The sequence below is a fragment of the Phodopus roborovskii genome, unplaced genomic scaffold (genome assembly GCF_943737965.1).
Source record: "Phodopus roborovskii unplaced genomic scaffold, PHOROB, whole genome shotgun sequence".
NCBI lineage: Eukaryota > Metazoa > Chordata > Mammalia > Rodentia > Cricetidae > Phodopus > Phodopus roborovskii.
Genome location: NW_026126525.1, coordinates 384,953 through 491,524, shown reverse-complemented (window position 1 = coordinate 491,524; position 106,572 = coordinate 384,953). Strand labels below are relative to the sequence as shown.

At 41.4% G+C, this 106,572-nt stretch overlaps 2 protein-coding genes across 12 annotated transcripts; both read left to right on the top strand.

Annotated features, from left to right (window-relative positions):
- Positions 1-11,563: 11,563 nt before the first annotated feature.
- On the top strand, positions 11,564-67,627 carry Brdt (bromodomain testis associated). 11 transcript variants are annotated; one of them, XM_051198248.1, is made up of 19 exons: positions 11,577-11,753; positions 25,973-26,109; positions 26,685-26,939; positions 29,168-29,305; positions 30,488-30,602; positions 31,388-31,566; positions 32,593-32,943; positions 39,641-39,769; positions 40,416-40,604; positions 41,878-42,050; positions 42,186-42,463; positions 42,694-42,819; positions 42,891-43,127; positions 53,243-53,304; positions 54,016-54,184; positions 60,372-60,484; positions 61,164-61,369; positions 62,050-62,236; positions 67,378-67,627. In XM_051198248.1, the coding sequence occupies exons 3-19, from the start codon at positions 26,751-26,753 to the stop codon at positions 67,444-67,446; spliced, it is 2,910 nt and encodes a 969-aa protein (XP_051054205.1). In that variant the 5' UTR covers positions 11,577-11,753; positions 25,973-26,109; positions 26,685-26,750; the 3' UTR covers positions 67,447-67,627. The 11 variants fall into 11 exon arrangements, with proteins under 11 accessions (XP_051054209.1, XP_051054210.1, XP_051054211.1 ...); XM_051198243.1 differs by having other exon boundaries at positions 11,578-11,753; positions 26,700-26,939; XM_051198250.1 differs by having other exon boundaries at positions 11,580-11,753; positions 26,700-26,939; positions 60,387-60,484.
- Positions 67,628-77,507: 9,880 nt separating this feature from the next.
- Positions 77,508-106,093, top strand: Ephx4 (epoxide hydrolase 4). Its single transcript, XM_051198330.1, has 7 exons — positions 77,508-78,151; positions 80,238-80,323; positions 86,964-87,121; positions 90,756-90,884; positions 97,092-97,195; positions 103,461-103,609; positions 105,771-106,093. The coding sequence occupies exons 1-7, from the start codon at positions 77,927-77,929 to the stop codon at positions 105,994-105,996; spliced, it is 1,077 nt and encodes a 358-aa protein (XP_051054287.1). The 5' UTR covers positions 77,508-77,926; the 3' UTR covers positions 105,997-106,093.
- The last annotated feature ends 479 nt before the right edge of the window (positions 106,094-106,572 follow it).

The following is a 106,572-nucleotide window of genomic DNA, read 5'->3' as shown; positions in this document are numbered from 1 at the left end:
GTAAAAAGTGCTGACTTTGCTTACTTAAAATATAGTAGAATCAAGCATAAATGAATCACAGAAAATAAATTTAGGTAGCCATATTGCAAAAGATTAAAAACATACTCCATCTCTGTTAATAAAACTTTCAAAGGATTGCGACCAATTCTGTCAAAGCCTCAGAGGCCCCTGGTTTGTCAGTTAAAAGAGAAGAACATGAAACATTTTGTGAATTTTTGTTCTTTGTAGATAATTAAACCCAAGCCACAAGCAAACAAATGTACAGATGTCCACCATATTTTCTTTGCTCCAAGGATGAGAGCCGAGTAATAGAGAATTCAGATTTGGGGCGGGGGGGGGGGGGGACAAAATACTTAGAATACATTGGAGAGACATGTAACTGACTTTTTCCAAATCTGAGCAATTTGGTTAAGCTGAACTCCGGTGCCATCTTCTTTGTTTCACTATGTAACTCTGGCTGGCCTGGAACTCAATATATAGACCTGGCTGGTGTCAAACTCACAGAGATCTTCCTGATTCTGCCTCCTTTAATCAGCCTTTTACTCTAAAGCAATTGAGTTTACTTTCTCCTTCCTTTCAGAGAAGCCAAACATTTTCAGATGAACAGTGCATATTGTGAAGGTGGGTGTGGCACGTTTGCATGCCCTGTGGACATGATATCATTCAATGCACTTTATCTTCATCATAAGCCAGTCACGGAGGACTCCTGCCTGCTGGTTACTAAGACCTGGCCCCATTTCTCCCAGGGCACACATAAATTTCTGTCATTAAGTAGAAACAAATAAGGAACATTCTCCTTCCTGGACTCAAAGAGAGACCCTTCACCAAGGAGTGTGGGTCACACTCAATACTATAGTTAACATTTCTTCAGAGAACCATACAGAAAGCTTGTTTGGGTAGCTCATGCCTGTAATTCCAGACCTTGAGAGGCTGAGGTAAAAGGTTCACAAGTTGAAGGCTAGTCTAGACTACACAGTGAGTTCTAGGCCAGCCTGGGCTACAGAGTAAGACTCTATCTCACCCCCCCCCCAAAAAAAAGTGGAGGAGGAAGCTAGGGAGACATCCAGTCAATGAATTATTCACAGCACAGGATGAGAAAAGGGGCTTCACCCCCAGAAGCCACGTGAAAAAGACAGGTGCAGTGCCACAAGCCTATCATCCCAGTGCTGGGAGATGGACACACCAGTCTCTTGAGGGCCACCGTTCAATCCATCACGCTCTAGATTGCCCCCTCACAGCTGATTTATCCATGAGTCATGGAGACCTTGGATTGGGATGGCAGCTTTCATCTCTCAAGGCCATCCCTTTTCATTGCTGCAAACGTGCCATGGCTACTGCCCCACCGCTGTAATTACAGTTTTAGGAACTTCTGACTCTCATGTGGATTTCTGCCATGACTTCTGTAGATGAAACTCTCTCCCAGGAGAGAGGTAAACAAACAACTGCCCACTTCCTACAGAACACCAAGGACAAAACAAAGTATGGCTCCAAAGTCCACCTTGGGGGAACCTATGAGATTCCTGGGCTTATTTACAATGACATCTCAAGTCTCTATCTCATAGCACCTCCCAAGCCACAAGGCCATAATCAAATAGGGAAGAACTGCATGCAACTTGCCTACAGATAGATGGAATCTCAAGTGAGGGTCCAAGGATCCTTCTCCAATAGGTGGACATCAAGGGTCAATAGACAGAATCTTGAGGGTTGCAAACAGCAAACTATTAGGCCCAGGATAGCTTCAGAAACCTCTTAGCAGCAATGGTCTCCTGTTTTCCCTCATGGGAAAACAACAACAGTAAAAATGCTTGAAGGTGTGTACCAGACCTTACATTGTCACACATCCCCTGCTTAAACACTTCTAGTTTCTCTGGGCCTCACCCCACCTCAGCTCACTGCACAACCCAAGCACTGATGCTCACAGTATCCTGGTCCTGTGAGCTGTCCTCCCATTGCTCCAAAAGGCTGGTCCTTGCTGCCCTGCACAGAAAGGCACTCTCTGCCCCTCCCTGAACCCGACTTTCTGTCCTTGACCTCCAGAGCATCTCTCAATGTATAGATGATTTACAGGTGTACCTTCTCTCCACATTGGGCTCAGCTCCTGTAACAGTGTGAAGCAAATGCTCGTGGTTCAGCACCATGTCTTTGGTGCCCCAGCATTGAGCAAAGGCAGTAATAGCAGTCCTAGCACATTGTGGAATACTTTAATACTGTGTGAAGGTGTATTGCTGTGATTGGTGTAATAAAGAACTGCACAGCCAACAGCTAAGCAGGAGGTATAGGTGGGATTTCTGGGGAGATAAAGGAAGGGGAGGGGAAAGTAGGCACAAGTGAGATGCCAACAGGACACAGAACAGTTCAGACATTCAGGACAGAGGGAAGGTAACTGAGCCACATGATAGAACACAAATTAATAGAAATAGGTTACATTATAAAAGTTAGAAAAAAAAGCCCAAGCTAAGGCCAAGCTTTCATAACTAGTAAGTCTTCATGTCATCATTTGTGAGCTGGTGATCCAAAGAAAAGACAGACTACACTAGCACTTGCTGAGAAAATTGAATTGATAATAGACAGACATGGCTGGTACTCCAGATCCTGGATTTCCAGACCAGTCTCATTTCATGTCACTGTCCCATGCATTTTTCTTCCCCTCCACTCATCCTCCCTCCTTTGGCTTGCCATAGCTTTGCTTGCTTCTCTGCATCCAATTCAGCTCTCCTCCTCTCTGAAGATACTAACAACATTCTCTTCCACATGTCTGGTCTGACTGCTGTGCTCCAAATTTATGTACTGGAAAACTCTCATTTAACTCTAACTGGACTAAAAGACAGATGAGCATGTCCCTGTACCCACTTAGAAGCACTCTCTGTAGAGATGGTGATAAACTGTCCGCAGAGCTGCCATTAGCTGTTTTGGAGACCCTATCCGACCTACTGGTAGCCTTTATGTCTTAAAATTACATGTCTTACCGCTGACTTAGGTAAGTTAGGTAAGTCTAAAAAGGTTATACCATATCAGTTTGAGGCTCTCTTAGAGCTCGAGTGCCAAGATTTTTGTTGTTTGAATTTTGGGATAGGGTCTCAGATAGCCCAGGCTACCCCCAAATTCTTTGTGTAGCTGAACTTCTGATCTTCCTGCCCCCACCAGCCTGTGCTGAAATGATGGGTTTCCAGCACTCAAAGGTTAAGAAGTTTTAAAAATATATTTTCCACTTTAAACTTCCCCAGGTGATGACTTGTCTTATGTCCTGAAGAATCCAGCTCTTCAGATGGACTTGGGGAAAAGCCAGGAGGCAGCACCAGGAGATCTAATTAGGGTGGGTGGCTTGACACTTCTTGGCTTCCAGTAGACCAGCTCCTGACTGGTTCATTGCAACTGGTTCAGCTTCACACAGACCTTGGGAAATATGTGATAGGTCTCTATTGCCTTTGTGGCAATGAACAGCTTGTGTATGTGTTGTTTTTGTTGTTGCTATTGTTTTTATTTTGTTTTTTGTTGTTGTTTTGTTTTTTTTTTTTCAAGGCAGGATTTCTCTGTGTAACAGCCCTGGCTGTCCTAGAACTCACTTTTAGTCCAGACTAGCCTCAAACTCACAGAGATCCATCTGTCTACCTCTGCCTCTCAAGTACTGGGATTAAAGGTGTGTGCCACCATGGCCTGTTGGCAATAGACTTCTTAATAACCTTGTGCTTGTACACTGATTAAGTGGACTTTTGCAGCTAATAAGGCAGCATATGGTCATGGCCCTTTTTGGCATAACCACTATTCATTCTGTTGTTTGTTTTTTTTTGGGGGGGTCATCCTGGAAGTCATGACCCAAGTGTTAAAATTTTAATGACCAATCAATTTCCACAAATTGATTTCAGAAATGAGCATGAGGATTAAGTTAGTTGGGGTTGAGGGTGTAACTTAGTTAATACAGATTTGACTATCAAGCCCCAACACCCCAAAACCATGCCATGTTAGCCAATACCTGGCATCTTGTTTTCAATTGCTGTGTTAAAGGCCACAACCAAAAAAAAAAACATACAAGGGGAAATATGTGTTAATACACACCCCAATCACAGTTCATCATCAAGGGAATTCAGGAAGGAACTCAAGGCAGGAACTGGCATTAAGGAGGTTTTCTGTCTACATGGTATGAACATATGTTTCTGTTATTAGTTTTCAGATATCATATACCTCTTATTGATATACATGTTCTCTTATTGGTTGAATAAAGCTGTTTCTGCCAATGGACAGGCAGGTTTTAGACAGATGGGAAATCTGAACAGGGATAGAGAAATGTAGTAAGCAGAGTTGAGGAGATGCCATGTAGCTGCTAAGGAAGCAAGAAGCCCAGACAACACTGGTAAGCAGCCAAGACCACATGGGACTACACAGATTAATAGAAGTGGATTAATAATTAAGAGCCAATAAGAAGCCTGAGCTATTGGCCAAACAATTTGTGACTAATATAAGCCTCTGTATGTTTGTTTGGGACTAAACAGCTGTGGACTAGGTGGGATGGAAATTTCCATCTAAACACAGAGGCTGTAGACCAGCAGTTCTGTGAGTCACAACTGCTGCATATCAGATATTTATTTATATTACACTTCATAACAGTAGCAAAATTAAAGTCAGGAGCAGCAATGAAAATAATGTTATGGTTGGGGGTCCCCACAGCATGAGGAACTGTATGGAAAGTCCCAGTGTCTGGAAGGTTGAGAACTGCTGACAGAGAGGAATGCTGCTTACTGGCTTGCTCAGCTTGCTTTTGTACACAACACAGGACTGCCTGATGGGCTGACACCACCCACAGACTCGCCTGCAGGCCGATCTGATGAAGACAACTTCTCAGTTGAGGTCCTCTCTTCTCAGATGACCCCAGGTTTGTGTCAGGTTGACAAAAAACAACCAGTACATGTGGTGATAAATTAATTATAATGTATTAAAGCTTGGCTGAAGATCAGAGAAGCAAAGCAGCCAAGCTAGTAGATCTTACCTTATATATATATATATATATGATCCTAGATGCTGAGATCACCTTTGTGTGAGCTGTTTCTTTTAGGACTGGATCAATTTTGTGCAGTCACTGTGGCTTTGAACTAACAGAGATCTGTCTACCTCTTAATCCCGAGTCCTGGGACTAAAGGCATATGCCACACTGCCTGACCTCTATAGGCTGGGGCTGACTTTGTTTTAAGAATCCTCAGGCAAGCTTTAATAAATCATAAGTAATATATCACCACAAGTACACCTGTAATATTAGCACAGATGGATTAGAAGTTCAAGAACATACTCAGCTACATAGTTAGTTCAAGGCCAAAAGGAAGGGGGAAAGATTTATTTATTATATAAAGAAATGGAAATAGTGTTTGGTATTTAGGAACTGCTTGGTCAGGGCTGGAGTGGTAGGTGCAGTGTGTGTGGGGGTGGGATGGGAGATGGGTGTAATCTACTGCACAAAAAAACAAACAAACAAAAAACCCAAATAGGCAAACAACAACCCACAGCAAAGAAGGTGTTGGTTGTTTCATTTGATTTCCTTAGCGGGAAAACTGGGGTTCAGGAATACAAGGCAAAGCTACTAGAATTGAATAGCTGGTGAGGATGACAGGCCCAGCCACTGAAAGCCGCACATCCCCCACACACACCACATCCCCCACACACACCATATCTCCCCCCACGCGCTACATGCCCCCACATGCCCCCACACACTGAGACAGTAACAATCACGTTGCAACCAGAGGTTTTCACTTCTGTGCATCTGCCTGCCATAATCACTATCTTGTTGCATCTCCCTACCAACTCTGTTCAGCAAGTGTTATCATGCTCATTTCATGTGTGAGGCTTGGAGAGGTTTAATTGCAACTAAGGGTTTCCCCAAGTAAGGCCACACCCAAGACTTCAGCCTCTGAAGCTCATGACCACCGCCCCACCCCACCCCCGCCCAAGTCCTGCTTAGGAGCACAGTTGATGTGGAGCATCATAGAATCAAATTTCTCTTTTTCCAATGTATCACTTTTATTAATCCTTCAAGAATTTCGCATATGCCCTAACTACCCCAAAGCCACCACCCCCATCTCTCCAGTCCCTCCCAACTTTTTCTTTTTCTCTTTTATTTTAACTAGCTCTCCAAGTCCCATTTATATTGTTCATATACTTATAGGTGTGGAGCCATTCCCTGTATAGCTCTGTGATGCTCAACCTAAAAGAAGCCACAGCCTTAAAGAAACTGACTCTTCTTCCAGCGGAAATCAGTTGCCAAGGAGTAGGAGCTCCCTGCTCCTTGTTAGAATGTTTGCTGTCTCCATCAACAGGTCTCAGGCAGGCAAACACACCGCTGTATGCTCATGAGTTCAGCGGTCAGGTCAGATCATATCCAGAAGATGGAAGACACTGTTCCACCCTGGTCTCCCCTGACATCTGGCTCTTGTCATCTTTCTGCCTCTTCTTCCATGATGGTCCCCAAGCCTATTGGGGAGGGTGTGAACCAGACATTCCATCTGTGGCTGATTACACCATTGACACTTGTCTGCACTTTGACAGGTTTGAATTTCTGGGTAACCCCCATCCACTGCACAAAGAAACTTGACTGATGGTGTGTGAAAGCTGCACTAATCTATGGGCAGAGTGATGAACGAATGTGGAGCACAGTTTGATACTGTACCCATTTTAGCAAAATAGTGGTAGGTTCACTCCTGAGGTATGACTTCCCAAACATGGTCTACTGACCAGATTTAGAGTACTAGGCATGTGTTTTCTCCTATGGATTGAACCTTAACTCAACCAGGGAGCAGTTGGTTATCCTGTAACATCCATGCCACTACTGTACCTGTGGGTCTATCTTGTCATCCTGGTCATTTATTGTAGGCTCACAATTTTTTTCCTCAGCAGTCTGCTTAGCACTCTCCAGAACTCTGAAAGCTAGTCAGCAGGGAGGAAACTTCCTGGATGGTGCCAGCCTGATTTCTCCAAGTCCTGTGATCAAAGTGTGTGGTGTCTTCAGCAATAGGGTCTGTCTTAGTTAGGGCCTCTACTGCTGTGAAGAGACACCATAACTCTTATAAATAAAACATGTACTTGGAATGGCTCACTTACAGTTTCAGAGGTTCAGTCCATCATCATGATGGCAGGAAGCATGGCCACATGCATGCAGATGTGGTGCTGGAGGAGTAGCTAAGAGTTCTGCTCTTGCTGGCAATAGGAAGTCAACTGATACACTCGATAATATCCTGAGTATAGGAAACCTCAAAGCCCCCTCAGTGACACACTTCCTCCAACAAGGCCATACCTACTCCAACAAAGCCACAAATCCTAATAGTGCCACCCCCTATGAGATTATGGGGGCCAATTGCATTCAAGTTACCACAGGGAGTTACTATCAAGTTCTAATGGGTAACCAAGATCAATGACAATAAAACCTGTATTGGATTGGGGGTCTCCAGGGTACCCTCAGCCAACAACTCAAGGGGAAAAACAGTATCCCACATCTGGCACAAATCCCAGGTGTAATACTGCACTAAGTAGCCTCTAGTTAGCTGCATGTAATAAACGGAGATAGCCTTATTGTTTGATGAACTAAAGTAATAGTTTACATGTAATGACTTTTCTGCTAGTCCACTTCAGAATCCTTTCAGATCCTTCCAAGGTAGGTTGATGCATGTGCAGTTCCCAGCCATTCTATCTCGCTCTCCATGGAAAACACACCCAATAGCACTCAACCACTGAAGAATCAGAAACTTCCAAGTACACAAAGTCATCCTGGCATCCCCAAGATTGTTGTCTGCTGACACAAAGCAGCAGCCTTGAAACTTAAACTGCTTTCCCCGACATGTTTGAAGTCGAAGGACACTCAAAAAGAGATGCTTGCCAGGATCAATCCTAAATTAAATGATTTGAAAACCAGTGGGGTGTAGTAGCTTACTCCTGTTACCCCAAGATTTCAGAGGCTGAGGCAAGAGGACTGTGAATCTCAGGCCTACAGGGGCTACAGAGTGAAAGCCTGACTCATAAAAAAGAAAGGAAGGAAGGAAGGAAGGGAGGGAGGGAGGAAGGAAGGAAGGAAAGAAGGAAGAAAGAAAGAAAGAAAGGAAGGAAGGAAGGAAGGAAGGAAGGAAGGAAGGAAGGAAGGAAGGAAAAGAAAACCATTTCCTGTTGGGTCCCATTTTAAAGCTGAAATACAGAGCAAGTCTGTAGCTCATATCAGATACCGAGAAAAGCAGCAGTGACAGCAGTGTACTTCCAACCTCTAAAAAATGTTATTGGTTCTGAAGTGATTTAAAAAAAAAAAAGACAAACTGGGTGGTGGTGGTATACACCTTTAATCCCAGCACTTGGTTTGCAGAGGCAGGCTGTTCTCTGTGAGTTCTAGGACAGCCAGGGTTGCTACACAGAGGAAACCCTGTCTCAAAATAAATAAATAAAGTAATAATAACAAAATAACTGTCTTCCCTGCTCTTAGGAGCATCTTGAGACATTGCTTGTTAAAGTGCCTATTCTGGTACAAAGTACTCTTCAAATATGAAATTTCTATAACCGTCCCAAAAGGTGAAAGAGGAAGGCTCCCTGGAAGGATGTGGGCACATTCTGCCACCTAGTGGTCACATGGAAACATGTACCAAGGAATAATAAAGTAACAATATTTTTGGAAATTTCAAACCAATCTCTCAATGTACCAAATTTTCATCAGCATTAATGGGACATTGTACTTCAGTGTCTTTAATTCAGTAGTGAAAACAGAATAAGGAACATAATTGCATAACTCTAAATTTCTTTGAACTAAAATGTATGACCTGCCTAGCATCGCATTGATTTGAAGTCAAACCTGGTTTTCCCCAGTATGTACTCATTCTCATCTGGATACAGCAGAGAGAAAAGCAAAGTGTTGTTCTTAGTGGAGTCAACATCAGAGGGAAAACACAACAAACAGAAGGAGGGAGCAATTCAGTTAGTGGAGTGTAGTTTGCAGGAAGCCCTGGCTCCAGCCCCCCAGCAGTGCATAAAACTGAGCATTAATTCCCACTAGAATGATCAGAAGTTCAAAGTCATTCTTGACTATATAATAAGTCAGAGACTGACCAGCCTGGGCTACAGGAGACTCAATATCAACACAAAACAAACAAAAATGACCAGCCAGGTGGTATGTGCTCTCCTTCTGATGACATTGTGGGGGCAGTCTCTCCAAAAGGAGCCTGAAGGTGGGAATGTTTGATGTGACTGCATTACAGGAGAGGCAGGTAGAGCTGAGGAGAGTGAGGTGAGGAGCCACACAGTCAGAGAGACGATGGGTCTCAGCTACTTGGGGCTTCACGGAGGAGTTCAAATTTGTTCTGTCTGGGTAAGAGGGTGAGGGTTTTTGTTTTGTTTGTTTGTTTTTTTTTTTCTTTACATGTATGTATGCGTGTATTTCAAGTACCTGAGTCCCTGGAGTGGAACTCAGGTCTTCCAGCATGGCAGCAAGCACCTTTACCTATTAAGCCAGCTTGATAGTCCAACTGATGGGTTTTAAGTAGTGGAGTAATCTAATAACCGAGCAATTCTCCGACAAAATAAAATACTAAGTAACCTGACAGCCAAAATGGGAAGGATGCTTGTGGAGAAATGGTCCCAGAAGAACATCAATGGTTTAAACTTTTATGGAAACTGTTCTCTTAAGAGAACTCGTAGAGAGCATGACAAAGGAAAACACATGGAAATTTGTTATATCAGGTAGGCTACAGTGATCTGTACTGCTTTGTTTGGAAACATACACACATGCGCATGTGTACATGAACACTCAAATGAGTTTTTAACATGTGAAAATACTGGTAAATCATTTAACCAAAGGGAGGCAAGGAATTGTTAGTCATGAAGTTAAGATGGCAATTAAGGATCCCACCAAGTAGTCCTCAGTGTTCAGGAGGCTGAGGAAGGAAGAGCTTGAGCTGAAGGCTAGTCTGGGCCAAACACTCAGACCCTATCTCAAACAAACAAACAAGAAACAAAGAGAAAAAGAAAGAAGAAAAATTAACAAGGGAGTCATTGGAGTTTGTGCTTCCATATTCACTCTGGAGATAAGGGTTGCTCTGAACCCCTGGGAATCCAAATGATCAGACTCAGTCAGATGCTCCTGTCCACTTCCCATCTTGGCATCTTAGTGCATGTTCACCCTCCATATGAGACAGGACCTCACCTTTTGTAGCCTAGGCTGGGATTACAGACATGTAGCACCACACCAGGCAGACAATAGGTATCCTTCCTGTTCAAAGGCATAGGCCTTTTCAAGGACCTGAAAGCCTAGGCTATAGTAATTTTAAGGGGACATTCTCTATAATTTCCTAAAGTGTCTGAGGTTTGTGAGGCTGTCCTGGAACTAACCTTGTAGCTCAGGCTAGTCTCGAGCTCAAGAGATCTACCTGTCTCTGCCTCTGCATCCTGAGTACTGAGATTAAAGGTGGTGTGCCACCACTCCCAGCTCTGAATAATTAACTCTTGATCTTTGTTTTACTTGAAAATTGAGGGGTTTCTAGTTCTATGTCTGAAGTAGGCCATCATCTTCGGTGCTCTGGAGGGAAGAGCCTTCCCAGAAGACAGCTTCTTGGGTGGGGATCTGCAGCTTTTAATGGGCTGTGCTGCTTCCTTGTGAATATGTGGTCTTGAGGACTCACCTCACATTGCCTAAGCAGTTAATGACTCTCAGATGTGTTTCCCGTCAAGTCAAGGCTGCTCAGCTGTTCTGCTCTCCCCTTTCTCCCTGCTGTATCTAGGACTACTGATTCAGAGGCAGACCTGAGGTGCACATCTTTAGTCCCAGCATTCAGGAGGCAGAAGCAGGAAGATCTGTGATCTTCCAGTAGCCTGGTCTACACAGCCAGTTTAAGGTCAGCCAAGATTTCAGTGAGACCTTGTCTTAAAGCTACAAAGGGAAACACTGCAACTGGATTTAAAACAAAAAAAAACTACTGCGCTTAACACATCATTAGGCTTAGGTACATTTAAAGTGTCCACAAGCCATCAGGAGGTAGTTGCTAAAACTCAAAATCCTAAATCACTTTGTGAAGCTATAGTAAGTGGCATTTTAAAACCAGTACGCATGCCGGGAGTGGTGGGGCACACCTTTAACCCCAGCGTTCAGGAGACAGAGGCAGATGGATCTCTAAGTTGGGAGCTCATAAGGGTCCATCTGCAAGAAAGAATTGAGAACTGACTCCCGGAGGTTGTGCTCTGCACAGACAAGCGTGTACACACGCCAATGAATAAAAACATAACACTACCAACTTCATTTGAAAAACAAAGCACAACAAAGGCCTTGGAACTGGGCGCAGTAGTACATGCCCGCCTTTAAGCCCATCTGGGGACCAGTCCAAGGTCACCCCAGGCTAAGACCTTCTCCAATTAAATAAATAATAAATGCAAAACCTAAACCCATCAAATAAGCAAACAGTAAATCCCTCACAGCAGGCTCTACTTGCAAGGCCACAACTTCCTTAGGGTGGGTCGGTCTGGAGAGAAAACACCCAGCCTATACAACCTACCTTCAAGGCCTCAGCTGCCACAGGCCAGGCTCACACCTCCACAGCGTGTGAGGCGCATGCACAGTCACGTGGCCAGCTCCGACCAATCAGCAGGCTGCTCACGGCTGAATCCCATAAAGGCGCCAGTCGCTGGCTGCTGACAGCCGCCATCGGGGTGAGAGCTGGCGGCCACCGGTGGAGAGCCCGGAGCGACTGCCCTGCACTGCTTCACCTAGTGCAAACCGGAAGGGCGAGCAGATAAGGTCCCTTTCCTAAGAGGTACTACCATTGCTGCAGAGGTTCTACCCAGGGCTGCGGCCCCGGCGGCCCTTTGAGTGAGAATAACGGTTTTCCCCTCTCCCCCTCCCCCATGAGCGCTGGGCCGCAGGGAGGGCAGTTGGAGGCCATGGCCCAACCGAGTGCGTGCCTGCCTGCAGTCCAGGGAGCTGGGAGCTGCCTGCCCTTGGCCTTGACCAACTGCGCACTTGTGGTCCCAATGGACCCCTTTCTCCTCTTCTTTCCACTCCTAGTACTTAGCTTTCCTACGCGGGGTTTAGAAGGAGGTTGTCACTAAGTCCAGGGAATAACGGTTTCCTTCAGGGTTGGAGTGTCGGGACATTCTCTGTACTGTAGTCTGGGGAAGGCAGGGGGCTATATAGAGCGCCTTTGTTGTGTTGATTCTGTGTGTGGACTTTGAACATAGGGGAATCCTGGTCCTTGATTCGGTCTTCTTCCCCATCGGAGTCCCTGGAATGTACCAAACCCTCTGCTGTGGTGTGGGTGTGCCCTGTTCACTGGCCTGTGCATGGGCAGAGTACTTGTGGGTCAATGGGAAGGAGCAGGTGGATAGAAAGGAAGGAGGGAGTTTTCTCACAAAAGACAGCTCAACTTGATCTTAAAGGGCATATGGAAGTTGGGTTAAAGAGATGATGGTAGCTCCCATGTAGGACTGATTCGAAGGCAAATGCTGAGGGCAAGGTGGAACCGTGAACAATCGCTTTGGTGGGTAGTCGGGACTGGGCATTACAGATGTTTGCCACAACACCTGGCAAGATTTTTGGGTTTTTAAAGAAATTTGTGTGTATGTGAGTGTACACCCATTTGTCTGTCTATTCCCCTAATGTCCCGCTCTCGCTGTCAAAGTTCTAATTATATTTGTCAAATGATAATTACCTATTCACAACGATCCCAAAGGAGTGTGCCCAAGCCTCAGTTCTAACATTGGGCTTGGCGTCCTCGTAAATGATTTACAAATATTTAATAGACGAACAAATAGAATTTGGAAGATGGTATCCTGGGAACCAAATAAGAGCTTTAAGAGTGTCACAATAATAGTCTAGTGGCAAGGCACTGCCAAGAAGTCTAGTCAGGTCAGATACAGCAAGAGTCTATTGGACTTAACTACTGAATGTGGTGAGTGTTAGTGTAGGGGAGTTGTGAGGAGAGTGGGAGAAGTCAGGTGTGAAGCAGGCAATACAAACAATGTAGATTCTGGGGTGCTTTGTATGAGGTACACAAGCAAATGCTGAGACCCCAAGGAAGGGACTGGAGTCAGTGTGTGCTGGGTAGGAAGAAACACTGATATCATAATGCTCTAATCACTGTGTCTTGAAGGGAAGGAGTTTGTTTTGAGACAGGTCTGCTATGTAGGCCAGACTGGCCTCTAACTGGGGTCCTCCCCCTTCAGCCTCCTAGTGCTGGGAATCCTGGTCTATGCCACCACATTGGACAGAAATTTTAAGGTTTCACAAAGTTTTTCCTTATCCTTTTGTTGTTGTTTTGTTTTGGCTACAGGGTTTCCTCTGTGGAACAGCCCTGGCAGTTCTAGAAGACAGTTTGTAGACCATGTTGGCCTTGAACACACATCTACCTGCCTCTGCCTCTCCAGTGCTGGAATTAAAGGTGTGTACCACCACACTGATCGGGAAATCTCACTGTCTTAATTAGCATAGCTATCCTTGGCCACACACCTTGTGGAGACTTAAGAGATATCAGACAGGAAGTTTCCTCACACTGCTTGGAAGACTGGATGTGGAGACTGTATCATGGTGAATGTTGTTTGTCCTAACTGAAGCCGGATATCATTCTGGAGAAATTACTTTCTCCAAGGATGTGTTTGTTCCATTCCCTGGACTCTGGAAACTGAGTGCAGGTTTGACATGCTAGAAGCTACCCTTTGGGGATGCAGGACTTAGGACAGAGCTCCCCTGCCTCTGACTGAGACTATCAGCCTAGAGCCAGCTGCAAGTTTATTTTTCTGGGCTGTGTTGGTTCCCTATGTGCACAAGTTCTATAAAATTCACCTGAAGCCCATTTAACATGGGTAGAAAGTCGTTCTTTATCATCTTCAAAGCCCCAATAAATTAAACTAATGTAAATAAAAGCTTAAGATATAGTAAATTATTTTTCATTCTTTCATAGGCTCAATTCCATGAGACTTATATCCAGGGCAACACAGTTAATACCATGCAGATCATAGTTGGTTTTTTATTTTTTAAGATTTATTTGTTATGTATACAGTGTTCTGTTTGCTTGTATCCCCCTCAGGCCAGAAGAGGGCAACAGACTGTATAGATGGTTGTGAGCCACTGTGTGGTTACTGGGAATCGAACTCATGACCTCTGGAAGAACAGCCAGTGCTCTTAATCTCTGAGCTCTCTCTCCAGCCCCATAGTTGGCAATCTTAAAAAAAAAAAAAAAAAAAAAAAAAAATTAAGGAACAAACAAGAAATTGGGTAGTTTGGGGTTTTTGTTTAGTTGATTGCTTTCTGTTGTTTTTCCAGAGCTTAGGAACAAACCTTATATTTACTAGGCAATGTTTTGCCACTGCACTGTATCTTTCGTCCTCAGCCACCCTCCCTTAAGGGAGACAGGGTCTTACTTTTCTGTGTTGTCTATACTGGCTGCTAATTCCTGACCTACAGCAGAATTCCTTGCCTTGGCTTCCTGACTAGCTGGCTTGAAATGCGAAAATCTCTGCCTCATCCCTCCACACAGTAGAGGACTTTTCCTTCCTGGATTTATCCTGAGAAGTTTTTTCAGCTGTGTGCGCATTTTAGAGCAAAGTGTATAATCAGGGATGACTTTGAAATTTCCAAAGGCCCTCTTCCTCAGAAATATATGTTTTTATGCTTTTTATTGCTTTTAAAATGTCAGAATAACCTGTAGCAAGCAGACATCAGAACTTAAAACCATCAGCTAGAGATGGGCTGGGTGGTGGTGGCATATGCCTTTGATCCCAGCACTTGGGAGGCAGAGGCAAGTGGATCTATGTGTTCTAGGACAGCCTGATCTACAAAGCTACACAGAGAAACTCTGTCTCAAAAACAAACAAAAAACATCAGATAGAATTCTGTCTGTTTGAGACAGGGGCTGTATAATCTACTCTGATCTTAAACTTACTGTGTAGCTGAGGATGACCTTGAACCCCTGATCCTCTTGCCTCCTCCCCAGTGCTGGGATCACAAGCTTACAACATAGTGTAAACTAATGGGGTTAATGTTAGTTAAGTATATATGCGTATGTTTAATGTTTGTCTACATGTGAGTATGTGCATACATGTGCAGGTGCCCATGGAGCCATCAGGTATCTCCGAGTTAAGAGCTTCAGGAGGCTGTGAGATGCCTGGGAGGGGTGCTAGGAATCAAACACAGGTCCTGTGCAGAACAGTGAATGTAATGTAGCCCAGTCTGGCCTTGAATCCAGTGAGTAATGAAGGATGAATTCCTGAGCCTCCAGAGTCTGCTGGAGTGTTGGATAGATTCCAGGCATTCTAGCCAGGCTCCTGTACTGCTCTTTATGACAGGAGCACACTGTTTCACTTACTATGGCTTTGTGACAGGTAGAAGCTGGCTTTGTTCTCTTGTTCTTACATTGCCTTGACCATTTGTCATCTTTTGTAGTTTATATTTATGTTAGAATTGTTTCTATGAGTGAAGGAAGCATAAAAGACATTTCTGTTACTGGAGTTTTCACTAGAGATTGCATTGAACCTGTACCCCACTTGTGAAATAGGAGCATTTCCCCCAGCCAGTTTTGTGTTTTATCACTGTGGCATTCTTTCCACTGTGACTTCTTAGTCTCCTAGTATTAGAGGGGTCTGTGGCACATGGCTTTCCAGGACCTTTTACTTCTTGTCCTTAGAAGTTCTTGAAACGGATTTTGGGTTCTTTATTATTATTATTATTATTATTATTATTATTATTATTATTATTTCCCCTGAGTCTGGTTAAGACTAGTGAGCATGCAGGCAAATATTTACAGACAGCTCTGATGTTCAGAGTCTGGACACTGTGCCACCTGTCACTTCAGCTGTATGCAGCTTGGTCTGATGAACCAGCTGTTTCAAATGCTCCTTATTTTATATGTATATGTGTTTTGCCTGCATGTGTGTCTGTACAGTACATGGCGTTGTGCCCACAGGAGCTAGAAGAAGTGTCAGATCCCCTGGAACTGGAGTATGGGTAATGGTGAAGTATCATGTGGGTGCTGAGAATGGAATCCAGTTCCTTTGTAAGAGCAGTATCCTCAGTCCCTCAGCTCCTTCTTTTTGCCAGAAAATTCCCTCAATCTTAGCTGTGGCTGTGCTATTCTCCAGTGCTTGATCCCAGGGAAAGAAAAAAGGAACTTTATGGATATTTAAACAACGTACTTGGTCCAGTCTATGAACATGGGATGATGGTACATCTTTCCATTTGTTTGTCTATTCAATTAAAAAAATTATTTTATGTGTGGTGTTTTGCCTGCATGTATGTCTGTGTATTACATGCATGCAGTGTTCTCATTGGCATAGTGTCCCTTGGACTGGAATTATAGATGGTTGAGAGCTGACATGTGGGTGCTGGGAACTAAACCCTGTTCAGTGTCTCTCAAAGATTCTCTTTGTTGTTTTGTAAGTTTTAAGTTGAATTTATTTAGTTAGATATTTGTTTGTTTCTTGGGTAGCCCCCATGCCACCACCAAGATGGAGGTCAGAATACAACTGGCAGTAGTCAGTTCTCTGCTTCCACCACATGGGTCCCAAGGATAAAACACAGGTGGTCAGTGTGGCATCAAGTGCCTGGATGGCTAAGCCATCTCACAAGCTCTGTCTCTTCCAATTTCGTCTGGCCGTATTTCCTCTAAATTCTAACAAACAGCTTTTTATGTCTTTCCTTCTGAAGGATTTTATCATATTTGCACTGCTAGGCAAGCACTCTGCCACTGAGCTAGATTCCCAGCCTTAAAAAAAAAAAAAAAAAAAAATGCTATTGTAGGGTCTGCAGAGGTGGTTCGGTAGTTAACAGTACACATGGCTCTTCTTGGGGATTGCAACCCCAGCTCCAGGAACATCAGGGAGGCACTGCTGACCCCTGGGGTAGTTGCATTCACACATAGACAACACATAGACATATAGTTAAATATATATATTTTTTAAATGCTATTATAAATAGCACCATTTCCTTAATTTCATTGTGGCGATAGTGGATTTGGAGGTGGGATTTGGCCCAGAGCCTGGCACATGTTAATCCTGTGCTGTACCACCGAGCTCCAGCCCCTGCTCTACTTTCTGAGCTGCTTTTCTTTGTATGGTTATTTTAAATTATTATTTAAAATGGTTTATATACCATCTCATTATACTTGAGTGAGTTCTACTGCCTTTGCCTTCCAACTTTGTCTTACAACTTTACTGAATTTATTATTAGCTCAGATAGCTTTTAGATAGAGCCTTTAAGATTTTTTTCTTCTTAAAAAAAAGACATATGCAGTGAAAATTTAACATCTTGATTTTCAATTTGGATGGATGACTTTTCTTTCTTCTTTCTCTTCTCTCTCTCTTCCTCCCTCACTCCCTTCCTTCTTTCCTGCCTTTATGGTCTAATTTCTCAGGCTAGGTTTCCTGAGCAGGTTATTTTAATTTTTATTTATTTATTTATTTATATTGAAAATAGATTTTTTCATGCCATATATTCTGATTACAGCTTCCCCTCCCTAAACTCCTCCCAGATCCTCCCCATTTCCTCACCCACCCAAATCCACACCTTTCTTTCTCACTTTCATTAGAAAACATATAATAATAATATTATAACTATAATAAAAGATTAAATAAAAATAAACCAGAAAGGGCAAAACAAACAACCGGAGGTGGGAGGAAGGAAGCCAAAGAAAAGCACAAGAAACACACAGATGCTGAAACACACATATTTGCACACACAGACGACCCATAAAAATCATAAACCGTAAAATACAAGCAAAAAAATCAAGGTTTTGCCTAAAGAGTTATGAGCTACAAACCTCTAAAAGTACTATTGAGTTTGTTTTGTGTTAGTCATCTACTGCTGAGCGTGGATCCTCCCTTAGAGTGGCTTGAGTTTTACTGAAATTTTGCAGGTGGGTTAGGGATGTCTACTTCCCCTCTTGGCGCTAGGACCTCATCTGGCTGAGAATTGTACAGGTCTTGCCAACTTTAAGAAACTTTTGCTGTATTACATCTCCAAACAACTCTTCCAACGGCCCCTAGTTTTAGCTGTCCCTCCTGACTGCTATCTCCCCGCCTTGTGCTCCTCTCCCTCCCTGCTCCTACCCTCTCCTCCCACTCTCCACACATGACTATTCTATTTCCCCTTCCCAGCCCGCCCCCACAGTGACACACTTCCTTCGACAAGGCCACACCTCCTAGTAGTGTTTTGTATTTATACTTTTGTATTTGTACAAATATATGTTGTATTATATTGGTATTTATATAGCATGCCTGTATTTTTTCATAATCTGTTACATAAAAGCTGGTACAGAATTTTCAGGGGATGGTGTCAGATCAATGCTTAAGACTTCAGATTTTGGAGCACTTGTTAGATAGATTTCTGCATTAGACACTCAATCTAAACCGATGAATGCAAAGTAGGGTAGTGGAAAGCAGGGTCTGATGCCTTTTAAAATGTCACTATGACTGTATCTGGGGCAAGAGCACTTGAGGCCTCACTGCAAAGGCTCAGGAGACACAGCAAAGAAATGAAGAAGAATGTGGCAGTTCTAGACGTAGTGGGGACAGGTTAGAGCCTGTGACACACACACAGTGATGATTATTGAGACTAGGACTGTAGTAGTAGTGAGAGGGGTTAAAATGAAGGTTTGTTCTGGTGCACATAGTAAAGGATTTGCTGAGGAGATCTCCAGGATGTGGTGAGGGAAAGGAGCTGCAGAAGGCATTGAGTCTTTGGCTGTCAGCACTTGACTAAAGGATTAAGTACCTTTCTCCCCTTTCTCCGGTAAAAGTGAGGCTAGGGAGAAGGAAGGGGGTGGGACCAACTGGCCATGGACTAGGTTTTCATCTGTGTCTTCCTAGACTGGTTAGGGAAAATCCTCCTGGAGCACTTTCTCTACAGCTGCTCTCTGCTCACTGCACCAGACAATAAAGTTCAGACTCTCATTCACCATTGCGAAGCACCCTATGGACTAGCTACTCCTGCCTTTTATTTTCTTTTTAAAAACTGTCTTTCTTCATACTTCTCACTTTTCCTCCTTCTCTCTCTGTCTCTCTCTCTCTCTCTGTCTCTCTGTCTCTCTCTCTCTCTCGTCTGTCTCTGTCTCTTTACTTCTATGCTTCCTTGGAGCATACCAAGCCTGTTTCCACCCAAGGGCCTTCCCACATACTGTTCCTCCTAGAGAGAATTATCCCTGCATCTTTGTAGGCACCTTGTAGCTCAAATGCCTTCTCAGTAGCAGTCCCAGACTGCACTTTACTACTCTTTCCTTTATTGTAGTTGGTATTTGCTGCCAAAAACAAATCTTCCCTGTGCTATTGACATTAAGTTGTTGCTATCTTGTTCACTGCTTTCTGAGCACAGAGCACTGCCTGGCCTCAAACCTGTGTCAGCAAATGTATTGAATCAACTGAGATTGGTAGCCTGGCTTTGTAGCATCTGAGATAAAAATGAGAAAGTGTTGAGTTTACTCACAGCAGGGTTTAAGCTGAAAAACGAGACAATGGGAATAAGCACACATTAAGTATAAGGAGAAAATTACAGAAATATATGTTTGAAGAAGTGTTTGGTACAGGCTGTAATAAGAAGGAAAGAAGAACGTGCTGTGGGAAACATTGGCGGTCAATAGCAGGCTTGTTACTACTATACAGCATTGCTAGACATCTGTGTTTTCCTCTGTGCATGAGTGTGAGTGTGCACATGTGTATTGAGTGACTGTCTCCTCATGTATGTGGAGGCCTGTGGTGATATATTGCTTATGATTTATTAAAACCACTAGAGATCAAAATGGCAAAGCAGCCATACTAATTAGCCATAGAAGCCAGGAACATACCTTTAGTCCCAGGACTCAGGAGAAAGGCAGACGGATCTCTCAGTCCAAGACCACCCTGTGCTACCAGAGAGTGAATCAGAGCTCACACCTTTAATCCCATGATTTGAGAGGTATAGAAAGTAGAGGCATATTCAGTCCTAGAGTGAGTGAGTCTGTAGCCACGTTGAGGAGAGCATAGCAGTCTGGGTGAATCTGAGGAGCAATGAAGTTGGGAGCAGTTTGATGTTCACCCTTTTTGGTCTGAGCTGAGGTAGAGGTAAGAGGCTTGGCTACATTGCTTCTCTGATCTTCAGGCAAGCTTTAATAAATCATAAATAATCTATCACCACAGAAGCCAGAGGACAACCTTGGGTGTCATTCTTACACACTTTTTCCACCTTGAGACAGGATCTGTCATTGGCTCACCAATTAGGCTAGAGCAAGTGTGCAGAGGGCCCTAAATCCTCCTGTTATCACCTCCCCAACACTAAGATTCAAGCAGGGTCCCTCCACCACTGTCAGCTTTTGAGTGACTTTACTGACTGAGCTGTCTCTTCAGTCCCTTCAATTTCTCTCTTTTAATGATGCTTTAAAGTCATTTTATGTTTTACCCGCGTGCGTGCGTGTGTGTGTGTGTGTGTGTGTGTGTAACATGGGTGCAGGCACCCACCGAGTCCAAAAGAGGATGTTGGATGCTGGAGCCAGAGGTTATGTTGTGAGTTACCTGATGCCAGGACCAGGAACTGAACAAGGATCCTGGAAAAGCAGCACAAAGCTCTTAACCATTAAGCCCTCTCTGTAGTTTCTGATAATAAATGTCTTGTGTCTGCACTATCTAATGTATAGCCACTAGCAACATTTAGCCAGATATTAGGCACTTGGAGGTGTGATCACTTACAGAACCATATTAATCATCAACCAATTTGGGATTGTGAGTGTCTGTATTGCTAGAGAGCAATGGGACCCCACATACAAATCAAGCACTCTTGTACTGAACCTGGCCTCCAACCCTTCATACATAGATTAAGGAGATAGAGATAGATTTTTTTTTCAATAGAAGTTGACAAAAGGACTTTTAAAGTAAATGTATTATGTATAAGAACTTTGGGGTTGATGAGATGGTTCAGCAGGTAAAGGCACCTTCTATCAAACAGGCTTATATTTCCAGAACCCCCATGATGGAAAGAGAGAACTGACTCCAGGTTCCCCTCTCACCTGCACATGCATGCTACAGTACACACGTGCAGCCATGCATATGCTCATACAATAATAAATAACTTTTAAAGCTGGTTGTCTAGGCTTTCTTCTCATTGATACTTTAAGACGTAACTGATAACACTTTCAAAAGAGTTACTTCCTCCAAGAGACTGCTAATATTCACCTTGTATAGATGTGTAGATGATTGTACTTCACAAACAGGCCCTCCTATTCCTCTACAGACACCATTAAGATGGCAGAGTGCTTCACACCTGTAATCTCAGTACTTGGGAAGCAGAGGCTCCCCCTGAGTTTGAGACCCTTTGGGGCTATATAATAAGACCCTGTCTCAAAAAAAAAAAAAAAAAAAAAAAAAAAAAACTGACAACTGGGAGGTAGAAGCGAAATTGTTAGGAATTGCAAATCATCCTAGACCATATAGTAAGTCTGAGGTAAGCTGGGATGCATAAGGCCCAAGCCCTCCCCACCACAGTCCAAGTGCTTGGGAGGCAGAAGCAGTAGGATCAAGAGTTCTAGATCATACTCATTTTCATGTGGTTAGGTTGGGCTACATGAGATCTCATCTCAAAACTCAAGAGGACACTATGTAAGTAAGCCACAGCCTGGGAGAAGATATTTGCAGTACGTTAACAAAGGTTTTATGCTCAAAATATATGAAGATGGTTAAAGACACCTAGTAGAAATAGTCACAATGCCTCTGATGTGCTAAACGGGCATTGCACATGTTACCAGTAAACATAAAAGGGCTTCATATCATGGAAAATCAGAGAAATAACAATTAGCATCACACTTTAGCCTCTTGTCTACTTACAGATGGCTAATGTGGCAGCAGGACCAGAGGCTTACACAGAGATGAAGTGGCTGCAGGTTGATTAGCATGTTTTGGAAAGCAGGTGGTATCTTATAGGTTGAATTGCTGCATATGATTCAGGAACTTCACATCTGGGCTTATACATGGCATAAACACACACACACACACACACACACACACCTACCTCACATCTTTTAACAGCAGTGTCAAACAACCCTAAAGTTTCAAATAAAACAAATAAGATTAGGTGTGATGGTACATACTATAATTTCTATACTTGGAATGCCAAGGCAGAAAGTTTCCTGCAAGTTTTAGAATGGCCTAATCTACACAGTGAGGCCCTGCTTCCAGAAAACTAAAGAAGGAAAGACTAGAACATTTCTACTACAGAAATCAGTGTACATCGGTGTAAATAAGCAAACAACACCTGAATAGACTTTATAAACATAATGGTGAAAAAGCCAAATGAAGTATAATACATAGGACATAATGCTGTGTCTATGCCAGGCTTTAAATGTTACATATAACACACAAGAAGTAAAATTGTGAGTCGGGGTAAACTGTGAGATTGATAATGACTTCAAATTATTTCATTTCAATGTGGTGGTCATCTATCTTGGCTATACATTAGGAATAGAAGGGAACTTCAGAAACAAAAGCTGATTCTCATACTCTAGAAAGAAAAGACAATTGCCATGTAATCTAGCAGTCCTGCTACTGTACTCTGGTTATACATAACCAAAATTTCTTTAAAAAGGAAGACACGGAACAAGTCTTACAATACTTGTGTGTTCATTGAGCGCTGTGTATATTCTCCAAAAGGTGAAAGTGACCTGTTTGATGCTGGTGGAAGTAAACAAAATTCAGTACCTAAAAAGGAATGTCCCTCAGCTTTAAAAGGAAAGAAGGAAGTGGTTAGAAAGATGGTTTAATAGTAAAAAGTTCTTAGCTAGGCGGTGGTGGCACACACTGTTAAGAGTTCTGCCTGAGTGCTGGGATTAACACAGTTCTGGTATACAGAGTGGGTTCTAAAACAGCCAGAGCTATATAGAGAAATGCTGTCTCAAAAAACAAAAACAACAAAAAACAGTTCTTGGTTCTTGCTACACTTCCAGAGTTCAATTCCAAGCCCCCTTGTCAAATGGCTAATCAACCATGCCTTCTTGCCCTTTTCTGAGGGCCTCTGAGGACACCTGCACATTTGTCTACATACTCAAATACACACCTGAATATAAATAATAAAAAATATAAATGCAAATTTTAAAAGGAAGGAAACTGAGACTGGAGTCACATGTAGCTCAGTTTGAACTCCACAAAAAGTGTGTGGGAATGGGGGAAGCTAGCACACACCAATGACCTCAGTTTGCTCCTCTCCTCCCTTTCCCTCCCCTGACTTCCGTCTACCCTCTCTTCCCCATCCACTCCTCCATATCCATTCAGAAAGGGGTAGGCCTCCCATGGGCTTGCACAAAACATGACACATCAAGTTGAGGTAGGACCTAGCTCCTCCCCCTGCATCAAGGCTGGGCTAGGTAATTCAGCATGGGAAAGATGTCCTGATCTCACTGCTAGGAGCCTTAAAAAGTTACCAAGCTACACAACTGTCACACACATGCAGAGTTCGGTCCCAAGGTGGCTCCCTAACTGTTAGTCCATGAGCTCCCGTGTGCTCAGATCAGCTGACTCTGTGGGTTCCTCTATCATGACCTTGATCACCCCAGCTATTACAATCCCTCTTTCTTCAGCAGGACTCCGGGAGTGCTGCCCAGTGCTTGGCTGTGGATCTCTGCATCTGCTTCCATCAGTTACTGGATAAAGGCTCTCTGATGACAATTAGTGTAGTCACCAGTCCAATCACAGTAGATGGCCAGTTCAGACACCCTCTCCACTATTGTGCTCTGAGTCTTAGTTGGTATCATCGATGTATATTCCTGGGGATTTCCCTGGCACCAGGTTTCTCCCTAATCCTGAAATGCCCCCCATCAAGAGTCTTATGATTCTCCCCCTCAGTCCTGCCCCCAATCCACCTCCCATACCCAGCAGGCCCAGTCTGCTTCCTTCAGTTCACCTCCCCACAACCTCAGCACCCCTGCCCCCAGTTTACCCAGGAGATCTATTTCCCCTTCCAGGGACAACCATGCATCCCTCTTTGGGCCCTCCTTGTTATCTAGTCTCTTTGGCGATGTGGATTGTAGGTTGGTTATCCTGTACTGTACTCCTAATATCCACTTATGAATGAGTACATTCCATGTTTGTCTTTTGGGGTCTGGGTTACCTTGCTCAGAGTGATTTTTCCTAGTTCCATCCATTTGTCTGAAATTTTCATGAGGTCATTGTTTTTTAGAGCTGATTAGTACTCCATTGTGTAAAAGTACCACATCTTTGGTTGAGAGGCCCCTAGGTTGTTTTCAATTTCTGGCTATTATGAATAATGCTGCTATGAACATAGCTGAGCAAGTGGCAGGACCCCTATTTCAAAGGAGATTGAGGGAAAGAAAATCTGACATATTCTGTAAACATGGACGAACCTTGAGGATTTTCAACTAGGTAAAATAAACCTAGTTTGTAAGTGTAATTTATAAGTGTAATGTCCCTGAAAGGTGGCTCCTCAGGTAAATGTGTTTGCTGCCAAGCAAACTTGAGTTTGATCCCTGGGACTCACATGGTAGGAGAGAAATGATGACTTCCACATGTGCGCACATACACACACACACACACATCACACACCACACCCCCACATATACAACACATACACCACATACCATACATCACACACCACACCCCACACACACACACACCACACACCATACTCACATACCACACATACACACACATCACACCCCACACACACACACCACACACCATACTCACATACCACACATACACACACATCACACACCACATCACACACACACACATCACACCCCCCCACACACACACATAAATGTAACTATAAAAATAGAGTGAATGCTGTGGTTCCACATATGTCGAGAGTGCTGTGTCATAGAAACAAGAGTGAGCATTAGCATTAGGTCTGGTGCTGCAGGCCATAACCATGGCTACTGAAGAAACCAAGGCAGGAGCATCAGTTCAAAGCTCTGCTGAATGTAGAGAAAGACCTTGTTTCCAAAATAATGACAGAAATAGGAGTAGTAGATGCCAAGGGTGGGGGAAGACAAGAATTGGTGGAGTGGGGGTTGTTTAATGGATGTAGGATTTGATTTTTGTAAAATAAATACATATTGGAGACTGGTTACAGAAAAGCCTGAATATATGCAATAATATGGAACTATGGAACTAAGGATTTAAAATAGCTAAGGTGGATTTCACCACAAGTAAAATAAGGGTATGTAATCACAAGGCAGCAGTGGCAAACCATCATTGATTTCATGCATGTGGCTCCTGGCTTAGTTTTAACAGGTCTAGAAGTGAACAATTAGCCACTTGTCATTTTGCTTACTTACATGAGGAACTGTGTGCACATTCCTAGCATCCATACTCTATTTCTGTATGTAGTGATAATGTGGTCCAGGCATCTCAGATATAACAGTGTGTGCCAAAGAGCTGCATCAAAACACTAGGCATTTTTATTCCTAATGCATTTGTTTTCCACTTTATTTTGTTTTAGTTCTTACTGTTGTTGGTGTTGAGGATTGGACCAGGACCTTGTCCTGACTAAGCCCATGTATTGCCACTGAGTTATGCTCCCAGGCCCTATGAATTGGGTTTATTTGTGTCTCTGTGTGTGCTTGTGCCACAGAGCATAAATGGGGATCAGAGGACAAGTGTCAAGAGTCAGTTCTGTCCCATAGTGTGGAACTCAAGGATCAAATTCATGTCATCAAGCTTGCCAGCAAGTGTATTTATCTACTAAGCCATCTTGATGGACAAAACATTGGTTTTAGACCTAGTTATTTCATGTATGTGTACAAGTATGCATGCAAAGGCCAAATGACAACTTACGAGTGTTGATAAATTGGAATTTTAAATAAATGACTTTATTTAAATTAGTGAGAAAATTTGGGGGAGGGCTAGCCAAAAACCCTTTGCACTTTCCCCTACATTCAGTGAACAATTGCATTATGTCTATTCCCCAATGGTCCCTTTAACACTCCTATTTCCCCCACATTCAGTGGACAACCACAGGGTGTCTATTCCCCAGTGGTCCTCTAATACTCCTGCTGCTTCTTTTTATTAGGAATTTGTAGACTTTTCCTGCTAAGACCTCAATTTGTATTTTTGAAGAACAGAAATTCTGTGAAGTGTGGAAATAATTTAAACCATCTAAGACTAAAACATACATAATGAAACAATGTATACTATTTGCATAAAGAGGTTAGTATTTGTTAAAAATTTGTCATTTGTTCTTTTGTTCCTGGCCTAAGATGAGGTGGGGGGTTTTAGAGGACGGGATATTTTTGTTTTTGAGACAGGATTTCACTGTGTAGCCTTGGCTGGCCTAGAACTTCCTCTGTAGACCAGGCTGACCTTGAGCTTACAGAGATCCACCTGCTTCTGCCTCCTTAGTGCTAGGACTAAAGGTGTGCGCCACCATGCCTGGATATTTGTAATCATACATTTAAACAACTAAAATGTGTTTTGAAATAGAGTAACTTAGCTGCCTGTGATTGTTGTGCCTGAGACCCTAACACTCAGGAGGCCAAGCAGGAAAGTCTTGTCTGAGGCTGTCCTGGACTACATACAAAATAAGACATGAGACCCTGCCCCAAAACAATAACAGTAGAAGCAACACAAAGCCAGGCATGGTGGTGGTCTATGTAGTGAGCTCCAAGCTCAGAAACAAAGTGAGATCCTGACTCCAAAATCCAGAAAACAATATAACAAAAGCCACTCTTTCTCTTGAATAAATCCTCTGGACTCTTACAAACAGCAGTTTTTAAAGTACTCAGTTTTGTATTTTTCAGGACACGTACTTATAGGCAACGTTAGAATCCCAGGATCTGAAGCAGTCGATAATGTCTCTGCCAAGTCGACAGACAGCAATTGTTAACCCCCCTCCACCAGAATACATAAATGCTAAGAAAAATGGGCGCCTGACCAATCAGCTGCAGTTTCTACAGAAAGTTGTCCTGAAGGCTCTGTGGAAGCATAGTTTCTCGTGGCCTTTCCAACAGCCTGTGGATGCTGTAAAACTGAAGTTGCCTGTAAGCATTTTATGACATGTTAAGTGTGTATGTGTGTGTGTGTGTGTGTTTACATTTCAAGATGCATGTGGAGATCAGAGGACAACAACTTGGGAGCATCAGTTCTCTCCTACCCTGGGTTCCAGGGATTGAACTCAGGTTGTCAGACCCATAGGGTGAGCACTTTCACCTGCTGAGCCATCTCACTGGCTCAGAGCTCAGGTGAGTCCTAAAGCAAAATGGATCAGAATGGAGCAAACCTAACATTAAGATAACAATAAGGTTTTTATATGCAGCCTATATTTTTGCCTTAAGTACCCAAGTAGGAATATGTATTTGAAATATAGGAGAACTATCAACAAGATGCAACAGCCAAATTCACTTTGCCTGCAGGCATCAGATCCCCACCCTACCCACCCAACTGCACAGGGTCTCTTGTAAAGCAATGGAATGGAAGGGATCATGGAGGGTGCTGTCTTAGAAGCAGCTACAAAATTTTTTAGGATAGAAATTCTAACCCTGTTTAAAGCCCTTCTCAGAGAATGCTGGGAAGTCCAGGTTGATAATTTCCCTTCAGAGATAAGCTTTGGAGGAAGCAATTTTAAAGTCTTAAAGACTGTATTGAAAAGCATGGACGCTCATAGGTTAGAAGACAATGTCCAACTTTTTGCTGCTGTACTATACATGCCAGGTTAGCTGGCATAGCCCTGCCCTGCCCTGCCCTGCCCTGCCCTGCCCTGCCCTGCCCTGCCTCCCACCTCACCACAGGAGTTCTGTGATTACAGATGTGCACCATCACAGCTGGTTTTTTTGTTTGTTTGTTTGTTTGTTTTTTGTTTTTTTGTTTTGTTTTTGTTTTGTTTTGTTTTGGTGTGGTTCCTGGGGATCAAGCTCAGACCATCGGGTTTTCAAAACTAGTGCTTTTACCAAGCCATCTCCCTAGTACATACCCTGTTAGTCTCATTGTTTGTTTGTTTGGGTATTTTCAATTTTAAAGAGAAAAATTCTACAACTATAAGAAAAGATTATTTGGGGCTGGAGAGATGGCTCAGCCACTAAGAGAAATGACTGCTCATCCAGAGGACCTGGATTCAATTCCCATCATCCACATGGTGGCATTCACTGTCTGTAACTCCAGTTCCAGGGATCTAGTGAGAACTGGTGGGAATGACAGGGATGCAATGCCCCCTTCTGGTCTCCACTGGCATCAGATACACATGTGTTCCACAGATATACATGCAGGCAAAGCACCCATACACATAAAATTTTTAACTCAATCTTTAATATTATAAAATATACATAATTAGACACTTGATTATTTAACACCCCTGAAGACTGTCCTGAGTGTTCTCTCCTACTTCCAAACTGAAAATTAATGTTTTGAACGTTGGCATTCTTATTTTAACAGTGTTTAATAACAGTGTAAAGCTTGCCATAGCATGCCATGGCAGCTTTCTGGTTAAGAGTAAGTGCCACTTCACCACCTCTGAGAAGGCTTCCTTACACTGCTTAGCACTCTTACTCATGTCACATATCACATTCATCTTTAGGTTTCACTTGAAGTTTTTAATCATGTAGTACCAGAGCTACCTAGGGCGCAGTCACTGAGTCAGGGAACAGAACTTTCCTCTGAACCTGTCAGATTCCATAAATTCTCTTCTCTTCTTTCTACATTTTTCCCAATAATAAATGTTTTAAATCTTGTCTTTGCCAGTCTCTTAATTTTTTCCATTATTTGTTTGAATATGAGCATGTACATAAACCACGGACAACTTTGGGAGTCAGTTGTCGCTGCCACCATGCAGGTCCTGGTTGAGCTGAGTGTGGCAAGCACATTTACCCTCTGAGCCACCTTATGATCACGGGCTGTGTCAGCCTTGAGAGACCTTTCCTTTACTCTGGAAAGTGACACTGACAACTAGCTCCAGTTGTCACCAGTGAAGGCTCTGGCCTTCAGGTTGTGCCTCTAACAAAAGGTAACCATATGTACTCCTTAGTTAGAAGTTTACAGTTCATGAATGGTTAATCAATAGTTGTTATGTGTGGTTGTACCACACTGAACCCAAGGCCTTAAGCATACTAAACAAGTACATCTGCTACTGAGCTACACCTCCAGTCTGTTTATTATTACTATTATTAATTTATTGTGGTGCTGAGGATGGAACCCAGGGTCTTGTGCATGTTATATGAGCTGTCTACCACTGAACTACACCCCCAGCCTCATTCTCATAACTTCTTCAAACCTGTAGGACTATTATACCATCATAAAAACCCCAATGGATTTAAATACAATTAAGAAGCGGTTGGAAAATAAGTATTATTTGAAGGCTTCTGAATGCATAGAAGATTTCAATACAATGTTTTCAAACTGTTATTTATACAACAAGGTATGTAAACTTATATTACACTGCCTATTTGCTGTTATATATACAAAAATGTATTATAAGTGTTATGATTTCAGATTCCACTCCTGATTAGGAACAGTTGATATGTTGTTTTGGAGAAGAGGGGCAGTTTCCATGTGCAGTGGGAGCTGCCCTCCAGGTCTTTCCTGCCTCAGCCTCTAGAGCACTCAGGTTATAGGCATGTACCCTCATGCTCGGCTTGTGTGTTTTTATTAGGTGTGCTGTTTTCTAATATTTGTTTCTTTCCTATAAGTGTGTGAGCTTGGGTAGAGGCCAGGGGACAGCTTTCAGGAGTTGGTTCTCTCCTTCTATGGGTTATGGGTTGGAACTAGGGTCATTAGGCTTATAAGGCAAGTGTTTTGCCCCCTCACTGACCCCAATTTGAATTTGCATATTGTTTCTCATTGGATTTCATAATTTTCATATTTCAGTCTATTTGCTTAATTTTTCTTAGCCCATTGACTGTATTTTTGCCTGGATAGCTGAAATGCTCTATGCTTAAAAAATATCAAAAATTAGACTGGTAACTCACTTATAACCCAGTGAGGCAGGAGGATTTTGTGAATTTAAGGGCACTTAGGTACAGTGTGAGCCCTGTCTTGGTCTGGCTCTCTGTGGTCCTCTTGTTTTAATTATGAGTGATAACCTGGTGACACATTTAATACAATCTTTCTTAAATTTCCTGCCCAGTGCCTAAGTAGCAGACTACATTATGTCCTTTGTAGTGCTGAGGACTGAGCCCATCAAAGTGGAGTAGTCATCTTTCCAGGGCATCCGTCAGGCGTTTTCAGTGTCGGGCGGCTGCTGCTCTTTAAATTTACTTTGTGATTGCTGTTTTCTTCAGCAGTGAGGCATGGAGAGCCCAGTGTACATGGGCAGGAGTTGAGTGGCCTCAGACTATGAAATGTTTTGCACCAGAGGAGCAAATTGCTAACACCTTTTTGTATTGCTGGATTGCTTAGATTGCATTTCTGTGACATTCAGAAAAATCACTCTGATCCTTTTTAAAAGACAAGATGTGCTAGAATTTAAGCACTTTTCTGCTCCACTGTGTTGTAAATAAAGGAGATAAGTCCTGTCTGAGTGCGGTGGCACCTTTCTGTGAGGAAAGGTGGTGCCGCAGTCACCCAGTGTGTCTCAGCATATCTTCAACGTGTTTTCTAGCCTGGAGATGACATTGTTCTTATGGCCCAAGCCCTAGAGAAGTTATTTCTGCAGAAATTATCTCAAATGCCACAGGAAGAGCAAGCCGTGGGCGGAAAAGAGAGAGTGAAAAAAGGTGAGACCAGAGTGTGTGCGTGTCTACATGTGTTTGCACCAAACAAGTAAAAACAAGTTCCTTCAAGGGACATAGATGTGTGTGGAAGTCCTTTTATATACAATTCTTTTGGAACAGCATTTAAACAGACTCCTCCACCTTAATTACAAGGCTGGCTGTCATGCAAAAGTGTAGCCATGTTTCATGTCACATGATATATTTATCTATTTACTATTCTCAGTGGTTCTTGTTCTGTGTGATTTGTGAATAAGAGGACACAGACTGTCAAAAGGACTGTAGCTAAGATTGAAATGCTATTGGGTTTAAGATTCTGTTTCTCTCCCCTCTAATTGAAAATATTTTACTGATTGAGCTGTCTACCTTACCGGTTTTTTTGTTTGTTTGTTTTGTTTTTTTGTTTGTTTGTTTTTGTTGTTTCTCAAGACAGGTTTTCTCTGTGTAGCCCTGGCTGTCTTGGAACTCATTCTGTAGACCAGGCTGGCCTCGAACTCACAGAGATCCACCCACCTCTGCCTTCCTGAGTGCTGAGATTAAAGGGGTGTGCCACCCACCTGGCTTCAATTTAACTTTTCCAAAATTAAATTTTAGAGATTTTGATGTTTGGGGGTTTTCAGCTTTAAGGACTTTGATCTCTTGGATTTCAGCATCTTGGACCAATTAGGACCAGATTGTCAGCACCAGTGTGCTGGGCTTACTTATTTTGCCAACTGAATTAGAGTAGAGTAGGAAGTAGGAAATGGTGTTGTGTACTTATCAGGTGTTTGACTCTGGTTTACACTTCCTAGATACTCAACAACAGACTCCGTCTTCCTCTGCTAAGGATCAAATACTCTCCAAAGCCAAAGTGGCAGAAAATGTTTTTAAGCAGCAAGAGATTCCTTCTGGATTTCCCGAGATTGCCCTCTCTCCCTTAAACATGATACAGGAAGCTCTCCCAACCTCTGACTCACAGACTGTGGTTCAAGTAAGTTGTGTGTGTGTGTGTGTGTGTGTGAGAGAGAGAGAGAGAGAGAGAGAGAGAGAGAGAGAGAGAGAGAGAGAGAGAGAAGTGTGAGTGTGTGTATGTGTGTATATATGCCTAGGAATATAAATCACATGTGTATGGGTTATCTTGGAGGATAGAAGAGGTGTAAAACCCCTGAAGCTGGAGTCACAAGCAGTTTTGAGCCTGATGTGGGTGCTGGGCATGTTGTGGACAAAGACCTAGTATTAACCAAGTTTTAGAGATTTCTTAAGTAGAATTTGAACCATTTTAGTATCTTGATAATATTGCTACCAGAAGCTGTGTGCTTGGACCCAGGTATAGTCCTATAGTGCTAACATTAGAAAGATTAAGGCAGGGGTCACAAACTGGAGAGCAGTCCCAATACATTGTAAGTTTGAGGGCAGCCTGAGCTTCAGAGAAAGCCCTCTCAAAAACAAGAAGAATGAGTTATCCATGGTTGCATTGGTGTTCTTTTGTTTTTCTTTTAATGTTAGCAATTAAAACTGTACATCGTTTTTTGTTTTGAGGCAAGATCTCATTATTAGTGGACCCTTTTATCCTGGAATCCTCACTCTGTGCCTCAAGCCTACCAAAATTGTGTGCCATGCCACCATATCTGGCACACACACACATATATGTGTGTGTGTGTGTGTGTGTGTGTGTGTGTGTGTGTGTGTGTGTGTGATTAGTTTGTGCTTTAAAATTGTATATCTCAGCTAATTTCATGTACTCAGAGACATTATTGCTGTAACTATCCTTTGATTTTTCCATCTTTCATCTATCTTTAAGATTTGTGCAAGATTGTTCTTTGGGTTGTGGGAGGGGAGCATCAGAGCTATTTGTTCTGTCTATAAAAAGGGAATTAAACTTGACTAATATTAATTCATGGACTGACAGAACTTTGTGAAAAGCCTCTCATAGAAACTTGGTGTCAGTAATGTTTCTTTTGTTTTATCAATGGATGGTACCTCCTTAAGGGTCACTTCTTGTTGAACTGTTCTTCAGATCACAAAGGGTGTGAAGAGGAGAGCAGACACAACAACTCCTACCACTTCCATAGTTAAAACAAGTAGCAAGTCTCCTCCAACACTCAGAGACTCAAAGCCTGTGAATATGCCAGGAAAAGAATATACACTGAAGAATGTTTTGCCAGACTCTCAGCAGCAACACAGAGTTTTAAAAACAGTCAAAGTAACTGAGCAATTAAAGTACTGCAGTGAGATTCTTAAAGAAATGCTTGCAAAGAAACATTTGCCATATGCATGGCCCTTCTATAACCCTGTGGACGCTGATGCTTTGGGACTCCACAACTACTATGACATTGTCAAAAACCCCATGGACCTCGGCACTATCAAGGTAACATACTGCCTGAGTGGGAAGAGCTTGCTTTTCTTTTCTTGATTATAAATTTCTTCATCATTGCAAAGAAAGCTAATCTAATGTCCAGAAAATTGTGAAGAAAATTACATCACCAGAATTCTAGCACCTGAAGTGGATCATTGGGACGTTTTAAATACATTTTATTTTTTGTAAACATATCCACTTGACAGGCCAGTGGAGATGGAACTAGGGCCTCAGTCTTGACAGCATCTTCTCAGCCCTGGTTCTCTTCTAAAGCACAGTTTTGTTCCATCATTTTTATCAATATAGTAAAGTTTGTTAACATGCTACTAAACTTTGTGTTTGCCCTCATTTCTTGTATTCTGCTGTCCCCTTCTGAATTTGTTCTGTTGACATTCAAATTCAGTAGTCACTCTTTAAAGATTCATAGATATCAAATTCAGTTTATATATAAAAGAATAATGAATGATTCTTTAATTGAATATAGAATTCAGAACGACAGTCATTTCCTCTCAACACTTGGAGAACATTCTGGTATCTATCTGCTATCAAGCAACTTGTCATTCCTTTGTACATAATTTATCTTCCTCCCTCTAGCCAGCTTCTGATTTTTCCATCTTGTACTAGAAATTAACCTTTTTTAAGTCTGAGGATCCATGTCATAAGTTTTTAACAGTTATGTCTTAAAATAGTACATTTTTTTTCTTTCTCACATAAGCAAACTCAGACCCAGAGATTAAAGAGTACTATCTGGTCAGGCGGTAGTGGTGCATGTCTTTAATCCCAGCACTCTGGAGGTAGAGGCAGGTGGATCTCTGTGAGTTTGAGGCCAGCCTGGTCCACAGAGTAAGTTCCAGGACAGCCAAGGCTACACAAAAAACAAACAAACAAACAAACAAAAACAAAACAAAAACCTTGTCTTGAAAAAGGAAAGAAGGAAGGAAGGAAGGAAGGAAGGAAAAAAAGAAAGAGTGCTATCTTAAATAGCCACATGTGGAGATAAACAGGAGTTTGTAGCTATAGGGTATTTCAAGTGGAGAAAGTAAGTAACTTGCAGAAATGCCAGGAGATAAAACAATTCAAAACAGTGTCTCTGTAAGAACTTGTGTATGTGGAGAATGTGAAGGAAACCTGGGTCTTAAGAAAGCCCACTATGGGGACTCAAAGAAAAACACCCATTAAACATAATTCATGACCTTACGTCTCCAGTAGCTGTGTACACACCAGTTAGAAGGCTGTTAGAGGGCTTCAGGAACAGGTGATGGTGACTTTAATTCATCTCTTAACTCATTCTCAGTTGTCACTGATGTGATTGGTAGAAAACAACATTCTCAGGGAGGGAGAGATGGCTCACTTGTTAAAGGCACTTACTGCTCCCATATAGTGGCTTTCAGCTGTCTTTAATTGCAGTCCAGTGCCTTCTTCTGGCCTCCTTGAACACCAAACATGCACATGGTATTGTGGTGATATTTTGTTTATGGTCTAACAAATAAAGCTTTAGATCAGAGTGCAAAGCAGCCACACTAGTTAGCCATAGAGGCCAAGCAGTGGTGATGCACATCTTTAATCCCAGCACTTGCAAGACAGAGGCAGATGGATCTGTTAGCTCAAGACTATCCTGGGCTACATGAAATTGATCCAGTATAAGAGAAACAGTTCACACAAAGGTGATCCCTGTACTTGGAATGACAAGCCTTTAATCCCAGCACTAAGGAGGCAGAGACAAGAAGGGATATGGCTGGGTGGAGAGAGGACTATAAGGCAGGAGACAGGAGTTCATTAAAGTCTAGGCAGTCGGTCTGAGGATGGAGACAGGACTGCCCATTCAGTCTGAGGTAGAAGTAAGAGCTAGTGGCCGGCTGCTTTGCTTCTCTGATCTTCAGGCAAGCTTTATTTGTTAAATCATAAAATATCACCACGTGATATACTGACATTCATGCAAGGAAGACACCTATATACATAAAGTTTTAAAAGAAAATTAACAAGGCATGGTGGTGCACACTTTCAATCCTAATATTCAGGAGGTGGAGGCAGGCAGATTTCTATGAGTTCAAAACCAGCCTGGTCTACAACGACAGCCAGGGCTACATCTTAATTTTCATTTTCTGCCCCAGGCTGGCTCATGATCCACCTCCTCAGCCTGGTGAATGGGGTGGGGGAGAGGGGTAGACCTACAGGATGTGCCACTACACCTGACCTTGAGTTCTTTGATTTCAAATGAGCCTTGAGTAATTCACCTATTCATTGGGCTGTGAGTTATCCAATAATGCACACATTTTGATCAATGGTGTGTAGGATTTCCTTTCTGGTTTTTTCTGTCTGTAATGTCTACTCTACATACCACCCTCTTCTGCAGCTGCCTTAACCTGTAACCCTTGTCTGTTACTCTCCTGATTGCTTTTAACATCTTTTCATTGCTTTCTTACTATAAAGCTTCCCAGCCTAGACAGTCTGGAAACACTGTTTTCCCGTCCATTTTGCCTTGAATGCTTCTTTGTTCTCTTTGCATGTAAACATTCATTGATTTCTTTTCCAAGTGTAAAGTTTGATAAATAGCACTATGTTTGATATTTGGGTTTTTAAAGGTAAACACCCTCCCTCCTTCCCTCTTTCCATGTGTTTGCTTTCTGGTTAGCATATGAAGAAATGGTTCCTGTGACTCTTTCCTTTGTTCATTGGTTTGTTGAAACAGGGTTTTGTGTAACCCAGGCTGACTTCAAACTTGTATAACTGAGAAGGACCTTGAACTGATGATGATCCTCCTGATTCTACCTCCCAAGAGCTAAGTTTACACACTTGTGCATCAAGTTGGCTCTGACATTTTCAGACATAGCCATCACTATACTTTGCTTGCACCCCTGTACCACTCCATGACTTCTGTTTCTCACCCCTTTATTCCCTCTTTCCTTTCCTGTGACATATTATATTCCATTACCTTCTAGTGTTTGTTATTATTAATTCAGGCATCTGTACTGCCTGTCCTTGGGGTTCTGACAGGACACACCCTCTGCTGCAGCCATGCAGCTGTGCACATTCACAACAATCCCTTTAAAAGGGCCCTGCCTACCTCCCATCTTCCTCTCCCCTCCCCCCCTCTCCTCTCTCCCTCTGCTCCTGTACCCCTTTTTATGATCCCTTTCCCTAATTAAAAAAACAACAAAACAAAAAAACCCTCCACTTGAACTCTGTCACATGACATCTTTCTCTCTTGTGCCACTTTATTTTTTTTTTTTAATAACAACATTGTGGCCTTCAATCTCTCTTTAGTTCCTTTCTACTTTCCTACTGTACATATACACATGAATGAATACAAATTTAAATCTAGATTCCTCGTGTGAGAGAAAACATATTTCTCTTTCTGAATCTTTCTGTTCATTTTCCTTCAAAACTTATAATTTCTTTCCTCTTTCGAGATGAATAAAATTCTGTTATGTGTGTGCCACATTTTCTTCAGTCATCTGTAGGTGAACATGTCAGGTGACTCCTCATCTTGTCTCACAGAATGGCAATCATCCTGAATGGGGAGCATCTTTGTACTCATATGCTGGCCATGGGTGGCCGTTCTCTTTTTGTTTTTTAAGGAAACTCTATACTGACTTCCAGAAAGCCTATACCAATTTACATTTCCACCAGCAACATGTAAGAGTTGTTATTTTCCTGTGACTTTCCCAGCATATGCTGGATTATAGCCAGTCTGACTGGGTAAGATAGAATATCCATGGAGTTTTGCTTCCTCGGATGGATAAGGACATTTGTTTTTCTACCTTTAAGAACTGTCCATTAAATCACTAGTCTGTTTGTTTGAATTGATGTGAGGGGTTTGTTTTGTATACATATATGTGTAGGGGGGAGACTATAGAGTCTAGCACTAACCCTCTGTCTAATGGCCTGCCTGGTCACTCCATTTCATGGGGCATCTCTTCTCTGCTGAGTCTCTGCTTCACAGAGTTCTGACACCACACAATACAAATCATCCACTCTTGCTTTTTATTTATTGAGCTGTTGAAGTACTTTTTTTCAGAATGCATTTTATGGTTATATTTTGAAGTGGGATTCCCCCAGCCCTACACACACACACACACACACACACACACACACACACACACACACACAGGATTTCTTTCTCTGTAAGTTCATTATTGCTGTGCTAGAAACACTACTGGTTTTGTATACCTCTGCTGTATCCTGCTGCATTGCTTAGAGTATTTATGAGGGCTGAAGGTTTTCTGGTAGAGTCTTGAGGGTCTTTAAGTATAGGATCATGTAATCTACAAGTAGGGACACTCTGACCCTCCCTTCCCTACTTGTACCTGCCTTATTTCCTTCTCCGATTACTGTAGTAGCTAAGGTTCAAGTACTATATTGAATGGGAGTGAAAAGAGTGGGTTCCTTTGTCTTCTCCTGATCTTATTGGAAATTCATTGTTTCCCTATGTAGTATGAAGCTGGTTGTAGGCCTATTGTACTTTATATGTTGGGTTATCCCTCCCTTCTTAGTGTCTTCTGGGATTTTACCATGTTGATCTTTGCCCACGGCTTTCTGTCTCTTGAGATGAACATATGGATTCCTCATCCTTTTTACTTTTTCCTGAGTTGCTGTGATTGACTCCTTTGTTTCTATGTTTTCATGTCTTCCTTAAGGTCACAGAACATTTCACTAGTAAACGTTTGAAATCTTCATACAGTGTTTACCCCCTTCAAGTGTCTTTGAATTCAACAGCTGAGGAAAGTGTCAGTCTTTTTGGAGACGTATGTCACTTGCTTTCTACTGGTTTTGTGAGACTGTGTGTCTCTGTGTATCAAGATTTGTACATCTGTTTGTTTAGTGTCTGTTGAGTTTAATTTGGGTTTTTTCTTAGTGAACAGTCAGTCCCTTAGGGCTCAATTCCCCACACTACTAGGAAAAGAGAAAACAACTTTTAAACGTGAGATATAGAAGTACAGTGAAAATTGATTAAAAATTACTAATATTAATATCCAGGAAACAGAAAATGGCAAAGCTAATGTACAGTATGCTTAAAATTAAAAACAATAATTAAATATGAAAATTGCTAATGCATGAAGTTTTGGGAGCAGATGGAGAAAGAGGAGAAATTAAAGTAAGCATAAAGAAACAGCAAGGGAGAAGGACTTCTGAAGGAGGAAAGTACATATTAGGGGGAAATAAAAAAATAGAAAAAACTACTCAAAAACAAGAAAATAATTAGCAGGTACATATATGAGTAGAATAGAAAATAACATCAAAGTTTTTTAATCGGTCAAGATCAGTTCTACTAGAAGCATAATAGGAGAAAGATAGGAGGGAACTAATAATTTTTAAAAAGGTAACAAAATTAGATAATCATGTGAAAATGAATTAAAAATGAAAGCTTTTCTTAGAAATTAGAAAAACCATTGGGATAGAGGGATGTCTCAGCAGGTAAACCTGCAATCAGGCCTGACAGCCTGAGCCGGACTCCTGGGACTGCCTCGGGTTGTCTCTGACCATCATGAGTGATTCATGGCATGAATGTGCAAAGGTGATGGAGCGGCAAAGCAGAAGTGTTGGCTTCTTTGCTGACCACTGGAAATTGGAGATGGCTAACAATGTGCAGAGACAGGACTGACTTTGTGGACTCTACATTGGACTCATGTCTATCACAGCTACCCTCACCTTAGTATCTTCCTGTCTTTTGTATATCAGGGGTCTCCACAGCTTAACTGAACACTGTATTGTCTGTGTACTGGGCAGGTTCTCCTACTATTTGGAAACTCTAGTTCCTAACCCATAGGGTGGCTAGTGTTCTGGCCCAAGAGTTTCTTTCAAGTGCCCTGGGAGAAGACAAAACAACCAGTGCTGAGATCTGCAAAGGCAAGCCTGCCTTCATTTTCAAGCATTAGTCACCAGCTAGGGGGATGTGGCTATAGACACCAGATTTGTCTACTATAGCTGTAGAGTTCTTGGACCAGATACATGAACTTCATGGCAAATAGGTGAATCCCCAAGTTGGTCTACCCACTGACCTCAGGCTCAGGGGTATCAGCTCCAGTTATTTTTAGTTGTGGAGGTCTTTTCCAGGGTCCTAGGCTGGGGCTAATGTTCTCTATACTTCACTGCCAAGTTATCTGTCACTTGTACTCTTAGTTAGTCAGTATATCACCCACCTGTTATCCATAACTGCTTCCCAGACTTGACTCTCACAGTGGAGCTATGACAGATTCAAGCTCTACTGGGACCTAGACCACAGCCCTCTGAGCCAGGGGATTTCTCTCCCACAGCTGACCCCTCCTGCCTAAAAGGCCACTCACTGTCTCAATAAGGGCTAATGAGGCTCATGAGAGCTGTAGGTTTGTCCTGTGGATAGAACCACCCAATGTCTTTTTTGATAGGGCACCTGGCTTATCTTTTGGATGTAGCTTCTGCTTCCTCTCCCTGAACCAGGGAACTGTATTGCTGGGCCTGTGTTTGCCTTGGCTTCTTTTTGCTGCATTGCCCATCTGTATTTCCATAGTTGCAGCTGCCCTATCATTCTGATTATTATTTACAAAATTTCTTCCTCTCTTCAGAACGAAGTCTAATTTTTTTATTTTCCTGACACTCACTAGTCCCCCATCTTATGCAGAAGTTGAAAGTATTTTCTCTGTTATTTTTCTGTGCTTCCCTGTATGTCTAAATTGTTTCACGTGAATTGACTTTAGTTGTTTGCGAATCCTTCTAATTTTTCCTTAATTAGGGGAAAATGGACAACCAAGAATATAAGGATGCATATGAATTTGCTGCAGATGTCAGATTAATGTTCATGAACTGCTACAAATACAATCCTCCAGATCATGAAGTTGTGGCGATGGCTCGAATGCTTCAGGTAAGGTGGTCTTCTTACTCATGGAGAAGGCTTCCCCAAGAGGCACAGACAACTTATTAAACTGCAGAAGTTTATCCTTTGAGTTATAACCTTTTTAGCTGCACATTTTTAAACGAAGTTGCCTACTTTGCAGAAGAAATCAATGAATGTTAGTGAGAGAGACCGGTTGATTCCTTGTGGGGTCTATTGAGCACCTGTCCTGCTCTAGAAAAGGTCTTAGTCTTGACTCACTGAAAGGTAGAATATATGTGACATGGCTTACCTTAACTCCCTAGCCCTTGAACAAAGGTTCCCTAGGTAACGGGAGAGGTTGGTACTGCTGAGAAATGAGGAAATTCATGGAGACAGACAGACAGAAACATCATCTTGCATTTCTTCTGGTGTTCTAAAGAAGCCTGCCTGCCCCAGATATGCCAGCATGTGTCCTTCTAAAGCATTCTTGTTGCACTAAGTCAGAAATGAAGAAAACCAAACCAGGTGGTACACATCTACAATCCCAGCGCTATGGAGGTGGGCAGGAGAATTTTGCATTCCAGGCTAGCCTGGACTACATGGTGGATTCCACGCTAGCCTGGACATGGTGAAACTCTGTCTCAAAATAAACCAAAAAAAAAAAAAATGTGAACAGGCTAATTTTCCATTATAGGATGTTTTTGAAATGCATTTTGCCAAGATTCCTGACGAACCTGTTGAGTGCATGCATGCATATCACCTTACAACCAACAGTGCAAAGGCCCTTGGCAGAGAAAGCAGCAGTGAGGCCTCCTCCGGGGACTGCTCGTCTGAGGATTCTGAGGATGAACGAGTGCGGCATCTCGCCAAGCTTCAGGAGCAGGTGGCCCAACGTGATGCAAGTGTTGGCGGTTCCTGAGCAGCCAGTCTGTGATGAAATACATCCCTTACTGTCTATATCTTTAGCTTCTTTCTGGCATGTTTGCCATGTTTAATGTTTCCGACTCAGATCTCTGTGGTATCCAATTCTAGAACCATTACTCTTTCCTCTCTTTGAAATTGTCTGGTATACCCTGATGTACTTGTCATGAACTTCTGATCCTTCTGCTTCTACCTCTCAAGTGCTGAGATTGTTGGTGTGTACCATGATGCCTGGGAATTTACAATTCTGTTGTTTGCATCCCTAGACTGAGTGGTTGATTCTTACTGAATGTCTTATGGTATAATGTGCGAACTTTTATAACTGATATAGCAAGTATCACTTGCTACTTTCTGTGATGAAACTAACTTTTCTGAGGTCATGCCTGAAGACTTGGTCTGGAGAGATGGTGCAGCAGTTACAAGCACTGGCTGTTCTTGTAGAGGACCTGAGTTCTGTTCCTAGCACCTGTGTCAGGCAATTTACAGCTACCTGTAACTCCAGCTCCAAGAGTTCCAATGCCTCTGGCCTCCATAGGCACTTTGTGTGTGTATATATATATATATATTCATTCTCTCTCCTCTCTTTCTCTCTCTCTCTCTCTCTCTCTCTCTCTCTCTCTCTCTCTCTCACACACACACTTATATATTTTTTTTAAATCTTTTGTTGTTGTTGTTTTTTTAGGACTGGGTTTCTGTGTAACTTTGGAGCCTGTCCTAGAACTCACTCTGTAGACCAGACTGGCCTCAGACACTCAGAGATCCGCCTGCCTTTGCCACCCGAGTGCTGGGATCAAAGGTGTGCGCCACCACCACCTGGCTATTTAAAAAAATCTTTTGAAAGAAACCTTAACACCTAAAAATGCTAACTGTTCCTGGGCTATGTTAATTTTACTACCACGATATTTATTTACTTGAAATGTTGGATTCAAATCTAGGACCTTGCACAGGCTAGGCAAGTGCTATGTTATTGAGCTATGTTTTCAACCTTCCTAGACCAGTTTAGGTTGAGCATGAGATAGTGTTTCTAGTTTTGTATATACCCTTCAAAACACTGGACTAATAAAGTGAAGCAAAATCCCGAAGGAAATAGAACATGAAATGAATTTCACAATGGGCGGGCATTACTTTGGAATACCATATTTTTCTAGTGTATTTAATGGTTTAGACCCATGAATGCTTAAAGGCTTTTGTTTTTTGTTTTTTTGTTTTGTTTTGTTTTTTGTTTTCTTTCCCAGCTTAATGCTGTTCATCAGCAGCTACAAGTTCTGTCCCAAGTTCCATTACGTAAGCTAAAGAAAAAGAATGAGAAATACAAAAGGGCACCAAAAAGAAAAAAGGTTAATAACAGAGATGAAAGTCCAAAGAAAAAACCTAAGCAAACAAAACAAAAGGAAAAGCCCAAGAGCAAGTAAGTATGTTTGGTGGGGATTGATTTTGCTAGGCGGTATCTTGGTGATAGATTGCAATTTCTAGCCTATGTGAGACCCTAGGTTTCATCTCCCTATCTAGATTGATTAAGATGAAATTAATACTTTTGTTATAGTCAACCAAAAAAGAAGCCACTTTTGAAGTCTGAAGATGAAGGCAATGCAAAACCCATGAACTATGATGAGAAAAGGCAGCTGAGTCTGGACATAAACAAACTCCCTGGGGAAAAGCTTGGGCGCATAGTTCATATAATACAGTCAAGGGAGCCCTCCCTGAGAAACTCCAACCCAGATGAGATCGAGATCGACTTTGAGACTCTGAAGGCATCAACACTTAGAGAACTGGAGAAGTATGTCCTGGCCTGTCTGCGGAAGCGGTCTCTGAAGCCCCAGGGTAGGCCAGGCCCCGCCCCGCCCCGCCCTGTCCCGCCAAGCCCCATCCCAGCACTCCCTCCAGGCCCTACCTGTTCTTGACCCTTATCATCCCATCCCACATAGCCCCTATCCCACCCGACCCCATCCCATCCCTCGCCGCCTGGCGGTGCTCCGCCCCACCCCTTCAGGCCACGCCCCACTCCTCCAGGCCACGCCCTACCACGCTCACCGCTGCCCCTCCTCTCACAGAGAAGAAAGTCGTGCGGTCTAGAGAAGAGCTCCATTCCCAGAAAAAGCTGGAGCTAGAGAGGCGTTTGTTGGATGTCAACAACCAGCTGAATTGTAGGAAACGGCAAACAAAACGTCCAGCAAAAGGTAGGTGGCGGTTTCTCAGAGCCCGCCCGTAACCCCTGACGGGTGTTAACGCCCTTCCTCCCGTTTTGCAGCGGAGAAACCGCAGCCCCGGCCACCGCCGCCACCCCCGCCACCCCCACCGCCCCCGGAGCTGGTGAGCGGATCCCGCCTGAGCGACAGCAGCAGCAGCAGCAGGAGCAGGAGTAGCAGCAGCAGGAGCAACAGCAGCAGCAGCAGCAGCAGCAGCAGCAGCAGCAGCTGTTGCAGCTCGGGGTCGGCGAGCAGCAGCAGCAACTCGAGCTCCTCCGACAGCAGCGATTCTGAACCAGGTTAGCCAGCCCCTAGGCGCCCGCGGCGGTGGGGGTGGGGGGAGTGGACTTTCCCTGTAGAGTCGTGAGACTACTTAGGAGAACCTGTGCTTTGGGAGCCATGGTCCTTAAGACGCATTACTCTTTCCTTGAAAGAAGTGCTGCATGAAAGGAAACGCCATAGATAGAGGATGTGATTGCAGGTCTGTCATGCCAAAGGCAGTCTGCTCCCTTACGGCCGGGCAGGGCGGTCTCATAGGAGCGTACTAGATTGAAAAGCAGACGCTGCTGCTTGAGCCCTTCCTAGATACCGAAAACTTTATTTGGGATACCTGAGTGTGCTCCCAGTGCATGCCGGGTCACCCTAATGTCCTGTTTGGACACCGCTTCTTGAGTTGAACTGTCATTTTGAATTAAGAAGCCACTCATCCCAAAATTTTTAGAACCTATATTTTCACCTTATCTGTAAATAGAATATTATCTTTCATCCATAGAAACATAGACGTACCATATTCTCCTGTACTCATCCCAAAATATGTAGAGCATATTTTTTTTTCCTTTTTCTGTTTCTTAAAAGATAAGTAGAAAATTATCTCTCATCTGTAGGAGAATAGACATACCATATTCTCTTGTGTTGAACCAGGTCGCTCATGTTTTGTTTTCCATTACTGGTTATGTAGCTGGTATGTAATCACTGCCCACCTCACCAAGATGCTGGCTTGGAAGTGCTGTTCTATTTTAACCAAACAGCAAATGCAGAATAAAGGGCATTTTCTTCCCTAAAATTTGCTTTATTGTAAATGTAGTTTCTTGTGAGGTTCATTCCTCCTTTTTAACTAAAAAGAACCCTACTGAAACTCCAGCTAGAGGAGTGGCTGCCATCTGTGAGGACACTGTTTCTGTAGTCCACAGGGTCTGCTGGCTTGCAGTGACTCTATCTTCCTCAGGTTCTTTCTTTTGCTTTTCTATGGAGCTAATTGCTGCATTTGCTTTTCACATTTCTTGAGTACATAGTGGTAAACAATTTTGTGAAATTCAAAAGAATTTTTACTTTGATTAGAATGTGTCATTCTAATACATTTTAAAAGTCATTTAGAGCTCTTTTATTATGACGTATTCCTTATATTTTACTTCTAAGCATAAAATAATACTGGAAAAAATCCAAGTTTCATTTAGCATTTTAAATTGTAACAGTTTACAATTGTAATTTCACCAAATAAAGCATTTGTGACCTAATAAGTTACAGCACTTTGTCTTTTATTTGTAGGATAAAACTATTATTCTATTTGTTTTAATTATTTAACCTTAAAAATTCAATAAATGCTTTGAGTGTTAGAAAAAATACCACATGTAGTTTTTTGATGTAGTCTTTACTATTTAGAATACCTTCTTTCCTTCCTTCTTATTTATTTGTTTGTTTATTTATTTACTTATTTATTTTGCCCTGCTCAATATATAGCCTGACCTTGCTTTGTAGACCAGATTGGATTGAAACTTAGCAATCCTGCTACCTCATCCTCCCAAATACTTAATAGAGTTTTCTAGTATATTACTTGAAGAAAATGTTTGTCACCAGCTCTATATTCTTAAAATGGTACAGTATCTTTTTTTTTCTAACTTTTCAATAGAACCGCTCATCCTCAGAATTCTAATCTTAAAATATTTATGAATTTGTATTTTATGACCAGTATTGTCATGTATTTCAAAGAGCTTGTTTTGTTCTGTGGTGTAGGGACTAAGGCTAGCTGACTTGTGCATACAGGGCAAGCACTCAGGGCTGAGCTATGTCCTCACTGAGTTTCCTAGGTTTGTCTGGAACTTACTCTGTATCCCAAGCCATTCTTGAACATGCAGAACAATTTTGTAAAATTGAACAGATTTTTTACTTTGTTTAGAATTTGTCATTCTAATACATTTTAAAATCATGTAGAGCTCTTATTATGAAGTGTTTCTTATATTTGACTTCTAAGTGTAAAATAATATTGGAAAAATTCAAGTTACATTTGTGACCCCAAGTAGTGAAGTCATAGGCCTGCACCCATAGACTGATATAGAAATTTTAAATATGTATATTATTAAAATAAAAGTAGCAAATTATCTCCCTTCCCTTGGTGCTGGACAGATTGAACCTGACTCTTATATAACATACCAGGCAAGCATTTTAAACATTAGCTGTGTGTAAACCTCAGCTCCATTTTTTATTTAATTTCAGACCAGCCTATGACTCTTGTGACTTGCTACACTTAGATTAGTTTGTCTTCTCAGTGGATACTGTAAATTGTCTTTTGCTGTTGCTAGAGATGGGATCTCACTGTGTAGCCCAGGATAGACTCAAATTCTTGTTATTTCTCTTGTAGCCTCCTGAGTGCTAGGATCACAGGCATGTGTTGCTGTACCTGGCTTGTCATTTATCCCTGAAATTTAATTATTTTTTAATATATTATTTATCTACTTTACTGGGAGAAAACCCCATTTAAGTGTATTACAAATTGCAAAGTCTACAATGAGAAAAATTACATCTTTGTTTTCAATAAGCAAATAAAGAATATGATCTTTTAATACTTTAATACTGATATAAATATTTAATCTCATACTAAATACTTTAATATTAAAAATAAAATTGCTTGTGTGTAAACTAAGTATATTTTTACTTCCCTGAAAATAACAAAAAAAGGCATGGTGGCATTTGTAACCCAGCATTCAGGAAGCTGAGGCAGGAGCCCTGTGAGTTTAAGGCCAGTGTGGACTAGTGATGACACCTTATCTCAAAAGCAAGGTTGTGATTTGTTTAGAATGGATACAGTTGGATATCATGATCCTGAGTGTCTAGGTAGCAAAAGCAACTTTTCTGAAAGCTTTTTGTTTTTGTTTTTTGTTTTTTGAGGGTTTTGTTTTTGTTTTTTGAAGATTTATTTATTATGTATACAACATTCTGCCTGCGTTTATCCCCTGCAGGCCAGAAGAGGGCACCAGATCTCATTACAGATGGTTGTGAACCACCATGTGGTTTCTGGGACCTGAACTCAGGACCTCTGGAAGAGTAATCAGTGCTATTAAACTCTGAGCCGTCTCTCTAGCCTAACTCTTCTGAAAGCTTTGACATACATTCTTTCTTACTAAGCTAATCCTTATTTTTTAATTTATCTTCCTTTTAATATTTGTCATGATGGATTTATTAAAGTTTTATTAGCATGTCAATTACATTTAGTAATGGGTTTAATATGACATTTTCATATATGTATATATTTTGATTATACACACCACCACCTCCTTTTATCCCCCTCCTACTCCTGCTCATCCCTATTCTCTTTCCAATTCTCCCTTCTATGTGAATGTGTGTCCTCTAGTGTGTGTCCCAGTGAGTGTGTGTTCCAGTGAGTGATGTCCCAGTGAGTGCCAATGAGGGAGAAAGTTTACCCTAAGAAAACAGGGCCACATGAGTCCCTTCCTGGTGGTCTCCATGAGTCCCTTCCTGGACTGAGGAAAATGTCTCTTCAATCCTTCCCTTTCCACAGCAGGGATCAATGGGCTGGGACCTTGGCTATAAGCAGTTTTGTTTTGTTTCCTTTAGTTAGACATATCTTTTAGGACTTTAGGTGTCTGGGCAGGGTCAGATCCCTCTCGGATCCCTTCAGTTTTTGTTCTTGCTACCTTGTGTGTGGGTTCTTTTACAGGAGTGTGCTGTTTAGTTGTGGCAAACATTTTAAAGGTAATGTCATAGTTAGAATTTCTGTTTCTGTGAAAAAACACCATGTCCAAAGCAAATTGGGGAGTGAAGGGAAGGGTTTATCTGGCTCACACTTCCACATTGTAGTCCATCACTGAAACAAGTCAGGACAGGAACTCAAGCAGGACAGGAACTTGGAGGCAGGAGCTGATGCAGAGGCTGTGGAGGGGTGCAGCTTACTGACTTGCTCACCATGACTTGTTCAGTCTTCTTATAGAACCCAGGACCCCCAGCCCAGGAGTGGCCCCACCCACAATGAGCTAGTCCCTTCCCCATCAATTCTAATTAAGAAAATGTTCTATAGGCCTGCCTACCACATAATCTGATGGACGCATTTTCTCAATTGAGGGTCCCTTCTCTCCAGTGACTTGTTTCAAGTTGACATAAAACTAGTAACCAACCCTTTGTCAGTTTGGCACATAAGCATATCACTATTAAGCCACAACCTTTTCTTTCTTGTTCATCCCCAAGATCTCACATTAATATGAACATCATAATATAAAATATTCCAAAATTTTAAAGTTCCACAGTCTTTAAAAGTCCGAAGTCTCTTATCCAGACTTCCTTTTGAAACCCTAAGTCTTTATAAAACTCCAGAAAGTTTAGTCTATCAACTGTGGGATCTTGTAAAATAAAAAATAATTTCTCACTTCAAGAGGGAAGGACAAGGGCACAGTTACAACCAAATAAAAGCAAAACCAAACTGCACTCATGACCTCCTATGCTCCTTCAAAGGGCTTGGGTCAGCCACCCTCTCAGCACACACAGCCGTCTTCTAGGCTCAGACAGGCTCCCCTCCACTGCTACTGTTCTTGGTGGCCATCTCCATGGTACTGGCATGTCAAATGCCTGGATCCCTGCTGCAACTGGGCTGCATTTTGACTAATAGCCTTTCCTCTTCATAATGCAAAGCCTCAATTTCTCTACAATGGCCCCTTCAATCCTGGAGCTGCAACTACAGCTTGGGTTGCACCTTCACCAATGGCCTCTCCTGGCCTCTCAGAGCCGAGCCACAGCTTCTCCCCATGACCCCTTCTTGCCATCAAAAAACAGTACCACCTAGGTGTCTCTTACGCTACCAAGGTCAGCTGCCAGCACAAGGTACAACCTTGATCACCCCTGGAACACAGCTTGTGTGTGCTGACTCTGAGGGGACACCTGCAGAAGATTTCACCTCAGTGAGTGATGCTGGTCTCAGTCACTGCTAATTTCTTAGCCCCAGTTGACCAGCATCAATTGTTTCAGCAAAGCAAAGGCTTCAAGTCAGTGGTTCTGATTCTTCAGCCCCAGATGACCGGACACCACAGAGTCCTAACCCAATACCAAATGACCCTGATAGAATCATTAAGGGGTTCTCAAACTTCCCTCTGAAACTTCACAAACCACGATTCCGTCATTTGCATTGCTCTCAACATTCTTATCTTCCCAGCTCCCACACAACAGCTCACCAAGCTTTAATATTCAATGGTTTTTCTTATTCAAAGTCCCACAACACTGTTCATGGAAGAAAGTCAGGAAAGGAACTCAAAACAGGACAGGAACCTGGAGGCAGGAGCTGATGCAGAAGTCAGAGGGTGCTGTTTACTGACTTGCTCCCCTTGGCTTGTTCAGCCTGCTTTCTTATAGAATCAGGACGCCCAGGCCAGGCAAAGAACATTCACAATGGGCTGGGCTCCCCACATCAGTCACTAATTAAGAAAATGGCCTACAGGCTTGCATACAGCCCAGTCTCGTGAGGGGCATTTTCTCAGTTGAGGCTCCCACCTTTTAGGTGACTGTAGCTTGGGTCAAATTAACATAAAACTAGCCAGAATAGGTAATATTGAAAACTACATGAGTGTTATAAGTAGCTTTAAAGTTGTTTGTTCTGAATCACCAAAAGAGCTATTGACCATTATTATGACATCAGTTTGTACATATTTTTTTACTTGACTAAGCAGGACTAACTACACAGTAGAGTATAGATTTCCAAGGACTGTCTTGTTGAAAAATATAAGAGATTCATTTAATTATCATTTCAAGCAAGATATCAAATCTATTTCAAGATAAAGAGTTGCTAATGAAATCCTAAATCCTTGTAAAATGAGCATGGGAACCTGTGGACCAGAGGTAGTTTTTCATTACAATGTAATTTGATCATTTACATTTTCTTTTTGACTGACAATGTCTGCAAGTAGTCATGTACACATAAATCAAGGGATCTAGTAAACATTGGTACAAATGCAAACCCTTTAAATTTATTTTTCATATCTGTCAAAATATAAAGTGTCAGATTCAAGATATAGATGAGGCTTGAAAATAAAGTTAATTCTGCATAGCTGTGTTGGCTGCACTTGTGCTCACATGGGAACAGTTCTGAAACTCAACAAACTGCTTTTAAGTATCGTGATAAAGAGGAATATAATCAAACAATTGAGATTAACAGTCCTATGGCTTAGCTCATCAGCCACAGCACTTTAGCCAGGCTAGGCATCAGAAACTCAAGATCCCAGGCCAGCCCAAACTGCATGAGACCCTGGCTCAAAAGTTAAACAAAAATAAATAAAATACTAGCACTTCTGTTTGGAACCTTATAGGAAATAATCCAAGAAACTACGGAAATATGAGCTCAAACACTTAGTCTAAAGTGGAATGTTTGAAGCATGTTTAATGTGATTGATATACACAAAACAACTCCATAGTAATAATCTTTTAACAGTGATTTCAGAGTAAGAATAAAATAATTTATCACTTCACTGTCCTTGAGTTTTTCTGCAGAAGCACAGAGAATATGATTAAATTTCTCTCAATTGAAGTCTTTTGATTCAAAGGACTAGAAGGATGTAGAAAGATACAAGCCAAGAATCCAGGCTTGGTACAATAAAGTATAAACAGGTTCATACACTGAGGTCTGTATTAAGGTTGGACCTTGTACTCATCATTTCTATACTGTGTATCATTATTTCTACACAAGCTAGGTCTTCCTGGATAATTGTATTATTTGTAATAGTGCATCTCCACCTTGGCAGTATTAGAATGACCTGTAAGCTTTTTTATAATACTGTGTCTGAATCTGAACTGTGTCTGAATTGGGATGGACATGGGAAACAGGTATGCATAGCCTTAAAAAATATAGGAGGGTTAGGGTTGTACAGCTACAGAGATGGCTCAGCAGTTTAGAGCAGTGGCTGCTCTTCCAGAAGCCCCTGGTTCAGTTCTCAGCAACCACGTGTGGCTCACAGCCATTTGTAATTCCTCTGCAGGCACCAGACTCACATGTCACACATATGTAAAATACTGGTAGTCATTCGTGTGAAATAATAAAATTTTAAGGCTTCAAAGGTACTGTCATGTTTGAGAATAACTGTAGTTGTTTGCTCTTTTGTGGCTTCCTCTTTTCTAACTCAAGTTGAAAGACTCATGATAAAGGAAGCAAGTTTTTATGACTATTTTGTTCTTGGTGTTAAAGGAACCTCCAAACACTACAACAAGAATAGCCAAAGGTCCTTAAAAGGACCACGAGCTTGGTGCAGGACCAATTGTTGGAATTTGTGACTACTAGACTGGGTCTGGTTAATACCTTTGGACAAATCCTTCCATACCTCAGGGCCTGCTATCTCTGTAGAATAAGATAAAGCTGCCACACAATGAGTTCAGTCACTTCCATGGTCTTTTAGAATGGGACATGGTTTCTCTAATCTCATAAGTTTTGGTAATTATTTCTTGTGTGTGTGTGACATCATATTCTGGGTTGCACTGTGGCTTTGAATTCATATTCAACCTATTGGGATTTTATTTCAAATGAGCTTGCTGGTGACATTTGGTGTCTCTGGAGTACATTCTGGAGTACCTCAGGGCTTCCAGAGGTAAATAAGTACTGAGTAGACCTGTTAACCAAGTCTCTAACAATTCTAGCTATTTTAACTCTAATAAGTTTTGTGTGTAGTTTAGAATAAAAAAAATCTTACAATTAAAATTTAAAATTAAGTTTTTGAGAGATGTGAAATTCGAACAACAATATCATATGCATTGGATTTGTGGTTCATTTACATTGCATAATGAGAATTTCTTAATATAGGCATGTATATTGTTGAGAGACCCAAGAGAAATTAGTTGTTAATAGATATGTAATCATAATTGTTGTCAACATATTGATGTTTCCCAAATATGGTAGATCATTATTACTAATTAAAATACAATGCTAAGCTTAGTAGCAAAAATGTGCATATATGCATTTATACCACCATGTTCTTGGGAGGCAGTTACTTAAGGTTAGGATGAGAAGCAAAGCACTGTTCTCCTGTCTGTGTTCAGTAGAACATTTAAATGTTAAATATGCTATAGTGCAGTGTAAATATTTATTTACATGTACTAGGCAATTCTGAAATTTCTAGTTAAAATTCTTTGCCTTTTGCTAGTGTCTCCAGATCTTGTGGTACTAATTTTTATAAGCCTAAACATTAGTTTTATATGTCATAAAACTAAGGAAATGTTCTTAAGCTTTTCTTAGCAGGACACTAGTGTGGTGTGTGATATTCTTATTTCACTAAGGTATCTGCATTGTAGGACATTGTAGTTTAGGTGCATGTTTGAATAAGATTAATAGATATGTGTATTATTATATTAATGATATGTATTTTTGTTTTTTGTTCAAAGCTGAACTGTAGTTTCTTCTTTAAGTGTGAAGGACCCCGGATCTCTCTATCCTCAGTGTGCTCAGTCCCTCCCAGTCACCCCTCTACCCAATCCCAACACTAAAATTGGTCTTGGCTGAGTGATACTGGCTTGTGTCATTTAAACATTGAATTCTTTAAGTTAAAGCACAACTTTGAGTGCCATTTAGCAATTGTAACAGTGTCCAGCATCAAATATTTTAAGAGAGGAAAGAACAGTAACACATCCAGTGGAAACTGATGGCATTTCAGGAGGCAGAAGGTAATTATTAATTTAGAGTGTTTTAAGTTTGCATAATATTTGGTGTTGACCAGCCTTGGTACCCTTGGGCTTGAACGAAATACCATTCAGGTGGTTCGTGAGGGCTGGCTGTGAGCGATGGATCAAGGTAGTAACTACCAATCTGCTTCTTCACATGGTAGAGAAGCTAATGCCAGGGAGAATGGCACCACAGTGGGTTGTACCATAAACAAAAAAGGAACCTTGTCGTACCACAGCAGGCAGAAAGGGCTCTTACATTTACTTTTACTGCCAGTGTCAGCTGAACAGATATTTTTAGAGCAAAGGAGGCCCTGTAAAACCCATTGATTTCCTGGAGTGCTGTAGGTGATAGAGTACTTACCTAAGAAGCGTGCACTCAGCCCTGGGTACTATAAGGTACAAACCAGGAGTGATGATGTACACTTGTCCTAACACGTGAGAGGTGGAGGCTGGAGGATGAGTAATTCAAGGCTACTTTCAATACAGAGTGATTTTGAGGCCATCCTGAGCTGTAAGACACTGCCTCAAAAACAAACAAAAAAGACAATTTGTTTCTATCTAGTAGGAACTTCCAAGTGGTTTTCAAGTAGAGGGCTATTAAATTAGATGGATCTTCAAGTTTAGCAAGGGTATCAGGTATTTGACTTATAATAAATTCATCCTATGTATCCTAGCAGATAAATAAGAAGCTCTTGTTTCTCTTGTGGTATGTTCTCGATGATTTTAACTAAGCCCTGTAGAGCTGTACTTATGGCTCTTTAGCTGGTGTCTGAAAACTTGAGCTCTGCTTTGTAACTTTCTTTTTAAATTCTCACTGAAGTTCCTTACCCTGAAGCAGCACACTTGGTTTTTTTTCTTGAATGTAATCCAAAGTGGGATTTCTGAATGGGTATTTATTCCATCATAAACAAAGAAGATTGGGGAAAATATCTTTTCCCATTTAAACTAAAGTGGCCTAATTTAAATAGGGCAAAATCTGTAACTGTAAGAATTTTTTGATACAAGAGATTGGTATTAAAAGCATTCTTTTTAAGTGAACCCTTTTTCTTTTTTTTATGAGCCCCAAAAGTCTTGTTTCTTTTGTTGAAAAACAATAATAACATGTTGGGGTATCTGACATATTTTTAACATATGCATGCATCTTAGAACAATTTAATAACATCAACATATCTGTCACTACATATTTTCTGTGTTGAAAATCCTTAAAACCTACTATGTTAGTGTTTTTCAAATATGCAACATATTATAGGCTATAATCACTTTATAACAGAGCTCCTGAAATTGGTCTTCTGTCCACCTGAAAACTTGTGCCCTTTGACTGATGATGTCCTATGAACAGGGAATTGGGTCCCTTTGGCTGACATCCTAGGACCAGGGAGTTGGGTCTCTTTGGCAGGTTCTCAGTTTCATGTTTTTACATTTCATATATGGAAAAGTTATAACTTGGTAGTTTATTTAAGCTTACAAATGTTGAAATAATTATATACATTTTCAGAAATATGTCCTAAATTTACTGACGCAAAACAGAATGATTTGCCTCCAAAAGAGAATATAAAGGTAAGCTGAATCTTTTAACATCAGCATTGAAAACAGTATGTGTGCTACAATGGCTAGTAGGAACTTTCTTCAAAAGATTTGGGGGAAGCACTCTGGGTGTGGTAGTGCCAATAAATGGTATCAGCACTGAGGAAGAAAAGGAAGGAGGACCGAGGGTTTGAGCTAGCCTGCATTGTATAGCAAAAGACTCAAAAAGAAGAGAAAAATAACACATTTTTTTTTCTTACATTAAAACGTCACTGTTTTCAGCCTGTCAACTAGGTGTTCAAAGACTTTCTCTTATACGATGTTGACTATAGAAATGTAGAAATGACTTGGCTTCCTCCTTTCTTATTATAAGATAATAATTGCTATATGTCAGTTAAGTTGAGTAAGTTCTAGAAACCCCAGCTCAGCGTCAGTATTGTGGGTGCAGAGGAATACTTCATGCCTCGGTGCACAAACAGGGTGTGTAGAGTTCTGTGCGGAATTTCTAAACAAAGGCTAGAAAGAGATCGGCCCTCAGGGTTCTGAAGATCTAAGATCATAGGCATTGAGCAAGCTATTTAAACTTCCTAAACCATGGTATCCTCATCTACAGGGTCTCCTCGAGCAGGTCTATGTGACTTAGTGACACATTTTCATTAGAGTCTTACCTCTTGTGTTCAGTTCTCTTGTTGTGCTTCTTGTGTGGTAAGAACTGTGAAGAGTAACTTGGTCTTTGTCTATCAGATACAGCCTCCTGTGCAAGATACAGCCTCTGCCAAACCTCCCCTTGCTCAGCAGACTATAGCCCCATCAGCAGCAGGGAAGCAATGCCAGCAGGTGCATGGCCAGCATGTATCAGAACATCCACAGACCACAGGGAGCATTGCATCTGTGCAGACTCAGCCTCTTTCAGGTGAGAAATACAAGGAAGCCACAAGAAATACAAGCTGAGGCCACATGTGAGAACAGTGTTACATATCCGAGAAACCCTGAATGAGCCAGGTCCAGACTGGACTCATCACGGAAGCACACTGTTAAAAGGTGTCTGCTATATATATAAAGTACTCACTGTATCTATATAATTTATAATCAATTTTCTTGGGTATATAGATTGTGAAAAATCTTTTTCAATACCCAACCTTAGCACCATATTTTAGCTACCTTGGAAAATGCTGTTCTAACACATGTGTGGGAAAAACATGAAGTGCAGTGATGTGGGGAAAACAAAGTGGGTTTTCTTTGTTTTCCTTTGAGTCAGAGTCACTTAGACTCCAGATGCCCCTTGTACTCACTGAGTACCCGAGATGACCTTGCGCTTCAGATTAGAGGAACAGGGGGTTTGACTCTCTTGTTGCTTCCAGTGTGGAATTCCATGCTTTTTTATTTTGTCTTTAACTTAGGTTCTAGTCATCCTTGTGGAGAAGGAAATAGAAATTGGAGAAGAAAGTAAACCAGGGACTAGGATTGTAACTCAATGGTAGACTATATGGTTAGCATATATAAGGCCCCTGGCTCAATCCCCAGTTCAACAAGACAAACAGCAACAACAAAACCGCAAACCCTGAATAAACCATAAACAAGAGAGACAGCGGCAGACAGATTAGTGGGCCTCCTCTTAGGCAGGGCCTAGTGTGCCCAGAGGACAAGTACAGTCTCTGAGCACTGTGTTCTCTCCCGAAGACACATGTTAAATGCTTAGGAGAGAAAGATGGTGTGGTTGTTCTAGGGAGGACAATAGAGATCTTACAGTTGTATGGGGAAATGAAGTAAGTGGTAGGAAGAAAAAAAGAAAAAATTGAAAGACTCATCAGGTGAACTGAGCACTGTAAGAGTTGGGCTTTTCCGCCTGCCGCCGCTGGTCTTGTCCTCCCGCCGCGAGCCCCAAATAACACACAGAGACTCTATATTATACTGTTGGCCAATTACTACTTTCTTATCGGCTAGCTCTGTCTTAAGTATTAACCAATTTGTGTTAATCTATGTATTTCCACGTGGTCTTCTTACCCGGAACCGGCTGCCGCGTACTGCTCTCTCCATCCTCCATCTTGGCTCCTCTTTACTACATCCTCTATCCTCCTTGTCTCCTAGTCCTGCCTATCTTGCTTTCCTATTGGCCAACAGTGCTTTATTCATTAAACCAGTATGAGAAACATATACAGAATGATATCTCCCATCATCTCCTCTTTTCTGTCTAAAATAAAAACAAGGGTTTTAACCTTAACATAGAAAAATATATAACATAACAGTTATCAAGTAAGAATCATAGTTGACAATATTTAGTCCATTAACATTTAGCAAGATTTAAGAAACTATTCTATCATCCATCCTATATTTGTGAGTCTAAAGTCCTATATGTAACTTATCTTTAAGCTTAACTAAGGAAAACTATAACCATAACTATCTGTCTTCAACTCCTTCAAAGACCACAGAAGGATAATAAGTATATAAACTCTAGAAATGACAGAGACATCTTGCTTTGCCAGTCACCTGAAGTTCTTTTGTAATCTTCCATCTTCAGCCCATAGGCCATAGTGTCTGGCAGACTCTTCAGTAAAGCAAGAAACTTTAAACTGTTTGTCAGTCACTTTTCTCTGTATCCTGCAGACTATCTGGCAGACTCTTCCATGAAGCAGGAACTCTGTAGCAATGTCCATCTTCAATCAGCAGTCACTTTTCTGTGGGTCCTGCATGTCCAGTTTATACAGCATAAAGTCAAACAGTCCATACAAGAGCAGTATCTTGTCCAAATAGCTAGACTTGTCATATTGAAAGTAAACTCCATAACGAGTTTCTTCGATGTCCATCTTCCTTTTTGACACCAGGAGCATTTATGTCTTGCTGTCAAGAAAAACCCTAAATCATTTTAAATGCCATATTCTGTAGGTCTTTGAAAGGTTTGAAGAATTCCTATCCATCTCAAATACATTTCTATATATTTATAAATCTTAACTAACTTAACTATAATATCTGACTATCATAGGTACTATTTATAATCTGTATTGAATTATACATTACATTTTTAAATGAGCTATATAAACACTATACCTAAACAAGAGGAGAAATATATTTAATTACAAAATTGACCTTAAATTTATATCAATAAATGAAAATCCATTCCAAAACAAAGTATTCATATCTATACCATAATCCCCTTTTTACCTTTAAAAGGAGATTGGTTGTTGTCATTAACCATTTAAAACCGAGCCCACTTAAATGAAAACAAACATTTATAAACAATATTTGGGAATTTGGGCATCGTTTTTTCCAAACTACTTCCTGCTGATAGGGGGCGCTGTCATGGGGATCCTAAGAAGATGAAGAAATCCTGGCTGTAGTCTGCAAGGCTGCTTTGTTCAAGCTGCTTTGAATGTTGGATCACCAGGAACTCTATTTCAGGGGGTCTGACTTGATCAAACCACATTAGTCTGGAAGGAATCCACAGCTTTTCATTTTCTGTGGAAACAAAATTAGAAATCCTTTTCCCCAGTAACTGGTCCTTGAACTTAAATTTTAGAGTCAAAGCATTTTTAAAATATATAAATTGAATTAATCCAGCAGTATTTCCTTTAACAGTTGTTTCCTCAGCAGTCAAACGATATAAAGACAATATAATGCCATACAGTAACCAGATTCTCTCTGAGCTTTTCATCTTTATGTGGCTTTATTATTACTCTGTTCATTTTACATTTTATTTTTTGAGACAGGGTTTCTCTGTGTAACTTTTATCTGTCCTGGAATTTACTCTGCATACAAGGTTTACTTGCAAATCACAGAGATCTGCTTGCCTCTGCCTCCCGAGTGCTGGGATTAAAGGTGTGTGGCCACCACACCCAGCTGTTCTCTGTCTTTTTAAAACCACTTTTTTTCCCCCGAGGCTATGTATTTTTTAAACCTTTAGAGGTTTTTCTTAATATGAATCTGCCTTTACTGTAAATCTTTATCTTTTTCTGGCCACGAGTCTTTTATCTGGTAAAATGAAAGTCTTTGTTGTTTCTGCCTCAGTTATCAAAGATGGCAGTGGGTACCTTTACCGCCAGCAATGAAAGCTGTGGTCACTGCCCTGGTCAACGCTGCCATCCAGCAGGCATGCTGCCGGCTTGGAGATGTGGTCACTGCCATTGCCATCTCTCATACACACCAATAAATTGTTAGCAAAGTTATTTAAAAGCCTTGCGGTTTTTTTGCCTCTTGTGCTGAGTCAGGAATCCTCCCTTAAAGGAGCCACGCAAATATTTGCTTGTCTCTTGCAGAGTCCAACCGAGAAAAATGCTGTTAGTAAGAAGCCTTCCTTGTCTCTGTTTTTATATAAAAACCCCTTTTTTAAGCTTTTGTTAAATTTTAAGTGGAAGTTTTTAGTAGCCACGTTGGGCGCCATTTGTAACGAGTATGGTTTTTCCTCCCGCCTCCAGTCTTGTCCCACTGCCACGCTTTGCACTGCCTTTAAACATTAACAACATTCTGAACTTAACATCCTTAACTTCTGTTTTCTTTTGAGACAGGGTTGTGCTCTGTATGTAGTTATTCTCACGTTATTCTCAAACTCATAGTCCTCCTGCCTCAGTTCCCAAGTGCTGGGAGAACAGTTGTTGTCACAGCTCTCCAATAAGCTGCTTCCTTCTTCCTGGGGAGTTTCCCACCCAGGCTTGCTGATCAAGTACTGCCCTCCTCTCTCAAATGACATGTTCAGCACAGCCTCCTTGTTTGCTTAGGTGTGCTATGTGTCTTCATTACTCTCTAGATATCGTGCCATGGAAAAGGCTGAGAAACTATGTACTGTATACCAATTCTGTGTAGTCTCTGTTCTCCTGTTATTTGCACAATTCAAATTCATCTTGCTTATGCAACACTAATGAGTGTCTTTATTTCAGTATCATATAACCAATCTAAACCATGTAAAAACAAACACCCCACTTTTCAGTCCCCGGATTTATTATTTTAATTTTTATGTTACCTGAGTGTTTTCCTGCATGTTTGTCTGTGCACCATGTTCATGACTGATACCCACAGAGGCTGGAAGAGGTTGTAGGATCCCCTGGAACAAGGGTTACGGATGGTTGTAAATCACTTTGTGGGTGATGGGAACTGAACCCCAGTCCTCCGGAAGAACAGTCAGTAATCTTAACAGCTGAACTATCTCCCCAGCTCTTCAGTCCCTAGATTTTTATCTTCCTTTTTAATTAGTGGTGATGACAGTGTTACCACTTTCCAATGAGCTGAGAATCACCCTTGAGTTCTCCTCAATTTCCACATACACTCTGCCTCCTGCATAATCTCTGGTGCACCTGGAAAGGGCTGTGTTTCTGCACCTTGAGCTTTCCCCCACCTTTTCACTCCTCATTGGCTTAAGAAAATGCATGCATGTTGGACTGCACAGGGTTTAAATTTAAGATCTGTTCTTTAATTCATGCCTCCTTTGACAGTGTCTCCTTCCTTCTGTGCTCACTCTGTTTCTAGCTATCCTCTAGCCTTAGCTTGAAAACAGGTGTGATTTAGTCAAGGGTCTGAGGGATGGTAGAAGCTTAGCTATACATCCCATATCATGTGAATAATTAGAATTTTGTGAGTTTGAGTCAATTAAAAAAGACACTGTGCTTTTTTATTTCTCTATGTTTTTGATCAACCAATTAAAGTTGATCAGAGTTCAAACTGGATTATAGTATTTTGTCATATCTGTGCTGTCCCATCCCCTCCAACTCCACTTGAACCTCTCTCCTAATGTCTCCTCCCAACTTGTGTCCTCTTCTTCTGTTCAATGATAAAATAATAATAATAATAATAATAATAATCTACTGAGTCCAGTGAGTGCTGATTGGTGTTGGGCAGTCATGTACAACCAACAGCCACATCACCAAATGAGTAAGACTCTGTTCCCAGCAGCTATCACCTGCCAATACCTCCTCAGCTGGGTGGGGCCTGAAGAGCCCCTACTCTGTATGCTGAAATGCTGATTGGCTTGATCTTGTGTAGGTCTTGTTCAGATAGCCACTTGAGTTTATGAATGCAGTAAATATCCAGTCATGTCTAGAAGACAGCCCTTCACAGTGTCCCTCCCCACTCTCGCCTCTCTCTAGTCCACAGTGCTCCCTGAGAGGGAGTTGATATAAGCTGTAGCCTTCAGAACTGACTGAGCTCTCCCAGGCAAATTTTTCAGCATGCTGAGCAGTTGCAAGTCTCTGCATGGCTGCCTACTGCAAAATTTCCTAACCACAGTTGAGAGCACATATCTAAGGGTGTATTAACATAAATAATGAGAAGACAATATGGCCATTTAACCAAATAGAAGTAGATTCTCCCCTGTGGTCTTTGATGGCTTCAGCCATGAGCTTTTGACCCAGTTTACACTGCCAGGTATGAATTCTTCCTGTGGAACAAACCTCAGATACAGTCAGAAAGCAGTCAGTTACCTATAACAATCACACCACCATTGCACCAGTGGGCACATTTTGCCTAGTAGGTTGGTATTATAATATGTATTGTCCTATTCTTTGTATTTTTTATTCTCTCACACTGACCATCTAGTGCTATGCCCCACCTTTCTGGAGGCCTTTCCTGGTTCTATTCCTTTTTACTCACCAGAGAAAGGCAGAATTTTCATGACATTTTAGCCTAATCCAGATCTACTTCTGTACAGACTGGAGAGCAGGCTCCATACGATGAGAGCAGGTTTGCTCCCTGCCATGGTGTGTCAGCCATGATCCTGAAACAAACAGTAAAAAACAAAGGTCACCTTCAAGTGAGAAATGTTTACTTTTATAACATAACCAGCAAATAATATAAATATAATAAAGTTATAATACATAGAAAACTTAGTAATTTTATTTATTTCATATCTGTGTGTGTGTGCACGAGAGCATATGTGTCTGTATGTATGTCTCGGTCTTCCATTGTTTTGTTTTTCTTTTTTCTTAATTAGGATTTTATAAGTAGTACAAGTGGACCTTTAATCATGACTGTCCTGCCTCAGCCTCTTAACTGTTGGGATTAGAGGCATTTGCCATTATATCTGGCTATTTTATTTTTATGATGTCTGACATGAAAGGAAAATGAAAATTAAACTCTGAATAAATACCCTGAAGTGTTTCCATTATGCTTTTCTAAAGGGTGTGTGCTTCTAGGTGATTCCAAACAAGCCTCCAACGGCCCCGCTGTGGTACCTACCTCTGCTGAGAGCCCCTCAGCTTTAGAGCCAGGCTTTCGAGTTCCTGTGCAGAAGGTAAAATAATGTAAATTTTCTCAAATGTTGAAAGGACTTAAGATTTAATTATGAATTATATGAAAGATTTGTAAACACTAAAATAAGATTGATCCCTAATCCTAACTTTTGCTTATGTCAAAAAAAAAAGAATGTAAGTAAATGTACCTCCTACCTGCTGTAATGAATCTTTTACTTACATTCATAGTCTGTCATAATACCATCTTAAGAGTCTGTGGAGACTTCCCTAACCTTCAGAGCACACACTGGAAGCATTTTTTCAAGCTATCTTCTAGATGCTTGGGATACTTTAACTATGAGGTCCTATTCCAGGCATTTGAAACTAAATTTCAAACTATGAAGGTGGTAGATGGATCCCTTCTCCTTTCTTAGAAGTACTCAGGGAACAAGCCTCTACCTCGATGTTTCTTAATGCTTAGGATTATCGTCTAGACACAAAATCAAGCAATTTCCTCTGTTAACACCCAAAAGTGAACCACACTGAAGCATGCACAACCTTGTAATATTTTAGTTTGCTCTTAGATGAACAACTGAGTTTAAATTGTTTTCCTCAGCTGAAGTCAGAGTCCACAAAGGCCTTTCCAACCTTAGCCTGCTCTTGTCAGAAGATACCATTTTTCTTCCAAAATTTGATTAGTATATATAAACATAGGCTGAATCAAATATTTTTCTACTTTAGGATATAAAGATTAAGAATGCAGACTCTTGGAAAAGTCTAGGCAAGCCAGTGAAACCATCAAGTGTACTGAAATCCTCAGATGAGCTTTTCAACCAGTTTAGAAAAGCTGCCATAGAGAAAGAAGTAAAAGCCCGGACACAGGAGCAGACACGGAAACACCTGGAGCAAAGCTCAAAGGAACCCAAAGTATCTCAAGAAAATCAGAGGTCTGTGACTCACTGACTTCAGTAAGGCCTTGGGAGGTACAGAGATGCCTCTGACAATTTGCCAAGTTACTGTGATTCTTTTGTCTAGTAGAACAAACAACAAATTGTAGTTTTAAGAAGTGTATATATCTTCTCAATATTTTTCTAAGTGGTTATATATAATTTTTAAAAGACAGAAATAGCAAGAAATCGAGCTAGTAAAGATGCAAATGTTACCAAATGATAAGGACTGTATTTCCCAGAACTGTCTTCCAAGTTTTTCCATTCTGATGTAGGAAGATAGTGCTGTGCGGGGGCCATGGTTTGTAAAAACCTTTCTTTTTTTGTTGTTAATATAAAGTACCCAAACAAAACCTGTCACATCAGAAGTAAAGTTTGGGGGCTTGGGGGTATAGCTAAGTTAGTGCATTTGATCCCCATGTGGTAGTGCATACCTGTAATCCCAGCATTAGGGAAGGTGAAGGCAGGAGGACCAGAAGTTTAAAGTCATCCTTAGCTACATAGGGGGCCACATAAGGTCCTGTCAGGAAAGGAAGGAAGGGAGGAGGAGGAGGAACTCTGACAACATGGGACCCATGCATTACTTTTTGTTGTCATTGTTTAATCATGTCTTGTTTTTAAAAAAAAAAAAAAATGTTAAGGAACTTAAAACCTACTTTGAGCCCTCGTGCTTATTTAAGGGAGCTTGGAAATGGCCTTGGAAATGGCTTGCCTCTAGAATCTTTATCAGACAAAGTGGAAAGCAAGTGTCATGGAGAACAGCATGAACAGCAGCCATCGGAAGCTCTAGACATAAGCAAACTCTGGCTTCTCAAAGACCGGAACTTAGCAAGGGAGAAGGAGCAAGAACGGAGGAGAAGAGAGGCAGTGAGTATACCCTAACTTACTGGTCTAACTGGGAAAGGAGAGACTGGCATCTCCTCTCATGTGAGGCCGTGGGGTCAACTCTAAGATAAGAGCTTAGTGTACAGATTTCTACAAGAAACAAGCTGGAGATACTGCAGATCAGCTGTGGAACTCGGGACTAGGACTCCCTGGGCTCTCTTCTTTACTAGACTTTTTTCATTTTCCTGTGACTTAAATTCCTCATTTTAAAAAGGTAATAATGATTCCCTGTGGTGAAGTAAATTAAGCACATAAAGAAAATGGCTGGCATGCAAATGAAGTAATTCACTGTTACTACTTCAGAAACTTGCAGATCACTTCAGACTTGCCATGGCTGCCTGGTCAGTGTTTCTTGTGTCTCTTTAGCTGATGACTAGATTTTAAAAATTGGAAAGAGCCAGAAGGTGGTGGTGCACAGCTTAAATCCCAGAACTCAGGAGTCGAAGGCAGGCAGATCTGATTTCTAGGCCAGCCTGGTCTACAGAGTGAGTTCCAGGATAGCCTGGGCTACACTGAGAAACCCTGTCTCAGAAAAAAAAAGAAAGAGAAACAAATTCAACAAGGTGACAATAGACAACATGCAGCTCAACTTGGTAAGGGACCCAGGTGATCTTACCTTCAGAAGCATGCCATGTCACAGCACTCACGGGAACAATACGGATGTGCTTGGTTCCCATGCTCCTGCTAAGTGTCAGATATTGTATGGCATGTCTGTCTAATTCCAATTAGGACCCTAACGACAGACTAAAGAAACCATTCCAGGCAAACGTATGAGTGCAGCTGGAGTTGTTCGCACAAGCAAGCCTGGGTAAGGGGTTATTCATAGGAACATGGCAGCTCCTTGCGTCTGTGCTCTTCCCTTCTCCAATAGTTGCTAACTGCTGCTATATCCTCAGGAGGGAAAAGGTGTCATTCACCTTTGAACCCTCTCCTTCTCCTTGAAGAAGGAAGTGCCTGATCTTGTGAGGGTCTCACTTGTCATAATCAATGCTGCTCTAACGTCACATGGCAGTGTGTCATACCCAGGGGACAGACTTTAACAGCACTACTCCACCATCAGCACCAGCACAAGTCCATAGTTTGGGGCTGGAGAGATGGTTTGTTGTGCAAGCATGAGGACCAGAGTGCAAATCCCCAGAACCTACATAAATGTGGGGGAGCATTGAGACCTGCCTGTGTTCCAACACTTGGGTTGGGGCAGCGGGAAGAAACAAGGAGCCACCAGAGCAAGTTGGCAGGCTAGAGAAGCTGAATCAGTGAGCTCTGGGTCCAACTGAGAGACCTGCCTCAATATTGGAAGATAGAGGGCAAGCAGGGAAGATGGCCTATGTCAATCTCTGGCTTACATAGGCTCACACACACACACACACACACACACACACAGTAAGTTCACAGTTTCCACTAATATTCACTCTGTATCTTCCATGTTTGTACATGTCATTATTATATGTAAATTAACTAGTTTCATTATGAAAATGCACTGGCCATATTCATACCCCACAACCTACTCTTGACTAGAATCCCTTCCCACTTGTCTCTTTGTCAAATAGTTGCCCTTCTATTTTCATGACTTTCACAAAACTCTAGTTTCTACATACCCCATTCTTTCTCTTTCTGAGTCTCATGTATTTTGCTGAACATGATGTTTTTAAATTCTATTTACTTTCCTGCCAACACATGATTTCATCCTTAATAGTTGAGGGATGCTCCATTACAGATACAGACATACGCATACCACATTTTATTCATACATTCATCTGTTGATGTGCTTACCTATTGTGAACAGTGTCACAGTAAATGTGGTAGATGTTCAGGTTTCTCTGTTTCTATGGTGACTCTGACTCCTTGGGTTTATGACCAGGAATGGTAGGTGTTTTTTGTTTGTTTGTTTGTTTTTGTTTTGTTTGTTTGTTTTAGAACATCTGTACTGATTTCCATAATGTCTATAAACTGATTTCCATAATGTCTATACTAATTTACATTCCCAGCATTCTTTAGATCTTCCTACATCCTTGAGTTTGTTACTTTTTGTTTTCTTGCTGATTATCATTCTGGTTGTGGTGAGATGAAATCTCAGTGTAGTTTTTATTTCTTCAGTGGCTAAAGATGCTGACCATTGAGTTCTGCACTTGCTGGCCATTTGAACTTGCTTTTGTACTCTCCTTTATGGGTTAGATTGTTCGTTTCCTCATTTACCATATATTTTGAGTGCCAGCCCCCTTCTAGATACACAGCTTATAGTTTTTCCCATTCTGTAGACTGTGCACTCTTGTTCCTGCGCTTGGGGAAGGTGGTTAATTTAAGGGTTCTTGCCAGATTTCTGGGCTGTGAATCCTATATACTTATCCTGTGCTTAAATCCTGAAGTGCTTCCTTTTGCCTCTAGGATTTTCAACCTGCCAGGTCTGTTCATTTTCATCTCATTCTAGATTTCCCAATCCCAGTCCTTTCTTCAGTAACATGTTGTCCATTGAAAAGTGAATTGTCCAGTCTCTGTGTTTGTGTGGCTTTCTCTTACTACTCGCTTTTAGGTTTAGTCCATTATGATGGACTAACATAAAAGGTTATTCCACTGATTTGGTATTTAAGACTTGCCTTGTAGTCTAAATTATGATCTTGTTGGGAAAGATCACATGAGCTATTACTGAGAAGAGCATGTTTTCTGTTGCTACTGGATGAAATAATTCTGTAGATCTCAAATTCATTTGATTTGTCATATGGTTTTACTCTGAAGTTTATTTATTTATTTATTTATTGTCTAAATGATCTATTGATGGGAGGGTTGGAGTTACCACTGTGTCTGTGTGCATCTGATGCACACACGCCTATGTTTAAAATGTTCCTTCTTTGTAGTATGCTCTCTCTTCAGACTTTCTTTGGACTGCCAGCCTGCAAATAATGACACAGAGACTTATTAATTATGAAAGCTTGGCCTTTAGCTTAGGCTTGTTCCTAACTACTCTTATAACTCACACTAACCTGTTTCTATTAACCTATGTTCTGACAAATGGCTTTTGCCTCTCTCCCATTATGTATGTCCTACTTGCTTCATGTCTCACTGGAATCTCTTACACGCCTAGATTCATCTCCAGTTCCTCTCTCCCCGTAAGTCCCACCTATATTCTCTTCTGCCTTGACCTCAAGCAGAAATGAATTACAGTTAACAGTGTGTTATTCAGAGATTGTTTTATTGTTTGTGATGCTGTGGCTCAAACCCAGGGTTTTCCACGTGTTATGAATGAACAGCCTCTAGCACTGAGCTGCATCCTCTGCCCCAGAGTTTACTGTACAACACTGCTTTTGTAGAAGTTCCTATTATGATAGGCATGTTCTATTTTCTTTTTCAAACATTTATAGGATTTTTTTTTAATTTATGAATCCTCTTGTTGACACTCACCAAGACCTGACTTTAGTCACCTTCCAGTACTTATACAAAAGTCTGGTATCCCCTAGCAGCCCAGCTCAGCCTGATATCTTCCCGATACCCTAAGCACTTTTCAGGAGCTTGACTAGTCCTAGAACATTTAACAGCACTCAAAGTCCACACCGTGGCTGTCTCCTCCATCAGCCCTGTAGTTCTCCATCTGTGATTGGGACCACAGAGAAAGGGATACCCAGCCTATAGTACCTGCTGCAAAGTCAAGTGGCATTTTAAATCATGAAGAGTCTCTATTTGTAAGTGTTCTACATGAATTGACTCTAGCTAGGATAGATGTGAATCTACAATAAGATTCTACATGCAACCTTCAAAACAACGATTTTAATTTTTTACTTAAATGTAAAAAAGGTTTCGTTACTTTTTCTTCTACTTTTCCAGTGTGCCTGCATATAGATCAGCACGGCCTGATGCTTAGACAGGGACTTTTCCAGCTCTTACATGGCAGACTAACCTTCAAGGAACTATTCAGGCTAGACAATTGGCAGCCTAGGAGGCTGAGCATTCAAAATGTACTGATTTAAGTTTTGTTGTTTTTTCATCTCTAAGGCAAACTTTAAGGATTTCTTATAGTCTATTAGAGTCAGACATGCCCCACCCCTCTTTGTGGTGCTGGACAAATAAGCCTTTTATTACCCTTTTGGTAGGTAGACCATAGCTCTAAATCCTTTCCTACACAATACCGCCACTTCATATCCAAGAAGCCAACCAACTGGCAGCAGACTAGAGCATTTGTGCCTCACTGGTCCACTGCATGGGGATTTTAAATTTTAATGTTTGCCATTACTTCACATGTAGAAAAGTCTTGAAGGATTCCCCTGGAAGCACATGCCCACACTAGAGCATTTCCCGTCCCCTCGCGTGTCACTCATTCCCTCTTATAGTGCTTGTGCTACAATCTACATAAAACTTCTTAATCACATCCAACTTTGCGTGACAAAAGAAACCTGAGAATTTAGTGATCAACCATGCTTCGTTTGTTTGACTCATCATTTTCTGCTCTTCAGCTCATTTCTTAAAGATTACTAATTTGCAAATGAGCACTCTCCCTAGCACTGCCCTATACATTGATCCCATTCTGATAAACAGTTCCCTGTCAGTACCAGAATCAGTGAAAGCCCATAGCATTCTCTCACATGGGGATTGTATATTATATTGCTAAGATTAAACTTTTAAAAAGGTAGGGGTGGTGTGTGTGTGTGTGTGTGTGTCTCTGTGTGTGTGTGTAACATGCTCACACCCACAGAAGTCAGAGGAGTAAGTTTGCCTGGTTAGAGTTACAGGCAGTTGTGGACCACCTAACATGGATGCTAGGAACTAAAGTCAGGTCACTTGTCTGGCTCACTGAGCCATCTTTCCAGCCTGTTTAAGGCAACTTCCTGTGCCTATGTAGTGCTGTGATTGTCACAGGAACAAGAGACACTGTACATCCAGCTTGCATTCTTACTAATGCTCCGTAAGTACTGAGAAACTCTTTGTTGGACAATTAAACTTAAATGTTCTTGTGGCATTTTATTACATGTGTAATATATTTAAAGGAATCACCTATATGTTTAATTTAAAATTGTATATGTATGGTCAGTAAGTTAATCATTGATATTTTGCACAAAATTTTTCCAAATGTGTATTTGTAGAGCTGCAATAAAAGTATGCATCTCAAACTAATTAGAATCTTCTCTTTTCTACAGATGGCGGGTACCATTGATATGACTCTTCAAAGTGACATTATGACAATGTTTGAAAATAACTTTGATTAAAACTCAGTTTTAAATTAACTATCAACTCTAAATGAATGGTACAAATGTTTACAATGCATGTGGTAAACTGATTACTTTCAGCCACCAAGATGCCAATCATATATTGTGTTTTGACTGCCCTAAAATAATTAAATATTTTTCACTTACATTTTTAATAAATATGTTCATTTTAATGACACAATTTATAAAAAGTTTTATAATTTTGATCTCTAAAAGTGAATAGATTTTATTCATTCTACAGAGGATTGTCAGCTATATATTACAGCCCTGATCTAAGCAAGTCTGAAAGGAATCATCTGATTGAAAAAAAATTTTAGAATATATAAAAGTATATAAAAACAGGTTCTGTTGAGTTTTTAACTTTTGGTTGTCTGAACCAATCTGCTTGCTTGTTTGAGACAGAGTCTCCTACACCTCAGGCTGCTTTGTTGAACTCAACAATGTAGCCAAGGATGACCTTGAACTCCTTCCTGATTCTCCTGCCCTTGCCTCTCAAGTGCTGGGACTACATGAATGCCACCGTGCCTGGCTGAGTTTTTACTTTCCAAAGAGATGTTTTTCTGCTGTCAGAATTACCTGGAGTGTCTAACAAGCGATAACTTGTTTCCATGTGCATCATATTGTCAGATGATCTGCAGCGTCCACTTTTAAATTCCATGCTGATTTTTGTTTTGGAGCACTATTAGCTATGGTTTGAAACAAAGTAATAGTAAATATTGTGTATACAAGCTTCTGTAGGAATGTATCAGATTTTTTTTTTAAATGCATAGGTAATGGCAGTGAATATTTGCCTAATTATGGGAAGCCATAGTCTATAAAACATTTATGTTGTGTCATTTTCAAACTGCAATTATGTCTAAACCACGTGTATTCTCTTTTTTAATTTTAAACCTTTGAATTCTTGAAACGTAACTTGATTTTAGTTGCTGTTGTGATAATGTATAAAGTACAAAGTCCAAGTGTGTCCAGACAAAGCCCTGTGTTCTGCTCTAGTTGCATTGCTTGAGGGCAGATGGCCAGGAGGAGGCGCTGCTGCAAACTCAAGGCCAGCAAGTTTCAGAGCAGCTAGGGCTCCACAGCAAGACTTGATGCATGAAAGCAAGAGTGTGTGCATGTGTCCTTGTATGCGTGTCTTCTCTAGAAAGGGAGTAAGAAGTGGTATTACTTTGAAGAAACAACCAGAATTAAAGTTATATCTATCTTATTATACCCTTTTTTCATTTTTTGATTTAAATTAATTTTTTCATACAATATATTCTGATCATGGTTTCCCTGCCCCCCAACTCCTCCCAGCTCCCCACCCACACAACTTTACCCATTCTTTCTCTCTGTCATTGAAAAACAGGCAAACCAAAAAGCAGACAAACCAGAATATAAATAAATAGGTAACAAAGAGTTCAAGAAATACACACACACATTAAAAAAAAATTACAAAATCAGAGAAAAATACAAGCAGAAGACCAGTAAGACAAAAAAACAAACAAAGCAGTATCAAACCAAAATGTATACAACAAAAATGACATTGAATTCGTTTTGTATTGGCCATCTACTGCTTGGTGTGGACCAATGTTTGATTGTACTTAATATATCATGAGACTCCATTGAAGAAAACTAATTTTTCCTTTGCAAGCAGATGTCGGCTACAGCTAATTTCTTGGTTAGGGGTGGGGCCCAAGTCTACTTCCTTCTCTGGGTGCTGAGAACCTGTCTGACTTGAAGCTGTGTGTACTCTGGGGCTACTGGCACAGATTTTGAGTTCATATGCTTGTCAGTCCTGTTGTGGTAGAAGACACTCTTTCCTTGGAGTTGTCCATCACCTCTGACTCTTACAATCTTTCTACCTCCTCTTGCACATAGCAGACTGAACCCTGAGGGAGGGTTTGATGAAGACATCCCATTTAGGACTGAGTGCTCCAGTCTCTCACTCTCTGCATGCTGTCAAGTTCTCAGTCTATGTTAGTTCTCATATACTGTAAGAAATCTCTAAGATGATGGTTGAGTGAAACACTGATCTATGAATATAGCAGAATGTCATTAGGAGTTTTTTTTTTTTTTTTTTTTTTTTTTTTTGCTGTGTTCTTTTAGCAGAACAATAGTATTAGGGTATCCCCAGGGTCCATAACCTATCTTGTCTCAGGTTCTTAGCCACCCGAGCAGTGTCAGGCATGGGCTCAATTTCATGGAGTGAGACTTAAATCCAATCAGAGAATGGGTGTTTTTACTCCCACAACATGTGACATTATTGCATCAGCATGTCATTCAGGGTGTCATCATTTTAGATAGATCACTGTGTTTGTAGTTGGGTTGGTCTTACCTTTCTCCTCTGATAGCCAACAGACTACCAGTCAGCAGGGTGTGACTCCATACTCAGTGAGATATGAAGGGGTTGTTTTTAACAAATAGGGCCTTAACAACAGTTTAATTTCTTTCCTCTATGTGTTTAATAAGCTACGTAGTAGGTTTTCATATGACCCCTTAAATGGCCCTTAGTATTAGTTGTCCCTCCCCATTTTCCCCTTTGGCCCCCTTTTCCTCTTTCTATTTAATGTTCGCACTCCAGTCTCCCTACATCCCTCCATACTACATATTCTGTTTCCCCTTCACTAGTGCCTTAACTCTTACATCTGTGGCTATATAGATTGTAGCATGCCTACAACAATATTCATGAGAAAATTTGGTTTGTAATTTTCTTTCTTAGTGGGGTCTTTGTATAGTTTAGGTATTAGGAATTGTGGCCTCATAAAAAGAAATAGGTGATGTCCCATCAGTTTCTATTTTGCAGAATAATTTGAAGGTATTATTAGTGCTAATTCTTCTTTGAAAGTCTAATAGAATTCTTTGCTGAATCCATCTGGCCCTGGGCTTTTGTTTTTGTTGTTGTTAGGAGACTTTCAGATACTGCTTCTATTTCACTGGGAGTCATGGGTTTGTTAAATTGTCTGACCTTGATCTAACTTTGGTAGGTGGTGTATCAAGAAATTTATCCATTTCTTTTAGGGTTGTCGGTTTCATGGAGTGTAAGTTTTGAAAATATATCCTTCTGATTCTCTGGATTCCCTCTACATCTGTTCTTATGTCCCCCATTTCGTCTTTACTTTGCTGTGCTTTTCAGTTAATTTTGTTTGTTTTTATTTCATTCCTGAATTTGTTTCTTGCTGTCTGCTCTTTTTGGGTGGTGTGATTTCTTTTTTGTTGTTGTTGTTCTTGAGCTTTCAAGTATGCAGCTATGTTCCTAACATGAGATTTCTCCATTTTTTTTTTTGTAGGCACTTAATTCTGTGAACTTGCCTCTTAGAACTACCTTTATTGTTCCCCAGAGTTTTATGTTTTCATTCTCATTAAGTTCAGAAAAAATTAATTTTTCTTGATTGCTGTCTTGGCCCATTTTTCATTCAGTAGAGTTGTCCAGTTTCCATGAGTTTGTAAGCTTTCTGTTGTTGATGATGCTCAGCTTTAATCCATGGTGGTCTGATAGGAAGCAGGGTATTATTTTGATTTTCTTGTATCCGTTGAGATTTGCTTTGTGTCTGAGTATGTGGTTAATTTTGTTGAAAATTCCATGAGGTGAAGATAAAAAGGCATATTCTTCTATGTTTGGCTGGAATATTAGGTCCATTTGCTTTATAATGTCTTGAGCTCCAGCGTTTCTCTGTTTAGTTTTTGTTTGAATGACCTGTCCACTGGTGAAAGTCGGAAACTGAAGTCTCCCACTATCAGGGTGTGAAGGTCAACATATACTTTGCAATATTATGGGTAGATTTTTCCTTTGTTGAGTGTGTAGTGTCCTTCCCGGTCTCTTTTGATTCTAGTTTGAAATCTATTTTGTCAGATATTAAAATGGCTACTCTCTTGCTTTTTTGATCTATTTTTTTGTAATATCTTTTTCCATCTGTCCTTGATATTAAGGTATGTTTCTTGGATGCAGAAGAAGGGTGGATCCTGATTTCTAATTCAGTCTGTACCTTGTATCTTTTTATTGGAAAATTTGAAACTGTTATTGGGAGTTATCCATGAGCAGTTTTTAATTGATTCTTGTTATTCTGTTATGGTGTGAGTTTTCTCCTTCTTTTGATTTACTGTTCAGGGATTGTATATTCTTTGTGTTTCTTGGGTGTGGCTAGCCCCTCCAAGATGGTTTTCCCTCAGGTGCCTTGTGTAGAGCAAGATTGGTAAATAGATTCTTCTTTCTCCGTCTATTGTGATTGAGAGTTTTGCTGGGTATAGAGATCTATAGCCCTACAGATAGAAGTTTTGTTGAGATGGCATCTGCCATCTCCTAGAGTTTGTGGAACACCCATCCAGGCCCTTCTGACTTTCAGAGTCTCCAACAGTCAGCTGTTGTTCTAATGGGTCTGCTTTTAGATGTTGATTTTAATATTCTTTCTTTGTTCTATAAGTTCAGTGTTTTAATTACTGTGGGGGATTTCTTTTCTGATGCTATTTGGTGTTCTATACACTCATGTACCTCCTTCTTTAGGTTGGGGAAATTTTCTCTTATGATTTTGTTGAAAGTATTTTCTGTGCCTTTGACCCTGGGTTTCTTCACCTTCCTCTATTGCTGTTACTTGTAAATTTAATCTTCTCATAATGTTCTGGGTATTTTTAGGTTTGACATTTTCTTTTACTGAGGGATCCATTTCTTCTGCTTTGTCTTCATCAACCATATAGTTTTTTTCGTGTTTTGCACTCTATTGGCAAGGCTTACCTCTGAGGTTTGGTTTGACTTCCTAAGTTTTCCCTTTCCAATTTTTCAGGGTTTTTTGTTTGTTTGTTTGTTTGTTTGTTTGTTTTTGTTTGGTGTGTTTTTGTTTTTCTAAGACACAGGGTTTCTCTATAGCTTTGAAGCCTGTTCTGGTACTCACTTTGTAGATCATGTTGGCCTTGAACTCAGAGATCTACCTGTCTCTGCCTCCCCAGTGCTGGGATTAAAGGTGTGTGCCCAGTCAGTTTGGGTTTTCTTTAGGATTTTATTTGCACTTTCAGGTTTTGAACTATTTTATTCATTTCCTTGTGCTGTTTGTGCTTTCACAGACTTTGTTAAGGGATTCAGTCTTATCTTCTTCTTTATGGTCCTCCCATGTTCATAATTGCTATTGTGAAGTCCTTGCCTTTCTCACAGCCTGCTGGAGTAGGCTTACTGAGTTCTACTGGCGGCATACTGTCTTGGCTATTCGTGTTTGTGTCTAGGCGTCTGGGGTTAGGTTGGTTGAGTTGCCTGCAGATGTTGATACCTGGTCTCGTCTTAGTTGTGTAGATGTTGTTCCATTCTTTGGTTTCTGTTGCCTCTCTGGATCTTAGGAAAGTGTGGTAGCTGTGGGTTCCCTGGTAGAGAGTTCTTCTGCATTTTTTGGTGGGTGGTAGAGAGAAGTAGAGATGTGCTAGGAGCAAGGGCTAGATGGATTTCAGGAAGTGCTCAGGGGATTTTTGTAAACATCTAGAGGTATAAATAGTATAAGAATCATTTTTCCTCTAAGCTTCATCTTTAAAGAGAGCCCCTAGCATGTGATGCAGACATTCATTCTGCCCAGCAACTGAAGGAGGCAGCAGGAGAGGGTAATGAACTGGGAGGACCAAAGATAGGTGCATGAGCATGGGGTGAGAAAGGTTTGCCAGAGTTTATCTTTAGTGCTGACATGACCTTTCAAAATTTATTTCCTGATACCTAACATTTTAAAAAATATTGATAGTCTCTAAAATATTTATTTTTTAAAAAGTTGCTTCAAAACTTTAAAGTGCAGTTAAAGCAGGCACCTGTCTCATGGGCCTTCGGTCCTATTCTCTGGGACTTCTTGTTTAGCATGTAAAAAAAAAAAAAAAGCCAATTTGGGGATCCAAGAACTTGCCATTTTTAGTGCTTGCTGGTTAAATTATCATAGTCACCATACATAAAACCAGATGGAGTACCAAATGTCTTTTTTTCCCCCCCTTTTGGCCCGAATATTTCCTTCTTTCTCATCTTTCTGTTTTCCATTTTAGTGTCTTTTATTTCCTGAAAATTGTTGCCTTCTGTGTTAGTCAGAGAGATCTGTGGTTTGAATCTGATTTCCGTGCTTCTTTTAGGAGTAGCTCATCACCCCAAGCTCTGTTCTTCCCACTGAATCTGGGGTTTATCCTGCAGTTTCAGAACATGTGTGGGCTCAAGAATATGCATGACTTAGGAAGTCCCAATAAGGTTCCTTCCAACCTGGGAACAGAGCATGTTATACAATGTCTTGAGTTTCCCTGTGAGGTCATTGCACATTCTACAGAATTTTCCCTGACATCTCTTCCTTGTTGAGTTGGAAAATGACTGGCTCTTATCTTTGACATCTTCACAATCAGGAACTGCTTGCCATCCAGCCTGACTACTTGAGTTTGATCCCCAGGATCAATGTTATGGAAGGAGAGGATCTACTACCACAAAGTCTCTGACATCCACACATTTGTCTAACAATACATACATACCATGTAATTTAAAAAAAAAAAAAAAAACCTAAAACTAAAATACTTACACTTACCATCCAATCCCTTACTGAGAATGTGTTAGAAATTTGCCAACCATTGATCCGTAGGACAAAACATATCTAATGAGAATCCTTGAAACCAGCCAGAAATAACAAAAATCATTTTTTTGAGCCAACAGTTTTGACTTTCTTAAAATTGAGAAAAATGAATTCTATAGGTATCTACGTGTGTGTGTGTGTGTGTGTGTGTGTGTGTGTGTGTGTGTGTGTGTGTAAGCATGACTGGAGGCTAGAGGTGGGTGTGTTTGGCACCCTCTGTTGTCACTCTTTAGAAAAGGTCACCCCAGTGATCCTACGTCACTGGGGTGTGAGCCACCATGCCTGGCTGAGTCTTTTTATCTTGGAAGTATAATATTCCAAGAACTGTGAAAAATAAAACCATATCTAAGATGTTTTTCAGTGGCTATCATAATAACATAAACAAAATATGTAACCAGGCAAAGAAATTGCTATTTTAGATTATTTTAACTTCACCAAATGAGTTATCAGCAACAAAAGTACTAAAACAGAGGAAGTCAAACTTCAAAGATTTGAAAGAAAAGAGCCTGTTAGCTTGAAGTGTTGAGATTTTGGATGCCATTCTTTTTGACACTAAAGAGTTTGCTAATCTTGTACATTTTCTCATTGTGTATCTGAGTACAGCTTTTCTCATTGGGCAGTGTCCTTAGGGGATAGCTGGTTATCAGTAAGGTGTGATAATCATAGCTGTGCCCTGTTGTATTTCTTTTTGCTCTATTCTGAACTGTTTGCCATGGGAGGGTGTACACTGATGAGAGTCTAAGTTTGTAAGGTAATAGTTTTTCTGTGAGGGGAGGAAAAGCTACATGCAGTTCTCTGCTGACTACAAGGTTCTTTCACACTGTAGATTGTAGTTCTGTGCATATAGCAAGGAAGACAAGTCTTTGCTGAAAAATAAAAATGGAAGTGTATGTCAGCTTGGGATTCTGAATGCATTAAGAATATCAAATGACAGTGGAATGAAGGCAGCATTTTATCACAGGATGTCTACTCTCAATGTAGAATATCCCCATTCTGTTTCTAGTTACCCCATCTAGACCGCATGGTCTCTGCTGTAGATGTACCACAAGAAAATAGGATGCAATGATCAAATGGAAAGCTTTTGCATTGTGTGTGTTAGAAGAGTTTACATGAATTTTTATTAAAGAGAAATGAGAAAGAACCCTGAAGAGTGAGAGGGAATCCTAGGGAGGACTCCCCCTGTCTTGGTTACTTTCAATTGCTGTGATTAGACAATATAGAAGAAAGAGTTTATTGGGGACTTAAAGCTTCTGAGGCAGGCAGGCATAGAGCTGGAGCAGGAGCCAAGAGATCTAATTAGGAATGATGTGGGCTTTTGGAACCTCAAAGCCCAACCCCAGTGATGCACCTTCTCTAACAAGGCCATACCTTCTAATGCTTCTCAAACAACTGAGAACAAAATATTGGAACATGGACATATTGGGATCATTCTCATTCAAACTGCCATGTTGCTCATGGAAAGGTCTTTAAAATGGCCAGATTTGAAAGAGGGTTCTTGCACTTATAGCCCATTGACCACAACCCAATCTCTTAGTGAACACCTGAAGCCTGGATAATTGAGAGCAACACACAGGCATTGCTAAGTTTTGGCCTGATGAGAGTTTAGGAGATGTGTATGGATAATGAACATGGAGAGACAGCCAGCTTCTTTGATACTGAGGGGAATAAAACTTAAGTCATATATTACTTAGCTCATCGCTAGCTAAAATATTTTTTATCATCACATGTTGAGGAGGATTAGTGGGAATTCACACACAACCAGTCCAGGCTAAATAAATGTAACAGTTTTATAAAATTTGCTGTCTTGTAAGAGCAAATAGTTGTATTTTCAAATCTTCTCTGATAGTTAAGTAGCAGTTCCCTCCAAGCATATGCCGGAAAGAAACCATTACAGACTAGGAGACATGAACAAGAACACACAAAACACATACAAACAAGGATCATAAGAAGAGAGGAAGAGAGAATGTAAAGATGCAATCCCAATTGGATATGACCCTGGAAATGGAACTAAAGAGCTACAGCAATTACACGATTTTATTAGCACTGGTGGGCTTCAGATACATGAGTGTCAAGCAAAACCTCACATCGTGTACAAAAACTGCATCACATGAAATCTAAAACTATAGTAAAACTTAAAAAAGCTTTAGGCTCTATTGTCTAGGCCAGGTGTTTTTAGATGTCTTGACATTGCATGTATGAGTAATAAATGGAAAAAGTGGCAAATTTGACTTCAACTTTATTTTTGGTTTTCGAGACAGGGCTTCTCTGTGTGACATCCCTGATTGTCCTGGAACTAGCTCTGTGGACCAGGCTCATCTCGATCTCACAAAGATCCACCTGCCTCTGCCTCCCCAGTGCTGGGATTAAAGGCAGATGCCACCACCGTCTGGCCCCATATTAGGTTTAATAAAGGTTTGTAATAAACTACAAAAAACTCTAAAACTCAGTTGTGAGAAAGCCTAAAAAACAAACAGTAAAAGTGTTTCTGGGTCTAACCAGTACTAGCAAATGAGGCCTGCCACCCCTGCAAGGCCTTGGTCCCATTGTGGGGATGGGAATCAACACTGGAAGACTTGTACAGACCCTTTGTTGAAGAAGAGTATATCTGAGTGCCATGCGACCACACAGAAGAAGCCTGGTGCTACTCACCATTAGAAAAACAAATGCAAACTTAGTTGTACTCTTTTTTTATTGATTGCTGAAGTCAGTATACAAAGTAGTAAGCTTTATTATGGCATATTCAGGCATGTGTGTCCTAATTCATCGACCTCTCTTGGGTGGCTCGCTTCTTCCTGAGGTCAGCCCCCCTTACTGAAATTCAGTGTTCACTGTGCAGCTCTAGGATGGTTGGAATTAAGATGAGTTCAGCAACCAGCACGTTCAAAACTGGGACTCAGAGACTCAGGTTGTTAAGGACTCCAAAATTGTATGGTCACTTTTTTTTTTTTTTTTTTTTTTTTTTTTAGAATTGAACCCAGGGCTTTTAAGAATTCTGGTTTGCAGGAAACCAGTTTGATTCTCTCTCTCTCGGAAGCCAAAGTTCCTGTTAGCCACGTAGGTGAAATTAAAATGTTCACAAACAACACTTAATGTTGATGTAGTTATAACAGACCTCAGTTACACTCTGGAAGGAACAGGACAGAGTTGGCTCAGCAGTTAGTACTTTTTCAGAGGAACTGAATGCAGTTCCTAGCGAGAGGGGAAGAGGGCGCAGACTCACACCCACCTGCAACACCCCGTCCAAAGGATCCAATGCCCTCTTCTGGCCTCTGTAGGCACCTACAGATCCACACTCACCCTCATGCATGCACAGGAGAGGAGAGGAGGAAAGGGAAGAATGAAAGAACGAATGTTTCTTAACTGGGGATTTGATAACTTGTGGGATCTACATCAATGGGGGTAGGAAGAGGGAAGGGGAAGGGGAAGATTAAGAAGGAGGGAAGGGGAAGGACAGCTTGCTAAGAGCAAGGGAACAGACCAACTGGTTGCCCGCACCTTGGTGCATTTTGTGCCTTTCGCTCTTTTTTTCTGCCTGGCCTGGTAACTTTGAAGAAACAGTTAAAGTGAACAGTTAACATCTGCAAGAGATTGTCTAGTGTACCTACCTGAAGAAATAATGCCACAATTTAGTAAAAGTCCCTCCCGCCCTCCGTGGTTCTTGCATCCAGAAAAAGGCCTGAGGCATTCCCGGTTATCCGGGAACTTGAACCTGTTCAGAGCAGGACGCTTCGGCGGGAACCCAGGATGGCATTCAGCGCCGCCTTCCTTTCGCTAGGCGCTAGCGAAGTGGCACGGGAGGCAGAGGACAACCGGAGCCGGCCTCTCTCTGTGCGGTCCCGGAGGCCTGGGCGCGCGGCGTGTGCGAGGTCGGGCGGGCGCGCGGGGAGGGCGGCAGGCGGGGCAGGGACGCCACAGCTCGGCTCCCGAAAGGCCGCCCCATGGCCCCGCCGCGCCCGCCCCGCCTGGTGCCCGCGCTGCGCGCCCTGCTGTACTGGTCCCTAGTGTACGGCTACTGCGGGCTGTGCGCCTCCGTCCACCTGCTCAAACTTTTGTGGAGCATCGGCAAGGCACCGGCTCAGACCTTCCGCCGGGCGGCCCGGACAAACCCTCCGGCGTGCCTGAACGACCCCTCCTTGGGTACCCACTGCTACGTGCGGATCAAGGTGAAGGCCGGCGCGCGCTAGAGGGAGGGGAGGGTGACGCCAGTGGGAGATGCGGGAGCCAAGGGTGCCTGGCTGATTCTAAGAAATGTGTCCTGGCTACCAGGACGCACTGTGAGGCTCCCGGAGGACCCCGGGGAAAGCAGGGGGGACAGGGCTGGGGGCTCTATAGGGGCTCTGTTTATGTCTGTCTGCTTTCTCCTTGTTGCCTGTGTGGATGGCGGGGGAGACTATTTCTATGTGGAATTTCTCTTAACCGGATCCAACTCAGAATAATTCAACCCCCTTTCTTACTGCAAGAAGCCTTTAGTACTCAGATCAGCTGCAGAACAACGCCCCTGGCGTTGTCCTGCTGTCTTAGGCTTCTCGGGGTTTTGAGATGGAGAGAGAAGGACGGTTATTTGGAAAGTCATTTCTGATTTCAGATGACCTAGGCAGGTCTACACAGTAAAGAAATGGTGTGCGTTTATGAGGAATGCCGATGTGAACAGTCAGGTATCAGAGGGATAGAAATGAAGCTTCGTCCCCTCAGCTTTTAAAAGGTGTCAACCATACAGACAGATTGTCATTGTCAATGCTTGTCCCAACTTCTGTCACAGCCCACAGGCGTTCTATTTCCTGACGTCAGGTGGTGGAGTGGAACAGTCCCTGTGATACGCCTTATGGTCTGACTCACGGACCTCTCAAAGGCAACATATCAGGAGATGTTTGTGTTACTGAGTCCTGACTTTCTGTCAGCAGCTAAATCCCCCAGCAACTGGGATTCAGAAAGGCAGGAGGAGCCTGAAACAGATGTTAAGAATTAAGTGCATTCACATTAGGAAAAACAAACAAATAAACAAAAAGCAGAAAATTGAACTTAATATAATCCATTATTATAATTATCGACCTGGCATATACCCAGTACAATAAAGTATTTATTAAATGCAGTCCGGTGGCCATAGCACTTTATTCTTCAAGACTCACCACCACTAAAACAATTTTTAAAAGATAACAGCAAATTCACATTTGTTAACTGTCCAATTTATGAACAAAACGCAGCTTAAGGATCGTCGAGAGTTCCCTGAAGCAGAACCAAGAAATAGGCACAATGGTGGTTCTCGTCATGTGGTCACCACTTTCCTCTCTACTTCTGTTGATTTATTTGGTGATGCTGGGATCAGCCCAGGGCCTTGATCATGCTGGACAAATGCTCTGCTAGTGAGCTATAGCTGCAACCCTCCCAACTACTTTTATGACTTACACGACTTGTTTGGGCCTCGTTGGGGGAGGGGGTTGCGGTGTTGGGAACTGAAGTCAAGGTCTTGTAAAGCAAGCACTATGCTGAGCTGCACAGCAGCCTCAGCCCCTGGGCCTCATTGTCTAAATCTGTAAGCTGATAGAGTTGAATGAAATGACCTGCCAGATTCTTTCACGTCAAAGTCCAGGGTCCACACTCCACATTTGACTTCTACTATCGTTCATACTTTCAGGGATTTTGCTTCTCTTTCTTCTCTGTTTTCCTGTTTCCTTGGTGTTTGCTGTATTCTTTTCTTCTTCCCATTCCCTTTCCTTTCCTTGGGCTACCTTATCTCACATGTGCACAGAGAAGTCTTGGGCACTTGGTGTATCCCACAGTTAGAAGCACACACAGAAGGAACAGGCGACAAGGTGACCATATATGAAGCACTCAAGGTAATAGTGTGGGAAGGAGATACCTAAAAATAAGAGAAGGAGGTGTGAATTACATAAGTGATGGCACAGCTTCTGACGGGCCAGCTGAGCAGAGTACACGAGATAGACTTAGCAAAACTGAAATTCAAATCAGAATTACTTACATATCCTGCAGGGTGTGAAACCTGACACCTCACTAAGACTAAAGCTACATTGTGGCATTGCTTCAGAAGCTCAGAATACATACATTGACCCCCATGGCAGAACAAAGAAGAGGGGTATTCTAAAGGTTAATTGGTCCTTTTATCCTATTGATAACTCACATTGTTAAATTAGTACTTATTTCTTAATGCTAAAATAATGGCTCGATGGAAATGCTAATCGTCTTAGCTGGATGATGCTTGATTATCATGTTATCCATACTTTGCACTTTCAGGATTCAGGGTTAAGATTTCACTATGTTGCCGCCGGAGAAAGGGGCAGACCACTCATGCTACTACTTCATGGATTTCCAGAATTCTGGTAAATTTACCAACTAACTTTTTTCTTTTGCATTAACACTTTACATTCTGCCTTAGTCCATTTGGTGCTGCAGTGAAAAGATTAGGTTATTTTTTTCTTAGGTCTGGAGGCTGGGGGGGGGGTCCAAAATCAAGAGCTGGTGTGAGCTGCCACTTACTGAATGTGATTGGGGTGGGAAGGAAAGAAAACAACAGAGGGTGAATTTGTGCTTAATCCCACAAGGTCAGGATCACTCATGTCTGAATCATGTCTAACAAATCCTACTCATGACACTACTACAATCAAAATTAATCGTCACTGTGAGTTTTGCAAACAGTCTAATTGTAGAACTCACTGTAGAATCACTTTCTTGTAAGGCCAGATCATCTTCCAGGGTGATTACTCCTGAATGTTCCCAAAAGCACAGCGATGGTTTCTCTCCTAATCTAAAAATATGCACACATAAGACCATCCTAATTGTTTTTCGAGACAGTGGCCTTAAACTCAGAACCTCCTCTTTCAGTCCACCAGTTGTGCTTGTATGTGTGTCTGTTGGGGGGGCTTTACCACCCCAACTCTGCCTTTCTCTCTGAAGAATAAAAAAGTCTTCAGTTTTCTGAAGTTTCAAGTTATAAAACATTTTCTGTAGAGTAACTACTGTGAATAAAATAAAAAATAAATACATCCCCAGTAAGGGAAGGAGATCTGAGCACAGCCTTGGAACACTTGGCAGGAAGCTTTTGGCCTGTTGAGAAGGCAGAGGAAAGACATGGCCCTAGGTGCATAAGAACGTGGGCTCTATTAAATATCTACATGTTTTAAAGTAAAAGAAAAAATTCCTGTAGCCAAAAATTTATAGTGGTTACTAGCCTAGTCTATTTGTGTGGTTAGAATAAAATACCAGAACAGACGTTTACTTCTCATAGTTCTACAGGTCAAGATGTTCAAGCTTAAGTCCTTGGTGATTCAGTGTCTGTTGAAGGCCCAGACCCTTTTTCCAAAATGCTGCCTGGCTGCTTTGCCCTTCAGAGGGACTGCCATCTCCTCATGTGGTAGAAGGGAGGAGAAAAGGGGAGGGCTAGAATTCTCCTGAGGGCTTTACTCAGTTGGGTTGTTAATATCACGAGCCCTGACCTCGTGTCTTAACCACTCTTTAAAAGCCTTTCTCTTAATACCATGGTGGTGGTTTGAAAGAAAATGGCCCCCAAAGGCAGTGGCCTTGTTGGAGGAAGTGCATCACTCTGGGGGCGGGCTTTGAGGTGTCCTTTGCTCAAGCTTCCCTTAGCCTGACTATCAGTTGACTTCCTGTTGCCTGCAAGTCAAGAGGTAGCACTCTCAGCTCCAGCACGGCCTCTGCCTGCACACTTCCATGCTCTCATGATGATAAGGGACTGAAACTGTAAGGTAGCCACCCCAATTAAATACTTTCCTTGGTCATGGTGTCTCTTCACAATAATGGAAACCCAAACTAAAACAACTGTCATTTTGGCAAATTGTTTCAGAATATGAATCCAGGAATATTTATAGGCAATATCAGTGATGAAAGGGCATATTTCCCATTCTCTAATGATCCCAAAGGACCCAAATAAAAACAGATGAAAGTAACATCCAATTAAGAACAATTAGCATATTTAAAAGAGATGGAAGAGGCTGGGGTGAGAAGAAAGTCCTTTTTGTCAGCAGAGAGATATGACCTTCAGATGGTTCATGAACTAAATAGTTTAGGGAGCGGATAAAAAAAGATGTTCCCTGGGTTGACTCAAAAGTAGAATATTGGCTAACATTTGAAAGCCCAAAATCTCTCTCTTACTGTCTCATGGTGTCTGGAATTCTACCATTACAAATTCTTCTTGTTATTTAGAGCATTAAAGTTTTGTGTCTTGATTTAAGCAGCCCTGAGAGCTTATTTGGAGGCTCTTGCAGGGGTGCACAACTTCCCACATACCATTGACCAGAGAAAGGCCCTCCTCTACCTAGGAAGTTTGTCCTCTTCCACCCACCAGGAAGCTTCAGAAGGCTTCACATGGAGTGGTGAGGGAGGAAACAGACGTCCCACTTAGCAAAACAGATCAGCCACATCAACGCTGATGATAAAGGGGTTGACACTGAGTCACTGCCAGATAGACATGGCAGTCTTAAATGCATCTGGCTCTAGGAATATTACCGTTAGACAATTTAGTCATTTTATGAATGAAGGGGAGTCAGTCTATGGATAAGTGCACTGAGCATGTTAGTGTTCTAGAAAATATTGGCATGGAAGAAAAGGATACAGGGTGGCAAAGGACTATCCGTCACCTAATTTCTACAGTGTAAGAAGCCTACAGATATATTACTGAGAAGACTTTCATACTTGAAAGTTTCCACCCTACTCTGGCTTTAGCTTCATGGATAAATTTGTCATTGTCATCTGTTGTTCCATCTGGAGGCAACCTAATTAAGAAGGAGGAAAAACTCCCAGTGCAATTTGAGACATGTGTAGGGATTCGCTCACCTCATGTAGGCACAACATGGCCTCTTACTATTATATGTTATTCTGAAGCATTAATCAAATTTGCTCCGAGTGACAGAAGCAGTGAGTCCACTTAGGGTCACAGTAATGTCCTGGTTGGTTCCTGTTGCCAACTCAAAGAGTCAGCCTCAAGTGAAGAATTGTTAAGATCAAATTGGCCTGTGGCCATGTCTTTGAGAGGTTTCTTGATTGATAATTGAGGCAGGAGATCCCAGCCTGCTATGGGCAGCACTCTGGCTAGACAGATGGGATTGGTCTAGATAAGAAAGCTAGCTGAGTGTAAGAGGGAAGTTTCTGCATCAGTTCCTGGCCTGACTTCTCTAAGTGATAGACTGCTACCAGGAATGTAAGGTGAAATAGACCTTTTCCTCCCCAAATTGCTTATGGTTAGAATGGTTTTTTATCAATTTATTTTTTTAATTCTTATTTTACATATCGATCCCAGTTCCCTCTCCTCCCTCCCTCCCCCTTTCCCTCTCTCCCACCCTCTCATTCCCTCCATCCACCCTCCCCTCCCATCCCCCCTACACCACATGTAGAGTGATGCCCTCCAGGAGGGGTCATCTAAATCTGTTAAGTCATTTGGAGTAGAGACTATGGCTTCTCTCCTGTCTCTATGTTAGTACTCTGCATTGTGGTTAGAATGTTTTATCACCATGACAGAAAAGCAAAATAGAACAAGAACCCTAGATATCATTTATAATATTCTTGCAGAGGCGAGGTGAGGATAGACTCAAAGCATGCAAAAAATCCTTCATGTGGCCCCAGCAAATACTCTAAGTCTGTCCATTTGGGGCTGGGAAGATGGTTCAGTATGTAAAGCACCCACTGCTCAAGTATGGGGATCCAACATCCTCTTCTGGTCTCCACAGACAATCTCACAGGCACAGACACAGACACACAATGGTTTTCAAATCCCAGAAGCACCAGCATAGTCTAATGTACCACCTACATGTATCATTGCTACCTGAGACTGTTGAGAAGTGGCAATGTTTAATGTGTACTATTTCATGAAGCACAGAAACAACAGGATCCTGTGTCTTAAACCCACAGGAAATGTTAGATAAGATAACACATCTGTGGGAACTTTAGCTAAATCAGCCCAAAATATGGCTGTTTGTCAAAAGATGATGTTTCTTTCCCTCTGCCTCAATTTGCATCTCTTTTAAAAATATTTTGAGCTGACCCAGGCAATTTCTATGAGTCGCCTCCATCTGCAGCTGTCTGGGATACTGCCATCACTCACATGCAGAGGCAAGTGCACAGGCCTCATCCTGAACACAGAGCAGCAGTGGCAACAGGTGACAGCCTCAGCCTCCCAAGGAGAAAAAGGATGCTTCCCCACAACAAAGTGGAAAACCAGGATCCTGAAATGTTTTAACAGGAATAACAGGGGATGAGGTTGTCTTGTTTGTTTTCTCTGCTATTGTCTACAACTGTCAGAAAAGGTAGGCACGGTGGTACATGCCTGTGATCCCATCGTGGAGAGGCCAAGACAAAGAAGCCTGAGACCAGTTGGGTCTGCAAAGGCCTGGGCTTCTAACAAGATCCCACTTCAGGAAAACAATAACAAAACCCCAACCCACGGGGCAGTCAACAAGGGAGACACCTAGGGGAATCGAAGGGTAAGGGAGGAGAAGAACAGCAAGTCCATATTCTGGTCAAGCTGTCAAACTTTATTTTCTCAGGGGAGGCTTATATAGGACCATGGGCAGGATGTGAGCAGGGGTTTGCAAATGGGCAGGATGAAAGGGTCAGTAGAAGGAATGCCCTGAACTAATTTTTAACTGGCTCTAAAACTGCAGCAGGAGGAATATCCTGAGCTATTCTTTAACTGGCTGTAAAGCTGCAACAAGAAGACTATCCTAAGATATTCTTTAACTGGTTGTAAAACCGCAAGCCTGTATCTAGGAATGATCTGCTAAACATTCTGCTTGCTTACTTCTTAAGAGGTAATAATTTTCTATCTCAGAGGCCTGAGGTAGTAAGGATGGTGATGGTCCCCAACACTATCATACAAACAAAAAATATTTTTTAACACAAAGAGTGTGCATACAGTTTTGTTTCAGTTGGGTTGTTGATTTTTTGCAATGTATGACAGAGGGGGTTATTTTTGTTTTATTTATATAAAAAATGACATCAGTTGGTCACTACAGTGATTTTGGTTTTCATTTATGCCTGAAACATGAGTCAAATATGTTACCATTTATAAATTCTAGAAAAGGGATATTTAAAATTATTCTTTAGGGGTTGATAGGAGGCTTAGTAGGCAAGGCACTTACTGTGTAACCATGTAAAAGATCCAGGCACCACTCGTGAAGTTCAGCACTGTGGAGGCAGACACAGGCAGGTCTCCAATTCACTGGCCATCCAGTCTAGCCTGATCTGTAAATATCAAGCCAGGGAGACACCCTGTCTCAAAACAAACCAAGTTAGAGACTGTGAAGATGGCTCATCAATTAGGAGCACTTGCTGCTCTTTTGGAGGTTCTGAGTTCAGTTCTCAGCACCCACATTGAACAGTTCATAACCACCTGTAACTCCAGCTCTAAGGGAACCTAAACCCATCTTCTGTACTCTACAGACACCTACACTAATATGCACACATCCCTCTATGCCCGCATTTGCACTTATACCCATATAAGCATGCACATACACACAAACACTATTCTTTTGCAGTTTGTTAATATGTTGACCTTTCCCTAGTTCTCAGAATTGATTGAGATGCTGTCTTGTTCTCACACATTCATAACAATGGTTGTAATTTTCAAAATAAATTTCAATTAATATACACTATTACTGTTTCACTATGATATATATTATCATATTTAGCTCATATCTGTCCCCGTCACACTTCATTGATCCTGTTCAACTCTTCCCTTGTTCTCCTTCTTCCTCTAAACAGTCCTACTTTATGTCATATGTAATATATATCTTATAAATAGATATGATATAGAGAGAGGGAGGAGACGAAGGGTGGAAGGAAAGAAGAAAAAACATGCAGTGTTTGCATTTCAGAGACTGGCTTGTTTTGCTTAGCATGATGTCAACAGTTTTATCATTTTTCCTGAAAACAAGACAACTTTATTCTTCTTTATGGGTAAATAATAAGGGTAATATGCCCTTGTGCAGATGTACCATGTCTCTGCATCCAGTTGTTGGTGAGTATATCGGCTGATTCCATATCTTAGCTATTTCAAAAAGTTGCACAACTTTTTGTGTTGTATAAACATGAGTTATACAACTCTGTGGATGCTCCTCTAGAACCCTTCAGATGCACCAGGAGGTGGCATAGCTGGATTGTGGGGTTGACCTGGTTAGCTTATGTAAGTGACATGTATACATGTGTGAATCACACATATACATGTGGGTGCGTGCAGAGGTTTCAGTGTAGCCCCCAAGCCTTTCCAGGGTGAGCTTGTAAACAAAAAACCTGTCTTAGAGCTAGGCATTGGTGACGCACCCCTTTAGTCCCAGCACACAGGAGGTAGAGGCAGGCAGCTGTGAGCTTGAGACCAGCCTGGTCTACAGAGCAAGTTCCAGGACAGGCTCCAAAGCAATACAGAGAAACCCTGTCTCAAAAAACCAAAAACAAACAAGCAAACACCTGTCTCAGGTTGACATACTTCAATTATCAAGAAGAGTTAGTCAGAAGCAAAACTACAGAAGTTAAAAGGCAAAGTTAGTACATTTGCAGACTTTTCCAAACTATGAACTTTGATGGATTAGGTTTGTTTTCATTTTAATTGGTGGTACTATCTACATCTTGAGGTTTACAGCATGAATGATAAGATCACCTATGGTTTTGAGACAAGGTGTCACCATGCTGACCAATCAGAATAGGTTTGAGACTGGGTGTTACTATGCTAACCAATCAGAACAGCACTGAGACAAATTGTCACTGTGCTGACCAATCAGAATTCCTGTTTAAGCTCATCTCTCCATGATCTGCTAGTGTCACTTGATATCAATGAACATTTATTTATTTTTGTACATGTCCATGTGTGTGTCATGGCACATGCATGGAGGGGAGAGGAAAAACTGTGGGAATGGTTTTTTCCTCCTAACATTCTTGGGGTCAAGCTTGGGAGTCAGGCTTGCTGAAAAGCAACTTTACCAGATCAACATTCTTAATGTTTCCTTTTCCCCTCAGGTATTCTTGGCGGCATCAACTAAGAGAATTTAAGAGTGAGTACCGAGTTGTCGCACTGGATCTGAGAGGTTACGGAGAGTCAGACGCGCCCATTCACCAAGAGAGTTATAAACTCGACTGTCTAATTGCAGATATAAAGGATGTTTTAGACACCTTAGGTAGGGGTAGCCTTTGAAAATCATTTTAGCGTGTGTATGTGTTTCTGTGTCTGTGTGGGTGTACACACATTTGTCCACAGATACTAGGAGAAGGTATTGCATTCTTTGGAAGTTACAGTGTTTGTGAGCCTGCACTGAGCACTGGGATCCATATTCTATCCTTCTGATAGACCAATATTTACTCCTAACTCCTGAGTTCTTTTTAAAGATCTTTGTTATTTCCATTTTTTGTTTTTTTTTTTTTTTTAAGTGTTTTGCCTATATGTATATATGTGTACCATATGCATGCCTGGTTCCCACAGAAGCCAGAAGAGGGCACCAGATCACCTGGAACTGAGGCTATGATGGTTGTGAACTACCATGGGTGCTGGGAACAGAAACCAGGCCTTCTGCAAGAATAACAAGTGCCCTTCATTGCCAAGCCATCTCCCCAGGATCATCATTGACTCTTTCAAAGGAAGCAACATTTAACAAACTGTGAATTGACTGCTTCTTTTCTCAGGATGTTTTGTGTCTAGCTGAGCTGTTATCAAAACCCTGGCTACATAATTCTGAGTATATGGCCCAGATTGCTTGTGTGATGAACTTAAAATCCTGTACATTGAGCATCCAGCTAAGAATGACTTTTAGAACCTGCATTTAAATACAGAACTTTCTTAGGGCCACAGCTGTTGTTCAGTGATAGGCTGCTTGGCTACCATGCCCAAGGTTCTGGGTTCCATCCCTGGCATACCAAAAATAGTGAACCACAAATAAAATGGACAAACTTTTCCTGTCTTCTCTAGGGAGAATTTGACTGGGACAAAAATAGATACAAGGCATACTGTTTATCATTTTAAGAAAATTACACTCAGAAAGTTTCTCTCTTCAAAGCCTGTACCTAAACATTGATTTTAAAGTCATTTTAAGATGCAGAGGCACTTATGTGGTCTCTCTTGTATCTATCAGTTATTAGCTACCATGTGAGAAACCTCAGGGAAAGACAACCACGTCATTTATTCCTATGCTCAGGGTTCTACAGGCATCCACAGACTGGGTGTCAGTTCACATAGGACCAGTTCACTTCTCTGTATGAGTTGAGCTGAGGCCCAAGCTAAGGAGATAGGCAGAAGCAGATGGGAGTCTTCTCCTGGTAATAGCAAAAGTGGTAAGAAGCTGAGAGCAGTTTTGACTGACAGCTCACAAGGCAAAGCAAGTCACATGGTCACCAGAACCAAAGATCAAGATACACAGCCACTAAGGGACCAAAGCCAGTAACATGGCAAGGTCTAACATCAAAGAGGCACATAGTATATGTCGTTCTTTTGCTGCAGCTAATGCCTATAAAACACAAACACAAGACTCAGTGCCCACGTGGAGTTTATTTAGAGAGGGGAGAGAAAGGGGGGTAGCTGGTGGCCAACCGAAAGCAGGAGAGAGAGAGAGAGAGAGAGAGAGAGAGCGCAAGAGGGGGGCCAGAGAGAGGCCAGAGAGAAGAGAGATGCGCGCTTGGCGCGCTTGCTTTAAAAGGGGGGCTTGTGCATGCGTAACTGAGTCCTCTGGCAGCCAGGTAAAGCTTGACGTAGCAATGACATGGCCATGAGCATCCCACCCATCGTTGGGGGCGGGGATCAGCAGGCTGTTGATTCCTAACAGTATATGTCTTGTACAACAATTATCCAACCTACAAACCTCACTTTGACTAAAAACCAAAACAACTAACTGCATGCTGCCATTGGTGTGTCAGGAGGACACATGGCTGTGGAGGTCAGATGCCAACTCCTAAGACTTAGGCCTACATTATCCCCTTCCATTGTGTGGGCTCTGGGGACCAAACTCAGGTCCTCAGGCTTGGCCACAAGAGCCTTTACATACTGCGCCATCTCCTTGGCCCAGCCACCAGTGTGCTGACAAAACAACACCGGGACAGGGGGAGAGGAACATCACTAAGTCAAGACTATAAGATTATCTTCATGCAATTGAAGTACAGATCCAGTCAGTAATAGGAATGGAAGGTGTGTGAAGCTTTTGCCATCAGTGGTGCATTTTTTTTTTTTCTTCCTTTGAATCTGGCATTGATTCAATTATATATGCTTCATTCGAATTTGCCAATAATTCAGGTAGAATAGGGCTAAATTTGTCATCACAGAATCCTACACCCAAATCAATAATAGAAACAAAAAGGCTGTGTGGGAGGGGGGCATGTTTCCAAGTGCATGTTCATATGTATGTGTTACTTAAGTAAGGGTGAGAAAGGCCAGAAAGAAATTGCAAATGAGTCTTACCCATAAGCACAAAGGAAATTTTGTAGAGATCACTATTAAACTATATCTTAAACCTAATCCAAAATTTCATTATGATACCCTGAATGAAACTTACACATTCATGTATCCCTATCGGATATGTTCTGAGAAATGCATCATTAAGCAAGTTTGTCTTTGTGCCAGTACCTTAGTTTACTTACACAAGGCCAGGTGGCATACACCAGTCACTGAATGTGGCCTCTGTACAAGCCAGAGAATTAGTAAACATGAGGTATGAGATTCTTACTGGCATACCACAACATACAGTTCTATGGTTTTTATAATAATTAGAGGCAGGACACTCTAAAATAGCAATAAAAGGAATAGTATATTAATAATATAAACTAGGCACTATGTCACTAAGACAGCTAACATTCAAACTCTACCCCCGAATAATCTTATTTATGATCTATTCATGTGAGGTCTCTACCACACTTCCAGACACAGCTCCACGAAACCAAAACTGAAATGTTCCAGATTGTTTTAGAATAATTTTTATGTATTTCCCCTCCAGCTCCTGCAGCCCCTCACATTTCCCATTTCATGTTTTCTTTGTTAATTCTATTTTTTAAACTCTCTAAGTCACGTTAGTATTGACATTTGCACATTGTTTGGGGCACAGCCCCTGGAGCGTGGGTTATCTAATAGCAACCCCAGCCTTAAAACACAAATGGCCCCAGTCCCAGAAGCCATTCTTTTCTAGCGGCCAGCTCTGCTTCGGTGCCCTCATTTGCCAATGGCCCCGTGAGCCACTCTCTTCCATCGGTACTAAGTTCACTGGCTGGATTGTGGTCAGATAACCATAGCTGCAAGTGAGTTTGTGAGCACAAACACGTTGGCTGCATCGTGTCTAGAGAACAGCGTTCCACAGCACTGTTCTCTATCCTCCAGCAACCATGTCTTTCATCCACTCTTTCTCGACCTTTCCTGAGCCTTGGTGAGGATGAATTGACATAAAAGTCCCATTTAGGACGGAGCACTGAACAGCCACCGATACTCAGCACTTGGACCAGTATCTAATGTACAAGCAAGTTTTAGAGCTACTGGGCTCAATAGTTCTTGTATTTTTTTTCTTCAGACAGTATGTTACGTAACCCAGGCTGGCCTTGGACTCCTGCTTCTACCATTCAAGTATACTGGGATTTTAAGTGTGAGCACACCCATGTGTGCTCACACAGGTACACTCATGCGCAAACACATGTTTTTAAAGTGTATAATTTATAGGGGATATTGGATAAAATAGTGGTAAGAATAGTTCCAGAAATGTAGCTCTTTTATGTGAGATAATGATGTCTGTCACCACCTGTTTTTTTTTTTTTTCAATGACGCCAACATGTTTCTTTTGGTCACAGGGTATAGCAAATGTGTCCTGATTGGCCACGACTGGGGAGGCATGATTGCCTGGCTGATTTCCATCTGCTACCCTGAGATGATAATGAAGCTTGTTGTTATTAACTTCCCACATCCAAGTGTATTTGCAGGTGAGCTTACACTTTTCCTAGACCGCTTAGTCCCCTGTCTTCACTGACATTCTGGATTTAAGACAGCATGATTTGGCTAGCATAATCTTCTAAAAGTCAAATGAAGTCTGGGCACAATGGTGCATGTCTGTAATCTTGGCCCTTAGAAGGCTGAGACAGGAGGGTGAAGAGTTCAAGGCCAGCTTGAGCTACACAGTAAGACTCTGTCTCAAAGATAGATAACAAATAATTAATTTATAGATTGATAAGTTAACCAACTAAGCCGTGTTGGGGATCATGTCCAGGTCTCTTAAATTGCTAGCTAGGCACTCTATCATTGAGTTATAATTCCAGCCTAAAACCTTGGTTTTAAACTTCTCTGGAAAAAAATAACTAAGAAAATTATAGCTTCTCATTTGCTTGTATAATTTCATTTTTTTGGGCAATATTTCACTTAACTTGGAGAGGGAGAGGGAGGAAATGTGGTGGGAGTACTTTGAAAGTCATGAATGCTGGCAAGAAGAAATTCTCTATTTTTTTTGGAGTACTTCAGCTGTTGAACACAAAAGTATTTCCAATCCTCAATTTTATTTCTTTATTCTCTTATAATTATTAAAGACCTTGAGGAGACTTAGGAAATCAGAATTGGGATATTTAAAACATATTTATATATCCATTCACTTAAAAATTTTATTACAGGTTCACATAAACACTGTACTTTGATGAAAACTAACTACACTGAACAAATTTTAGTGAAAAGGGTTTGTTTCAAATTTACAAATCTCTTTAATTCTGCATAATGGAAGACAGCTGGGCTCTTCTCACTGCTTCTGCCTTCAATCTGCTGCAATATGTTCCTAGAGCAGAAATGTGAGAAGAAATCTGGCCACACAAAAATTTGCCATCAGAAAAGGCAGGAGCATTTTCTCATCTTCTCCTTCTTCTGCCCAGCCCATGTGCATCCCACTCCCAAATCCACGGCCCCCTCTTCTACATATATAAAAGAATAAATATGGCTGCTGAGTCCGTTCAGTGTTGCCTGCGTGCATACCTGACCACTCGGTACTGGATAACAATCCCAGGGCTCATCCCTACGGAGACTGACTCTCTCGGCAGTTACAGCTCTTCATCCAGGGGTGGGGACCGGTGTGAAATTGCCCACAAATGTACTGGAATGTCAACTGGTGTTGGAATTTGTTAGGTCTTGTTTAGGCAGGCACCCATGTTGTTGAGAATTCATGGGTGTATCTTCCCTGCCATAAACTGAAGACACAACCTCACATCAGACCTCCTGATCCCCTCTGATTCATAACAATTTTTCTTTCCCCTGCTCCCTCTTCTCTGATATCTCTTGAGCCTTAGGTGCAGGAGTTGTAAATCTACATTTGGGGCTGAGTATCCCAAGGTCAGTAGTTCTCTACATTCTGACCAATTGTGTGGCTGTTTACAATTATCTCTGTTGAAAAAGCAGCTTTCGAATGCCTGCCAGGGAGTGATGGTGTAATCAAACAAATAAACCAAAGAACCGGTGTCATTACAAATCATACTGGTCTGGGAAAGTGACAGCAGTAGGTTCTCCTCTAAGATCCATGACCTCACCAGTCATGTGTATTCTAGAGTATTTTAATAAAGTTCAATAATTGAAGGTTTTCTTAATACTATGCCAAACACAAAAATTAATTGTTTTGGATCAAGTGGTGGTGATGCAAGGCTTTAATGTTACTCAGGAGGCAGAGGCAGGCAGATCTCTGTGAGTTCCAGGCCAGCCTCGTCTACAAGAGCTAGTTCCAGGGCAGGCTCCAAAGCTACACAGAGATACCCTGTCTAAAAACAAAAAGTTTCATAAATGTTAAATGTTACCAAGAGTGTGACACAGTTACACCAAAATCTGTGGCTCTCTATGGCACTTTCACCCTGTGAATTATTTGAATTGCCCTGCATTGAAACATCACTGGTTAAAAGGCATGTAGATCTTCAGCAAGTCTGACATGTTTTAAAAATCACATTAACTGATTCAGCTCTCATCTACTCAGGAAAGTCTTCAATGTTGAAAATTTTCCTAGCTCCTAGAAGCAGATTAAAATGTTTCAAAAAGTCTTATTTTCAGTTGGAGCCTGAATTGTATCAATGACAACAGAAACTGTAGATTATTATTTTTCTTTTAAATTGCCCATTGGAGTCATTTTCCAGAGATTACTGGGTGGGCCTGGTGACCTATACCTTTAATCTCAGCATTTAGGAGGCAAAGGTAGGAAGAGCACTGAGCTTGAGGCTAGCCTGGTCTACATAGAGTTTCAGAGCTACCTACTGAGACCCTGTCTCAGGGGAGAGAGAGGAAGTGAGAGAGAAAGAGTAAACATCCAGGCCAATTAAAGATAGTAGGCCTTTCCAGTAAAAATTATGTTCCATTTAAAATAAAAAATGAAGCACCCACTCATTAATTCAGCTACATAGGTGTTTTCTTTCCTTTTTGTGTTCCAGACAGGGTCCTAGAACTCGCTTTATAGACCAGGCTGGCCTCAAACTCACAGGGATCCACTTGCCTCTGCCTCCCAAGTGCTGGGATCAAGGGCATGCGCCACCACATCTTGTCATAGGTGCTTTTCTTGAGCCTACCTTTATTATATTCAGGTGAGTAACAACGGTGTACCATGTTCTCCATATCTGATCATGTGGTGGACTAAAAAGGAAATGTTCAGAGGCTGAGATTTAACAAAATTACAGTTTTGTCATTTCATTGTTAGGTAAAACTGCCTTTTTAAAATATTCATTTATTTTATGCATATGAGTGCTGTGTCTGCAGGCCAGAAGAGGGTGTCAGATTTCATTACAGATGGTTGTGAGCCACCATCTGGTTGCTGGGACTTGAACTCAAGACCTCTGGAAGAGTAGCCAGTGCTCTCAACTGCTCAGCCATCTCTCCAGCCCCTTGAAACTGAGTTTTAATTGAATTAAGTAGTTGATTTACTCACCAGTGTGCACACAGTGACTGTTCATGCTGTTAGGATCACTGTGTCAACTTGTGCTCAAAGAGAAGCTTTCCTCCACCATTGCTTTTGCAGATTTCAACATGGCTGAAACTAGCAAAGACTGCCTTGGCTTGTTATGAAGTGGAATGATCATCACTTGGATACCTAAAGGATACCCCAAGGATGCTCAGGAACAGTCTATCCTTCACAGACAGATTTAAAGGGACCCCCTCAAATGCCTAAAAATGATCAATAACCAATTAACAGAGACCTTGCACATCTACATTTGGTTTTTGGCAAAACTATAATTTTATCCTATTCAATTGCTCCTGTGGGGTTTTGTGAAGTTTAGGTACTTCCAGGGCCTACAGCAGCCAGTTAGGAAGCAAAGAGTTCAGAACTTGGGGCTGACGAGGTGGCTTGTCAGGAAAAGGCACTTGCTGCCAACCTTGATGAGCTGAGTTTCATCCCTGTAACCCACATGGTGGAACAAGAGACTGGGTTCTAGTTGCCCTCTGACCTCCATAAGCATGCTGTGTCACACACACACACACACACACACACACACACACACACACACACACACAAAAGCACATGCCTAATAATTCTTTCTAAAGTTCAGGACAACACTTTTCTATTTCTCCTCAAAATTAAATAAGGATGACTGGGTCCTAATGACTATATGGACACTGCATATTATCAGTAACAGGGTTGTTTGGGTACACCTCCACCAGCTGGTGTTGTAATTTAAGAAAGGCAGCACTCGAGAAAGATGCCATGAGACAGGGTTCAAGCAGACAGGAGTTTTTGTTTTTGTTTTATTAGGGAAAGGGATCATAAAAAAGGGGGAAAGGGAGAGGGCAGAGGGAGACTGGCCTCTGGGGACAGGAGCAGCAGGAGAGAGGGAAAAGGGGCAGAGGCAGGAAGAGGAACAGAGAGAGGGAGAGAGAAATAGGTGGGAGGCGGGCAGGGCCCCTTTAAAAGGGAATGTAGTGAGTATACACAGTGGTGCTCTCAGTGGCTGCAGCTGAGCATGTATCCTGTCAGAACCCCAAGGGTAGGCCAGTACAGATGCTCATATACTAACAGTTGGTCACTGTTGAGGTAGGACGATGTTTGGTATTAAAATGCTCTAAGATTTGCTATGCTTTTCTCCCTTAAATTAAGCAACAGAAGTCGAAGTGCATGCCTGCTGTGTCTTCAGGGCCCTGAGTCAGATGTTATTTGTTGGTGGTACTATATGATACACTGCAATCCTTGGCTTCATGAGGAAAGTACTTGGAATAAGTATAGAATGGGTTGTCAATGACAGCTTCAACCCTGTTAGAAATCAGTTTGGGGTCCTGAAGAAAGACACCCAACCCTAATGGAGTGTCTGGACAAGGAAAACAGAAGCACAAGAAGCACAAGAAAGTGTGCTTAGCCGAGAGGGACCGGAGACAGGAAGTCCATTTGGTTTTTATTCTAACTTAGGTGGTGAATGTGTCTTTTCCCCACTGGCTGGTGTCTGATCTGAAAAGAGTTGGCACACAAGAAATGAAGGAAGAGGAAGGGGCCACTGCTCCAAGGACAACAGGACCAATAATGAGGCTACCATGCTCCTGGAATATCCAGCAGACCTTTGTGAAAACGAAGGTTTTACTTGGTGCATGGGAAGAGGAGGAGTAAAACATTTGTATAGGGTGTGGGTAGAGATTCATTTTGAGTTTCTTATTCTGGACACAAGTTTTATAGTGATTAATAGGAAAGACTCATATTTGATGTTTTTTGCAACCCCACCAAGTACTTGTTTTCCAGTTAAATGTCAGTTAACTTAATCAGTTAAATTGATTTCTCTCAATTTAAGTGGATAAAGCTTCACAGATAAATTCACAAGAAGTCTAGCACAGCAGTGCTGTAGTTGCCTGAAAACTATATTCCTGGAACCTCCAGACATGAGTATAGTTACAGAACGAGAAATAAGAACCAGTCTCCATAGCAAGGAGGACAGAGCTCAGTACCAGGTCAAGCAAATACTCCCCATGCGTGTCATCCAGTACTTAAAGTGCTTACCATTCCACACCTACCCAATAACGGTCCCCACTCACCTCCTGTGAACCTCCTCCTGCCCTGAACACCAGCCACTCTGGCTTTCTTTCTGCTTCTTGCTAGATTTTTGCATAGCTGGTTCCCTCTTAACATTGAACCCCAAGCCCACGAGTATGTCGAGAGGCCACCTGGGGCCACCTCTCCATATGATATCCCCACCCTCTCCCACTATCACTCTCAGTAAGATTACCTTGTTCTATTTTCTTTATGCTGTGTGTTGCTGGGGATTGAACCCAGACCCTCGTGCATGTGAGACAAAGTACTCCACCACTTATTAGCAAGGGCACAGTGGAACCATCAAACTTTCAAGGCTATCTCTGGGGCCTTTGGGGGTGGGGGATGGAGAGAATAAAATGTCAAAAAAGCTAGCAGGTTTTATATGATGGTGTGTGTGTGTGTGTGTGTGTGTTTGAGTGTGTATTTGTGGGGGTGTCTTTAAGCTGATATGGGCTGTTTGGAACGACCAGGAACTAGATGCCCTTGCCCAGGGTAGTTGACCTTTGGGGGCAAATTAAAGGGGATCCCTGGTGTCTTCTGTTTACCCAGTGATAATCCTTCTGTTGAGGACATTGTCACCAGCACTACCATTTTGAGGGCCTCCTTTAGCCCTCAAATCACTGAACTTGGAGTGGTCTTTAAAATGCTTGCTCCGCAGAGGACATCTTTTGGGGGCCTTTTTCGTTTGTTCACTGATAAACCCCTGGTTTATAGTGATTCAGAAACTGTCATTGAAGGAATGATTTTCTAGATATATGAGTAAATGTGTAAGAAATGGTTCAGTTCCTCTTGAGGGTCAGTGATAAAGACTTCAATCTGACTTTGTCTATAAGAAAACTCTTCTAAATAATGGAATACTGCATCACCATAAATCCCTAAGAAAATTGTTAGGTGTGGGATAATGAATGACCGTGGAGGACCAGCAGAGTAATCTGGGCTCCCTGATGAGTGGAAGCTTCAAGAAAAGGAGCCTTCTGTTTATTTAAAGTGCTGTCTACACATTTTCTAAACGCTGGAAATACCAATCAAAATCAAAGAACAATAATATAAGAAAGCCTTACTTGTGGATTCTTTGATGGGATTGCCTAAAATGTGGAACCGGTGTAAGCAGTTCCCTCAACAGTAACCGATTTACAGCTCTCAGATGATGCCTAACATAGTGCTTTAATTTCAGACTACATACTTCGGCACCCTGCCCAACTGTTCAGATCTAGCTTCTATTACTTCTTCCAAATACCATGGTTGCCAGAATTTATGTTCTCAATTAATGATTTCAAGGTAAGTCAAACAAATACCCTATTATTAATCATTCTTCTTTATGACAATTATTTTTTAATGAAAATCATCTTTAAGAATGAAAAATGAAATTAAAATGTTAAATTTTGATTATTAAATGTCTTAGTTATTGTTCTATTGCTATGAGGAGACACCATGACCAAGGTAATTTATAAAAGATAGCAATGAATGGGGGGGCTCTCTTACAGTTTCAAAGACTCAGTCCCTTATCATCATGGTAGGGAGGGAGCAGGGTGGCAGGCAGGCAGGCATGGTGTCGGAGTAGTAGCTAAGAGATCGCATCTGATCCATGAGTTGCAGGAAGAGAAAGAGACACTGGGCCTGGTGTGGGCTTTGAGACTTAAAAAACCCACCCTATAGTGATACCTACTCCAACAAGGCCTTACCTCCTAATCCTTCCAAAATCAGTTCCACCAACTGAGAACCAAGTATTCAGACATATGAGCCGTTCTCATTCAAACCACCCAGGAGGTTTAAAGGCATTCTCTCAAGCTAACTTATCTTTATGTCTCTTGTATACCAATGTGTTTGAAAGCCTGGCTGTTCAACTTTGTACATGAGCTTGTATCCTACTGTTACTATGTAGGGGGTCTTAATCTGGTTGTTTTCTCCACCAGTTAAAGAATTAAAAGGCAGGAAAATATCTTGAACAAGAGGGGTATCAGCAGAGAAATCTCAAACACAGCAAACAAGAGTACAGAGAATCAGCAGTTGAAAAAAGACATTTATTGGGCTTGAGGAAACAGTCATGCAGTAGGTACACAGTAGAAACAACTACTGGGGAAACAACAACAACAAAAAAAATCCAGTCTCTTCTTGAGCTCTGGGTTTTTTTTTTTTTTGTTTGTTTGTTTGTTTTGTTTTGTTTTAAGTCTCTAAAAGGTCTTCTTCCCCTAATTTAGGGTTGCCCAGTCTGAAAAAGAAAGACAGGGTGGCTAATTGGTCCACAACCTTGTATAAAACATGAGCTGATCTGGCCCTGAACTTAATGAGCCAGTCTCTTAGCAGGGGCTCAGCAGTCCTTTGTTTCAAGCTTCAAGACCTTTGTGTTAAGGCTTTTCTATCTGGTCAGGAAGGTGAGGCAAGAAGCTGGCCATTTTGGAAGGTCATTACTCTTGTGAACTAGCATAGCCCCTCTATCTGTGTGCCGAGTAGGAAATCTGCCTTAGTCCTAGTCCTTCATCATAGGCCAGCATCTCTTTTTTTTAGAATGTTTCTGATGGAGAGAAAGGCCCTGCGTCTTCCAGATGAGAAGGTTTGAGTATAGCAGCAGAAGTGGAATCCCAGGAAAGAAGGAAAAGCCATAAACAGTGCTCCTCAGGTGACATCACAAATGTCTTAGGAGCTTGTCACAGTGCTTCTTAGATGCTATTGGGAAAGGTTTTAAAGAGGTAATAACAATATTACTGAAAAATATTCCATGTCTATCTCTGGCAAGTGAGGGTCCTTTGCTGAGGTTGGGTGACGTTCTGGAGAATGAGCCCAATTAACTCAAAGCTTAGAAATGCTGAACTCACTCTCACTGCTGAGATACACCCCAGCCAATAAGAGCTTTTAAAAACACATAACTCTAATACCACTGTCAAGCCTAGCAAAATGAATAGCAACTCCCTAGTACATGTAATATGTGTCCAAATTTCCTTAAAGATTTCAGTTGTCTTGATACATTTCATTTGTGTGAACCAAACAAAGGCCACAGGTATTTATTTGATTGTTATGTTTGCTTGTTTGCTTTTCTTTTTCTTTTCCTTCCCCCCGCCCCCCCTTGTTTTTTAAGAGACTCGTTATATTTCTCAGGCTGTTTTTAGATTTTTGGGGCTCAAGAAACCCTCCTGCCTCATCCTCCTAGGTAGCTAAGACAAAAGGGTCATACCAGCTATCATGCTTTTAAATTTGTTTTAGGTTCCTTGCTTCTTTGCTTTTTCTTTTAGACATCTCTTAATATGGCATGGTGGCACACACCTGCAACCCTAGCACTGGGAAGGCACAGGGCTGAGGGCTGAGGGCAGAGGCAGAAAGATTGCTGCAAATTTGAATCCAGCCTGGTTTACACAGTGAGTGCCAGGCCAGCCAGACCTTGTCTTAGTAAAAAAACAAGCTTGCTCACTCTGAGGGAGGATACACACACAGCTGCTTCTATGTGGTGCTGTTCAACTTGACCAAGTAGCTCTGGTTTTCCTAAAGTATAGACACTGATCCAGAGGCTTAATGATATTGGGTTTTAATTTGACAAGGATTTTCAAAAGGCAACACAATAACCTTGTGTGTCCTCTTAGTGAAACTTGTTATGTTTGGTTGTCTCCATTTTAGTTACAGTAGCCCCTGAGTTACCGCCCAGCCACAATTTTCTGGCACTGTGACAAATTTATGTTGCTACTGGTAATTTAGTTTTATTACTTTAGTACAGTATGCAAAATGGTGATTTTCTAATTCTACCATTCTTTCTACTTTTGTCAACTGGAACTTTTCACATCTTTGTGGTGGTTTTTAAATACAAAATAAAAGGATGAATGTTTCATGTAATATTTGGCATTCCAATAAATACTAGTCATTAATGCTTTTGAAGTCTGTGTTATTCCATACAAGCCAAGTGAGAGTCCCTGCATCTTGGCTTCTGTGTCTTTGTTACATAATCATTTAAAAATGATGATATATTCAACTCAGGAATCTGTTACTTCCTGTCCGAGTCTGGAATCATCCATTTATCCAAGATACCGTCATTCCCTCTAGTGGGAAATGGTATTTAGAGACCACAGTTTGGATGTCAAAGTGATAATTTTTATGGGGTTTCTAGATACTTTTATCAGGCAAAATTTGTTTATAGTTTCTAGAAAGAAATGAATTGTGAAATCTTGCTTGTATTTCCAAAGCAACCCGAAGACAGGATTTTGATTAACTTCTTTGATATTATATAAAACATTTGTATTGTTCCATGTGAGAGCTTAGACAAAAACCTATCCAGAGCAGTCTTGCTTGTCTCTGTCCATCCACCCTGCTCTCTCCCTCTGTCATAGGAGATCATTTTATTTAATTCATTGATCTGTTTTTGTAAAAATGTATGCATGTGTATATGCAAACAACTGTACATATGAGTGTTGTACAAGGTCCAGAAAGGAGATCAAGAAAGGGTAAGGCCACGAGGAAGGTTGGAATTCAGGTGAAAGAACATACCACTTGTAAAGAGGATGTAACTATTAAAAAGTTAACTATTTTTCTAATTTCAATTAAGTTGTGTGGGTTTTTTTTTCTTTTGAGATGGTTATAACATTTCTCCCTTCCCTTCCTCACTCCGAACCCTCCCATATGCCTCTCCCCACTCTCCTGGAAATTCATGGCCTTGTTTTCACTGTTTATGTACATACACATACATTCCTAAATATAATTCCTAAATATTCATTCCATATAATATTATTGTATATTTTTTTTCAGAGCTAACCATTTGGTACTGGACAACCAATAGGTGTGCTCTTTTCTAGGGAGGAACTATTTCTCCCTCTCCCAGCTTTCTCCAATTGACTATAGCTCTTTAAGTAGGGTTGAGTCTTTGTGGGCTTTCCCCCATCCAGCTGGCATGTCTGTTGGTGTTGTTCCTTCAGCTCCTGTTTAGGCAGTTGTGTTGGTGAGACTCTATGGGTGTAGCTTCTGACATTACCAGGAAACACAATCTCACAGCAAACTCCCTGATCCTTCGGCTCTTATAATCTGTCTGCCCCCTCTTTGACAATGTTCCCTGAGCCTTGGTTATGGAACGATTTTATAGATGTATCCACTGGCACTGGGCTCCATAAGTCTGCATCTTGATTGGCTGTGGTAGTGGCCTCTGTCTGTTGCAAAGAGAAGTTTCCTTGATGAAGCATGAAGACTATATATTCTTATCTGGGGTGTAAGAATGAACATTTATATATTGTGGTTAGGGATTATGATGATTTGGAACTAGGAGCCTCCAATAAGAAAGAACATGTGACATTTGCCTTTTGAGTCTGGGGTTACCTCACTCGGTGTAATATTTTTTCTAGTTCCATCAGTTTGTGTGTGTGTGTGTGTGTGTGTGTGTGTGTGTGTGTGTGTGTGTGTGTGTGAGTACATAAAAATTTAATTGATAGTGGAAGTGTAAAACCTTAGTTGAAGCTCCAGGGCTTTAGAATGTCCATTCTAACTTTGTTGAAGTTCACCGAAATAAGTTTGAGATTTGAGACTAGGCAAGTGTTTGTTTTTGTGGCTACTTTAATCTAGCCAAGTGATGCTTTTATTTGTGAGTTTATTACAATAAATTTATTTTTGTGATTCTTTACCTGTCTTACACAGTCAATAGTAGACAACTGACACTATTTTGTACCCCAGTGTTCTCATTATTATTGTCTCCCCCCCCCCTTTTTTTTCTTTTACTCAGTAATGTGCCGTAGCCTAGTGATTACTCAAGGGAAACAGATATAGTTGGCTGTCCATGGTACTAAGAGCACTTTGTACACTATTGTGTGACTGTACTAGAATTTATTCAACACATCCTCAATTGATGTGTATTGAGGATTTTTTCCTGGTCATTCTCAATTACAAATAATGTAATTATTCACCTCATATGTAATACTATCTCACGTTTTTTACAAGTGTGTTTTTGTGTAGAAGGATTTATACTGAAAAATTGTTTCACTTTTATTATCTCTGCGTGGTGGACGACTCATACCCTGGCTACCAGGTGTGGCAGTGAGCTCCTTTAACCCACTGAACGCTCATGAGCCTCTATCACTCATAATGTGTTTGTGAGCCTAGCCTTTAATGGCTGATCCATCTCTCCAGCCCTAGCACTCATATTTTAAACAAGCATGGTCATGATTCTAAACAGGTGGTTTAGATCTGATGGTATACAACAGTGCTTTTGGAGATATGGGTGAATCACTGAAGTAATTTAAATCCTGCAATTAGGATTTTAAAAACCAAGTGTGGACTGGGCATGGTGGCTTATGCCTTTAATCCCAGCACTCAGGAGGCAGAGAAAGGGGGATCTCTGTGAGTTGAGGCCAGCCTGATCTACAGAGTTTCAGGACAGGCTCCAAAGCAATATGAGAAACCCTCTCTTGAAAAAACAAAACAAAACAAACCCAAAAAACAAACAAACAAAAAACAACCCAAGTGTAACAAACCTGACTTGGAAATATGAGCAAATGTGATAAGACTAAAGGCTACTTCTTTAAACTTTCACTCCATTTATTTATGAAACTGGTGGGAATTGGGGTATAAACTATATTGTGAGGTAAAGTGTATTTGTTACTCTGGGTTGAATAACTTTGTAAGAAGGAGCTTCCTGGCTACTAAACAGTATTGAAATATTAAGGAAGGCATTTTGGTTGGGGATACTACCTGGCAGGGTCTTATAGAATGTGAGTAGGCACCAAGATAGAATGCTTTTCAAGTGGCCGAAATATACAAAGAGATTGAAAAGGTAAAATGAAAAAAGCTAAGAAAGCAGAAATGTGAAATGCATCTATAAGCAGTGAAACCTTGAAACAGAGCAAAAATTAGGAGTTATCACTTCATATCAACTACCTCCCCTCACATCAACTGCCATACCCCCTACATCAACTACTGTATCCCCCATCAACTACTTTCCCTCACATCAACTACCATACTCCCATCAACTACCATACCCCCATATCAACTACCACACCTCCCCATTAACTACCTCCCCACACATCAACTACCACACTCTCCTACAACAGCTACCATACCCCATATCAACTCCCATACAGCCATCAACTGCCATACTCCCACATCAACTACTACATCCTCCTACATCAACTATCATATCCCACATCAACTACCACACCCCATCAACTACTATACCCCCCACATCCACAACTACCATACCCCGCATCAACTACCATACCCCCATATCAACTACCATAACCCACATCAAATACCACACCCACACATCAACTACCTTGCCTTCACCCAAATTTTTTGAGACAAGATTTCATGTAGGTCAGGATGGCCTAGACTGACTTGTTTCTAGAAAGGATGATTTTGGCTTCTGATCCTCTTGACTCTACTTCCGAAGTGTGGGGATGACAGGCATGTGCTTTTGTGGTCAGTTGAAGCAGGACCAGGGATCAAGACACATTTTTGTGCACACTAGCCTAGTACTCTACCAACTGAGCTACATTGCCAGCCTTATGATCCCTTTAAAGTGAAGTATTTAGTTTATTATTAGGTAACTAGATTTTTAAAATTATTCTCTTTTTGCATCCATTAGGCTTTGAAACACCTGTTCACCAGTCAGAGCACTGGCATTGGAAGGAAAGGACGTAGGCTGACGACAGAGGATCTAGAAGCTTACATTTATGTCTTCTCACAGCCTGGGGCACTGAGCGGTCCAATTAACCATTACCGAAACATTTTCAAGTCAGTATAATTTCTTTGGAGTTAAGTAAGATATGTAAATCTGAAGAGATATTTATTTTAAATTAGGTTAACCACTTATTCCTCAGACACATCACATTCGTGTGTGTTTGTATGTGTGTGTGTGTGGTGTGCTCATACTATACAGTGCCCATGTGGCAGGGAGAGGACAACCTTAGGTGTAAGTCTTTGCCTTCTATCACCATGTTTGAAGCAGTCTGTTTTTCTGCTACATACTCCAGACTAATTGACCCTGAGCTTCCAGGGACTCTCTATGGGGACACTAGGATTACGATGTTACACTACTTATAGATTTAAACTCAGGTCTTCATACGGGGCCATCACTCTAGCCCCAACCCCAATATTCTTGTTCTTTTAATAATTTCCTTTCATAGAAAATTTAAAACATGGAAAAGTAGAGGATAATATAATAGGTCTCCCACATGACTTTGATTGTTTTATCTATAATTCTATCCACTTATTCTTTCCTTTTGAGTAGATTCATTTTTTTTTTACTATATTGCAATGATTGTTTATTAATTCACCCAAGAATATTTTGTGTCCTGGGCTGTCAGCACTCAAGGTACAATGACAAGGATCTGACCTTGCAAACCTTGCCCCATGTATGAGGAGACAGGCATTAAATGAATAACCACCATAATGGATCCATCTAAGTTACAAACACACAGAGAAACTTTGAAAGAAAGAGATAAGAAGGGTTTGAACAAACAAGTCAAGACCAGGTCGAGGTGAGGGGCCAGAGAAAAAGGAAACAGCAGGGACTAAGGCTGTGTGGGAAATGGACATATGACTCTATGTAGCATAAGCAGGGCCAGTGTGTCAGGGTACAGGACTGGGAGGACAACAGGAGGGGAGAGGACAGGAGCAGACTATTTTCAGTATTTTTAAACCAGTATTTGTAGGGGGTGGACTACCAATTCAAAAAGAGTCGGGAAGGGTGATAAGCTAACCAAAACAATGGTAGCACCCAGATATTGTGTAATCCTAGCACTGAGGCTGGGGCAGGAGGATCATAGATTCGAGGCCAGCCTGAGCATCATAGTAAAAGCATGTCTAAGCAAACAGAAAAATTCAGTATGCTGGAGTCTTGGTTTCTTTTCCGCTGTTGAGAGATTACTCTGACAAAAGCCATTTAAGGGGGAGGATTTGTTTTAGCTCTCAAGTCTCAGGTGACAAAGGATCAAGAACTTCACACCCCCAGAAAAGTGTGTTTTAAGTGGCCATAGGAGGAAAAACATTCTTATCTTTCTGACCTTTCTAAAGTTCTCTGATTTTACTATAACTGCCCACTGGGAAGACCTGCATTGCCAGGAAGAAGGACCATTATCTCCAGGTGATAAGAGGCAAAGTCATGATTTTTTTGTTAGGGTTGTTTTTCTTATTTTCTTCTTTAGACAGTCTCACTGTGTAACCCTGGTTGGCCTTGTACAAAATTCAGTTTAATAAAAGCTGAAAACGATTGGTTTTGTTTGTGAGTGTATGTGTAGGTGTGTGTGTTCAGGAGTGTTGAGGACAGCCATATGCCTTGCTTTTTGAGCTGGTTTCTTACTGGGCTGGAGGATTAGATCAGACTGCAGGTCAGCAGAGCTTCCTGCCCTGGCCTCCTGCTGCTTTTTACCAGATGCTGGAGATGCACGCCGGTTCTTCACTGACAAACTTCCATTAGATTCCTTTTTTGTTCTCCTTGTTCAGGAGGTTGTTAAATTGTTTTGAGATAGGCTCTCAACTTTGGCCCATTCTGTCCTGGAATTCACTGTTTAGCCCAGGTTAGGTTTGCACTTGAAGTGATGTCCAAAGTAATGAGATCACATTCATCAACTCAGCATATTTGGAGCGCTTTGACTGCCTAGTGTAGTGCGTTAAAGCCATTTTTCATTATCACTTTCCAAGGGAGCTTTTAAAGACATTCCCCGCGCCCCCCCAATCACCTTGCCCCATGAAAATTATATATGTACTCTTTGCATGTCCATGTTTATTAGTAAAATGTGAGGCTCTTCTACCCTCCCAACAACCAATTTTCACCCCTTTAGTGAGAGGTGGTTTTGTCTCCTTTGAGGAATGCACAATCTCCATGGAATGTCATGAAAGAGTGTTACTCAAAGTTTCCCTATGAGTCTCAAGCCAATGTGTTTTAATTTTACAGCTGTCTGCCTCTCAAACATCACATGGTGACGACCCCGACACTACTCCTGTGGGGAGAGGAAGATGCGTTTATGGAGGCGGAGATGGCTGAAGTCACAAAGACTTATGTTAAAAACTATTTCAGACTCACCATTTTGTCAGAAGGTAGCCACTGGCTTCAGCAAGACCAACCTGACACAGTGAACAGGCTGATCTGGGCATTCCTCAGGGAGGAGAGGAGAGAATGACTTCATTTCCTGTGAGGAGTCTCTTATGGAATCCAGAAAAACTTAAGACTTGTTCATCAACTTAAGTTTTATTAGAAAAAAACCCCACCCATTTTAATATGTTGATTATAAATAAAAATAGTGAAACATGGTATTGAAAACAATCCATGTAATTTTTTTTTCATTGTTTGTATCTGCACAGAAAAACATCTGCCTTAAAACACACAGTTGTACAAAAAGGCAACAGGGGAAAGTGGCTCAGGTTTGGGCTCTTGTTTCCTCTGTCATATTAACACATGGTACCTTTTACAAACATACATGAACATGAGCTGTGCCACAGTGTAAAAGACACGTCTGCAATGGCAAACATTTTAATTTCATTGTTAAAGCACTCTTTTTACTGTTTGCTTTAGCAAATACAAGTCTCATCATCAACTCCTTTGGATCTATAACATATAAAGGAATTTGAAGGTAAACTTTGCTAGATAAGTATTTCTGCAAATGGATCTTAAGTTCTATTTATTATGAATGATTGAGTATTTGAAGCTGGTGCAAGCTACATCAACCAAGTATGAAAATATCTTTTACCCCTTCAAT

Coding starts and splice junctions, on each gene's coding strand:
- Ephx4 (XM_051198330.1), top strand. CDS start 77,927: ATGGCCCCGCCGCGCCCGCCCCGCCTGGTGCCCGCGCTGCGCGCCCTG. Junction 80,324..86,963: donor CATGGATTTCCAGAATTCTG/GTAAATTTACCA, acceptor TTTTCCCCTCAG/GTATTCTTGGCGGCATCAAC. Junction 87,122..90,755: donor GGATGTTTTAGACACCTTAG/GTAGGGGTAGCC, acceptor TTTTGGTCACAG/GGTATAGCAAATGTGTCCTG.
- Brdt (XM_051198248.1), top strand. CDS start 26,751: ATGTCTCTGCCAAGTCGACAGACAGCAATTGTTAACCCCCCTCCACCA. Junction 29,306..30,487: donor ACTGTTATTTATACAACAAG/GTATGTAAACTT, acceptor CGTGTTTTCTAG/CCTGGAGATGACATTGTTCT. Junction 42,051..42,185: donor AAGGAAAAGCCCAAGAGCAA/GTAAGTATGTTT, acceptor CTTTTGTTATAG/TCAACCAAAAAAGAAGCCAC.